Source organism: Ambystoma mexicanum, chromosome 6q (genome assembly GCF_040938575.1).
Source record: "Ambystoma mexicanum isolate Mex_15411 chromosome 6q, UKY_AmexF1_1, whole genome shotgun sequence".
In the NCBI taxonomy this organism is placed as follows: domain Eukaryota; kingdom Metazoa; phylum Chordata; class Amphibia; order Caudata; family Ambystomatidae; genus Ambystoma; species Ambystoma mexicanum.
The window spans coordinates 951,909,772-952,053,950 of NC_090937.1; positions in this window are offsets into that span (position 1 = coordinate 951,909,772).

The following is a 144,179-nucleotide window of genomic DNA, read 5'->3' on the forward strand; positions in this document are numbered from 1 at the left end:
CGACCTTTTACTTTTGGATTATACACCATCTGGTCTGCAATAGATGCTGAATGCACTCGTCACATATGCATCGAACAATGGCCTTATCATCAATATAGCCAAAAGTAAAACCATGGTATTCACTCAGAAAATGAGGCCAAAGCGCATTGGAGTCTAGCTAATGTTCGTTTGGAACAAGTCTCCAACTACAAATATCTAGGTGTCACAATTGATGACAAGCTCAATTGGAATCCGTATTGGGCCGAAACCAAAGTAAAGTGTGTGGCCTCTGTCAATATGCTAAGTGCTTTTATAGGTCCTAACAATGGCTTTAGTGCAACAGCCATCTTAACTATCTATAATTCTAAAAAAACAGTTATCCTATGCTATATCCATTTGGGGTCCCAAATTGAAAAAATAATTGGTCAGATCTGAGGCTAAACTCTTAAGGCGCTTATTCTGTGTACCTAAATGCTTAAGAGTCGAATATATATACCTCGAGTTTGATATCAAAGGTATTTGGAAATGTTACCTTTCACAATGTGTGATGTTCTTCAAACGTGTGACGTCTGTGCCTACCGATACGATTGTAACCCCATACATGCTGGCCTTTTTTGAGTTTGGATAACTCTATATCATTAGGCACAATTGGCCTATTGAAACGCACTCACCATCAGTGGCTATATGAAGGTAGCAGCATATATAGTACGGGCAATATTAAATATTAGTTGAAACGTAAATTAAGTGTTTGCTCATTTGCGCTCAATATGCTCCATCTAGAAAAATTGCCCTGCGCTACTGACTACTGTAAACAGAGAAGGGATCGAAAATGTACCCCACTTTACATTCAGGCCTATCCGAATCCCAACATTTTTAGAACATATCTACTGCTCAAATTCAACTTATCGGTGGCACTATCGCTTTTCAAGTTGGAGGAACAAAAATATTTAGAATCACAAATATTGTAGATTATGTAGCAATCTATTCGAAGAAACTTTGCATCATCTGATCATCACGTGTGAAAGTACAACCCATCTTCGAATGAAATACTTCAAATCATACAATAATGCTGTTAGTATGCTTGAGATGCCCGGTCTATGGTTGAACTTTTTACAAGGCAATGACATGAATTTAATCTATTTTATTGTCCGATTTTATATACACTTATCTGAGATTTTTGACTGCTTAATATAACGTCCTTTCTTCCAAGTGTGCATACGTTTTTAAAGTGTTTGTCATAATGTATTATGATTTGCATCTTATATCTTGAATGTATTCTTTTTTAAAGTTTTATATGAAATGTTTTACAAAGCTTGTGCTGTAATTATAACAATAAACTTATCACTTACCTAAAAATAAGAGTGACAAGTGCAATGCTGCCTTGTTTTGTATGTGTTACTGGCGATCTCCGCGTACACCAAAACATGAATAAAAGATGGCGGGGGCAGCGAAGAAAGCTGACGTACTTCACGCTGTTCCACAACCAATCAGGAAAAGCGCCACATGTCTGCGGACACAAACTTTTTCCCCCATTCAGTCAAAGGGGAAAAGAGACATTTTGGGAATCCCCCCTTTATAACATTTCCCCCCCTGGACCAAACATCATCAAACTTTCCAAAGAAATTCAGAGTGGCCAATATACTTTTTTTGCAAAGTTCGGGGAGGATTTGTCCAGGGGGAGCAGAGTTGTATGGCACGCAAAAAGTGCTCTTCCTATGGAATCAGCAACTTCACCATAACTACACAGCCACTAACGTGGCTGTCTAATATGCTGCAGTGGTTGTGGCAGGGCCTAGAGGTTTGGAGAGATATTCGGATGTATGGGTGACAGTGGCTTATAACTCCACTGCTTATAAGGTCGTTCTTGGGACCGCTAAGCAATTCTACGGGTGTATGCATTGCTGTCATATGATGTGGTGGTTCTGGCCAGGGCCTAGAGTTTTGGGAGTATGGCGTACGACCTACGGCCTGCAGCCATGCACCCAAAACTCTACGTCCTGCCCAGAACCACCATAGCATATTGCACCCATCGTGGCTTGTAACTTTACTACGTATAAATGTGTTCTTGAGTGCATGGCCAAAGGCCATGCACCCAACGCTCTAGGCCCTCCCCTTAACCACCTGATTGATGTGTAATACTACGGGTGTATCTATAGCTGTGATATGCTACAGTGGTTGTGGCCAGACCTTAGAGATGTGGGTGTAAGACCATAGAATTTTCCAAAGAAAATCAGAGTGCACCACATACTTTTTTTGCAAAATGGCAGGGGCAGCGAAGAAAGATGGCGTACTTCACGCTGTTCCACAACCAATCAGTGAAAGCGGCACATGTCAACGGACACAAAGTTTTTCCCCCATTCAGTCTATGGGGAAAAGAGACATTTTGGACACCCCCCCATAACCTTTCCCCCCCTGGACCAAACATCACCAAACTTTCCAAAGAAATTCAGAGTGGCCCATAAATGTTTCTTACAAAGTTTGGTGAGCATTCGTCCATGGGGAAGCAGAGTTATAAGGCACCCAAAAAGTACTCTTCCTATCGAAACAGCAACTTCACCATAAGTACACAGCCACTACCGTGCCTACGTAATATGCTGCAGTGGTTGCGGGCAGGGCCTAGAGTTTTGGGGGTATGGTCATAGATATTTAAATGTATGGGTGTACAGTGGCTTATAACTCCAGTGCGTATAAATTCGTTCTTGGGTGCATGGCCTTTGGCCATGCACCCAAGACTGTACACCCTCCCCAGAACCATCTGAGCGATAAACGATAGTACGGGTGTATGCATTACTGTGCTATGATGTGGTGGTTGTGTACAGGGCCTAGAGTTTTGGAAGTATGGCGCACGGCCTACGGCCTGCAGCCATGCAGCCAAAACTGTACATCCTGCCCACAATCAATGTACTATATGAAAACCATGGTGCCTTATAACTTCACTGCTTATAAAAAGGCCATGCACCCAAAACTCTACATCCTGCCCATGACCACCACAGCATATTTGGCTTGTAAGTCCACTACGTATAAACTGATGTTTGATACTACGAGTGTATCTATAGCTGTGATATGGTGCAGTGGTTGTGGCCGGAAACTAGGCTTGGGTGTAAGGCCATATATATGTGAATGCATGGGTGTCCAGTATATGAAAACCATAGTGGCTTATAACTGCAGTGCTTATAACTGTGTTTTTGGGTGCATGGCCTTCAACCATGCAGCCAAGACTCTACGTACTGTCCACAACTACCACAGCATATCGCATCCATAGTGCCTTATAAATTCTCTACATACAAATTTGATCTTGTGTACATGGCCATGCATCCAAGACTCTAGTCCCTCCCCACAAACACCTGATCAATTAGCCAGACTACAGATGTAGGTATAGCTGCGATATGCTGCAGTGGTTGTGACCAGGGCCTAGCGGCTTGGGAGTATGGCCTACGGCCTACGGCCATGCACCCAAGACTCTAGGCAATGGCCACAACCACCACAGCATATCACGCCCATGGTGGCATACAAAGTAGTAGCACACCCATCCAAACAAAAATAGGAACTACAGCATGTACTCAATTGTAGGGTTCGCCAACACCACTTGTGTCCTTAGAACAGTTTGTAGTTGCCTGTGCACAGCACGGACTGAAGTACTATCCTTATGAGACCACTCATTTTCAGTACTTACAAACATCCCGGACAAGGCGGGCATGGCGAATACATCATTAACACCTGCCGACTAAACAAGTACAGTATTTCACCCATCTCTTACTCTCTGGACCTCCTCAAACACTGTAGCAGACCAAAACAGTTTCCGAAACAGCATTTCACCTCTGGTTGCGACCGCGCTGGCGTCGGATCCAAGATGTCGGGCGCATCCACACATTCTGATGCACATCACGGCTCGCTGCAGCCAATCAGCGAAGATGTCATGTGTCCGCGGTCATGACGCCACCCCCTAGCCAATCGGTATCTTGTCAGCGGAGCGAACAGGGAAGTGTGACCGCGTAGCGGACATAGATATCACTTCTTTTTTTAGACATATTTTTTGGTTGTTTTAAAGGAAACTACTAGAGGTATTGTCACCAAATTTACAAAAGCACACTTTCGGGACCAAGCACCTGCTGCATATTTGGTGAAAATCCGTCCAGCGGTTTGACCTGTAGGGGTTCGCAAAGTTTTTCCCCCATTCAGTCTATGTGAAAAAAAGACGTTTTGGGACCCCTATAACTTTTGTAAAGAAATTCAGAGTGGCCCATATACTTTTTTTGCAAAGATTGGTGACGATTCGTCCAGGGGGAGCGGAGTTATAGGCCGCCCAAAAAGTGTTCTTCATATGGAAACAGCAACTTAACGATAACTACACAGCCACTAACGTGGCTGTGTAATTCAGTAAGAAAACTTTGTTAAAGGGACGTTATGGTTAAGTTGTGCTACTAAATCAAAAAGTGTCATCTTTAATGTCCTGGGTGTTAGTCTTAGCAATGCACAGTGATGGCGCGAGTTATGGTTGCTTAGCTTACCATAACTCGCGAATTTCAGGGGTTTTACGGTTTTACTTGGAACCATAAAGCCCCTTTAACAAAGTTTTTTTACTGAATTTCACAGGTTTTTAGTAGCGCAACTTAACCATAACCTTCCTTTATCAATTTTTATTGTGTTGAATATACATATTAATATTGTGAATTTGATAGATGTTTAATAGAATTCACTGACTTTATATACATGTAACATAAAACATACTGAACCCCCAGCTAGTGATTTTGATGTCTGCGGACTCTGCGTATATCCGCGAACATCAACACTACCCAAAAACTCAGGGGGTATCTTAAATTGTTCTATCAAGTCATATAAACACTACACAAGTTCAAAAAAGCAGCATATGAACACATTATATGTAATAATAAATAAGAAGTGGAACCTATATATATATAACACATCAACCATCCATTTAAATAACATATGAACTAAAATGGAATATACCACAACAAAAAAGATATGCCTCCAACATAATTACCTCACAGAAACTGCACAGCTAGGAGCAACAGCAGACCTACACAACAATAGGAACACAATTCACCAGAGGCTAGTAAGTAAACTTCATTTTTCTTTTATATTTCTAAACTTTCTGTGTTAGGTACACTAAAAGTAATATATATATATTTGTTTTTACACAGAAATGGCCAGTACTTTGGAATGGCTTGAGGAAAATGTTCCACGTGAGGAAATGACTGAAGATAGTGATACTAAAGGTAGACACTTCTCTATATAACCAATTTAATAATCATAACTTTATGTGTACTTAACATTTTTTTAACAGACCATACAACCATTGAGAATAATACACGTAAAGAAACATTAGAACATACTCTGCAGCGCATGGAAGAAAAAAATGGACATGCAAATGGGAAATTTCAATCTTTTGAAACATTTTGTGGAGGACCACATAAAAGAAAACATTAAATATCATTGTCCCACATATACTTGTTCCCCCTCTCCATGTCCCAGTCAACTATCCCTAGACGTTCCCCACCGAGAAAAACGTTACAATGAGACTTCCATCCCTTCATCTCCTCCCAGCCCTCCTCTCCAAACCCCCAATTGCCCTATGTTTGTGTCAGATTCTGCTTCCCCCTCTCTTGCATACATTTTATATCTGTATATAATAAAAAAAACAATATTAGATGTGTTTTAATTCATTCCTTTGTGTCTTATTTTTTAAAAAAGGCAGTTATAATGTCCATGGGCAGTGCGGGTGTCCAGAATGTCCGTAATTAACCAAAATGGGGGAGACCTAAGGACACTTTGCCTGTCCGTAATGTCCGCAGGCAGGTTGAAACTGTTCTAAGAACATGCACAGTGTCCGGGTTGTCCGTAATTAACCAAAATGGAGGTGTCCTAAGGACACTATACCCGTCTGTACTGTCCGCAAGCAAGATGGAACTGTTCTCAGAACACACTCATTGTCTTGAATGTCCGCAATTAACCAAAATGGATGTGTCCTAAGGACACTATGCCTGTCCGTAATGTCTGCAGGCAAGTTGAAACTGTTCTAAGAACATGCGTGGTGTCCAGGTTGTCCATAATTAACCAAAATCGGGGTATTCTAAGGATACTATGCGTGTCCGTACTGCCCGTAGAACATCTATGCACATGTGCACTACACCCATAGGTCCTACGAACATCGTACCTGTCCGTAACTTTCTGTCTCACTTGTGTTGCACTTTTAATTAGTTTCAGGACCCGAACACTGTCCGTAGAACAACCGCGTGCATGCGCACAGCCATTCCTGTAGATTTGGTGTCTGCGGACACCCGTTCCCTTCGCGGACGTGTTTGCGATGTCATCATGTGACTGCACCCACGCTGAGCGTGTGTCCTGCATTGCGGACACTGTCCAGGTCTCCGAACATTTTAAAAGTACTTTTTTGGGCAATGCAAAGTATTTTATAGTAAAAATTCACCATAGCACATGTCCCAGAAAATTACCCTGACTTTCTACATACTTTTGGGAATTTTTTGAGACTTTCCGGGTTGTCCGTAATTAACCAAAATGGAGGTGTCCTAAGGACACTATACCCATCCGTACTGTCCACAAGCAAGATGAAACTGTTCTCAGACACATTCGGTGTCCTGAATGTCTGTAATTAACCAAATGGAGGTGTCCTAAGGACACTGTGCCTGTCCATAATGTCCGCAGGCAGGTTGAAACTGTTCTAAGAACATTTGCGGTGTCCGGGTTGTCCGTAATTAACCAAGATGGAGGTGTCCTAAGGACACTATAGCCGTCTGTATTGTCCGCAAGCAAGATGGAACTGTTCTCGGAACACACTCATTGTCCTGAATGTCCACAATTAACCAAAATGGTTGTGTCCTAAGGACACTATGCCTGTCCGTAATGTCCGCAGGCAAGTTGAAAATGTTCTAAGAACATGTGCAGGGTCTGGGTTGTCTGTAATTAACCAAAAAGAGGATGTGTCCTAAGGACACTATGCCTGTCCGTAATGTCCGCGGTAGGATGAAACTGTTCTTAGAACACACTCGGTGTCCGGAATGTCCGCAATGTCCAGCCGTTCCTGTACATTTGGTGTCCTTTGGACACCCTTTCCTTCGCGGACGTGTTGGTGACATCAACATGTGACCGGACCCACGCTGAGCATGTGTCCTGAATTGTGGACACTGTCCGGGTCCCCAAACATTTTAAAAGTACTTTTTCAGGCATTCCAAAATATTTTATGCTAAAAATCCAGCATAGAACATGTCCCAGACAATGACCCTGACCTTCTACATACTTTTTGGTACTTTTTGAGCCTTTTTTGGATGTTCGATCTGTCGGTGGACAGCGCAGGTGTCTGCGAAGCACGCTCCCGCATCCCTATAAAAGGCCACACCCCAGAGCTCATCCTCATTGTGCTTCTGGCTATCTGACAGAGCATTGTCTATTTTGCTGGTAATCCTCCAGATTTTGCTGCTCTTGCTGCTTTCCATCAGATCTGATGGCATCAGTGCTTGCTGCTCCAGCTGATGCTACATCTGTCTCAACACCACCCCCAGCCCCTCCACCGCCACCACCTCCACAAGGGCCTGAAGAGGGGAACAGGCGTGAGGATGTAGAGGAGGAGGATGAAGAGGATGACGAGGATGAGGTAGTGGAAGTACCTACTACCAGCACTCGCAGTGAGTCTTGGGTGTGGCGGTTATTTACCATTCAAGGTAAGGTACCAAAAGCACGTGCAAACAAGGTTACCTGCAACCAGTGCAAAATGTTGCTGGGTCATGGGAGGCCTGGTCCTACAGCTTTGGTACGACATCTATGAAACGACACCTAAGATCGTTCCACGGTGGGGCCGTTCACAAGGTTGTACCTTATGATGAACGTAGTAGGTTGAGTTCCTCAACCACATCCTCCGTTTCTGCTCCTGTTACCACAAGAGACACTCCTGTGGGACAGCGCATCCCTCCAGCTGCCTCACAGGCCATCCATGATGCTGATGACCCTTTCCTTTTGCGGGTCACAGTTTTGTGTATGTACTGTGATGCAGTACTCTGCAGGGGGGAGAGACTTAGAAGTGCTTTCAAAACTGCGGTCAAGGAGCATGAGAAGACATACCCACTACCTAAGTAAGGCCCACCCTACATCTTCCTCTATCCACCTGCCCTTTCTTATCCCCGTGGTTGGAGTCCCCCCTTACCCGCCTTTCCCCTCCTCTCTTAGTGTGTCATGTGTAAATAACCCAAAAAATAAAAAACAACAAAATTAAAAAAAAGGCTTTTTTCAGAGCCGCCTTTCACAGTCTAATAAAAGAAGTGACAAATAAATGGAGCAGGGCCCTGTGCAGTCTTTAGAAGTCCATGGACAGTTCGCAGACATCTAACATTTTGGGGTGCTGCCCTATCAAAACCATTGCACTTTTCTGTGGGAGGAATTGGTTGCTCTGAATGGAGCCTTTTGGTGGTGTTTTTTTGTGTTTGAAAAACTTAAATAGTCAACACCTACTGCAAAATGATGGCTGTAATTCCACAAAAGGTTGCAATGCATTTTGTACATTTCTTAGAAAAATCTGATTACCAGCATAAGTAAGATGAACTCCATCTCTGCGAAAAATGTATGTGCTACGAAACATAATATTTTCATTGTGGAAAGAGGACATTCCATAATCTCTTAGAAAGGCATAAACAGCCTTATTAACATTCCGCCTCGCTTTCTCCATTTGGGGACCAAATAAAGAAGAACGCTGCCACATTTATCTCTGCGCAATACGAGAAAAAATTACTTGGGAATTTGGAAACATGTCCGTGACCTTCCTAAGTCCTTCTTTCATCGCAAATTGCAAAGAAATTCCTGACACATGTCCTAAACTGTTCCCTCCACAATTAATTATAATTATGTCTGGATGAAGCTCTGTCTCCAAACTAGCACTGAGAGGTACCAAGTCCAACCACTTCATTCCACACACTCCATGCCAGTGTACTTCAACATGAGGGTATCCAAGATCTGCAGCTACTCCACAGCGTTCTGCATGCACCTCCAGCCAATGTATCCATGAGTCTCCCAAAATCCTGATAATCTGTTTTCTGAAACACACAGCCATAGCTAACTGTTCTTCTCTCAGGAAAGAGACTTTCTGACAAACTCTCTCCTTGCACAACACACCCAGTAAACTTTCCTGACCAATCCCTTGCTCTGCTCATTCTCATTTGCATGCCTCTCCAACCCAAAATCCCTGTATGTAATACGCAGTGTCCGCGGACTACCGCCATGTCCACGGACATATCGTAACTTGGACTGCCCTTCTACCATTTCCATTTCACTCTCTGTGCCATTCCCTCATTGGATACAGCTAACCAGTCACACAACCATCCACCAATCACATTCAAGACCTCTATATCTAACTCCATCATCAGAGTTCAGCACTTCAAATGTACTGTTGATCACTCTGAGTACAAGTCTCATATCATTGGAAAGCACCTACCACAAAAACTACTCTACAAGTCTCCAAGATTTCTATTTGCAGCTGCATGTATATCCACATGCATGAAAACAAACTACAGGAATGCATAGTTTCTGCACAGTACATGTAGAACTGATATAAATGCATATAAACAGAGTTACTGCCACTTTACCTGTATAACCTTTAAAATGAACTTACTGTCATTTTTCCCATCTGCTATAATCACTTCCAAACCTGTCTGCTATCTATTTTTTTTTTTACACACACACCTATCTAAAAAATTATAATATTAGAAGATGGGAGAAAAAAACAATATAATTGTGGAAAAACACTTAGTAGTGCATTATAAAATTACACACAGCCAGTAAAAGGTCATGCATCGTCATACATTCACACACATAGACACTATCATTGAAAAGCTCCCTGCTGCAATAACACCGCTACCTATAAATCATAACCTTGTGCTTTATTGCCCACACCTTCACAAATGCATACATTCCATACTTTTCTATACAGTTTCTGCCATTTACCTTATACAAATTGCAAAATATATATATATATATATATATATATATATATATATATATATATATATATATATATATATATATATATCTATAATTATTTCTCCTTTCTCCTAAAATCCTATAACACAGCTTTAAAAAATGAAGTGAGTTTCATACAGTTAATATTCTACTCATTTGCTAAGCATGTTGAACTAAAATATTTGAAATAAAATATAAATGCTGCACATAGTCAAATGAAACTGCATGCATACACTATGTTCGGATATGAAACAGTAATACTACTACTAAAACATAAAAATCAACATCTCAATTAACATAAGTGCTATAAACACACAAAATTACTAACTTCTTTCTTTTACAATTGCAGTGAAGACCACTCTCCTGTAAAACAGCAGCATCTGGACTACAAACAACAACTCCAAAGAAACCTGCTCATTCCACAAAAAAAGAGTAAGTACAATACGACCTTAATTTCTCTGCCTAGTCTTTAAATCTCACCAAAGTCTTGCTCCCCCTTATCTATTCTCCTCTCTTCTCTTTCTACACTCCCTCCCACTCCCTTCCCTCTGCTCACCACATCCTTCTCACTGTTCCTCCTTCCCCTTGTGCCACATCCCATTTCCGCTCCTTCCATCTCCTAGCCCCCCTGCACTGGAACTCTTTACCTCTCTCACTCCTCTCTATTTGTACCTTTTCCTCATTCCACACTTCCCTCAAATCTCTCTTCTCCATTCCCCGGCATGAAACCCCTGCCCCCTTCTTGCTCCCCTCCCCCTTGCCTTATCTCCTTGATCATCTCCCTCCCCTCCCCCCATTCTCACCCTTCACCACATCTGTTTCCCTCCTCCTCTTCCCCACCCCTCCCTCTCTCTCTCAGTACTACTGCACCACTCCCCTTCTCCCCTTCAGTTTAATTGCTATACTTACTGTTTTGTTATGCGGTTGATTCATGTAATTTGTGCACCAAAAAAACGAAGATTTGTGCACCATTCTGCCCACAAATCACCATTTATTAAACAGGGATTAGGAGGCAGAATGACACACAAATCCACATTTTTTTCGGAATGCAAAAAACATAGCTCAGCCCATTGAATGTTAGTATTACAAAGCAAAGAACTGTTTTAATTTTATAACATTAGATTTACTATTAGTGCTTCCCCTCACCACTAGCTCACTTTCTACTGTCATCTGAACTGCAGTATAGTAACACACAAATAGAAGAATAGCCTTCCCAACTAATTGTAGCTGCCCAATGCACAATTACACACCACCACATACATCTTTATCATCATACTCAGACACTCATGCATACAGCGCACATACATTGCACAACAGCCCAACCCATACCTTCATTTTTTATGTCAACAGCCCCCACAGAATGCCTACCAGAAAGCAAGTCCGTAGAAAGCAACACAGAAATAGAGCAAATGAAAATAAGCATCCATCTCTAGCAGAGTTTGTACAATAAGTTCAAACAAAACAGCTAATACAGTCATTTAGCAAAAAAATGCAATCTTCCAGTACAGCAACTTTGCCTCCTCTATCAAAATGTAAAAGAAAACAGAAAATGATTAACAAGAATGCAGCTACCACTACTGCTAAAACTGCTCCTATAAATCTTGATATAGTGGCAAGTAAGCATACCAAAATAAGTATTTTAGCAAAAAATATCCGCCACACAGTCCTTCAGAATCTTATAAAAACAGGGGACAAATCATGCACAACCCTTACAACCTACCGTAGAATATTAGTCTTAGAAGCGTTGATAGACAGTGCAATCCTTCTCAAAAGAAAGTTATTTTATTGTATTTTTAAATTCACGTTTATTTAAGTTTATTTTAGTGTTAAATACAATGAATCCACTAACAAAACTAACTACTAAATTACAAAAACGACTTCTCAATAAACGGAATGTGAACAAAAATAACTTCTTAAATATCTGTGGAGGTTAATGGAGTCACACCACGAGCACAGTACCATATTTTAATGAAGAAGCATACAAACAAATTCAAACAAACACAATTGCCAAACATAGCAGTGGACGAGGTTATGAAAAACTTAATAATACCATAATCCAACAAGAAATATTGCATACAAAAATATCCCCAGAAAACTCAGTATCAACTCTCCATTCGCCAGAACCAGAACGTCCAGTATACAAATGGCCATGCACGTCAATGTGTAACATTGCCAAAAAATCTTTCAAATCTTTACGCCAGTTCCTTAATCAATATGTGAAAGGCAAAGACAAAATCAAAATGAAACTGCTGCAAAATATGGATACCTGTCCAATGCGCAAATACACAGGACTACAAGGACATTCATTGGCCTAAATTTCAGGACTTATTTGCAAAAGCACCTTCCATCATATCAAAATGATATCAACACATCATTCAACTATAAGAAATCTAGTCTATAAACTGTACTATGCTAAAAGTCCTTCTTTAGCACTAGCCAATTTAAATAACAATCTTCTACATGGTACAGCCAAAGACCTACTGGAAGAAATAGAGCATATCCAGAAAATATATTTTGGAAGAGAAAGCCACTTACAAAATATAGTAGCTGTACAACAGACTAGCAACAATTGAACAGATGGCAATCGTCTACTACACACATATAAAAAAGAAATACTAAAATTTAAAAGTACATCCGCTGAGGTACCAAACCATGTGTGTGTGTTGCCGCAGAACTTTATATAAAAGTAACACAAAAACCATAGACGTAACATACAAAATAGAAAACAATGAAGATTCCAAATGGTTTGAATTAGCTCTCTACCTTATAGCAGAAAACAAATACGAAATAACTGACCCCTTAATACTTTGCAGTTATTGCACTACAAAACTTGACAACAATCAAACTCCTTCACGTGCTATCACAAATAATTTGGAATTATTCCCACTACCAAAACCCCTGCAAAAATTCAATTAATTTGAGAGCATCATAATTCAAACAGTGCACCCATTTCAAGCAATAATACGCCTTCAACCACAAACAGCAAAATTACCTCCCTCTGAATTGGTGAAAGGGTATTCGTGGCATAGTAGTTTTACCATTAGATCTAAACGAAAATGTGCACACTCTGGGAGTGCAATGTCCAATAGAGCAATCTTTAATTGTCTTAGTAAATGGTGTACCTACAAAAGGTAAACAAAAATTGGCAACAACTCCTAACTTACATAAAGTTAGACAAACCTTGCAATATCTAAAAGACAATAATGAATAGTACAAAGAAATAAATATTGAAGAAAACTTAAGGGAAACAACTGAAATAATTCAAGAGTCACCAGAAACTGGTCAATCTGAACTTCTAGATCCTGCTACAGTATCCAATATTTTAGACCATTATACAATGTATCCATTACACTCTAATGACACCATAGATGATGCACTAGAAACTTACCAAATGTGACAAACCAAAGGATCACCAATCAGCATATGGGAAAAAGTATAGAAGCACGTGCTTTTCCTCTACTCTTTCCTACTGGCAAAAAGGGAAGGTACTATGATAGACCTTTTCAGATAACAGCATCAGAATACTGCTCGTTACGTATGTATTCTGAAGATCACAGATTTAGACAAAATGTGGAATACATATTCCACCTTCTCTTTGAAAGTGAACTAGCAACTGTATGTTACGGAGTTAAACACAAATTAAAATCAGGAACCCAGTTTCAAAATATGTCAGCTACGCAATCGCTACAAAAAGTGCAAAAAAAAAGATGAGGTTTTACAATCAAGCATTACAAATCTGTTAGCAAACATGTGTGGTACTAAAGAGTACTGGTTCTGATGTCACAGAGATGTATGTTGTATGATAATACACATTGGCCCACACACTTGGTTTGTTAAATTAAGCTGTGCAGAATATGCATGGGAAGATTTACATGATTTCCTACGCATATCAAACAAAAACAAAACAAACATAGATATACTAACACCTGGAGAACTTTGCTCTCTAGATCCTGTTAATGTTTCAAGATATTTCCATCATCGCTTCGTTGCTATGCTACACTTAATTTGTAATAAAACTGTTCCTCCCCTCGGAGAAGTGCAACACTTCTTTTGGAGAAAAGAATACCAAGCCAGAGGAGCACCACATATCCACATGCTTTTATGGATTAAAGATGCTCCTAAATGTGGTCAAGACAGTGATGCCACTGTTTTACAGTTTATCGTAAAATATGTCATTTGGGAAATTCCATCAGAAGCAACAAATAGTGATCTTCATGCACAAATTGTACAATTTCAAAGATAAAAATGTGGCAAATATTGTCGTCATGAATACGAAAACAAAGAGAAATACTACACCAAATGCTGCTTTGGTTTCCCTAGGTTGGTTACAGAAACAGGTGAAGTGAACAACTTCATGTCTTCAGTTAGACATATTGTTAAAGGTAAATCACCTAAAAACACATATTACATAAAAAGAACAGAAGAAGCAAAATATATCAATGATTACAATGCAATCATTGCCCTATTATGGAATGCAACCATTGATGTGCAATACATTGCAGAAAATTCCACTGCAGTTGCATGATATGTTACAGCCTACTTAACCAAAGCAGAAAAAACAGAGCTTCAAGACCACTGGAATGACCTATCATCAGACAAAACACTGACTCAGTAATTGTACAGCTTGGATATAAAAATGGTCTCCCATAGAGAATGTGGCTGCTATGAAGCTGCAGATTGTTTAACCGGTACTGCTTTGTATGGAACATCTGAAAATATAGTATGGCTATGTCTTGGTTCTGCTAAATCTAGAAAAATAGTTCTCAAATCATATGACAACATAGAAACAATAGCCAAAAATAATCCCAACAGCCAAGACATTTTGAAAAAGAATTTACTTGACACATATTACCCAAGCAGAAGTACCACTTTGGAGACCATTTGTCTGTACCACATAGCCCAAAACTCTACATAAAAACATTATATAAAACGCGATGAAATAAAAGGTAGATACAGAGTGACAAATTGTGAAGGCAGCTTAATAAAACTTACCAAACCAAGTTTAATTAATCATGTCAAATTGTCATTCAATACTCCCCAACATAAAGAACTTTATTACATGTCCCTGCTACAATTCTTTAAACCATGGAGAAAAGAAGAAGAGATACTAGATAACTATGACTCCTATGAAGACTCTTTTAAAGCAAATGAAAGCACTATAACCGATGTAAACTTTACACAGTACAAAACAATGTTGCACAATGAAGAGGAACACGAAGATAACTAGCCCAACTAGATAAGGACACTCCCGACAGTAGTCAACCTTCTGTAACAGGAAGCCAAGAACTACTGGGACATCCACTAATAGCAAATGAGGCAGAATTAGCTATGACAGAAGTAGAAAACACCATGAGACCAATTCATAGAATTCAGCGCACAAGTGGAGCACGCGGCTGGCGCACAGTGTGCGCGTGCGAATCCCTGCGCCAGCCGCGTGCGCTAAAATCCATTTCCGCGCACAGCGTGTTCATGGATTCCAGCCACCAAAACCAGCCGTGGCGCACAGTGGCGCAGCGACCCTGCAAGAACGCCTCTCGCGCAGGGAAAAGCCATCAATATACCCAATCCAGCGCAAAGGGCCGCGCTAACCCTGTACCAGCACGGCAAGCGGGCTACGTGTATCACTGGGGTGCGCGGGAAGTACCTCACGCGATTGGCCCCGTGCGATCAGGGTACGCGTATCTCAGGGGTGCGCGGGAAGTGCCACACGCGATTTCAGCAGGGTACGTGTATTTCAGGGGTGCGTGGGAAGTTCCACACGCGATTTCAGCAGGGTACGTGTATTTCAGGGTGCGGGGGAAGTTTCACACGCGACATCAGCAGGGTATGTGTATTTCAGGGGTGCGCGGGAAGTTCCACACGCGATTCCATGAGGGTACGTGTATTTCAGGGGTGCGCGAGAAGTTCCACACGCGATTGGCCCCGTGCGAGCAGGGTACGCGTATTTCAGGGGTGCGCGGGAAGTTCCACACGCGATTCCATCAGGGTACGTGTATTACAGGGGTGCGCGGGGAGCACCACACGTGAATTGCACGTGTGGGTCCTCCCAGGTGTTCCCTCTACACCCTCCACAGCCCCTGCAGGTGGCTCACACCACAGGGGCCGACCCTGCACATGTCCTGCAGGCACCCCATCCACCGTGGCAATGCCTACCAGCCAACCCACATGTCAACTTGCACTACTACACACCAACGCATGTCCCCCTGCACCCCCAGCCACCACGGGCACCCTCCACCAGGCCCCCACCCATGTCTCCCACCACCCCCACCCACCAGCAGTGCAGGGTCACCCTCTACCAGGCCGCCACCCATGTTTCCCACCACCCCCACCCCACAGCAGTGCAGGGTCACCCTCCACCAGGCCCCCACCCATGTCTCCCACCACCCCCACACCCCAGCAGTGCAGGGGCACCCTCCACCAGGCCCCCACCCATATCCAACTCATGTCTCCCACCCCCCCACCCCCCAGCACTGTGGGGCACCCTCCACCAGGCCCCCACCCATGTCTCCCACCACCCCCACCCGCCAGCACTGTGGGGCACCTGCCAGCAGGCCCCACCCATGTCCAACTCATGTCTCCCACCACCCCCACCCCCCAGCACTGTGGGGCACCCTCCACCAGGCCCCCACCCATGTCTCCCACCGCCCCCACACACCAGCAGTGCAGGGGCACCCTCCATCAGGCCCCCACCCATATCTCCCACCACCCCCACCCCCCAGCAGTGCAGGGGCACCCTCTACCAGGCCCCCACCCATGTCTCCCACCACCCCCACCACCCACCACTGTGGGGCACCTGCTAGCAGGCCCCCGCCCATGTCCAACTAATGTTCCCCAAGCACTGTGGGGCACCTGCCAGCAGGCCCCCACCCATGTCCAACTCATGTTCCCCACCACCCCCACCCCCCAGCAGTGCAGGGGCACCCACCACCAGGCCCCCACCCATGTCTCCCAGCACCCCCACCCCCCAGGCACCAGGGGCAGCCTCCACCAGGACCCCACCCATGTCTCATACCACCCCCACCCCCCAGCAGTGCAGGGGCAGCCTCCACCAGGCCCCCACCCATGTCTCCCACCACCCCCACCCCCAGCACTGTGGGGCACCCTCCACCAAGCCCCCACCCATGTCTCCCACCACCCCCACCCCCCAGCACTGTGGGGCACCCTCCACCAGGCCCCCACCCATGTCTCCCACCAGCCCCACCCCCCAGCAGTGCAGGGTCACCCTCCACCAGGCCCCTACCCATGTCTCCCACCACCCCCACACCCCAGCAGTGCAGGGGCACCCTCCACCAGGCCCCCACCCATGTCTCCCACCACCCCCACCCCCCAGCAGTGCAGGGGCACCCTCCACCAGGCCCCCACCCATGTCTCCCACCACCCCCACCCCCCAGCATTGTGGGGCACCTGCCAGAAGGCCCCCACCCATGTCCAACTCATGTCCCCACCACCCCCACCCCCCAGCATGTGGGGCACCTGCCAGCAGGCCCCCACCCATGTCCAACTCATGTTCCCCACCCCCCTACCCCCCAGCACTGTGGGGCACCTGCCAGCAGGCCCCCACCCATGTCCAACTCATGTTCCCCACCCCCCCAACCCCCAGCACTGTGGGGCACCTGCAAGCAGGCCCCCACCCATGTCCAACTCATGTTCCCCACCACCCCCATCCCCCAGCACTGTGGGGCACCTGCCAGCAGGCCCCCACCCATGTCCAACTCATATTCCCCACCCCCCCACCCCCCAGCACTGTGGGGAACCCTCCACCAGGCCCCACCCATGTCTCCCACCACCCCCACCCCCCAGCACTGTGGGGCACCTGCCAGCAGGCCCCCACCCATGTCCAACTCATGTCCCCACCACCCCCAACCCCCAGCACTGTGGGGCACCTGCCAGCAGGCCCCCGCCCATGTCCAACTCATGTCCCCACCACCCCCACCCCCCAGCACTGTGGGGCACCTGCCAGCAGGCCCCCACCCATGTCCAACTCATGTCTCCCACCACCCCCCCCACCCCCCAGCACTGTGGGGCACCTGCCAGCAGGCCCCCACCCATGTCCAACTCATGTTCACCACCACCCCCACCCCCCAGCACTATGGGGCACCTGCCAGCAGGCCCCCACCCATGTCCAACTCATGTTCCCCACCACCCCCACCCCCCAGCACTGTGGGGCACATGCCAGCAGGCCCCCACCCATGTCCAACTCATGTTCCCCACCCCCCCACCCCCCAGCACTGTGGGGCACCCTCCACCAGGCCCCCACCCATGTCTCCCACCACCCCACCCCCCAGCACTGTGGGGCACCTGCCAGCAGGCACCTCCCATGTCCAACTCATGTTCCCCACTACCCCCACCCCCCAGCACTGTGGGGCACCTGCCAGCAGGCCCCCACCCATGTCCAACTCATGTTCCCCACCCCCCCCAACCCCCAGCACTGTTGGGCACCTGCCAGCAGGCCCCCACCCATGTCCAACTCATGTTCCCCACCCCCCCACCCCCCAGCACTGTGGGGCACCTGCCAGCAGGCCCCCACCCATGTCCAACTCATGTCCCCACCACCCCCACCCCCCAGCACTGTGGGGTACCTGCCAGCAGGCCCCCACCCATGTCCAACTCATGTCTCCCAACACCCCCACCCCCCAGCACTGTGGGGCACCCTCCACCAGGCCCCCACCCATGTCTCCCACCACCCCCACCCCCCAGCAGTGCAGGGGCACCCTCCACCAGGCCGCCACCCATGTCTCCCACCACCCCCACACCCCAGCAGTGCAGGGGCACCCTCCACCAGGCCCCCACCCATGTCTCCCACCACCCCCACCCCCCAGCAATGCAGGGGCACCCTCCACCAGGCCCCCACCCATGTCTCCCACCACCCCCACCCCCCAGCACTGTGGGGCACCTGCCAGCAGGCCCCCACCCATGTCCAACTCATGTCCCCACCACCCCCACCCCCCAGCACTGTGGGGCATCTGCCAGCAGGCCCCTACCCATGTCCAACTCATGTCTCCCACCACCCCCCAACCCCCCAGCACTGTGGGGCACCTGCCAGCAGCCCCCCACCCATGTCCAACTCATGTTCCCCACTCCCCCACCCCCCAGCACTGTGGGGCACCTGCAAGCAGGCCCCCACCCATGTCCAACTCATGTTCCCCACCACCCCCACCCCCCAGCACTGTGGGGCACCTGCCAGCAGGCCCCCACCCATGTCCAACTCATGTTCCCCACCCCCCCACCCCCCAGCACTGTGGGGCACCCTCCACCAGGCCCCCACCCATGTCTCCCACCACCCCCACCCCCCAGCACTGTGGGGCACCTGCCAGCAGGCCCCCACCCATGTCCAACTCATGTCCCCACCACCCCCACCCCCCAGCACTGTGGGGCACCTGCCAGCAGGCCCCCACCCATGTCCAACTCATGTTCCCCACCACCCCTACCCCCCAGCACTGTGGGGCACCTGCCAGCAGGCCCCCACCCATGTCCAACTCATGTTCCCCACCCCCCCCAACCCCCAGCACTGTGGGGCACCCTCCACCAGGCCCCCACCCATGTCTCCCACCACCCCCACCCCCCAGCCCTGTGGGGCACCTGCCAGCAGGCCCCCACCCATGTCCAACTCATGTCCCCACCACCCCCACCCCCCAGCACTGTGGGGCACCTGCCAGCAGGCCCCCACCCATGTCCAACGCATGTTCCCCACCCCCCTACCCCCCAGCACTGTGGGGCACCTGCCAGCAGGCCCCCACCCATGTCCAACTCATGTTCCCCACCCCCCCACCCCCCAGCACTGTGGGGCACCTGCAAGCAGGCCCCCACCCATGTCCAACTCATGTTCCCCACCACCCCCATCCCCCAGCACTGTGGGGCACCTGCCAGCAGGCCCCCACCCATGTCCAACTCATATTGCCCACCCCCCCACCCCCCAGCACTGTGGGGCACCCTCCACCAGGCCCCACCCATGTCTCCCACCACCCCCACCCCCCAGCACTGTGGGGCACCTGCCAGCAGGCCCCCACCCATATCCAACTCATGTCCCCACCACCCCCAACCCCCAGCACTGTGGGGCACCTGCCAGCAGGCCCCTGCCCATGTCCAACTCATGTCCCCACCACCCCCACCCCCCAGCACTGTGGGGCACCTGCCAGCAGGCCCCCACCCATGTCCAACCCATGTCTCCCACCGCCCCCCACCCCCCAGCACTGTGGGGCACCTGCCAGCAGGCCCCCACCCATGTCCAACTCATGTTCACCACCACCCCCACCCCCCAGCACTATGGGGCACCTGCCAGCAGGCCCCCACCCATGTCCAACTCATATTCCCCACCACCCCCACCCCCCAGCACTGTGGGGCACATGCCAGCAGGCCCCCACCCATGTCCAACTCATGTTCCCCACCCCCCCCACCCCCCAGCACTGTGGGGCACCCTCCACCAGGCCCCCACCCATGTCTCCCACCACCCCACCCCCCAGCACTGTGGGGCACCTGCCAGCAGGCCCCTCCCATGTCCAACTCATGTTCCCCACCACCCCCACCCCCCAGCACTGTGGGGCACCTGCCAGCAGGCCCCCACCCATGTCCAACTCATGTTCCCCACCCCCCCAACCCCCAGCACTGTGGGGCACCTGCCAGCAGGCCCCCACCCATGTCCAACTCATGTTCCCCACCCCTCCACCCCCCAGCACTGTGGGGCACCTGCCAGCAGGCCCCCACCCATGTCCAACTCATGTTCCCCACCACCCCCACCCCCCAGCACTGTGGGGCACCTGCCAGCAGGCCCCCACCCATGTCCAACTCATGTTCCCCATCCCCCACCCCCCAGCACTGTGGGGCACCTGCCAGCAGGCCCCCACCCATGTCCAACTCATGTTCCCCACCACCCCCACCCCCCAGCACTGTGGGGCACCTGCCAGCAAGCCCCCACCCATGTCCAACTCATGTTCCCCACCACCCAGCATTGTGGGGCACCCTCCACCAGGCCCCCACCCATGTCTCCCACCACCCCCACCCCCCAGCAGTGCAGGGTCACCCTCCGCCAGGCCCCCACCCATGTCTCCCACCACCCCCACCCCCCAGCAGTGCAGGTGCACCCTCCACCAGGTCCCCACCCATGTCTCCCATCAACCCCCACCCCCCAGCAGTGCAGGGGCACCCTCCACCAGGCCCCCACCCATGTTCCCCACCTCCCCCACCCCCCAGCACTGTGGGGCACCTGCCAGCAGGCCCCCACCCATGTCCAACTTATGTTCCCCAGCCAACATGTCATCACAATCTAGATCCCTGGTCCCTATGGTCAGCCTCCAAATGCAAAACACCCACCCGAGTATTGCATCCACCCACTCATAATTGGCAATTACATGACAGAACACCAATTGCAAGTTCCGAAACAAACACATTTCCCTCACATACACCCAATGGGTGTCAGTGAATCTCAAAACCCATATCATGAAATGCATGAAACCAATGAGATGATACTACACATTGAAGTATGATAAAAAAATATGCATTAAAGCAAACATAAATAGAATCAAAAATAAAGAAACATAAATGTGAATGTACAAAAATGAAAAGAAGCATGTCCGTGAAAAAAAGCAAAACCAAAAATCAAATTCCAAAGTAATGGTGTCCAAAGTCACTGTCCACAAAACAAAATCCAATGGGAAATAAAAAAGAAAGCCATTGCTCCATGGTTAAAATGTGAAAGAAAAATACAATCCAACAGTGAACTATGTACATGGGAACAAGCCAGGGTCCATTATCCCAACAAAAGAAAGGAAACCTATCTAAGTACACTAACTAATAAAATAAACTATATACAAAAATGTGGCCAATGTCCGAAAGGTCCAAAATAAATCCAAAAAAAAATGAAACCTAACACTACCTACATAACTATGTACAAGGGCAGCGGGCTAGTTTGACGGCTCACTTGTGGATGTCCCGGGCCAGGGCATCATCGAACTCCTGCTCAATGTCCCGGAGGCGGTCCTCCTCCATGGCACTGAGTGTCCGCAGGGCCGTCGACGTGTCCACCTCCAAACCCCTGCGGATTGCCTCGAGGCACCCGGCCCGCCTTAGGGCCCTCCGCATGGAGTTCTCCGCCCTGACCATTGTGAGCCGTGCCTCTTCCGCCCGCTGCCGCTCCGCATCTATGGCGTGGCCCAACCTCTGCCACACGGAAGACACTCTCTGTCGTGGGTCCTCCTGCCCTCCGGCCGATGCCTGCCCCTCCGATGTTGAAGGCCCCGAGCCTTCATGGCTCCCACCACGTTGCTGCTGCTGCTGTGCCTCTGCCCGTGCACTGCCTCCTGCTGCCTGCACATCCTCCGCCGGCTGGGGTGCAGTCGTTGATGTGGCCACCCCTGCTGGACGTCCGACTCCCGACTGTGGCAGGGATGCCTCCTCCACCAGCCTGGCCGCACCGTCAGAGGCAGCTCCACAGGGCACCCAGGTGACTGATGGGTGGGAAGATGGCACGGAGGATGACTGGCACGTAGGGGGTTCAGTTGAGGAGGGGGTCGTAGCAAGCCCCATCATACGGAGGAATCCGGCCTGGGTGACCTGTCCCAGCAGGCTGACGTGGTCAACAAGCCATTCGAGATGACGTGCAGTCTCCTCATGAAAAGACTGCAGGTCACCTCGCATGGCCCGTTGACGCAACGCCACACCACTCAGAACAGGCTCAACCCGGACCCGGATAGCCTCGTCTGCAGGCAGAGGAAAGCCAGTTGACGTGAGCTCATCCCCTGCCTGAAAACGGGTCTGGACGTAGGCATCCCTGCTGGTGCAAGATGATGCAGGGACAGGATCAGGGACAGGATTGCACACAGGCACCTCCGCGGCAGCCTGTGCTGCCTCCTGTCCCTGGTCCTGCACTGCACCACTAGCACCAGTGGGACTCCCACCTCCAGACCCCGTCTCTGTTGCTTGCACGGCCTCCTCCTCCACCAAACCCCCCACCAACCTGGATGACTCCATGCCATCTTCCCCTGTTGGGCCCTGTGGTGTCCCAGCTGCCCCTTCTGCTGCCGAGGAGTCCAACTCCAACCTCCGCCTCTTGGACCTCCCCCCGGCAGCTGCAGCCTGGGACGCGGCACCGGACTCCTCACTCCCCAGCGAGATGACAACATGGGAGGGGAGCCGGGCCTTGCGTCTCCGGCTGGCGGTGGGATCCCCGCCGCTGTGCTCCACAGCACCTTCTCCGCCCTCTTCATCAGTTGACGCTGCAGACAGGGAGAAATAAAACACAGGCATCAGGGCACTGTACAATGGACACATACACACATGACAGTTGTACATGAGTGGCATTGGCAAACCTCAGGCATGTCATCACAATCCCCAACACACATGTCATTTCAACTCGCACACATGAGCCATACCACAGCCTTATCGCAACTGCCAGCACCATCCATACACATACAACAGCATGAGCAGGCAAAGGTGAGCCAGACATCACATGCAACACAGGAAGTGCACCACACATGTACACACACCACCACACTTGCATGCATGTGTACACCTCTGCCAAGTGTCGCAGTGTTCAGATGGGCATCCATGTCACATCTGCCAATCAGGCTTCCACATGCCGCTGTCACATGCATCCATGTTGCATCACTGTTGCACCCTTGTCAAATACACACACATGCACATGTACACAGTGCTGATACATGCAGCTGAAAACAACATACATGCGTGACATCACAGACATGTCTACTTACATACACATTCATCCAAACATGTGTGCCCACACAACTGCATTTGGCATGCAAGCCTACACACACAAGCACCATCCATGTCTCACACATGACAGCCCTCGCATGTGTTAGCCCCACGGCCCTGTATACCCCCTCTCGACCCCATACAAACAGATGTGCAACCTGCACACTACTGAAAAATCACCACACGCACAGCTCACAATCAGGATGCATGTACACTTACCGCTCGACTCCAGACGGGTCTGCCTCTCAAGGACCTGGACGTGGAGCGCTGGGGATATGCGTTCCAGGACCCTCATCTGTTCTTCCGACAAGTGGCCCCGGCGCCCCTTGGCATCCGCTGCCGTCAAGAGGCGCCAGGCCTTGTTCAGGGTCCTGGACCTGAAGTCCTCCCAGCGCTTCTTGACATGTTGTAAGTCGCGGACTGCCACCCCCTCCACGTTGATGGCAGTCATGATGTCAGTCCAGATCCGAGTCCGTCCTTCCTTGTCGGCGCGGGAACTTCCGAAGAGGGCGTCATACTGCCCCAGGACTTGCTCCACCAGGACACCAACTTCGCTGGCACTGAAGCTGGTGCCCCTCTGCCTCTCTGGCCGGGGGTTGTCAGTGGTCTCAGATGGTGTTTGCCCCGACATGACAACCCCAGAGACAGGAGTGGGTGGGAAACTGGGTCCTGGGGCTCGGCTGTGGAGCGATGGAATCCCAGTCTGGAGTCTTCGGTTCCAGCAGGGGTGGTCACAGCAACAGCACCCCTGGCTGATGTGCAGGCAGCAAATGGCAGGGCACTTGGGCAGCAGGCAGTCAGGCAGCAGCAGATGGCAGGTGGGAGCGTGCTCGGTGCTCTGGGGGGCAGTAGTTCGGCCTTCTGGGCAGGAGCGTGGTCTTCCGTGTGCTTACGCGTGGCCAGCTTGACACGGAGTGATTTGGCACGTGAAAAATCTGCACATCAGCGTATAATTCGAGGAAAGGCCCTTAGCCCGTAAGCGCGTCTGCACGCATACGCATTTACATTGGACAGAAGGCCCCTCAAGCGCAAGCGCCCCTGTGACGTGACGCGTACAGGCGTGCATGGGCATTTCAGCGCACGTGAAAAACTGCACATCCGCGTGTAATTCGAGGCAAGGCCCTTAGGGCGTAAGCACCTGTGACGTGACGCGCGCAGGTGTTCCCCTCATTACACGTGATGACAGAGCACACGTGGATTTCCACCAATCGTGTGTGAAATTTCCCGCGCACCCCGAAACACACGTACCCAGGCCAATCGCGTGTACGCTCACTTCCCTCCCATTACACGCGATGACACTCGGACGTACAGTTTTACCACGTATCCGAATACGGGAAACCCCTGCACGGCAAAAGACGTGCACAGGCGTCAACGCGTCCGCCACACGAAGGCAGGCGGAAGCGTCCCCGCGCACAGCATAAAAGTGCGCGCAAACACAAACGCGTATATACAGCTACGATGAATGCCCCATTTGTCGCAGCACTGATCGTGGGACACCGCAGGAGGAGGAGAATAGCCAGGGCACGCTGTTTCGCACCACGGACAAGCCTTTTTGGGATGCCTGACGACCAGGTCTACGGCAGGTATAGGTTTCCACCCCATATCATCCTAGACCTGGTCAGGGAGTGGGAAGATGACCTTACACCCCCCACCCTTTGCTCCCAAGCATTGAGCCCCTTGGAGAAGCTGCTCAATGTCCTGCATTTTTTGGCCACTGGGTCATTTCAGCAGACCACTGCCATAGTGGGGGGGGGTCTCACAGGCCACGCAGTCACGCTGCCTACACCAGGTACTGGAAATCATGACAGCGCGCCCCTCAGTCCGCAGGCACATATACATGCCCAGAACACCCGCAGAAAGGCAGGCTGTTGTCCTGGATTTTTTCAGGGTGGCACACTTCCCCAAAGTGCTCGGTGCCATAGATTGCACCCATGTGGCCCTACGTCCACCTAGGGCCACTGAGCACATCTACCGAAACCGCAAGCACTGGCATTCCATCAATGTACAGGTGGTATGCGATGCAAAGGGAATCATCACCTCTGTCTATGCAAACTACCCTGGCTCCACCCATGACAGTTTCATATACAGAATGTCCGCCCTGAGCCGGGCCCTGGAAGCTGGGCAGCATGGCGACACATGGCTCCTAGGTCAGTACAAATGCCCTTGCACATGCATGCAAGTCACACACAGACAAATATCCAAACCCTAATAATCTCAACTATTATCACCTCCCCAGGGGACAGTGCCTACCCTCTGAGCAACCACATGATGACGCCAATCCGGAACCCCACCACACCACCCCAGGTAAGATACAACGCCGCCCATATTGCAACCAGGGGCATAGTGGAGCGCACATTCGGAGTGCTCAAGTCACGTTTCCGCTCCCTTGACCGCTCTGGTGGGCAACTACTCTATGCACCACCAGTAGTGTGCAGGATCATTGTGGCAGCATGTGTCCTGCACAATGTTGCAACACGGCAGGGCATCCCGGTGGACATGGTGGTGCCCCCACATCCCCAACCACAGGCACAGGCGCTGCCCATGGGAGGGGACAGGGCACGTGGCGAGGAAGCCCGGACCCAGCTTGTGGCCACATTTTTCACCTAAACTCCCACCCCTGCGGAGTGCACACAGGCCTGGCACATACCAGGTGACAATCGATGATGACAAAGAGACAGTCAACTGTCACAACCCTACCACCCTGAGATAGTTGCCATGGAAGTGCCACATCGTCTGCATCCCTAGCTACTTAAACACAAGCTATCCTGTGTGACTAAAAGGCACACATATGACAGACATGATATGGCCCATCCACAAGTATTTCAAGGCGCGATGAGGCAGGGAGGGGGGAACAAGGGAAGACAGACAACGGTACTACTAGGCCAGGTGTCATTGAGATTGTGCAAGTGCAGGGGTAGGGGGAAGGGAAAAGTGCAAGAGGAAGGGGGGGAGTGCAGTACAGGGGAAGTAGCCCAAAAAAAAATATACATAGTTCGGCTGGTGGCAACTGCAAAGGTAAGTGCAGACAAGTGCTGGGAAGGGTGGGCTGTAGGGAAAGAGAGACAGTACCGCGGTGCAGGGGTTTCCAGGGAGGCAGTGCAAGTGGAGAGTGGCTGGGCCAGGGACCGAGGTCGGTGTGAGTGGCCCAGTTGCAGCTCCAGTGCAGTTCCAGTGAAGAATTCTGCAAGGGAGAGGCAGAGAGAAAGCAGAAGCAAAGAGGAATGTCTTGAGGTGCTTCCAGAACTGGAGATGGTTCCCCTCAAGTTCAAGTGAGGCAGGAAGTCTGTTCCAGGGGGAGGGCCCTGCCGTGGAGAGAAATCTACATCCAGCTAGTTGCTCTGAGAAGCGGATGACCCTGATATGCAAGGTGTGCATCACACACACCTGCAAAACAGGCCATGGCCATCACTGTCATGTCACTCAAACCCTCCCAAACCACAACATGACATGGCAAGCAATACCCATCACCAACACAGTAACGATAAGGTACACATTGCCATGTCCTAAATGTACAGTGGCATCACACAATGATGCCTGACCCAGAATCAGATGAAATGACAGACCAACAAAATCTCCCACCCAAAATAAGTCATTTCCAAATGCATTACAAGAGTCGTAGACGTAACATAACAATGAGTGAATCAACACTGCAGCTCATGTGTGCAGTGTCCAACTCCTGCAACACACTGCTCAGCGCACAGCACAGTGAACAGCCATTGTGTGTGATGCACACCCTGAGCATCACATCTAAGTGACAGACCACATCAAACAGCAAATTAGGCATGTACAGGATCCATAATCGGTCACAGAACATGTGCTGCAGGGACACAGTGGGCACCAGAAGGCAAACAGTGTACACGTGGATATGCAAGGATGGGAGTACATGTAGTGCATCAGAGTGCAAGTGTGTGGTTCTGCAAGGACCTGCACTCCACATATGCATGTGCACTCAAGTGACCATTAGTGTTCTCTACACATCACATGTGAACATTCACCATGTGTACACCCCAGCATGTCAAACCACAACTATCCCCTCGCACCTGAAAGGAAAACACAACACATGAACAGGCATTGATCAGCAGAACACAACATGTACATAGGATACCACCATTACAATGTCAGAGTTCCCATCACACTGCAGGGCAAGGCAACTATCAACAACAATCCCCCCTCCCTCCCTCACAAATGACCATGACCCACTGAACAACTGCACCTGAGTCATGGAGCCTTCAAACCTCAATTCCACCTGGCCACAGGATCACCTTTACCCTTCGTCACCATCTCCCACCTTGTGTGTAAAAAGTTGCCTGCACCCTCATAATCAATGTCCAAAATCACAAAATCCAAGCCAGAAAAACGAAACAGAACACCCTCCAGTAGATGACTTGACGTAGCAGTACCTCACAAAGGCCAAGTACTACCACAATGATGCAACAACCAAGGTAGCACAGCAAAACAATGTCACGACAGGATGTGAAACATGTGTGGTACATGACATAGGATGATGCACCATGAACGGATGTGTATTGTCACAGGTCCCCTGTACAGGCGCGGGAGTGTCACGAAACAACCACCCCCACCATGTCCCGGGTGTCTGCAAGGTCAAACTCACACAGGCCCCTGAGACCCTGGTGGGGAAGGAGGTTCAGGGATATGCAGTCGGGACAGGTGTTGACACACTGGATGACTGGAATGAGTGGCAGGAGAGGGTAGGAGGAATGACACATGAAACTAGGGAATGCACGAAAATGTACTACATGCATGAACACATACACAATCCAAACAAACTTGGACATCATTGTCATGGCCTTCTGTAGTCCAGGCTCAGCAGTGGTACGAACCAACCACCCCCTCTAGGGTTTTGGCGCCTGCAAGTTCGGGGCTTACACAGGCATCCGCAACCCCAGGGGGGAAAGAGGGTCAGGGAACGTTGCTTGGATAGGTACGGGAAGCAGGAACACCGGGTAGAGGGTACAGGGTTCAAAATTGCTTAGGATCACGGGTGATTAGGGAGAAAAAACATACCAAATTGAACCACACATACATCCATGCATTAGTACACTCCCCAGCAAGCCTATGCAGAGCAGTTCGAAAGAAAAACAACAAGACACTTAGCTCTGGTTTTGAGTGCTGGCCTCCTGCCTGCGCACTCTCAGGTCCGGTTACAGGAGCACTGCAATGCTGCAAAGAGAGCCACAGTCAACAACCTGTACGTGACAATTACACAAAAACACAACACCAAACATGCCCCATAGCAACAAACTACTCTACAAACAGACAATCTGGTGTCGATGCTTCGTACCCATACATAACATCACCCCTGTGACGGGTCATACACAGTCAATGCAGGAAGTCAGCCGCTGGTGGGTGCGTGGCAAATGGAACACCAATGTGTCACAATTCACACAACATGCAATGTTCCTTGGGTAAGCAGACAGACCCATATAGCAAGCCATGACTTCAGAGCAAGTTGCGTACCACCTTGACCGAAACAAAGTTGGCAGTCATTTATCATAAAGTGCATGGAAAAGACATGCACTGCACCCGAGTATGTCCCTTGCTGTATGTCCCTGTGAGCTGCCCCTTTCCATGTCTCGGAAGGCTACATGGTTGATACAAGTGCCTCAATGGACCTTGGTGTACCGGAGGGTATGTGCCACTGCCCCTGCATGTGTCCCAGACAACCCTACTATCAACAGCCATCAGTCCACCAACACATTTGAGCTGCATTGTGTGCTCCAACACCAATATTCGTCTAAACTCACCCTCAGTGCTGTGACTAAGCCTGCATGTGCAACTCGCCTGGTGCAAGCTTTGCTGTGTCGTGGCCCCCCTGTGCTGCTCACCTTGCCTGGAGTTCCTTGGAACATGTCAGCAGTTCTAGGATGTGGGTCTGCAATCCCTGTGCCTCTGCTTGTGCACACATGCGCATGTGGGCACCAACAAAAGGTGCCAGAATTCCGTCGTCCAATGGTCCATGTCTGCTGGAAAAGGTGTGCTGGAGGCACATCCCCCTGCAGAAAGGGCATGAAACACATGATTAATGCTTCAAAGTCATCTGTGTGTGTCTCATCAGGCATCTCATTACTTGACCATGTCAGAGAGTCATATCACAAATCACACCATCAGTCCGTCTTTCACATCCAAAGTGTAGAACACTATCTACAGCATGAATTGCAACAAGCACGTGTACAGGAAAGATATGAAACATACTACACAATGCATAGCAATCAATGTACACATTAATCATGACACACCCCATTTAGCAAAAGCTGAACAGTGGACAATAACACCAAAATCATCCCCACTAGGGGTGTCAACACAAGTCACACAGCACCAGACAGGCCACAGATATGACAGTCCAAAGCCCTTGTGTAATATTTTGTAACACCGAACCATCCTTGCGAGCCCATGGACAAGGGAGGCAGGAGTGGCATATGTGAGTCAAGGACCCCAAACAGCAAACACATACCCAAGACAAGCCTGAAGGGCCCAGCTGGAACAGACAGTGGATGCCTTCAAAAGCCACAAAGCACCGCACCGTCACATGAAAGCACAATAGACTAGCAATTTTAAACTAAATCAACTATTAACTAATTACACTAACAATGGAAAACCTACATTACCTAATTAAACTAACTATCAAACAGAAACTTAACTAACTAAACTAAAAGAAAAATCAAAAATGGCCACATACGACCCGGAGGGGGAGGGGAGGCGCCCAGGAGGGTGGAGGTACGGGGTGCTGCTCAACATCCACATGCGATGATGCTGAGCCAAAAAAAAAACCTCCATGGGCTCAACGCCTGCACAGCCCGACCTATGTGGGAGATAGATGGTCGTCCGAGTCTGGCTCATCCTGTAAAGGAGGATGTGGCACAGTAGCCTGGCCACACCTAGCCGCAGCTTGCCCCTCGTTGGCAGCAAGTCTGCCGGACGGGTGAACCTGGTTCTGTGTGGCGATGTGACATAGGTCTGCATGCAGAACCTCACGTGATACACGTGCTTCCTCTTGCAAGGTAGCACGTGTAACACAGAGTTCCTCCTGCAAGGCCTGGCTGGACAACCGCTGCACCTACCGGCAAGCCTGTAGCTCAGCCGAGATGGTACGCTCAAGCTGTGCAAACCTCTCCTCTGCCTGCTGCCTCTGGGACATCATAAGGACACCCAGAGTGGATCTGAGGGAAGCATACTCCTCCCTCAGGGCATCCATGTGCGCCTCTGCGTGAGCAGCAATTGCTTGACGCAGAGACGACATTTCAGCCTGGCTGCCCTGTCTGAGGCCGCCATGCCCAGCCTGAGCGAGCGGGCCATGGACCGTGCCGCCTGCTGCTGGAGAAGCACCTGCCTAGCAGGGGGGAGCACAGATGGGGCCACACGCTCCATACTCTCAGCGATGTTCTCCATTGCTGCCCCCTGCCGTTCGGAATCAGCAGTCATGTCTTGCTCCCACTCAGTATACAGCGGTTGCGCGCGGTGACCGCTTTGCCGGGCTTGACCCCTGCGGGGTCCTCTCTGTGTTGGCACCGCTCGCGGCTGCACGACTACATGCCCCCGTCGACGTGATGTCCCAGGCACATCAGTGACTGGTGTGGAGGGTGACCCTGCGTCCCGATCCACCACGGGCGGAGGAACCAAGACTGTCTGATCCCTCAGTGCAGGTGTCGCAGACAGAGGAGTGTCCACATCAGAATCACTCACCCCTGACACATGGACTTGATGCTCATCCAACTCAACGTGGACGTCAGAGTCGTCATCAAGGCTGGACTCATAGGCAGCCAGAGACAAGATGGACTGCAGCACTTGGGGGTTTTCGTGGCCTACCACCCCACTACCCCCACTAGTACCGGGTTGATGTGGTGTTACCAACCCTGTGTCTGGCATGACAACACCATCCTCCGCCTCCATTGCGTCATCACCTGAAAAATAGAGAGAAAAAAGGTCACTACACATGTCAGAAGCACACGACACACACACACACCAACAGCAAACGCATCCGGCAGACATGTGACACACAACATATAACCTGCCATGCATGCTGGGTCTACTTTGAATAGCTTCTGTGATCAGACCTTTTGAAAGGTGGCAGTTTCCATGGAAGTGGGTCTATGCAGTGCAGAAAATGTGTACGCCACTCACTACCTACATGTACAAGCACTCCATGGTGTGTGCCAGGAAATGTGAAGGCAGTGCAATGTCAAATTCACACATCACGTGCATTGTGCATTCAATGTGTACGATATCTAGAAGCCAAGCACCCCTCCACCCCAGTACCAAAGCAGGGATGCCTAGCATGGTATCAAAAGGCTGACCATACACCTGTGTATTGACAGGCAGTGTTGACTGGCATCAACAGCTTAATGTGATTCAAATGACAACACTGCAAATGATGCTGGGACAGTAGCAGGACACATGATGAAAACTCTGGAGGCCGCACACGTGTGAAGAAGACACAACAAGAGTTGGACAGAGTCATTGGCCATTGAACAGGCTGAGGTTTGTGAGCCACACAGATTGTCAGAGGCCAAACATGTGTGCAACGCAGGACTGAGCCACAGTTGACATGGGAAGGCTGATGAGATGGCAGGCAATGTATGTAACCAAGGACTTGTATTACAGTGATCATCCAGTCAAGGACACATAGGGGCATGCGTGCAATGCACATGGAGCATGAATGGGCACTCATGTCCCTGCGGGACATCTGACCCATGCACAGTACAAGTGAGATACCCTGCATCGAGTACTAAGGCTGTACGACACGGCATATGTCTGGCAGATTCTACGCTGGAAGTTAGCATCTACACAGGACACATGAACAAGAAACTACACATTGGCAAGATTGAAGCAGACCAGTGCAAAGGTGGAACTGGGGTGCAGAGTGGCGGAGGAGGGGCAAGGGAGCATGTCTACATGGAGTCCCGCATGCAGGCAGAGGAGACATGGATGACGGAAGCATTGCATTACTTACACATCAGAACCATGTACACGTCACATGTAGCAGCAATCATGCACAACACATCCCACAAGTGAAACACACACGTCCTCAACAAACACGCATCAACACTCACTGGACTGCGCATCAAAGTCCAGCATCTCTCCCACTCCTTCGACCAATTCAGGTGGTATGAACTCCGCAACGAGAGCCTCATGCGGAGTGAGTTCTTCCTCCTCTGGTGCAGGCCCACCGCCAGTCACCAGAATCAAGTTGTAATTAGAGGCACGCTTAGCCTTAGTGCTGTGCTTGATGTCATTCCAACGCTTTTTGCACTCTTGCGCCGTGCGCACCTCATGGCCGAATTAACTGACATGTTCCGCAACATGCTTCCAGTGGGTGTCACGTTGGGCAGCCGTAGTCTGACTATTGGCACCCACTAGCATGTCACGGCTGTGGCCCCGCACGTAGTCCACGAGGAAGTCCAGTTTCTGCTTACAGAAAGGCTTCTTCCTCGACGTGGAGGAGGTCGTGGCTGTGTGTGGGGTGCCAGCCTGTGCTGCAGGTGCAACCTTCCTCCTCTTGGACTGTGGCGCAGACCATGGTTGGCTAATGCCACCCTGACCAGTATGGCCAGCGGGTTCGGTGGATTGAGCCAAGGGAGTGGCAGGTGGAGGGATGACCAAAGGCCTGACTCGTGTCAGTGGCAGCTGGGTGCCCACTAATGGACCCTGCGCAGCAACAACAGCTGTGGCAGGGTCATTGACCGCAACGGTCCTGGTTGGCAGACTCACAACCGGGGTGCTGTTGGGTGCATCTGCCCCTGCACTTGCCAACACCCGGCTGTTCGGGGCAGCAGATGACATGACTGCCCCAGGGACACGTGTCTTGGTCTGAGCAGCCCGGCCTGCCCCTATGGTTTCCCACCTGGCCTGTTGGACATCTACCAAGGGCTCTTCAAGTGCCAAAGCAGCCTGCGCTGGTAGACCCTGAGCCTGGGTGGCGGTGTCCACAGCTGCACCTGCAGCTACCACTACTCTTGGGCCCGTGGCAGTCGATGGAACGGACTGCCGGGTCGAACGGGTTGCCGGATGCAGGAGCTGCATCCCCCGGAACCACAGGGGGGGGTGGCATGACTGCACTGACACATGGCACAACATTGTGCTCAAGTGGCGCACCCCTGCCTCTTCCCCCTCTGTGGCGGCCCTGGACACCCTTGAGTCCCCCTACTTCCTGGTCACCACGGCCACGTCCCCGACCACGCCCGCCACGAGGAGGACGCCCAGCTGAGGCGCCCCTCACCTTTGGTGGCCTCCCAACCATGGCACTGATGTAGAAGTGCTGGCACAGATGGAGTGGTGCCAATGGGAGGTGTACACCACAATTGACCTGGGCAATTGGGGTGAAGGGGGTGGGAAGCAAGATGTTAACAGCCCCCCTGCACCTGCAAGGCTGTATGTGACCCCGGTGATGTGGTGACGGGTCACGCAATGCTCAGGCACCCCAAAACTGCAGTAAAACCGTGCACGCAACCCTGCAGCCTACGTGCGTGGATTCAACCTCCCGCAGTACGCGGTGGCACCCAGTAACTCGAATAACGCGTACGCGTGGGACACGCAGGCTAATATGACATCGAAAATGGGTGCGATACACAGGGGCACCCGCAGTGGGAAAAAGAGCGTGTGCGACTCACCGTCTGACTAGCGCGATGCAGAAAAACACGCGTAGCCAATACCCCCGCCAAAAGAAGAGATACGTCCTTGATAGCTGTGAAGTTGTGATGGCGCGCGAAACAACAGGAAGCAGCAACACACGTCGGTCTCCACGAAAGGCACGTACAGCGAACTGCTGGGCCCGCTCACCTTTAACCCGTGCTGAGGGAAACGCACGCGCGCATTACGTCACTTACGTGCATGGGCCCTTTCCTCGTATTACATGCGGACGTGCAGTTTTTCACGTGCGCATACGCGCATGGGCCCTTTCCTTGTATTACACGCGGACGTGCAGTTTTTCACGCGCGCTGAAATGTCCATGCACGCCTGTACGCGTCACGTCACAGGGGCGCTTGCGCTTGAGGGGCCTTCTGTCCAATGTAAATGCGTATGCGTGCAGACGCGCTTACGCGCTAAGGGCCTTTCCTCGAATTACACGCTGACGTGCAGATTTTTCACGTGCCAAATCACTCCGTATCAAGCTGGCCACGCGTAAGCACACGGAAGACCACGCTCCTGCCCAGAAGGCCGAACTACTGCCCCCCAGAGCCCTGAGCACGCTCCCACCTGCCATCTGCTGCTGCCTGACTGTCTGCTGCCCACGTGCCCTACCATTTGCTGCCTGCACATCAGCCAGGGGTGCTGTTGCTGTGACCACCCCTGCTGGAACCGAAGACTCCCGACTGGGATTCCATCGCTCCACAGCACAGCCCCAGGACCCAGTTGCCCACCCACTCCTGCCTCTGGGGTTGTCATGTCGGGGCAAAAACCATCTGAGACCACTGACAACCCCCGGCCAGAGAGGCAGAGGGGCACCAGCTTCAGTGCCACCGAAGTTGGTGTCCTGGTGGAGCAAGTCCTGGGGCAGTATGACGCCCTCTTCGGAAGCTCCTGCGCCGACAAGGAAGGATGGACTCGGATCTGGACTGACATTGTGACTGCCATCAACGCGGAGGGGGTGGCAGTCCGCGACTTACAACATGTCAAGAAGCGCTGGGAGGACTTCAGGTCCAGGACCCTGAACAAGGCCCGGCGCCTCTTGAAGGCAGCGGATGCCAATGGGCGCCGGGGCCACTTGTCGGAAGAACAGATGAGGGTCCTGGAACGCATATCCCCAGCTCTCCACGTCCAGGTCCTTGAGAGGCAGACCCGTCTGGAGTCGAGCGGTAAGTGTACATGCATCCTGATTGTGAGCTGTGCGTGTGGTGATTTTTCAGTAGTGTGCAGGTTGCACATCTGTTTGTATGGGGTCGAGTATGGGTGGGGGTGTACAGGGCCGTGGGGCTAAGACATGCGAGGGCTGGCATGTGTGAGACATGGATGGTGCTTGTGTGTGTAGGCTTGCATGCCAAATGCAGTTGTGTGGGCACACATGTTTGGATGAATGTGTATGTAAGTAGACATGTCCGTGATGTCACGCATGTATGTTGTTTTCAGCTGCATGTATCTGCACTGTGTACATGTGCATGTGTGTGTATTTGACAAGGGTGCAACAGTGATGCAACATGGATGCATGTGACAGCGGCATGTGGAAGCCTGATTGGCAGATGTGACATGGATGCCCATCTGAACACTGCGACACTTGGCAGAGGTGTACACATGCATGCAAGTGTGGTGGTGTGTGTACATGTGTGGTGCACTTCCTGTGTTGCATGTGATGTCTGGCTCACCTTTGCCTGCTCATGCTGTTGTATGTGCATGGATGGTGCTGGCAGTTGCGATATGGCTGTGGTATGGCTCATGTGTGTGAGTTGAAATGACATGTGTGTTGGGGATTGTGATGACATGTCTGAGGTTTGCCAATGCCACTCATGTACAACTGTCATGTGTGTATGTGTCCATTGTACAGTGCCCTGATGCCTGTGTTTTATTTCTCCCTGTCTGCAGCGTCAACTGATGAAGAGGGCGGAGAAGATGCTGTGGAGCACAGCGGCGGGGATCCCACCGCCAGCCGGAGACGCAAGGCCTGGCTCCCCTCCCATGTTCTCATCTCGTTGGGGAGTGAGGAGTCCGGTGCCGCGTCCCAAGCTGCAGCTGCCGGGGCGAGGTCCAAGAGGCGGAGGTTGGAGTTGGACTCCTCGGCAGCAGAAGGGGCAGCTGGGACACCACAGGGCCCAACAGGGGAAGATGGCACGGAGTCATCCAGGTTGGTGGGGGGTTTGGTGGAGGAGGAGGCCGTGCAAGCAACAGAGATGGGGTCTGGAGGTGGGGATCCCACTGGTGCTAGTGGTGCAGTGCAGGACCAGGGACAGGAGGCAGCACAGGCTGCCGCGGAGGTGCCTGTGTGCAATCCTGTCCCTGATCCTGTCCCTGCATCATCTTGCACCAGCAGGGATGTCTACGTCCAGACCCTTTTTCAGGCCGGGGATGAGCAAATGACAACTGGCCTTCCTCTGCCTTCGGACGTGGCTATCCGGGTCCGGGTTGAGCCTGTCCTGACTGGTGTGGCGTTGCGTCAACGGGCCATGCGAGGTGACCTGCAGTCTTTTCATGAGGAGACTGCACGTCATCTCGAATGGCTTGTTGACCACGTCAGCCTGCTGGGACAGGTCACCCAGGCCGGATTCCTCCGTTTGATGGGGCTTTCTACGACCCCTTCCTCAACTGAACCCCCTACGCACCAGTCGTCCTCCGTGCCATCTTCCCACCCATCAGTCAACTGGGTGCCCTGTGGAGCTGCCTCTGACGGTGCGGCCAGGCTGGTGGAGGAGGCATCCCTGCCACAGTCGGGAGTCGGACGTCCAGCAGGGGTGGCCACATCAACGACTGCACCCCAGCCGACCGAGGATGTGCAGGCAGCAGGAGGCAGTGCACTTCCAGAAGCACAGCAGCAGCAGCAACGTGGTGGGAGCCATGAAGGCTCGGGGCCTTCAACATCGGAGGGGCAGGCATCGGCCGAAGGGCAGGAGGACCCAGGACAGAGAGTGTCTTCCGTGTGGCAGCGGTTGGGCCACACCATAGATGCGGAGCGGCAGCGGGCGGAAGAGGCACGGCTCACAATGGTCAGGGCGGAGAACTCCATGCGGAGGGCCCTGAGGCGGGCCGAGTGCCTCGAGGCAATCCGCAGGGGTTTGGAGGTGGACACGTCAACGGCCCTGCGGACCCTCAGGGCCATGGAGGAGGACCGCCTCCGGGACATTGAGCAGGAGTTCGATGATGCCCTGGCCCGGGACATCCACAAGTGAGCCGTCAAACTAGCCCGCTGCCCTTGTACATAGTTATGTAGGTAGTGTTAGGTTTCATTTTTTTTTGGATTTATTTTGGACCTTTCAGTCATTGACCACATTTTTGTATATAGTTTATTTTATTAGTTAGTGTAGTTAGATAGGTTTCCTTTCTTTTGTTGGGATTATGGACCCAGGCTTGTTCCCATGTACATAGTTCACTGTTGGATTGTATTTTTCTTTCACATTTTAACCATGGAGCAATGGTTTTCTTTTTTATTTCCCATTGGATTTTGTTTTGTGGACAGTGACTTTGGACACCATTACTTTGGAATTTGATTTTTGGTTTTGCTTTTTTTCACGGACATGCTTCTTTTCATTTTTGTACATTCACATTTATGTTTCTTTATTTTTGATTCTATTTATGTTTGCTTTAATACATATTTTTTTATCATACTTCAATGTGTAGTATCATCTCATTGGTTTCATGCATTTCATGATATGGGTTTTGAGATTCACTGACACCCATTGGGTGTATGTGAGGGAAATGTGTGTGTTTCGGAACTTGCAATTGGTGTTCTGTCATGTAATTGCCAATTATGAGTGGGTGGATGCAATACTCGGGTAGGTGTTTTGCATTTGGAGGCTGACCATAGGGACCAGGGATCTAGATTGTGATGACATGTTGGCTGGAGAACATGAGTTGGACATGGGTGGGGGCCTGCTGGCAGGTGCCCCACAGTGCTGGGGGGTGGGGGTGGTGGGGAACATGGGTGAGGGCCTGGTGGAGGGTGCCCCTGCACTGCTGGGGGGTGGGGGGTGGGAGACATGGGTGGGGGCCTGGTGGAGGGTGCCCCTGCACTGCTGGGGGGTGGGGGTGGTGGGAGACATGGGTGGGGGCCTGCTGGAGGGTGCACCTGCACTGCTGGGGGGTGGGGGTGGTGGGAGACATGGGTGGGGGCCTGGTGGAGGGTGACCCTGCACTGCTGGGGGGTGGGGGTGGTGGGAGACATGGGTGGGGGCCTGGTGGAGGGTGACCCTGCACTGCTGGGGGGTGGGGATGGTGGGAGACATGGGGGCCTGGTGGAGGGTGACCCTGCACTGCTGAGGGGTGGGGGTGGTGGGGAACATGAGTTGGACATGGGTGGGGGCCTGCTGGCAGGTGCCCCACAGTGCTGGGGGGTGGGGGTGGTGGGGATCATGAGTTGGACATGGGTGGGGGCCTGCTGGCAGGTGCCCCACAGTGCTGGGGGTGGGGGGGTGGGGAACATGAGTTGGACATGGGTGGGGGCCTGCTGGCAGGTGCCCCACAGTGTTGGGTGGTGGGGGTGGTGGGGAACATGAGTTGGACATGGGTGGGGGCCTGCTGGCAGGTGCCCCACAGTGCCGGGGGGTGGGGGGGTGGTGGGAGACATGAGTTGGACATGGGTGGGGGCCTGCTGGAAGGTGCCCCACAGTGCTACAGGGTGTGGGGGGTGGGGAACATGAGTTGGACATGGGTGGGGGCCTGCTGGCAGGTGCCCCTCAGTGCTGGGGGGTGGGGGTGGTGGGAGACATGGGTTGGGGCCTGGTGGAGGGTGCCCCTGCACTGCTGGGGGGTGGGGGTGGTGGGAGACATGGGTGAGGGCCTGGTGGAGGGTGCCCCTGCACTGCTGGGGTGTGGGGGTGGTGGGAGACATGGGTGGGGGCCTGGTGGAGGGTGACCCTGCACTGCTGGGGGGTGAGGGTGGTGGGAGACATGGGTGGGGGCCTGGTGGAGGGTGCCCCACAGTGCTGGGGGGTGGGGGTGGTGGGAGACATGAGTTGGACATTGGTGGGGGCCAACTGGCAGGTGCCCCACAGTGCTGGCGGGTGGGGGGGTGGGGAACATGAGCTGGACATGGGTGGGGGCCTGCTGGCAGGTGCCCCACAGTGCTGGGGGGTGGGGGTGGTTGGGACATGAGTTGGACATGGGTGGGGGCCTGCTGGCAGGTGCCCCACAGTGCTGGGGGGCGGGGGTGGTGGGAGACATGGGTGGGGGCCTGGTGGAGGGTGCACCTGCACTGCTGGGGGGTGGGGGTGGTGGGAGACATGGGTGGGGGCCTGGTGGAGGGTGACCCTGCACTGTTGGGGGGTGGGGGTGGTGGGAGACATGGGTGGGGGCCTGGTGGAGGGTGACCCTGCACTGCTGGGGGGTGGTGGTGGTGGGAGACATGGGTGGGGGCCTGGTGGAGGGTGCCCCACAGTGCTGGGGGGGTGGGGGGGGTGGGAGACATGAGTTGGACATGGGTGGGGGCCTGGTGGAGGGTGCCCCTTCACTGCTGGGGGGTGGGGGTGGTGGGAGACATGGGTGGGGGCCTGGTGGAGGGTGACCCTGCACTGCTGTGGGGTGGGGGTGGTGGGAGACATGGGTGGGGGCCTGGTGGAGGGTGACCCTGCACTGCTGGGGGGTGGGGGTGGTGGGAGACATGGGTAGGGGCCTGGTGGAGGGTGCCCGTGGTGGCTGGGGGTGCAGGGGACATGCGTTGGTGGGCAGTAGTGCAAGTTGACATGTGGGTTGGCTGGGGGGTATGGCCATGGTGGATGGTGTGCCTGCAGGACATGTGCAGGGTAGGCCCCTGTGGTGTGAGCCACCTGCAGGGGCCGTGGAGGGTGTAGAGGGAACACCTGGGAGGACCCACACGTGCAATTCACGTGTGGTGCTCCCCGCGCACCCCTGTAATACACGTACCCTGATGGAATCGCATGTGGAACTTCCCGCGCACCCCTGAAAGACGCGTACCCTGCTCGCACGGGGCCAATCGCGTGTGGAACTTCCCACGCACCCCTGAAATACACGTACCCTGATGGAATCGCGTGTGGAACTTCCCGCGCACCCCTGGAATACACGTACCCTGCTGATGTTGCGTGTGAAACACCCCCGCACCCCGAAATACACGTACCCTGATGTAATCGCGTGTGGAACTTCTCGTGCACCCCTGAAATACACGTACCCTGCTGATGTCGCGTGTGAAACTTCCCCCGCCCCCCGAAATACACGTACCCTGATGAAATCGCGTGTGGAACTTCCCGCGCACCCCTGAAATACACGTACCCTGCTGATGTCGCGTGTGAAACTTCCCCCGTACCCCGAAATACACGTACCCTGCTGAAATCGCGTGTGGAACTTCCCGCGCACCCCTGAAATACACGTACCCTGCTGAAATCGCGTGTGGCACTTCCCCCACACCCCAAAATACACGTACCCTGATGAGATCGCGTGCGGAACTTCCCGCACACCCCTGGAATACACGTACCCACTGATGTTGCGTGTGATACTTCCCCCGCACCCCGAAATACATGTACCCCGCTCAATCGCGTGTGTAACTTCCCGCGCACCCCTGAAATACACGTGCCCCGCTCAATCGGGTGTGTAACTTCCCGCGCACCCCCGAAATACACGTACCTCTCTCAATCGCGTGTGTAACTTCCCGCGCACCCCCGAAATACACGTACCCTGCTCAATCGCATGTGTAACTTCCCGCGCCCCCCCGAAATACACGTACCCCGCTCAATCGCGTGTGTTACTTCCCGCGCACCCCCGAAATACACGCACCCCGCTCAATCGCGTGTGTAACTTCCCGCGCACCCCCGAAATACACGTGCCCCGCTCGCACAGGCCCAATTGCTGTATGTTGCCACTTTTGTAATGCGCAGGGACGCTACCGCCTGCCTTCGTGTGGCGGACGTGATTCGGCTTGTGCGTGTCTTTGGCTGTGCGTGGCTTTGCCCTATTCGATTCCATGAATACGTGTGGTTCTAGTGCGTGTGGGCGTTCTGTCTGCTTCCCTGCAGTACATCCCCAGTTACGCCCTTATTTTCGCGCATTGTTCCCCATTCCGCGCGTTACGCCCCGTGTTCCGCCCACTTTCTGGTGTATGCGCCGAGGTTGTGCGCTTTCACTGTGCGCATCGCGCACGTCTTTCGGGATGTTGCAGTGACTTGTGCGCCATGCACGGGTTTGGCGCACATCCCGAGGTGAACACGCGCAGGGACTTCCATGAATCGCACGCGTGCGCGTGCGCCTGCTTTTTTGCGCTTGCGCCTGCTTGCGCCAAGATTTTCGGTGCATGTTTGTTCCATGAATCGGCCCCCATGTGTCACTATAAAGATACAGAAGACTTAACTGTACTGCAATCAAATTTGAACAATGAGCAGCGTAGAATTTTTCAAGAAGTAACAAAAGAGATTGCACATGGTGTACGACATGAAAATAAAGAATGTACCTGCCAAAATTACAAACCTATACTACTATACATTAGTGGTGAAGCTGGTTCAGGCAAAACATTCTTAATCAAAATCATCAGCAAGTTCCTTCAACAATTAACAAACAACAAACTGGCAGCTGTTGTAACTGCCCCCACAGGTTTAGCTGCCTACAACATAGGCGGTGTCACTTTACACAGATTACTACTCCTTCCAGTAGAACACCAAAACAAATTAGAATATTACAAACTTTCTACAGAAGCTGCAATGGAACTACGCAGAGTGTTAAAACAAATGAAAATGCTACTAATAGATGAAGTGAGCATGGTCTCCAACTTAATGTTGGCTTTGATTCACCTCAGATTACAAGAAGTACTCAAAACAAACTACGAAGAACTCTTTGGTGGAAAACACATTATTGTTTTCGGAGATCTTCTTCAATTGACACCATTGAAAGGTGAACCTATTTTTAAAACTTTAGGACACAAACTCTGCCATAAAACTGTTGTTGGCAGCATAGGGAATGTCAAACTTTGGCAACATTTCCAATACAGAGAATTAACAGAAAACATGCACCAGTCTGCAGCCCTCACCTACGCCAACATAGTATTAGAGTTGGTGTACTATCTCAAGAAGCACAAGCAATATTAAAAACCCAGCACATCCATGCACTTTATGGCCATAACTCATGTGCTACTGATGTCATGGAACAAGTAGCACACATGCATGTCAATTGTATGTCCCTGATGCCAACTCTTGCAAGCTGTTCCAAATTCAATGAAATAATGTTGAAAAAAGAAATGCAACCAATAATTGAAATTTCCTCCACAGACAAATTGGACGTATATGGTATGACACTACCCATGTGTCAACAAGCCACAACAAGACTAAATGCCTTAGAAAAACAGCAATTATCTTTAAACTGTAGAGTAATGCTTAAACATAACCTTGACATGGAGCAAGGACTAGTTAATGGAGCACTGGGTACACTTGTTGGCTTTCAAACATACCCACGTGACAACAACATTCAGTTTGTCAATATTCCCTTTGACAAACTTTCAGAAGTAAAAAGGATAGGGCGCTCAACAGCTTGATTCCTTCTCTTCTAAGACATGTATGTACGCAGAGAACAATTTTCTCTAACTCTAGCATACACAGTCACCATTCACAAATCACAAATCACAAGGTCTTACCCTAGATAAAGCATTGATAGATATTGGAAACTCAGTCTTTACAGAAGGCATGAGCTACGTAGCACTATCACGCTTACGTACACTTGACAGTCTATTTCTAATCAACTTTGATGCAAGTAAAGTAAACGCTGATATTCCTTGCATTTCAGAATCTAATAGACTATGTTCACTATACACCACCCATCTAAAAACATATCCTGTTCCACAAAAAAGGAAAATGTTGTAAAAGAAAACTAATTCAAACAGAAATGTAACCGGATCTCGGTGCAAATCCTCCAAAGAGAGTAAAATAAGCTAATAGTTCATCAATTACCGCAACCAAAGAAGAACCTATTACTCAAAGTAACTCAGGTACGTCTTCAAAGAAGCAACACACACTCCGAAAAAATGTCTTGAACTATCTGGTCCATTCAAATTTTCAAATATAACTGGTGTAAATTGCTACACAAATGTAGCAATCAATATCCTATTTCAAATGCCACCAATTGTTGACAACATTTATTTACACAGTACAGACCAATTGTGTTTGCAAAGGTTAATCCTTCATAGAAACGCAACAAACAATCCTGACAACACATATAGTGTTCATGGAATAAGACAAGAATTGGACTACTGTGTTTGAATGGTGAAATTCACTATAAACTCACAAGAAGATCCACAAGAATTTATAATGTACTTACTAGAAGTACTGGAACACAAAAACATACCTATGAATGAAATCTTCCAGATTGCATACATGTGGAAACATACATGAACTCTGTGCAACAATATGCAATATGAAGAAATCCCTAGTGAACATTTTGTGTTGTATCCATACCTAACTGTGAATCCGTTCCATTTCAGCAACTTGTACAAAACGCAAACCATGGCAGATTATGTACTACCTGCCATTTAGATAATCGCTCCACCTTACTAATACAAACACATAGTAAATGCGTAATACTAATGCTTCTACGTTACAATGCAAATGGTACTAAAAACCACTGCCAGCTGACTGGATTCACACATGGTCAAGTATCACTTGGTAAGAAAACCTTCCCAACCATAGGTATAATCTACCATGCAGGAACCACAACCAATGCATGTCACTACACGGCATATAAAAAAAAAAGATTTGTGGATGGTTCGAATGTAATGATAGTGCCATTTCTTTAAAGCAAAGATTACCAGCAAATCTTATAAACGCTTATTTAATATTCTTAAAACCAAAATGTAATAACCAAGCTGTGCATAAACATTAATAAAACAACAAGTAGAAAACTATAAACTAGACTATGCCAACAGGTATCTAACTACCCCAAGATTCTGCAACAACCAAACATATAAATCAATACCACTAAATTATAACAAGAAACAAACAGTTAGAATATGCCAACAGGTATCTAACTGTCCCAAGATTCTGCAACAACCAAACAGATAAATCAATACCACTTAATTATAAGAAGAAATAAACAGAATATGCCAACAGGTATCTAACTGCCCCAAGATTTTGCAACAACCAAACAGATAAATCACTACCACTAAAAATAACAAGAAATAAACAGTTAGAATACGCCGACAGGTATCTAAATGCCCCACGATTTTGCAACAACCAAACAGATAGATTAACAATTTGAGAATATAAATAAAAAGGATAATCAGTTACAATTCAACAACAAGTATCTAACAATCTGCAATAAGCCAACATTAGCCAGAAACAACAAGTAAACACTGAAAACACAAAAATAAATGTAGTGTACCAAAACAAAAAAAAAGGGTTTTTTAATCCAACATGGATTTTTTTCCCACAGACCCAATGATTTAACAACAAACACAGAAACTGAGCAAATTGCACAGTACACTTTTGTGTAATGTGTAAACTACTAAATATAAGGGTCGAAAAAAAGGTGAAATGTCTATTTTGCAATGTAATAAGTCCTTATAATCTACCAACACTAACATGATCTTTTCATTTATCACAGAAATTGACAAAGAATATATGTGCTCCGGCTACCAATCCAAACAGTAAGTATATTATAATATGTACAACTCATAAATACTTCTCCATAACACAACCATTGAAGCAAACATGTAACCGTACACCACAATGCAAAATGTTTACTTCCATGGATATTTTATACTGCAGTGCTTGTTTCCAAACTCTACAATCTTTATGACATGACGTAGCCAAAACTTTACATACAAACTATACAAATCAAACAGTATATAAACTGAAGATTTGCAAATATTTGATAGATATTCAATTCTATGGATTTGATCTATGGGTATGATATGCTGCAGTGGTTGTGGCCAGGGCCTAGAGTCTTGGGTGCATGGCCTATGGCCTACGGCCTTCGGCCATGCACCCAACACTCTAGGCCCTGGCCACAACCATTGAAGCATATCATACCCATAGATCACACCGGTAGAATCAAACATTTTAACTGTCTATATGGGCCCACCCCTATCACACTTTTTGTAAAGTTTGGTGAGAATTCATCCAGAGAGAGCGAAGTTATAAGACACCCATGGTGGCTTATAACTTCGGTGCATATAACTTCGGTCTTGGGTGCATGGCCTTCGGCACCCAAGACTCTAAGCCCTGGCCATGACCACCGCAGCATGGCCTTCAGCCATGCACCCAAGACTCTACGCCCTGGACACAACCACCGCAGCATATCACACCCATAGATATAGAATCAAACATTTTAACTATGCAGTATGGGCACTTTTTATGTCCGAGGACAGCAAACATGTTCTAAGAACAGTTTTATTTTGGTTGCGTACAGCACGGACAGATATACTGCCCTTAAGACACCTCCATTTTGATTGCTTACGGACATCCCGGTCACCGTGCATGTTCTTAGAACAGTTTCAACTTGCCCGCGGACACTACGGACAGGAACAGTGTCCTTAGGACACCTCCATTTTGGATAATTGCGGACATTCCGGACACCGTGCCTGTTCTTAGAACAGTGTCAACTTGCCTGCGGACACTACAGACAGGAATAGTGTCCTTAGGACACCCCGATTTTGATAATTACGGCCATCCCAGACAGCGCGGCTGTCCCCGGATAAGACGAACAAAACAGGGGTGCCTGCCACCTAAATAAATACAACATTTGACCCATCTCTTATTCCACCACCTTCCCCAAACACTCTTATACACCAACATACTTGCCAAAGTTGTATTTCGCCACCATTTGTCACCGCGCTGTCCGATCCAAGATGGCGGGCACTTCCAAAAATCTGATGCACTTCACGCTCTTCGCCATCCAATCAACGAACATGTTGCATGTCCGCGGACATGACGCGAGCTGATTAGCCAATCAGGACACTGTCCGCGGAGCGAACAGGAAGTGTGTCCACGGAGCGGACATTGATATCCCTAATTTTTTGTGTAAAAAAATGTTTGGGTCATTTTGAACAAAACTACTGAATGGATTTTCACCAAATTTATAAAAGCATGTTTTCGGGACCAAGCTGCTGCTCCTGCCACAAATTAGGTGAAAATCCATCCAGCGGTTTGGGCTGTAGGGGTGAGCAAAGTTTTTTCCCCCATTCAGTCTATGGGAAAAAAGACATTTTGGGATCCCCCCTACAACTTTTCCCCCCCCAAACCAAACCTCACCAATCTTTGCATAAAAATTCGGACTGGTCCATACACTTTCTTTGCAAAGTTTGGTGAGGATTCATCCAGTGGGAGCAAAGTTATACATATATATATATATATATATAATAGGGCAATGATAGACAGTTAAGGTGAGTCGGACTGCCATAGGTAACCTCAAAATTCTATTGTTAATAACTTTTGCTTCAAGTGACTAATTTGACCTACATTTCAAAAGTGATTAAGTAAGTATTCACACCCTGCCCCCACCCCACAGACGTTTTGTAATGGTTTGTTAAAAATCAAAAAAGTTATTAAGAAGAGAAACAGTTTCTTTTCTCCAAAAGTACAGCCTATTTCCAATTCATTGGCACAAATTAGGTAAACAAGACAAACTAGAAAACAAGGTCTATTTTTACCAAAGCGCACAGCCCAAAACTGCTGGACAGATTTGGACCAGCTCCGCAATAACTTGGGCACGAAGTTGCCTTTTTGTGTTTTGCGGCTAATTTGTGCAGTAGTTATTTAATTCTCAAAAATGGATTGTTATATCTCTGTGATTTACCCAAAACAAGTTTTTTTGGTAGAAATGAAACCACCGCCATCTTGTTTTTCTCTCGATGCGAGAGATAATCGTGGATATAGTTGAAGATATCCGGAAATGAAAAGCAGCTAAAAAGGTATTTGCAGGTTAAAATAATTGCAAATTACTTTAGTCTTGAGGTGGGGGGGTTTCTAGAGGACACAAAGTGAAATTCGACATGTCAAAGCAAACTGCGTCACAGAAACAGCGTGTTTTGTGTGGGGAAAGGGAGAGGACATGAGTGGTGTGGAGGCCATCTGGGGATTGGGGGGAGCTGGCACAGATGAGGGATGCACTTGGAGAGGGCCTTAGGAGCATAGGAAAGCTTTTTTTTTTCTATTTTCTACCCATTTGTCCGATATTCATGGCTATATATAAGGCTATACAGGACTACAGATAACCATGGGTAAAGAGTAGTTCCTTGCCCACAGCTATACATTTTGGGGTGTCTGTGTTTCGTTTATTTTTAAAAGTTATTTTTATCGGTATAGTGATGTCGGGGTGAAACATCACTGACCATGGCATTTTCGCCGTGTGTTTTCAGACTTTCTTACACGTGAGACTGTGGAGAAAAACAGAAGAAAATTGTTTAATGAAATCAATACAAAAAGGAGCCACCATACTCTAGTTTTAGATGCCCCATGCAATGTATTTTAGCCTGTGTATTGTCACCCATGCTATTTTATCTGGTGGAATCGTACCTATTAAATGCATCCCCACATAGTTTGTTGTCCTGTATTATACTGTGCTTTCTTTATCTTCATCTACCTTACATAAATAAGTACATGAGCAGTGTTTTACTTTATTGATCTTTTAACTTATTGTACTTGTAACCATAACATGCCTTTAACAAAGTTGTTTCGCTGAATTTGATCATTTTATTTCAGTGCATTTTAACCATAACGTCCCTTTATCAAAGTTGTTTCACTGAATTTCATAGGTTTTTATTAGTGCATCTAAACCGTAACATCCCTTTAACACAATTTTTTCAGTGAATTTAATTGATTTTCATTAGTGCATTTTAACCATAATGTCCCTTTAGCAATGTTTTTTTTCAGTGAATTTCATAGGTTTTTATGAGTGAACATGTTTCATGATGTTACATCATTGTATATAAGTTATTAATAATTCCTCTTTTAACATATATGAAAGAACTATAAACCTTTTTTTCAAACATATTTTTTGCAATGCATACTTATGTTTGTCGTTATCAGCAGTGCATGCTGGTGAATCAAGTTATGGTTGAATTGCCAAGGATATGAGATTGCACCTACCCTGTTTCCTATTTCAGTGTCATAATATTACTAATAGCCTCAGCTCATGGCTTGCAACCATGTCCAGTCTCCACAATCCATGCAGCACAAGCTTCGGCCATACCCCATGCCCCAATAAGCAAATCAGAGTAGGCATTTATCCTTGCCTAGGAAGCAAAGTTATATAACCATTTTCTGTACTTACATTTTGGCACTTTCAAAAAAGTAAAATGCAGAAGATATTTACAAAAGCATGCTTTCAGGTCCTTGCCAATGCTCATTGCACAGGTTTGCTTCAAACCCATCCAGCGTTTTGGGCTGCAGCCACTAGCAGATTTATTTTTCCCTTTTAAACCTACGGATTCAGCCATGCTGCATGCACCAGAGTAGGAATTCACCCTTGCACAGGGCCAAGCCCACTGCCCAGACACCAAAGTTATATCACTAGTTTTTGTACTTACATTGTGGAAAAAATAAAACATATGACACATTTGAAAAAGCATGCTTTCAGGTCCTTGCTGATACTTATTGCACAGGATTGTTATGATCCAGTCCTGCACTTCAAAGTGTAGCTGCAAGCATAACTTATTTCCCTTTAAAAAAATAGGGCTTTGGCAATACTGTATGCGCCAAGCAAATCAGAGTACGCATTTGTCCATGGTCCGTGTCAGGCCCAATGCACAGGAAACAAATGTATATCACTATTTTGTGTACTTACATTTTGACACTTTAGAAAAAATAAAACACAGGACAGATTTGAAAAACCATGCTTTGAGGTCCTTGCAGATGATACTCACAAATGTTTGCTCCAATCCTGTCCAGCACTTTGGGCTGTAGCCACAAGTCTTTCCCATTCAAACCTATCCCCATTTCAAAAAACATGACCACATAGCTGGGCCCTGGTAGCCATGCCCACTTTAACCCCATTGCTGGTCCCTCATGGTCATGGCCAGTAGCCTGATTGTCCAGACAATGACCCAAAGGCCACAGGCTATACCAAAAGGTATATCACTATTTTCTGTACCTACATTATGACACCTTTAAAAAAATAAAACACGTACATATTTGCGAAACCGTGCTTTCACGTCCTTGCCAATGCTCCTGGCACGAGTTTGCTGCAAATCTGTCCACGCTTTATTTTTTTGAAAAGTGTCCAAATGAACGTACAGGAAAAAGTCATATAACTTAGCCCCTACTTGACAAAGTCCATTCAAACTTTGCACAAACATGCAAGGTTGGGTCTTCAATCTCTCTGCAAACATTTGTGCATATTCATCAAAGTTATAAGCCATCTACAAATGTTGAGATCCCCCTATTTTTGCCCCGTCTTGTCAAAGTCCCATCAAACTTTGCAAAAACATTCAAATTTGGGTGTCCAATCTGTTAAACTGCACAAATGTAAAAGCCTTTCAAATATTTTGGGACCCTCCTCTAATTCCCCCCTCACTTGGCGAAACAGCACTGACCTGTGCAGTACCATTCAGGGTTGGGTCGAAAATGATATTGCACAATTTCATGCAGTTTTATTGAGTGGTATCCAAGTTATAAGCCATCCATCCAAAAATAGCTTTTCACTGATCCTATAATGCAGGAATATGCAGGAATGTCCCTGAACATCTCAGATGTTTGCTGCAAACATCACAGGAATGTCTGTAAATATCTGAGATGTATGCGGACACAGGAGATGAAAGAACACCCAATTTTTGGCAATATCCTATTCCATCGTCATCAGCTCCCCAGAGATTGTTGAATTAGTTTGACAAGTGTAATGTTGTGTTTTTTAATATGTTTTTACTTTGATCTCAGAGGATAATGGGGGCAGTTCGCAAATTGAACATGGCCTCGTTTCACATGCTTTGACCACCCCACATTTTTAATGGACCAATCAGCGGTCGAGTATAATGTCTGCAAACGGTACACAGTTCTGTGATTGGTCCAGAAGTGTCGGCAGACATCGAATCCGAAGTGATTCTGCAGACCGGATGCAGATATCAGTAATTCTTTTCAACCTACATTTTGGCCATTTAAAAAACATATACTGTACATTTATATCTACCTAATTTGTACAAGCACGTTTTCGGGACCAAGACGCTGCTCTTCGCACAAGTTTGATGCAAATCCATCCTGCGGTGTAGGCTGAAGACATGAGCAACATTTTGTTTCCATTATGTCTATGAGGATTTCAAAAGATTTGGGACCTCCCCTATAACTTCCCCCCCTTGATGAAACTGCACCAACTTTGCATAATCATTCAGAGGTGGCCAAATACTTTTTTTTTGCACAGTTTGGTCAGGATTTGTCAAAGAGCGCCAAAGTTATAAACCACCCAAAAAGTGCTCTTCCTATGGGTTGAGCATCTTAACCATAACTACACGTCCGCTACCTCAGGCCGTGTAATATATGTACATATATAAAACACACAGATCATTCCATTTATATAGGTGCCACAAATGCTTCTGTTTAATATGCCACCCTAATTTGTTTAGTTGTTGCCTTAGATTTATATTGGTTGTATTTTTTATAAGAACATTTCCAAAATGTGTTCAGCATTACAGCTTAATTGCTATTTCCAATTTAAACAAGATAGACTACGTGCAGTTCCCTTTATGTGCAGTTATTTTGTTTCTAGTAAATGTGTCATAATGGCAAAAAACGTCCATAATATATTTTAAAGTTTCTAGAACATTGCTCAGTTAAACAACCATCTCACTGTAATCTTTGTGCATATTGAAGATGTAATTTATTAAATGTTATATTCAATGAAAACATGGTACAGGTATATATTTTGGCAATACAATTATGCTATAGGAATGTGACTTTTTTTCTGACACTTTACTTCTTTTATACGTTATATTTCACTGAATTTCATTTTTAAAATGCCTCTCTTCTTCTCAAATGTGTTTCTGTGCTACATGTATATTTTATGCTATTAGTTTTATGTTTTATTGATTGTCTTCAAATGTTGTCTGATTCACAGCATGCCCGATATGACAGATTAATATGCTCTGGATTCTACTTTGCAAAATACTGCTATAAAAGGGAGATTATATGACAAAACGTATACATAGAGACAGCTTTTCTTCAGTGATTGGCAAAGGCGTGAATTGATTTTGATGGGCGCTCTATCAGTTTTACACTTTATGGATTGAATTGCGCATTACCTTAGTAAGGTGAATGGAAGGGCGTTCATTCTAGGCAGCAGTTACCAAAATAAAAGCAACGTTTCTAAAAGTGTGTTTTATCAATGTTCATGTGTATTTCGTAAGACTGATCTCTCAGACTTGGAACATGCGTAAAATACATATTTGAGAATATTAGATGCATTATTGCTAAATGCATGGTTGAATCCTTGAAGACTGTACATTTCATTTGTGTAATAGACAATTTGACTTTTTTACTTTTTGGTCTGAACTTCTATTCACAGACAAAATGATGTTGGTGTAGTGAAAAATAGGTCTAAGCAGCACATTTCTGTAAATCATACACATAATTATTTATCAATCTGTGTTAAAATGCATGTTGGGATGCACATACAGTGTCCCATCCAGGCAAACAGATTTAGCCTAAGAAAAACTTATTAGCAAACCCACAGTGTGAGCATTTTGAGTTGTGCACGTCAGAAGGCGCATGTATCACGTGCAGCTTGTTTTGACACCTAATAGATGTGTCATATAGCAACAAAGAATGAGCAACACATGTATTAATGTTGTGGTTGCAGAGGTTATAGATAGGGGTAGTGTTCATAGGCCATGTGTTTAGAAATAGTACACAAAGGGCCTCATTACGACCCAGGCGGTAAGTTACCGCCTGGGCCGTGACTTTACCACCATGGCGTAAACTACGTTTACGCCATGGTGGTTGGCGGACTTACCGCCCCATTCCGACCTTGGCGGGGCGGTAAGTCCCCAATCCCCATTTACCCTTCCCCATTCCCATTTTTGCCCCATAGGGTATAATGGGAGTGGGGAAGGCGTTAATTACGCCACCGTAAATTACGGTGGCGTAATTAACTCCATGGTCCCTTAGCGCCATGGATTTTAACACCTGCTAAAAGCAGGTGTTAAAAGCGCCATGGCGCTAAGGGACCTCGTACTCAGGCGGTAAGGGTCGGCGCTGTTAACGCTGCCGTTAACCCCTTACCGCCTGGGTCGTAATGAGGCCCAAAGTTACTTTTCGATTGAGGTGCGAGAAGGGAGCTGAAATAGGTGGAAGATGAGTCCGAAAGGTTTTGTGGTACAAACAAGGTTAGCGGGTGAACATGTCAAGAGTGCCGCCATATTGGATTTTAAGGCCTAGTATATGATGAACGGAATGAAGCCTGTGATGTGGATCTGCAGCTCTGTTTAGTTCTGTATCAAAACAAATCCTCTTTCCATCCCCCAGGAGAGAAGCCGAGGTCGAAAGCATCTGCGCAGCAGAGATAAACGCCAATTGTATCCCGCTGCAGAGCTTGCAAGTGGTGAAAATGGAATGTCAGATGCAGGAAGGGCAGGTAGGGAAGTTCCCTTTCAAGGACAAATTCATAACAACAGGGCACATGGTGTTGTGATACTAACAGGCCAGGCAAATATTTTGAACACTACTGCACTCACCCACGGAGGAGTCATTCCATTTCAACTACAAATAGAAACATAATCCAAAGCCAATAAATCCCTGAAAATAAGAATCAAGAGTGGTGCCCTGGTCTCATTATTACTGGGCACTTGGGGTTTGAAGGAGATAATGGGGTGCTGTATCTGGAACGTACCATGATTTGGGATAGGAGGATGAGAAGTGATGCAAGTAAATTCAGTCTAAGGTCAGAGGTGCAGCTAGAATGTGTCGCAGCATCTTTTATAATGAAAAGACAAATTGTCTTGTCAAAGCAGAGTTTGCCTCGCCAGTCCTACTTTGAACGTGCCTGGGTCAGAGGGGTGCACATCAGGTGATGGTTGAGATTTATAAGTTATCAATATACCTGTTAGCCAATCATGTACTAGGATTCAATAGTGACGATGTAGTGGGGAAAATGCATAGCGGAAGGGGCTTTGATAAGGAGTGGCCATTCGGTCAAGGGACAATATGGGGGATATTAGCATGTCATATAGTAGCCAATGTGGGCGGTAGGATGACTTTGTAACTTATGTATAATAATGTGCCGTTTTCGCTATATAACTCTGTGTCAGTCCGGTTGTATGGAACCGTCTGGGACCTTTGCATAATCAACCTTGTTTTCCCTTGCAAAGGTTGTTTGGCCTTCTTGGACTATTTTTTATTGTGTGGTTTTGGGGGCTGTTTCTCTACATCTGTCTGAAATTAGAGGCAATAATGTTTGAGCTAGGAAAATAAAAAAAAGCTATTGGGGGCATCACGCACACTTTGGGCCCGATTCATAGAATTGAGCACAGAAAAAACGCACATGCCACTTGCCGAGAAGAGCATGCACAAGACGTGGCGCCGAGAACCAATTGCGCGGTACGCATATTCATGGATTCCCCAAGGTATCCCTAGCCATGGCGCAAGGAACACCAAGGTGCGCCAGTAAAGCCCCCAACATGACCCTATGCGCAGTAAAACGCAAGCAAAATGTTTAACACGGCGCAAGACCGCGTGCCATCCCTGGTCCAGCACACAGCCCCCAGGGAAATTGCATGAAAATCATGCACGAAAACTCATTGCAGCCAAATCACGTGAAAACACATGGCATACCCCTGACGCACCACAGCCAAATCGCATTAAAACACTGCCCGTACCCCGGACGCACCCCAGTCAAATCATGTGAAAACTCATTGCGTACCCCTGACACATCCCAGCCAAATTGCGTGAAAACTCTGGGCTTCCCCTGTACGCACCCCAGCCAAATCGCATGAAATCTCATTGCGTACCCCTGACGCACCCCAGCCATATCACATGAAAACTCTGAGTGTACCCGAGACGCATCCCTGCCAAATTGCATGAAAACGTATCGAGTACCACGGACACACCCCAGCCAAATTGCGTGAAAACTCCATGCGTACTCCGTCCAAACCCTAGCCAATTCATTTCAGAACACCCAGTGACACCCGCACCAATTAACTGGTGGCACACCCCCTCCTGACGGGACACCCCCACCCCAGCCCCCATCACCCGTAACAGCAACCTTCAGGCAGCCCACGCAACATGGGACACCCCCGCCCCATCACCCGTGATGCCACCCTGCAGGCAGCCTCCGCCACATGGGAAACTCCCACCTCAGCCCCCATCACCCATCCCACCACCCTGCAGGCAGCCCCTGCCACATGGGACACCCCCAGCCCCATCACCCATCCTGCTACCCTGCAGGCAGCCCTGCCACATGGGACACCCCTATCACCCATCCTGCCACCCTGCAGCCAGTCCCCGCCACATAGGATACACCCACCCCAGCCCCATCACCTGTCCTGCCACCCTGCAGGCAGCCACCACCACATGGGACACCCCCACCCCCATCACCAATGATGCCACCCTGCAAGCAGCCCCCGCCACATGGGACACCCCTACCCCCATCACCCATCCCACCTCCCTGCAGGCAGCGTCCACCACATGGGACACACCCAGCCCCATCACCCATCCCTCCACCCAGCAGGCAGCCCCTGCCAAATGGGACACACCCATCACCTGTGACACCACCCTTCAGGTAGCCCCTGCCACATGGGACACCCCCAGACCCATCACCCATCTGCCACCTTGCAGGCAGCCCCCGCCATATGGGACACCCTCATCACAGTCCCCATTACCTGTCCCGCCACCCTGCAGGCAGCCACCACCCATGGGACACCCCCATCACTCGTGACACCACCCGGCAGGCAGCCCCCTGCAGATCTTTTTCTGAATGCCAGCAACACGGAAATCCTCCTCATCGGGACACCATCTCCATCCTTTTCCCTCACTCTCTGGCAGGCCTCCCTTGGCCCTGCTCCTACCCCTACCTGCGAGGCTAAGAACCTTGGGGTCATCTTTGATTCCACGCTTTCCTTCTCGGCCCATATCTCTGAGGTCTCTAAAAAGTCAAACTTCCTACTGAACCTCCTCAGAGGTATTCTTCCTTTCCTCTCCTTCCCTCAGAAGGTCACTGTCTCCCAAGCTCTACTGGTTCTCTCTCGGTTGGACTTTTTTAACAGCCTCTTTCTAAATCTACCTGCCTCTAACCTCTACAACTTATCCAGAACATGACTGCGAGACTTGTCCTTGGCCTCAAGCCCTGTGATCATATCTCTCTAGCTCTGAAATCTCTCCATTGGCTCCCAGTGGATGCAAGGATTAAATTCAAAACCCTCTGCATTGTCCACAAGGCTTTCTGGGGCCTGGGTCCAAAATACCTTCAGTTTTCCGTCCGCAAATACCTCCACTCTTGAGCTCTTTGCTACTCTACCTCTAACTCCCTCCGGGTCAATCGTTTTTCAAAGAAACAAGCTGGGGGTAGATCTCTATCTTCGGCTGGGGCCTCCCTCTGGAACAGCCTCCCAGCCACTCTAAATCTTGAGGAGAACCATCTCCGGTTACGGAAGCACCTCAAAACCTTCCTCTTTGCTTCTGCCTTCGTTCCCCTTCTCCCCTGATGATCTGCTCTCTTCGCATTGTGCACCTGGCCACCCTCTGTCCCATGGGCCCAGGTACCTGCTCACCCTGCCACCTTCCTGCACTGCCTCCTGGCCACCCCTTGCACTGAGGACTGTATCTGTACCCATACAGCCCCCTCCCATTTTTCTTCTTTTTCTGCACTTATTCAGACTTACCCAGTCTACTGCCTTAAACACAGCACTTGCCACTTGCTGGCTGCACTACCACAGTTTGCCTCCATGTTCTATTTATTTTTATTTATTTTATTTATCTGCGCTCCTCGGCTCTGCACTTTCCACTCTCCCCTTCCATGCACTTTTTCCTTTTTCCCTTTCCCATGCACTTTTGTGTTCTCAATGTCACTGGGCCCAGTTTATGTTGTGCTGTGTTCTCCCTTGTTCCCCTCCCTTGCCTAGTCGTGCTCTGAAACACTTCAGAGCACAATACAAATAAAATATCATATATCATATCACCTGCATGCTGGATGCAGACATAGTAACACACGTTCACTCCATCGATGACAGGTTTAGGAACTTGCTTGCTGTGTAGGGCACCACCCTTAGCCTCCTGTTCATAAAATATCCTGTAAGCACAAAACAAAAATACACCTGGCCCACAAGCTTCAGTGTCCCAGCTGATCATACGCAATTGCTGACTGCAACCGTATCCCTACATCCACATCACAAAAGTTTATGTTAAAGTGATTCCCTGCATGCCATGTGACAAAGTAATGTCAACAATTCACATGTACAAATAATCACACAGTGACAGAATGCAAAGCACCCTCGATTTGTGTCACATGAAGAGACATTGGCCTGGCGTGTCACGGCATGCACCTCAATGAACATGCATCACCTGAACAGATAACCTCATAAACACACAAGTGACCCTCCCATGTGTGAAGGACATAACATGACATACAATCAAATGACATGTCATTCAGAATGCACATTTACACAAGTTTACAAAGGGGCAAAGAGTACCGGCAGGGGGAAAAGAGTGAAGACAGACACAAGAAACTTGTTAGGGCAATGACATTTAGACGGTGCCAGTGCATGGGAAGTGGTGATTGATGAAATGTGGTTGCAGAGGTGCCAGTTCAGCACATGTGAAGGACATCCTAACAAACACACCCAAAAAGACAACAAAGAAAATCTGCCCAGATGGTGTCAATTCCAAGCCGAAGTGCATTCAGGAGGTGCAAACTGTTGGTAGGTGTCTGTTGGCATACATAAAAACAGTCTAAAGATTACGCATGCCTGTGAGCCAGTGCAGGTGAGCAAGTGGCATGTGAGGGGACCTTTTGTCAAGTTCAGAGGGTAGCCAGCTGGTCATAGCAGATTCACACAGGACTTCATCATGGCAGAGGAGTACCAAAAGCACAAGCACAGAGGAAGATTTAAGTCATGATTGAGTACATGGCAATAATACTGTGCCCTATCCACCAATATTGCAGCATTGTTCTGTCTATGTGTAAAACCATACCAATTGAAAAAAGGGAGACAATGAAATAAGCACAAAGACATGATGGTAAAGGGCAAGGCACAACATGTGTGTTACACTGCATCAATAAAATCCTGGCCCACACTCACCATTTCTCACCCCATCCACCAACCTCCCAAACACAGTGAGGAACAATACACGTTGATGCTGCAAATGGGAAATCAAATGCCACTACACTATGCACACTTTAACACACACATTGACACCCATCCACATGCATGTAAGTGTGCACACACATGACCAACAAAGGTCCTTAGCAGGGACATATAACATATAAGTAAGGAAACGTAAAACATGGACAAAATAACAGATAAAACATCACTGGGAGCAACATAAATTGCATGTATTTTAAAGTAGTATTAATAGCATACATCATTTTTTTAATTAAAAGGTGCATGAACAAACAAATCAAATGTAAGAATGTCCAAATGAAAAATGTACATAAAGAAAAGATGGTAAAGTCACAAATAAAGTCCACGTCCATAAATTATTTCCAGAAAGCAAATCCAAATGTAAAGAAATAAAAAAGAATCCAGCATGTTGTACACAAACGTAGGCAAAACAATTAGAACTATGTACAAATGAAAGAGGTCCAATGTCCCAAATGCCCTAGCAGTTCGGGCAGGACTACCCCTTTTGGGGTGGGACCAAGCCTGATTTGCATATGGTTTTTCCCCTTTTGTAATGGCTTGGCAGGCGAAGAACGATGGTCTGGAGGGTTGCCCAGAGCAATGCCAGAGGTCAAGATTTATTCTAAACCTTCCAGCCATCAACTCTTTTGTTTTGCTATTGTCACCCCGAGTGGGAAGGTTATGCCCAGACGTGGGTCCCTTGCCTGCTGGGCCTAGAGACCCAAGCTACTCCTCACTGATGACGCCCAACAAGGCTGAAACATGTCTGGGGATGCTTGTGGTCTCGTGCAAAAGGGATGTGACCTAGCAGTTTGGGCAGGACTACCCCTTTGGGGGTGGGACCAAGCCTGATTTGCATATGGTTTTTCCCCTTTTGTAATGGCTTGGCAGGCGAAGAACGATGGTCTGGAGGGTTGCCCAGAGCAATGCCAGAGGTCAAGATTTATTCTAAACCTTCCAGCCATCAACTCTTTTGTTTTCCAAATGCACCACAAACCATGAAATAAAACTCCACAAAATGAAACACAAAATACACTATGTACAAAAAGTGGAGCACAGTCCACACACTCCAAACGCATATACAATGAAAAGGAAATGTATACCTAAAGAACTATTTACAATGGCAGCAGGCTAGTCCTTCTCCACACAATGATCCCTCAATGTCTCTGCCAGGGTATCATCGAACACTGCGTCCAGCTCCCCTAGGCGGGCCTCCACTCTCACCTCAAGGGCTTGTGGGGACTCCAACATGCTCATCTCCCACTCCCTGTAAGTCTCCTTGAGGACCTCCGCCCGCCTGTCTGCCCGATGCAGTGAAATATCCGCTCTGGCCATGGTAAGTCGTGCCTCTTGTGCCCACTGCCACTCTGCCCTGATCTGCTGCCCCAAATGCTCCAACACGGAAGGCATTCTTTGGGTAAGGTCCATGTTTGCCTCCTGCCTGATGGCCGATACCTGCCTCCCTGAGATGTCATGCCTCGAGTACTGTTGCCTTCTATTTGGCTGCTGCCAAATACCCGGTGCCTGCTCCTTAAGGACAGCCTCCAGGATGATGACAACCCCCAGGGCCATCCTGCACGTGCCCTGCTCCTTGGTGCCTGCTCTCCCTCCATTTCCACCGCTTCTTTTGATGGCTGGATCTGCGTGGTGATCACCTCAGATGATCCAACTTCAACTCCCGACTCTGGCAGGGATGTGATCTCCACCAGATGGGCTGCCAGGGGTGGGACAGGTACACAGGGACCCCTGGTGGAATCTGGGTGGGAAGGCACCAGGGAGGATGACTCACGCACTGTTAGGCAGAATCCTGTGCAGTTCCCATAGGGAGCACTACACAAGATTAGGACTACAGGTGAGAGCAATAAATCCCCTTTGGTATCAGTCTACCACAAATATTTAGTTGGTAGCTGTGGCTGAGCAGTCAGACCTATCTCAAGAGGGAAATGAGCAGTATTCAGGGTTTACACAACAGGCCCACCATACTATGGAACAAGGAAACACTGACCAAAGCTTTGTATTTAAAACATAGATATATGTATCACAGTTATCAAGCAAGTTAAATTAAGTCAAAGGAAAAATACACACACTCCCCAGTTAAATTGTAGACCAAGTGAACCAGAGTGAAAACTGAGAAAAACGGCACAGTGACAACTACACACAAGGGATCCTCTAACAATTCCTCACAAGGGAGGGAAAGCACACGTTATCTAAAAATAGTTTCTTACACACCCTAGCAACACTTCCCATTAGTTTGTGAACCAGTTTAAGCAAGGCAGTGCATCAGTATAAGCAATACTTAAATGAAAACTGAGTAAAATGGCATTTCACAAAGTTTAAAAATGGGAAGGGAAGGGTAGTTAAAAGAAATAGGTGCACCACACAGTTCTAGCTGAGAATCAATCTAAAGACAGCAGATCTAACAAATGTGACCAGAGTCAGTAAGCCTGTGCCAAAGTCAGTTGGTACAGGGCAAGGGCCCAGGAGCAAAATGTTCTTGTAGCTGCAGTCAAGTCTTTGGTTAACGAAGTGGAAAAGGTGGATGCAGATGTTGAAAAGACAATATTAAGAGAGAGGGGCGGCCAACCCAACAGGTAGGTAAAGGATTTAAAACACTGTTAGTGCTACCGCGAAGAAAGGGCGGCCTGGCGGAACAATGTACCTTAAAATGAACAAGTGGCTCCTGCAGTGGCGGTTGTTCCTGGTAGTTCCTGCAGTTTACGTGATCCAGCAGAGGAAGAGAGACTCTCGTCGTGAAGGAAGGTTCGAGTTACTGCACTACCCTGGGATGAAACCAGCCGCGGTGCTGCCCGATGAATAAAAGGTGCGCTCCTTTAAATCGTGGTCCGCGTGGACTGGTGCCTGGCTATCTGGCCTCCGAGTACAGGGTATGGGAGATTCAACCAAGGTAGGTCCGGGAAGGCGATTGGCAAACTGGTTGGCCACACCAGTTAAAGGGAAGAAGGCTCTTGCAGGTGAAGATCTTCTCTCGTCCTGTGGAGAAAAGTGGTGAGACACTGCAGCAGGGCTTCAACTGTGGTTCAGTTGTTGCAGATGTCTTTGGCTTCTCTTCTCTTCAGCTTCGTAGTTCCAGTGGCAACGTCTTGCCCTTCCAGTCCTCAGGACCCTGCTTTTATGCAAAAAGATCCCATTCATACAGCCTAGCTGTCACTCACACATTGGAGTGGTCATCTTGGCGGGAGACCCTCCAGCCTATCAGGATAGAGTGTGACATGGGTTGCTGAGGCAACCCTGTCCAGGGGTCCTACTCCCCCCTCCCACACAATGGACCCACCCCAGACTCAGTGGCGCCGGAAGGAGGGCTTCTCGGCAGAAGCCCGCCAAAAGGACGACCAAAGGATCCCTGACCTGGGTTAGGAGTTTAGAGGAAGACACGAGAAAGAAGTTATATTAAAGTTCTGGCAATAAAAACCTACCGGAGTAACGTTAATATTAAAATACACCGGCGGTATGTTAGAGGCTGTCAGAAAAAGTGGAAGCCTCGAACAATGGGAAATTCCCATAGGGAAATATTTGCGGTCGAATATTTAAGGTAGTAACCACGGTCACCAGCCAGAAACTTTTGAGAGAGGGACTGTACGGTACCCTCTTGAAAAGGAACATAGGGGAAAAACTATTAACCCCTTCCAGTACCTCCATAGTAAGATGGGTTGTACAGGTTTAGTTCATAGGATTTGACTAGTAAAGTCAATGGGGACTTTACATGCCCTGGGAGACAGCAGTCAGTCCCAGGGTATGGAGTCTATGTTTGGGGGTCGCCACAACACCCCTGTGTCACTGCACTGAGGGTGCTGTGTAACACAGGTGAATAAAGATGGTTCCTATGGGGTTGAGAAAGATACCATAGGCATTAAACACAAAAATAGCCTAGAACACGCATGGCAAAAATGCCTAAGAGTGGGAAAAGAGTCTCACTCTTAGCAGGAAAAAGAAACAAACCCTTCGAATCCAGCAAAGCTGCTGGGGGACTCTAAAGGTAAGGGAAATTAGCTATAGAATGAGAATTCTCCCTAACACGCACAGAGGAAGAAGATGAGGAGGGAGTCGCGGAAGTGGCCAGCCCATGCACTCAATTTGAGACCAGGAACGTAGCTAGCCAGTTCACGAGATGCCAGAACTCATTGTGATGATGTGAAAGCCCACCACCATAAGCCTGCACATCATCACGAATGTTGCCTATACGCCTTGTGATACCCGCTAGCACCGGTTCCACCCTGTCTCAAATGGTGACATCTGCAGGTATTGGTGTTTCTGTTTGGTGGTCTGGACTGCACCAGTCACACCAACCCAATCACTCCCGCTGAGCCCCATGGAATGGGCAGATACAGCCTCCTCCTCCTCCATCCCTGCCAACCTGGATGCCTCCCCAGCATCTTCTGCACTGGATTGTCCCTGTGCGACCTCACCTGTCATTCCCGCTGCCAAGGGGTCCAAGACCACCTTTGCCCGATTGGACATCCACTCAGCAGCTGCGGCTGATATCTCTGACGCAGCACCAGTCTCCTCACTCTCCGCAGATATAATCATCTGGGAGCGTGACTGGGCCTTGCGTCTGGGCCTGGTGGCGGAATCCCCGCTGCCTTGCTCCACAGCACCTTGTCAGCCCTCTCTTCCAAAATCCCTGTGGATAGGGAGACATAGAACACAAACATCAGGGTACTAAACATATGTCTGTTTGGCACAAAACAAACGCAAATGAGTTGCACTGGCACAGGACAAGCATCTTCACCCTCCACAATACACAGGTACGTGCAATTAACACACATTGACAATCATGTCTGTCCTTCACAACAGACAATCACATCCTTGGACAAGACACTGTGAGCACCTCAAAAGTGTGCATACTCCTCACATGCATCATGGCACATACACATTTCATTCACACACATCACTTGACAGTCATGAAGCAGGCCACAGAGCTATCACATCAGAGTCCACTAAATGTCAATTTGGCAGAGTCAAGTACACATTCAAATGCTGCAGTAACATCCATCCAGGAGTGTTGGCCAGTCAAACACCCACTTCTGAGACACAAGCACAGACACATACACATGTACACCATGCATGTCCATGATGTTGCCGACAGCACCCATGTGTCACACCTCTCACACGGCCAGGTCCACACACATGTATGCAACCATGTGCGTGTTGTTACATACTGCAGCACATCACACATTGTAACATAAACATGGTTGATGTCACACATGCTTGAATGGATACAAATGCAGCACTGTCTGGGACATGTACACAGACATCCGTACAAGAGGCACACCAGCCATACAATCAAGGTGCGCACTCCAACCACACATCAACATGCACATGCACTGTGGAGGACACCAACAAATGGGCACTAACCAGTCGACTCCAGACGGAGCTGCAAATCCATTACCTGGGCATGCAGCGCTGGGTAGAACTGCTTCAGGACCTGCATGTTGTCAGTGCTCAACCGGATCCGGCAACCCCCTTGGTTCACACCAACCTGGAGGAAGCGCTGGGCCTTGAGGTTGGTCCTGGCTTTGAAGTCCTCCCGCTGCTTGTGGACATGGTGGTAGTTGCCGGGTGCCACCCCCTCTGCGTTAATTGCACCCACAAGGTGGGCCCCGATCATCTTCCGTCTTTCGTTGCCGACTTGCATCGGTCCGTGGAAGAGGGTATCATAATGCCCAGGACTTGCTCCAACAAGATGTCAACTTCTCTTGTACTGAAGCTGACAGCCCTCAGCCTCGCTGCTGGGGGGTTGTCACTTGCTTCCGATGATGTTGGTTCAGACTTGACAACCCCCACGGCAGGTGTGGGTGGACAAGGTGGTCCTGGGGCTGGGCTGTGGAGCACTGGTCTGGCACGTCGGGAATCTTCTGGATCAGCAGAGGTGGTCACAGGTCCGAAGACAGGAGCACTGGCAATGGCTGTACAGCAGGCACAAAAATTGCAGGGCACGTGAGAAGCAGGCCCACACAGTGGGCAGACAGCAGCAGATGGCTTATAGGAGGCAGCTCAGGGCACTTGTAGGCAGCAGTGTGGGTGTCTATGTTACTTCCGTGGGCAGCTGGAAACAGAGTGATTCTGCATGTGCGGAAAGCATGCGTTCGAGTGAAATCAGAGGAAAGGGCATAATCACGTAAGTTACGTGACATGCGCTGAACGTTGGCCGTGGCATTCAGGATCGGGATAAAGTAATGCATAGGAGGCCATCACACGCTTGTGCAGGTTATAGCGGATGGATGTGTGGACTTTGTTTCCATGCAATCTCTTTACTACTGCAACCGTGCAAGTCTTTTGTTTTGGTGGGGTATTTGCCTTCATGCACACGCTTGTATACTTTTGAGGCTGATGGTGAGTTGCATGTGCATCTTGCATACTGTGGGTGCTACTGTGTGTCACGTACCTCCTTTCTTATCATCATAGTAGCTTACGTGTCCTTTGCATACATATTTTTTGTGTTGCTGGTTGTCACAGCGTACTGCGTAATGTTTGTTCTTTTCACGTGGGCTTCCGAGGGTTTATGTGTATGTTTTTTTCATTTTTGGGGTGCCTGTGCATTACGCAGCCCTTTTTTTCCCCAGGGGTTCCATTGAGCCTTGCAGGAGCATGCTGGTATGTTTAACATCACGTACACTGCCCCCTCACTGAATTGCCTAGGACAATTGATAGCTGCGCCTCCCATCGCACCATTCCATCAGTGCCATGGTTGGGAGGGCAACAAATGGGAAGGGTGGCCGAGGTGTCCTAGGCCATTCAGGGAGACCTATGCCCCCCACTCAACAGGTCAGGGAGATGCAGCTGATGCTGACATCCCCAACACCCGGGGTCCAGGAGCAGCATTGTCATCTGCTGTCCACACCAGGCAGGGTCAGGAAGCTGCAGGGGCAAATGCAGCATCCACAACCCAGACTCAGGGTCACCCAGCCAGGCCTGTTGTGGTCCCGGCCCAGGCCCAAAGAGACCTATGGGCAAATGTCCCTGTCTCAAGGGGCATGACACGTGAAATGAAAGGTCCTGGAACCAGCATCCAGGGTCCTGGAACAGCATTGCCATCTGCTGTCCAAACTGGGCAGGGTCAGGAAGCTGCAGGGGCAGCTGCAGCATCCACGACCCAGGCTGAGGGTTACCCAGATAGGCCTGTTGTGGTCCCAGCCCAGGCTCACAGAGACCCAGAGGCAGATGTCCTTGTCCCAAGGGGCAAGACACATACAGTGAAAGGTCCTGGCACCAGCACCCAGTGTCCTGGAGCAGCATTGCCATCTGCCGTCCACACCAGGCATGGTCAGGAAGCTGTAGGGGCAACTGCAGCAACCACCACCCAGGCTCAGGGTCGCCCAGCCAGGCCTTTTGTGGTCCCGGATCAGGCCCATAGACTCTGAGGGGCAGGTGTCCTTGTCTCTAAGAGCAAGAGATGTGCAGGGAAAAGTCCTGGCACAAGCACCCATGTACGGATGCCTGCAAGGCAATCTACTGTCCCAGCATCAGTGGGTGATGTCACAGCCCAGTCCACCAGTGCTCCAGCCCCTACTGACCCAAGTAGTCCCAGCCACTCAGGGTCTGCACGACCTTGCAAGAAGGCAAAGCGTGCAGTGGGGGAACAGGCTCAAACACAAGGCACGGCACAGGAGACCCACACATCGAGGAAGAGGCGCTTCAGTGATGAGGAACTCCAGATCCTTGTGGACTACGTGCAGGAACATGAACGTGGCATGCTCGTGCAGGCAAGGAGCACACATATGCCTGCCCAGCGTATGGCCTCCTGGCAGCGCGTCACAGATCGAATCAACGCCTTGGGCAATGAGAGGCGCACAGCTGCTGAGGCAGTGAAGCATTGAAATCACCTCAGGCACCAAGCCAAAGATAAGCTTGTGGCCTCCTATGCCTCTACTCTGGTGACCAGAAGCAGGTCACCATGAGAGGACGAGGAACTCACTACATATGAAGAGATCATTAGCGATATGATTGATGTGGAGCAGATCCAAGGCGTGGGGGACCTGGCAATTTATGAGGGAATGTCCGGTGTGTAGTGATTCATGTGCATCCAGGGCATGTGTATGTTGCTTGGATGAAGTGTAATGATTGTCTGGCAATGTCATGGTGGACTGACACGTGCTTTTTGTCCTGCAGACTGCATACGAACAATGTGCTGCACACCATGAGGATCTTCATCACCACACCTGCTCACTCCTTCCATGTCACTCTCTGTCCAGCCTCTTTTGGCCCTCTTCCTGCTCCAACCTGTGACAGCGGATAGCCTGTGAGAATCTCAACTCCACACTTACCTTCTCTCCTCACATCTCTGATATCTCTGAGAGGTCACCCTGCTAGATGCACCTCCTCAGAGGTATTCTTCCTTTCCACTCCTTCCCTCAGCAGCTCACTTTCTCCAGAGGGTTGGTCATTCCTATGGTGGGCTACTGCAACGGCCTCTACAAAGATAACCGTGCTTCTACTCTGCAACTCCTTTTGTCTTGGGGCCAGGTATTGTATCTCCCTAGGACTGTGATGATGGCTCTGGCTCCCAGTCGCTACGAATGTTGAATTCCAAACCCTGTGCATTGTCCACAAGGCCTTAAGGATCCTGGGGCCGCAATTCCTTCAACTCTGTCTTCGAAATTTGCTTTATTCTCATGGACTTTAATCATCCCTTTCCTTCTCCCTCAGGGTCAGTAGCTTCTCATAGCAATTAGATGGTGGTTGATGTCTATCTATGGCTGTGGCCTCCCTTTGGAACAGCCTCCCTGCCTCAATGGAACTGGAGGTGAACCTTCTCCAGGTCTGGAGGCACTTTTGATGCTTCTTCATGTGTTGTGCTTTCTCTCCTCCTCTCCCCTGCTCTACTCCTGGATGACTGAGAGAATGCACTAGTCACCTGCCCACACTCTGATCTCTGACACGGGCCTCTGAGCCACCAGTTGAACCCATGCACTGCCTCCCTGCAATCCCCCGCAGTCAGTGGCTGTTTCCTGTATCCCTACAACCCATTACCAGCAATTGACACCTGCTGTCTACATTTACACTTCCACTGCCACCAGCCCACCGCATTTTCATTACTGATTATGTAGTTGTATTTTATTTGGATGCCGTTCCCATGTACTGCACTGCCCACTCCCACTCCTCTTCATTGTCCCTTTTCATTTGTGTGATGTCAATGTGACCTGGCCTCATGGCATGGGTGTGTCTGGCTTCCCCCTATTCCACCACCCTTGCATTGTTTTACCTTGTGACAATTGTGTGTTTTGAGTTTGTGAATTACATGTCATGTCATGTCACATCCATTGTACATGGCTCTGGGATAGTAGTCAGCAAGTTCCATTTCATGCAGTTTGACAGTTCAGGCATGGCTATGCTTCGTGGCATCTGTGTATTTGCATCAGTGATGTTGGTGACTGAACTATGCCAGTCAGGTGCTACATGTAGTATTGAGCCCTTCCACACACATCCATGGCCGCTTTCATGCTACCCTTCCTTTCCAATGACACTGTGTACGTGCAGGAGTTTGTGTCATGGTGGGTTAATGTGTTGCATGACAACATTGTGATGCCTATCTGTGTGGGCTATGCTATTTGCATGGGTCTCCATTAATTTTTATGTCCATGTGCAGGTGATGAGGCACTGGATGCAGAGGAGGAGGTGGAAGAGGAACAGGATACTGATCTGCAAACAAGACCAAGTGGAGGGCGTGGTTTGGCAGCCCATGATGAACTACTGGTGCTATTCATCATGTCCTGACTCAGTATGGAGGCCAGCAACAGGCGGATATGAGTGCTCTGCAGGCAACCCTGGTTGCAGAGGGTTGGGCCCACAGGGATACCCTGAGGTTTAGAGTATAGGTCCCTCAGAACTACACTGGCTGCACTCGAGGCAGTCCGAAGTAGAAGGTCTGAACAGCAGATGCAACAGTTGACTCACGGGGAACTCTGTGCATCCCGTGAGGTGTTGCATGGGGACCTCTGAGCCATCATGTTGCAGATGCAATCATCCCAGTCCCGCATGGCCACTGACATGGAGGACCAGTCCAGGGCTATGTGTGGTGATCCTCCCTTACCACTACCACAGTCTAATGCTACACCAGAGGGCGGTGACCGCAGCGGCAGGTCTGCCGATCCATGCTAGCCGTGCGGCACATTAACCCATGGAGTTTTTTTTCTTTTTCTTCTTAACATCCATACATGTGGGTATTGATGTGCACCATGCCCTCCTCCGTCCTGGGTGCTCCCGGTCCCCCATGGGCATTTTTGATTTTATTTTTACTTGTTTTTTGTCTATTGTGCATTGATTTGACATTGTGTTGCTTTGTGTGGGATCCAAGGGCATCCACTGTAGGTTTTAGCTGGTCCCAGCAGCTTGTCTCATGTTGGTACACTCCTTGTTTGTGCCTTAGGGTCCAGACACATTTGCCACTCCGGCTTCCCCTTTCCATGGGCTTGCAGGGAGTGCACCGTGTAAAAGTAACTTACACAGGGGCATTGGGCTTCCATTATATCTGTGGGCAGTCTCAGATCCTACCTGTGTATACACCCCTAGCGGCATTCATTATTATTTGTCCAGTGCATAGTTAGCATCCCCTTTTGTTTGAACATTGAGATCCATCCTTTGTTCATGTTCCTTCTTCATGTATTAGCTTTACTATCTCCATTATTGTTATCCTTCCTGCTGTATGTGCTTCCCTGCTCCCTTTAGTTAGCAGTGCCACAAGAAAATACTAGGGTGCTGTGTGCAAGTTACGACAGATTGAGGCATATTTGCAATTATGAATGGTTCACTTTTGGCTCCTGTGTTTCTGGTATGTTGTACTGGCCAATTGATGTTCCTGTGTACATTATTATTTTGTTGTGTGAGAGTGCGTTATTTCTGAACTTGTTCCATTGATCGTTGAGTGCTTTGTGATAGTAAAGTTATGTGTTGGCCATTTCTTTGTCTCTTTTGACATTGTATGCCATGGCATGGTGTGTCAACCAGGTGACATGAAGTGTGGGAGGATTTAGGTGACATACTGACATAGTGATGCGTTCTTTGGCATGGTGTTGCATCCACCATCTTCCTTGTGTTCCTTTTGTGCACACCAGATTGATTTAGTTTAAGTTCAATGGGATGCACACAATGTTGCAATTCCAAGGACAGATTATGAGGGTGTTAAGGTTGGGACAGATGATTGTCCCTTTGTCATCATCGATTGTCATCTGGAATGTGCCAGGGCTGTGTGCACACTGCAGGGGTTGGATTTTACTTGAAAGAATGGTCCACAAGCTGGGTATCGGCAGCCTCGCCATGTGCCTTTTCCCCTCCCATGCAGAGCAACTGTGCATGTGGTTGGGGATGTTGGGGCACCAACATGTTCACTGGTACGCTGCACCATGTTGCAACGTTGTGCAGGACACATGCTGCCACAATGTTCCTGCACAATACTGGTGGTCCATATAGTAGCTCACCACTAGAGTGGTCAAGGGAGCGGAAGTGACTTTAGCACTCTGAATGGGCTGCGTTGTATTTTACCTGGGGTGGTGTGGTGGGGTTCCGTATTGGCGTCATCATGTAGGTGCTCAGAGGGTAGGCACGGTTCCCTGTGGAGGTGACATGGTTTGTCAGTGGTGTGTATATTTTCTGTGGGAGACATGCTTGCATTTGCAGTGCCATTTGTACTTCAATGAGCCATGTGTTGCCATGCCTCCCAGCTTCCAGGGCCCGGTGTAGGGGTGACATTCTGAATATGAAACTATCATGGGTGGACCCTGGATAGTTGGCATATACAGATGTAATGATTCTCTTGGCATCACATACAACCTACACATTGATGGAATGTCAGTGCTTGCGATAGATGTGCTCTGTGGCCCTAGGTGGATGTAGGGCCACATGCGTGCAATCGATGGCACCAAGCCCTTTAGGGAAGTGCGCCACCCCGTAAAGGTCCCGGCCCACGGACTGCCTTTCTACGGGTGTTCTGGGCATGTACATGTTCCTGCGGACTGAGGGAAGTGCAGTCATGATTACCAACACCTGGTGTTGGCAGTGTGACTGCATGGGCAGTGAAATGCCCCCGACTATGGCTGTTGTCCGCTGAAATGACCCAGTGGCCAAAAAATGCAGTATATTGAGCACCTTTTCCAAGGGGCTCAATGCTTGGGAGCACAGGGTAGGTGATTTGAGTTCATCTTTCCACTCCATGACCAGGTCTAATATTGTATGAGGTGGAAACCTTTACCTGCCATAGACTTGGTCATCAGGCATCCCAAAAAGGCTGGTCCTGGGTAAAAAAATGTGTGCCCTGGCCATTCTCCTCCACCTGCGCTGTCCCACAATCACTGCTGTGAAAAATGGTACATTCATCGTAGCTGTATACGCACGTTGGTTTTTTGCACGCCCTTTTTATGCATTGTTTTCAGTGCACGGTGACGCTTACGCCAGCTTTCGCGTAGTTGACGTGTTTCCAGATTTGCGCGTCTTTTTCCACGCGCCGGTGAGCCCTGTTCGATTCCATGAATACGTGTTGTTAGCGCATTTTTCTGTGGTACTTCCCTCGTAACGCCCACATTTACACTTGTTGTTCCCCATTGCCGCCCCCTTTTTAGGTGACTATGCAAGACGGTATGCGCCTTCGCTGGGCGTCTCACGCAAGGTGTTCATGGTGTCGCAGTGACGTCTTGGACCCGCGGGCATTCAACGCAAGTCTCGGGTAAGCCCTGCACATGATGTTCCATGAATCAACAAATGGGTGTTTGCATGCGTTTTGCATGCAAGTGTCCCTTTTTCAGCGCAATTTAATTCCATGAAGCGGGCCTATTGGTTCTGATTTATACAAAACTCCTGTTAAGTCCTTTGCGTGGAAAATGACTTTGAGCATACCAGTGCCCCGTTGACACATCATAAGGTCCCCTGTAACTCCTAACTGCACCACGATAAAATACAGTACATGTCTCATAACTCAAGTAGGCCCCTGTAAATCTGCGTCCAAACCCTTGTCAACGTTGGCTGAAACCCGCTAATCTGCCTATGAGCACCCATAACTTCAATCAGCACCTCAACTGTGTGCTGGCACCCCTCAATTGTGGATCCCACCTTACCTTTGCGTTTGGTAATGTGTGGGTCCTTTTATGTGGCGGTGAGATCGCAAGCTTTGCGTGCTTCACCCAATGTGATGTTGCGGAATCAGATCGATGAATACGCTTTCGTTTGCGCTTTGCTAGGTGTGTGATTTATTTGCATAGTCGTCCATTGACATGCCGACATAAGTCCTTGTTCTTCCTCATTCTACATAAGGAATGGGGAATAGGTATGTTCTGACCCCTATTTATTTTGTTGTGTAGGCCTCTCCCACACTTTTCCTGGAGTCTCGTGCAAAGTACTCGACTGCACGCAGTGACATGAGAGACCTGTGCAAAGTCCCTGCAAGGTATCGAAACAGCACGGAAAGTCAGATGCATGAATCGGCGAAAGAAGTTTTACGTGCTGAAAAGTGCGCAAAGTCACTTTTCAGTGCGCAAACAAATCTATAAATCAGGCCCTTGCTAGGCTAAGTCACATTACTCACTTCATGGACAATTGTATTACAACTGCCAAATTGTGAATATTGTGAGAAACCTGAGTATATCCTCACACCTATTCCCCTTGGATGCTCTGCTCAGGTGCCCAGGTAGAGGCATCAATTTTGGATCCTGACCCTGAGGTTTGAGAAGCGAGGGAGGATCACCTGGGTAGAGGGTCCTTGGGGATTTGGGAGGTAGGATATCGACAGGCGAGATATGTTATCCCCCTTTCCCTAGTGAGAGCTGAACTCTGCCTCCCCCTGTCTTTATAGGCTATTGTAAACCATTTTCCCTCATGCTGCCTCATTCAGACTATTATAGTACCGGGACAAGGAAGAGGTGACTAAGAGCAGTGCACACTAACTTGTCATTTCATCACTCTAGTACTGAGACAAGGTAGAGGCATACTAATTAGTGTAAGGGTCAGGCAGGTACAACATTCTTCTCTAATTGGAGTCCGGCAATTGAGATTGTGGACTCACACGTGCAACCTGTGAAATGGTTTCAGGTGTCTGATATGATATGATATGGCATTTGTAACGCGCCTATACACAAGTGTTTCAAGGCGCGACGAAGGCAGGGAGGAACAAGGGGAGACAGACAACGATCCTACTACGCCAGGTGTCATTCAGATCGCGCAAGTGCAAGGGTAGAGGGGAGGGGAAAAGTGCAAAGGGGAGGTGGAAAGGGGAGAGTGCAGTACAGGGTTAAGAGCATAAGCATAAATAACAAGGGCTAGCTAGTGGCAAGTGTGAGATAAGTGCAGAAAAGTGCTGGGAAGGGGGGCTGTAGGGATGCAGGCACAGTCCCGCGGTGCAAGATAAGTGCAGAAAAGTGCTAGGAAGGGGGGCTGTAGGGATACATACACAGTCCCGCGGTGCAGGGGGTTGTCAGGGAGGCAGTGCAGGGGAGAGTGGCTGGGCCAAGGACTGAGAGTTGTAAGTGGCCCAGTTGCAGATTCAGTGCAGTTTCAGTAAGTTTAGCAGGGGAGAGAAGGCAGAGGCAAAGAGGAAGGTTTTGAGGTGCTTCCGGAACCGGAGATGGTTCTCCTCGAGTTTCAGGGAGGCAGGAAGGCTGTTTCAGAGGGAGGCCCCTGCAGCGGAGAGAGATCTGCCCCCAACTCGTTGTTTGGAGAAGCGGCTGACCCTGAGGGAGTTGGAGGTGGATGAGCGAAGAGCACGAGAAGGAAGATATTTAGGAAGAGAGAGTTGAAGGTATTTTGGCCCAAGGCCCTAGAATGCCGTGTGGACAATGCAGAGGGTTTTGAACTTGATCCTCGCAGTCACTGGGAGCCAGTGTAGTGATTTCAGTCCTGCAGAGATACGGTCCCTGGGCTTGAGGCCAAGGGCAAGTCTCGCAGTCCTGTTCTGGATGAGTTGCAAAGGGCGGAGAGTAGAGGCGGGCAGATTTAGATAGAGGCTGTTACAGTAGTCCAGCTTAGAGAGAACAAGGGCTCTAGAGACAGTGAGATTCTGGGGGAAGGAGAGGAAAGGAAAGATACCTCGGAGGAGGTGGAGCTGGTAGTGTGACTTCTTAGAGACGTCGGATATGTGAGGAAAGAAGGAGAGTGTGGAGTCAAAGATGACCCCAAGGTTTTTTGCCTTGCAGGTAGGAGCAGGAAGAGGGCCAAGAGAGGCCAGAGAGCTGCAGCGAAGGAGGGAGTGGGTGTGCCGATGAGTAGAATCTCAGTCTTACTGTCATTAAGGCAGAGGTCATTGGCGGCACACCATTCCTGGATAGCAGAAAGACAGTCAGAGATGAGGGAAGGAGAAGAGGAGGCTGAGGGTAGCCTGAAAAGAGCTGGGTATCATCCGCATAGCACTGAAAGTAGGGGCAGAGAGCGGTGATGCGGCGGGCGAGGAGTGCCAGATACTGGTTAAACAGCCAAGGAGAGAGGTTAGATCCCTGGGGGACACCACAGGTAGAGAAAAAGATGTCAGAGAGGAAAGACCCCAGTTGGACCTGGGAGGGTCGATTGGAAAGGAAAGAGGACAGCCATGCCAGAGCCTGACCAGTGATACCCAGGTTATCACAGAGACGGTCGAGCAGGATGGTATGGTTTACGGTGTCAAAGGCAGAAGAGAGATCAAGCAACACGAGAACACATGGAGTGTTAGAGTCAAGATTCGAGAGCAGGTCCTCACGGATGTTCAGGAGAGCAGTTTCTGTGCTTCTAGCGGCTCTGAAGCCAGACTGATGGTCATGAAGACTACCAACAGATTCAGCATGGAGATTAAGCTGGGTGATGGCCAGTTTCTCCAGGAGCTTGCCCAGGAAGGGAGTGATAGAGATTGAGCGATAGTTAGCAGGGCAAGAGGGGTCAGAGGAGGGTTTCTTAAGAAGGGGGTGCACAAGGGAGTGCTTTAGAGGGGATGGGAAGACTCCAGAGGCAAAGGAGTGATTGCAGAAGTCAGCAAAGGCAGGAGCCAAGGAGTCGATGTGGTCCTTGATAGTTTTGGAGGAACAGGGGTGGACCTGTTTTGACGAGACTTTCACAGATCGGACTTGTCTCGAAACCTTGTCAGCAGAAAACAGGGGAAAGGCAGAGAAGGAGAGAGGAGGGGAGGCTGCAGAGGGGCCAGAGGTAGAGCAGGGAATAGAGGGTGGGAGGTGAGAGGAGGAGAGTGAGGACAGGATGTCCTGAGTTTTTGAGATGAAGTGAGCGGCCAGTGCCGTGCAGAGGGCCTTGGAGGAGACAGGAGAGGTAGAGACTGCAGCAGGGTTTGCCAGCTCCTTTCAGATTTTAAAGAGTTCGGCCGAATTATTAGATGCCGCAGAGATGCAGGATTGGATAAGGGCTCTCTTCTTGGTGAGAACAGAGAGCCGGTATTGCCTTTGGTGCAGGTGACAGGCCAGTTTGTCAGAGGATGAACATGAAGCACGCCATTTCCTCTCTGCCACCCTGCACTTGCGTTTAAGGGTGACGAGATCCGAGTTATACCAGGAGTTCCATTTGGTGGATTCTCATGACAGGGAGACCAGAAGAAAGAAAAGGAGGAGAGAACCCGAGCCGAGAATTGTGAGCCGGATGGAGAAATTCTGGGAAGAAGGAGACTGGCCAGTTGGGTTCTGCAGGAGAGCAAGGACGCTGGCAAGTACCACCAAGAAACTTTGGAGCCGAAGCCAGGATGGGCTGTGAGAGGGTCACAGAGGTGGGAGCCTCATTGGTCGAGTGTTAGCTGCAGGATCTGCAAGCACGGAAGGGATTTGCAAGCTGCGAGTCACTGGCAGCATCTGCAGGAAGCGGGCAGAGCTACTGGTAACCCACAGAGAGAAGGAGAAGCGCAAGTGGGGCTTGCCGTCAGAGGAAACTGTGTCCGCGGAGCAGAAGTCAAAGATACAGCAGCCAAGAGGATACGCCAGGAATTGGCGAGTTAATAATGAAGAGCACTTGAACCGGGGCACTCCTGGTGGCTGTTAGAACACCAAGGAAAATACTGAATGAAAGAAATAGTATGTGCACAATACCGTGAACCCAAAGTAATGGGTTGGGAGGAATAATATGAACAAGATGAACTTTGCACTACAGAATGCGAGATCCAAATCATTGAATACCAAACTAAAAGGAAGCTTGTGAAGCAGTTATAAACGGATGCTAAGTTTGTGTGAAGCACGCATTAAAGTATAAAAGACCAAGAAGGACTCATATCAAACGAAGTGCAAAGCAAGTATGGCATATTTCTGGAAAGTATGAGAACAAATGTGGTTAAGGAATGAGAGTGCCACAAAGTTAACTGCATGAGAAACCACAGTGTAACAAAGCCAGGAGGCTAACAAAGAAACGAAAACATTGTGGCAAAGCCAAGAGGCTGACAAGGAAGAACCAAGTGAATGTGAATCATCACACAGTCACAGATACAGAAGAACCTGTGTGGGCTAAAGGTCTTAGGGTTCCTGGCTGCGCAACCTGTAATATGTGGACTGTGCAGTCTAACAACTGCGCCTAGGCTACGAATATCTGTCTTGTGAAAACCCAAAGAACTGTACCAAAAGCCAAGGCAAGTGTATACTGGAAAGTGCTGAAGTGAACAAAAGACAGCAATTTGCAGCTGATTTTGAATAATGAGAAAATGAGACTAAGTTGAAAAGCTGGAGTCTTAGGAAAGGGAACCTGAGACCACACTGTGTTGTCTTCTTGTGGAAGGGAACTCCCAAGATCTCTTTTGGAACTTTGTTGTCTTCTGGGGCAAGGAAACCATGAGATATATTTTGAAACTGTGTTGTCTACTAGGGGAAGGGAACCTTGAGACTTTTATGGAACTGTCTTGAACTTGGGGCAGGGGAGCTGGAAAGAAAACCAGGAGCTGGATAAAGCTCAGAACTGTATTTGAAATGTTATTCTTTTATTACTGATATCTGTACACATTGTTTAGCTTTAGTTGTGAGGGCAAGCATAGGGTTTGGACACTGACAGACTTTTTGAGTTGAACTTACCAACTCAGACTTTCCTTAGTTTCTTTAGGTATGGAAATCACACCTTAGCATAAGGCAAGTTAGGCCTTCAACCATCCTGACATCTAAGTTAATAAAACACTTGTGTTTGAATTTTGAATCTCATGTCTGTGTCTTGCTTCATGATGCCTTCACAATATCCAGAATCAATGTGCTTTGAATTCCAAAGAGATGACTACTGAATCTTAAACAAATAAATACTAATTGAAAATAAAACTATGTGCATTACCTCTAGTGAGTAATGTACAGAAGGCATGTTATCAAGAATAGACAGACACAAGTGATCACAGTTCAAGGGTGTTTATTCAACTGTGTAGGTAGGTTGTAAAAACTCCTAATCTAAACCTAACATGGAAGCAGGCTACGGCCATCAAAATATTTTCAAGCAATCCTAGTGGTGTCTTGTCAAATAAAAGGGCCTATACTAAAAAAAGAAAAACGATTGCAAATCCTTACAACTAAATAAACAAAGAGTGTGGGATAGGGTTCACAAGAAAGAGGTGTTCGCAAATGATAAGTTAGGATGAGGTAGCCTGGAGGGTTTCCATTCCCCATGTTTTGAGCTTGGGACAAGGCGGGACTTCAGAGCTCAGCAAAAGCTCGAGCTTTCACACACGAGATTACAGTTCCGTTCTCAGGAATTAGGACCTCTGGTGGTTAAGTTTCTTTTCTACAAAACGTCTCTTGCCCCTGAGGACCTGATGTGTTCAAAAATAGTAAATAAAAAGTTCCTTTCCGTATGCACGGTGGGTGATGACTTTTCATCCCTGTGTCCCCCTCTTCCGGGCTCATACCCCTCTATAATTTCAGCCTCCCTCCGTCGGGTTCACTTTGGCTTTTCCTTCACGTAAAATTCCTTGGTGTCTTGATGTCTTTTTAAACAACCATTCACTTTACGTCATCAATATGCAGGATTCACAATCTTTAACTTTCCCCTTGGCATCTCTTCGTCAGTTTCACATATCCATTCTTTATACAGTTGATGATTTGCTCAGTCTCATTAGAAAGTGGGTTTCCTTTCCCTAGCTTTCTTTTGGCATCCCTCTGTCGGTTCATACTTGCCGATTTTCAAAATGTTCACAATGTCATCAGAAAGCAGGGTTCCCATACCCTAGCTTTCTAATTACTTTCAACGGTACAGGGGATTTTGCTAGACCCCTGAATGACCACTTTGATCTTTTTCTTGCGGCTCTCCTTTGGCTTTCTCTTATCGATAGTTTCAACAAAACAGGGAGTCAACCAGAGTCTCTCAAATGAGCACCCACCTAGCGCTGGACAGCAGCTGGTTTTCCCTTTAGACGTCAATAATTCTCTGAACTTCTCTTAACTTGTGTGTTGAGACTTTCATTCAACACAATTCGGTTTCTTATCACTTCTCCCCTCGGCTCACTGGCTGTGGTGAACCGCTTGCCTTTTATTGTATCTGGAGTCAAGGACGGTACCAAGGAAGCAAGCGTCTCCTTCTGTCCTGGTTATCAGCTTAGGCATGCTCCATGCAACGTTGACTGCACCACACAGTGGCTATTGTTCGCAGTCTTATGATTCCTCCCATCGAGGCTTTGTGGGTCTGGGTCGGTAAGGGCAAGGTCACTTTTCTTCTTGTTACCCCTTTGTATCTCAACACCTTTCCTCTCCTCTTGAACTTCCACCCTGGCATAGTTGACTCATCGTTTGACTCATCGTGTGGTCTGCCTTGATCCTTGTGTGCTCTCGTGCTCCACCTTTTATCCCTGTGGGGAAGGGAAAGGGCCGACAGATGTGTGTGATTCTGGTCAATTGCCTGACTTTGCCTGCCCCTTGCGTTGGGACATGTAAGGTAAATGGCTCTGGTGTTAGTCCATTGTCTTTCATATTGTGTGAAAGTGTTCATGTCTGAAATGGGGGGTAGAGTTTCTTAGTATCCTACATGGTAGGAAGGGGAAAAGGTTTCAGGAGAAGGGATACTGCATCTCACCTATCAGCATCCCACTTCCACTCCCTGAGGGCTCCACATCCAGGGGACCCCCTCACTGGTACACCCCCAGAAACTGGATCAAATAGCGAGGGCCGTGTCCTGGCCACCTGGACAAGAGATCCCAGGGACTAGTCCGGGAGACACCTTCAGGTTTATCACAGTAATGCAGGACTGATAGAATTATTATTAACCTATGCTCAGGATCTCTTTGGCTAAATCTGTGCATTGGTCCCCTTAGCTCTATTGTGAACGAAATTGGGTGGCACTCTCATGCATGGAACTGGGAAATGTGAGGACTCTCTGATGGCTGAATGATGACTTTCATTGTTAGACAGTAAGATTTACTTTGCCCATGAAATTTGTCAGTCATTTATTTCCGAATAATGAAATTCCATAAACACACAGAACAATACTTACAATATATCAAAGCAAAATTATATAAAACACAGAAGCAAAAAATAAATACCAGATCAAACTACAACCAATTTATACATAGCATCTAGAGTTTTAATGTGTTTGTCTCATAAAGTGTAGTGTGAATATATGCCCAGGAGATTCACATATTTATTTATATATTTATGTATTTATTGTTTGCTTGTAAGGCTTTTATAGATTAAGAATATACTGTGTCAAAGTGCCTGCAGGGCAGGAAGAGAGGGAGGGTACATTACAACACAATATTAAGAGCTGAGGGGAAGAGGAACAGGAACAAACCTACTGTGCCTTGTGAGTATTCAGAACGTGCAAGTGCAGAAACAAAGAGGGAAGTGAGGTCAGAATGCCCTGTGGTTTGGTGGCAAAGTGTGAGACCAATGCATTGAAAAGCACCTGTGGAGGAGAAGGAGAGGAGGAGAATTTGGAAGGGTGGCTAATTCTCTGCACATTTTGAAAAGTTCAGCAGAGTTATTGGATTCGCCAGAGACCCCCCGTGCCTGAAAAGTGGCTCTTTTCTTTGCACGAATGGTGAGTATATATTGCCTTTGGGGCAGGCAGCAGACCAGTTTGTTAGAGGATGAGCCTGAGGATTTCCACTTCCTTTCTACTGCCCTGCAATTTCATTTCAGGGCTGCAAGTTCAGAGTCATACCAAGTGTTACACGTTGAAGTAGGTTTCAGACAAATCCTCATGACTGGGGCAATATTGTCAAGGGTGTTGATGATGGACAGGTGTAGGGCACTGAGGGCAGAGTCAAAGGTACAATCATAGGTGGGAGTGTGAGGGGGTAGGTAGGTGGAGGCAAAGTCAGCCACAGTCATTTATTTTATCGGGCGGGTGTCAGTGAACAAGGTTGGTGCGTCTTTTTGGCAGTGGTAATGGGGCAAATGGAAACCAGGTGAGAGGAGAGGAGAACGTGGTTGGACCAGGATGGAGGGGTGACTAATGGGGGGAGAGAGAGAAGTCTGAGTGTAATGTTGCATCCAGAGTGTGTCAAGCTGTGTGGATTAGCCCAGAAGGGAGAATGAAGAAGGAAAGTGAGAAGCAGAGAGCTGTGAATAGAGTGTTCGTGGAGCCAGCGGAAGCCAATTTAATGTTGAAGTCACCCATATGGAGAAGGTCAGAAGTGGACGCAAGTAAAGAAGAGCAGATGTCAACCCATTCAGAGAGGAATAGGGAGACAGCGCCTGGGGGACGGTAGATGGTAGCAATGGTCAGGGTGGAGGTGGGAGTGGGAGAAGTGACTAACTTGCAGACCAGGCTTTTAAAAGATGAATAGGTCTGGGTAGGTAAAATGGAGGCAGGCACTCACTCAGGGAAAATTAAGGTACCCCCACCCAACAGTGCGGCGAAGTCAAAACTTGGAGATGATCTTGAATCCAAGAGGGAGGAGGGAGCCAAAGACATTTACTGAGCTCGCATTGAACCAAGGCTCGGTAAGTGTGAGAATGTCGAGGTCAATGCCTTCAAGAAAGAGACAGTTGTCAGAGGAGGTTTTGTTTGCTGTGCTGGCGTTAAGAGTCATCAGGTGGAGGTGGTCAGTGCTTTTGAAGTTTTTCTGAGGTGCAGTACATGGGCGTGGTACACCATTCACAGGAGGGGGAAAGAGAGTAGAAGGGGGAGATGCAGGCGAGGGAAGGAAGTTAATGATATAAGGCAAGATGCAGTCAAAGAGTCAGAGGTTGAGTTGTGGGCCCTGGACCAGGGACCAGGGTGGTGGTGGTATGATAAAGCCCATCAATAGGACTTCTTTTTGGTGCCACTATCAATAGAAGAGTGAGGAGGGAGAGAGAGTGGAGATGAGATGGGGAGTCCAGCGATCAGGTGAGGGGACAGAGAAAAGGGTGTCAGTGAAAACCACTCTAGATGATTCACTGAAATTGTATCTGCCTGTACCAACTTAAATAGCTCTTCAAATTGAAATTGTTTCCCTTCTTATGCCCTTATATTTAAAGCATAACAGAACAAAATGCATGGTTGTTTCCACATCCGAGGGACAGGACGAGCAAAGACAACCAGAAATGTTTTCCACAGCCAGAGATGGCTGCTTAAACAATTAAAAAACAATCTAGTAATTAACATCAGAAGCTTCTTAAAAAATGAGAACAACCAATATATATCGCAGGGCCTGCGGCAGCGGCCCTGTAGTTATGATTAATTTACTCAGCCGATGAGAAGAGCACATTTTGGCCAGCTTATAACTTATCCCCCCAAATGAATCCTTATGCAGCTTTGCAGAAAAGGTCTATGGCCCTGGCAGATTGATCTTATTAGGTTTGGTTTGGTTTTGTGAAGTGTGGCAAAGTTATAGGGGGTCCAAAAATGTGTGGTTTTTCCAATAGACGCAATGGAAAAAATAATTTGCTCACACCTACAGCCTGAGACGCTGTATGGATTTACTCCAGGAGTGGCAGCTTGGCCCCGAAAGCTTTCTTTAGTATATTTTGTTTAAATTTGTCCAGTAGTTTTTTTTTAAACAACCAAAAAGTAATTGAAAAACAATTAGTGATATCTGGGTTCGGTCCAAGGACTCACTCCCCTGTTTTGTCCACGGACGGGCCTCCGATTGGCCAAGATACCGGCATGAGGACCACGCACATCCGACGCGCCCACTGATTGGATGGTGAAGAGCGTGAGGTGCGTCATATTTTTGGAAATGCCTGCCATGTTGAATCCGCTGACAGTCGCAGCTGACCACGGACTTCATGGTGGGGAAACAGTCTGCAAAACACATTCTGGGTCATTTCGTGGTGGACAGAAGGGCTACAAAGTGTGGGGAAGTTGAAAAAAATGATATGGGACTTTTTTTGTTGGTTGAAAAATGCTGGTAAGGTGTCGTAGCTGTCCATGGACACTGTGGTAGTGTGCGGACAGCGCCGTGGACGGACAGCTTGGAAATAACATTTGGGATTATTTGATGGCTGGAAGAGGGTGAAGAGATGGTAGGGAAGTGAAATGAAGGTAATGTGGAGCTGTTTTTATAGGTGAAAAAATTGTTTGGAAATGCTGATGAGTCCACAGCCAATTTCTGTGGCTGCAGACATCATTTTGATTGCGGGGGGTGGGGGAGTAGGGTGACTTTTATTAGTTGACGGTGTATGGTACCACACTTCTTATATAGTTCATTTTATTGTGGGGGTTGAGGCCAGTGGCCAGATTCTGGGGTCATGTCTGCAGGCCATGGCCCCAAGAATATGTGGAAATGTGTATTTTCCACACACCTTCTTGCTGCGCCACAACTATGTTTGAACAAAGTTCCACAATCACATGGGTGGTGATCCAATTAGTTTTGTTTATTGGCCCTTTCCGATTTTGCGTGTTTCGGCATTGACTATGCCTTTTTCAAATCAGGGCATATCTATAATCCTTCATATATACATTTTTGTAGAGATGTTGAGATAGTACTGGGGTAAATCCCATCTGCTGAAAATGTTTGTTTCTTGCAGCTTGTGTTGTGTGTAAGCTTTGCCACCAAAACACAGGGCATTCTGACCTCACTTTCTACACTCCCCCATATCCCATCCCACACACCCCTCCACACCTCTCTGCCAAACCCATACTTCCTCCTTTCCTTCATTCTCACTTGTTACTCCAGAGGAAGTTACCAGAGTTGTCAACATCTCTACAAACATGCACATATGAATAATGCTGAAGGATTATAGACATGCCCTATATTAGAGGTTAAAAGATGTTTTGTCGTATACAAATTGAGATTTTGTATTTTCAGGGCTTTCAATGAAGGGTGTTTTTCAAGTAATTAGATACCTGTTGGTGTATTCTAACTAGATTGACTTTCAGAAGTGCAATTGTTGTGTTATAGTCTAATGACTAAATTTGGTTGTAGAAATATTAAGTAGGCATTTGTTAAATGTGCTGGTAACCTATGTTTTGCAGTAATGGTGGTATTGTTACATTCAAATCAACCACTTCCTTTTTTTTTACATATGCAGTGTAGTGCCCTGATGTGGTTGTGGCACCAGTGTGGTATACTATACCTACTGTTGTGAAGGTTTTATTTCCAAGAGATTTTTGGCTGTGTGTGAAGCCTGTACGCTTACAGTTGTTTGTGGTACCATATGCATTGTACCTTAGAAGCATTAGTATGACATATTGGACATGTGAGTTCATTTGTATGATGTAATGATTGTCTGAATTGCAAAAAGGGCATAATATACCATGATTTGCATTCTGCAGAAGCTGGTGATATGGAATGGATTCAGAATTTGGTATGGATACATATACACATCATTGATTAGAGATGTGGTCTTGTGAAACATGATTGCAGGGAGTGCATGTATGTTTCAATGTGTATAAGATCAGGAAGATTTCATTCATGGGGATGTTTCTGCTTTCTAGTACTTGCAGTAAGCACCATGGGAGTTCTTGTGGATCTTCCTGTGCCTTTATGGTACATTTCACCATTCCTGCACAGTAGACCAATTCTTGCCTTATACCAGAGACACTGTAAGTGTTGTCAGGATTATTTATGGCATTTCTGTGAAGGACCAGCATTTGCAAACACAACTGGTTCAAGCTGTTTAAGTAAATGCTGTGAACAATTTGTGGCAATTGAAAGAGAAGTTTCATTTTCACATTAGCATAACAATTTACTACGGCTGTTTTTCTGAATTTAAATGGACCAGAGGGTTCTGTTTGTGGATCGTTTGATGGGTCTGCAGATGTTTCTGGAGAAGAGATATTTGTGTTTGTTTTTAGATGGATGTGGAGTTGATTTTGTACTAGTATTTTTTGATGCAGAAGGAGTTGGTTGTTGTTTTTTAGTGGTATTGTTGGGAAATCTGCTATAGCTTCTGTTTCTAGTATTTGTCTTTTAAAAGGTTTAATTTTTTGAGGTACATGGTGCATATCTAGATGTAGAGTGTATATTGCCCATAGCCTGTCGTACTGCAGGATGCAAGGAATGTCAACATTGACTTTGTTTGCATCAAAGTTAACTAGGAATAGACCATTGAATGTATGCAGATGTGAAAGTGCTACAAAACTCATACCTTCTTTAATGACTGTGCTGCCAATGTCAATCAATGATTGATCTAGGGTTAGACCTTGTGAGTTGTGAATAGTGACAGCATATGCTAGAAATAGAGAAAATTGTTCTCTGCATATGTACATGTCTTTGAAAAGTAGGAAACATCTGAATGTCAGGCCAATTTTCTTCAGGTTTTTAAAGAGGATGTTGACAAACTGAATGTTGTTGTCATATGGATATGTCTGGAAGCCAACAACTGTACTGATTGCTCCATTGTCTAAACCTTGTTCTACGTCAAAGGTTACATTTTAGAATTACTCTGCAGTTTAAACACAACATCAATATTTTCTCCAATCCGGATGTGTTGGAGATACAAAATTCTAAGCTATTTAGTCATGCAGATGCTTGTTGACACATACGAAGTGTCATGCCTTGCACTTCTAGTTTGTCTGTGGAGCTGATATGCAGTATGGGTTGCATTTCTTTTTTCAACATTGTCTTGTTGAAATGAGTACAGCTTGCACGGGTTTGCATTAAGGACATACATTTTTAGATTGTGTTGCTTTAATTGCTACATGACATTGGGAGCAGATGTGTATCATCCACATAGCTAATGAATTAGACTACTATTTAAGATGGATTTTGCATCTTTAGTAAACAGCCCAGTTCTAATGCTTTTTAAAATGTTAGCATATGTGAGGTCTGCAGACTGGAGCATGTTTGGAGTTAGTTCTCTGTAGTGAACATGGTGCCAGAGATTTACATTTCCAATGCTGCCGAGGGTATTGCAGCATTCTTTGTGTCCTCATGTTTTGAAAATAGGTTGTCCTTTCACTGGGGTTAACTGTAGGATGTCTCCAAAAACATAAATATGTTTTCCTCCAAACAGTTCTTTGTAGTTGTTGTTTAGGATGTCTTGCATTCTCAGATGAATTGAAGCCAACATGAGGTTGGAAACCATGCTTAGTTCATCTATAAGGAACACTTTCATGTGTTTTAGAATTCTAATTTGTTTTGGTGTTCTATGGGCAGGAGTAGTAGTTGGTGTAAAGTTACACCACCTATGGTGTAGGCAGATAAACCTGTATGAGCTGATACTACAGCTAAAAGGTTGTTGTTTTTTTAGCTTTGTAGAAATGATTATTTTAAATGAGAATGTTTTGCAAGAACCAGCTTCAGTTTGGATTGGTTCTGTCAAATTTCCGGAATTTTCCAGTCTTCCTCTAAAGCTGGTTTCCATGTGGAATGCCTTTATGGCTTCGCTTAAATCAGGTAGCAGCCCCACGCCTTTAATTTCCTCCACATTATTGATCTATCAACAGTATGTTGCAGTTAGGGTTGTAATGTTTTCCCATATTATTTTTAATCTATTTCTTCCAGAATGTATACCAATGGTTGCCTTAAAGGGTACCGGAGGGGCTACATTCTGGTCAGCTTCAACATATTATGATCACTGGATGTAGTTATTACCGGGCCGGCAAACTCCCAATGAGGCCCTTAATATTGTATTTTTTTTTAGCAGTTGGGTAGCAGATATGTTTAAAAAGTTGGAGGCTGTTTTTGATGTGTGTACAATTTCATAATATGGAGTTGCTTGTTCACTTTTGAAGAGGAGATGGAAAATGTATTCAACATTTTGCCTGATTCTGGGTTCTTCAGAATACATTTGTAAATAGCGATATTCTGATGCACTAATTTGCATGTTCCTTTCATCATATCTTCCTCCTTTTCCTGTAGGAAAGAGTAGAGGAAACTAACGTGCTTCTACACTTTTTTGCACATGCTTGGGGATCCTTTGGCTTGATATGTTTCCAATGCATTGTCAATTGTGTTTTTTTGGAGTGTATTGGTTGCATTGTATACTGGTCTAAAATGTTGGCTGCTGTAACAGGATCTACATGTTCAAAGTGGCCAGTTTCTGGTGACTCTTAAATAATGTGGGTTGTTTCTCTTAGGTTTTGCACTATGTTTATATCTTTGTAGTATTTATTGTTTTCATTTAGATATTGTAGGGTGTGCTTTGTTTAAGTCAACTGGTTGTTGCCAAATTATTTTGTCTTTTGTTGGCACACCATTAACTAGTATAATCAAATATTGATCTATCGGCTGGTCTACTCCTAGAGTTTTTACATTTTCTTTTAAATCCAATGGTAAATATACTACTTTGCCACAGATTCCCTTTAGTAACATGGATTGAGGTAATTTGGCTGAAGGTGTATTTTAGCTTCAAATGGGTGCACTGTTTGTATTATAATGCTCTTGTACAAGTTAAGCTGTTATAGAGCTTTAGAAGTGGGAATATTTTTAAGTTATTAGTGATAGCATGTGATGGCAATTGGTTACTGTCAAGCATTGTGTTGCAGTATGTGCACACTCTTGAGGGATTAGTTATTTTGTATTTAGCTTCTGCTGTTAGACATAAAGCTAATTGGAACCATTGGGATTATTCACTGTCTTCTATTTTGTAGGCTAGATCTACTATTTGTGTGCTCTTTTTATAAAACTTTCTGCAGCAACAGACACATATTTGGTCTGGTATTTCAGCAGATGTGTTTTGAAACTTAGCTATTTTGTATGTATGTTTTTATTAGGACTTTGGTGTTTATGAAATTTTCGGTAATGTTTTCTAAAGGTACAGCATTTTCGAAGTCACCTTCAGTTCCAAAGTATTTACTTTGGATGTGCTCTATTTCTTGAAGGAGTTGTTTTGCTGTTTCATGTAGTAGAATGTTATTTAAATGTTGCAGTTGCGGAGCAGGACTTTTTGCATAGTATAGGCTATGCACAAGATTCTATATAGTAGAATGGTTTGTCGCTAACATTTTGATGTGGCAGAAAGTGCTTTTTCAAGCAGTTCCTAAAAGGCAGGCTAATGAATGTCCTTGCAGACCAGTGTGGCTGCGCACTGGAGAGGGGTCTATGGTTTGTAAAGTTTTCATTTTGCTTTTGTCTTTTACTTTTACATAGTGATTGAGGAAGTGTTGTAAAGATTTAAAGGATTGTTGACGTACATTACACATTGAGCTGAATGTCCATTTGTACACTGGACAGTTTGTTTGGGTAAAAGGAGCACTTGGTTCAAAGTGTGTTTTTTGGATTTTATTTCTATAAGAGTTTCTTTTGCCATAATGGTTTGTTCGACCATTTCATACCCTTAACCATTATTGTCTATTGCAAATTGTTTTGTGTTGTACTTGTTTATAAGCTTCTTTATTGATATTGAAGTGTGGTTCTGTGCTGCTTGTGTGAATTCATTGACCATCACAGGAGTTTGAAAAAGTTCTGTATATTGACACTGCACAGGTTTAGAAGTACTTGTTGTAATGTATTGATTCATTTAGTTAGTTGTTTCATTCTGTTTAAAATCAATATAAACAATGTTCTCTTCTGTAGAAAACACTGTCAATTAGAGCTTGCAAGATCTATCTCATGCAGTTGTTTTAAGGGAAGATCGTGACTTTTCAGACATTTATATAAGAATGAGAAGAACTCTACAGTGAAAAAAAATGTTGTAACATCATGTTTTGGGGGTTGCTTTACCGTGACTACATTAGCATTAGTTGATAGACGATTGGGTTTGTTAGTAGGTCAGCTTTTTTTGTACATAATTATTTACTTTTTGTTCTGGCGAGAGGATCATTACTTTCTTTCGGTGTGGCTAGTTTAGTTTTGATTAGTAAAGTTAGTAGCTCTTTTGTTGTAATGTGTTCAATACATTGGGGCTCATTACGAGAATGGCGCTAAAAATCTCCCATTACCGGCATGACGGTAATAAAATGTCTGTGTAGGCTTGATCCCGCAAACAGTGGTTGATCATGAGTGCGCAAGCATGCGTACACCTGCATGCCGGTTTCAGCCGTACCGGCATGCCGGTAATGACCCTCAAACCCCCAGATAGCGGCATCATCGGATACGCACATAACACCTCCGCTATCGGCAACCCGCAAATAGCGGTACTGGTATTAACATAGTGGTAAGAATGGGCCCGTTATTACTGGACCCAGAAGTAACGTCATTGCGCCAGAACGGGAAATGCATTGGCGGCCATCTTCATAAACACAATCCATTGCCATCCTCCCCAGACTGGACCTTCACAGGCAAAACTACAAGCACACCACAGACAAAATGTCAAAGGCTACCCAGAAAGGCACTGCGTGCCTGCAGAAACCACGATTTAAGGACGTGGAGCTGAACATGCTAGCCGATACCCTAGTAGAGAATGCGGATGTGGTTTTCTGCAGTGACCTCAGGCATCCAGCACAGCTGATAAAGAAGGCCATCTGGGAGGAAGTGGCAAGGAAAGTAAGTGCAGTTGGGACCACCGCACGCACAGTGCGCAATTGCAAAAAGCGCTGGGATGACCTGAGGCTGAGAGTGAGGAACATCTTGTCGGCCAATCGGAGCCAGGGGCTGGCAACAGTTGGCGGACCTCACTCACCTAACAAATTGGCTAGAAGGGAGGAAACTTGCAGCTCAGTGATAGATGTGGAGTCCATTGAAGTAGTCAGTGGAGCGGAGTTTGGCGTGCCAATATCGGCAGATGAAGATGAGTGTCCCTACAAACACCTGAAAACCAATCATCACAGTAGACCGCCAAATGTGACAGTGATGACAGCCAAGACATGGCCCATCATACACACCTACACATATCCATGTACACATGCTGGGCCCACCACTATCACATCCCGATGAATGCTGCATGCCACTCCTATGCACAAATACACACCAGACACACAGATTACCTGAATGTGTCACACAGCATGCAAGTCACAACACATCTGAAGGCCCCACAGCAGACACCATGGGGAACATGTGAACACCTACGTACTCAGCCCGCCGTAAAGCCAGGCATGCAACTGATCACATGGCGTCAACTGCACAAAGACCAACCCATGCGTGATGTAAGCACCACCATCACTGATGCCCTGGCACTCTCTGTCCCCCACAGGTACGGATGCAGACACCGAAGAACCTGATGGAAGTGCACAGGCCACAACACCAGCCAAAAGGCCCAGCGGCCAAAATGATGGCACCAGGCCATCTACATTAAGGGGATCAAGGATGAGCCACTCGGCACGCAAGACAGCAACCGGTGCCCAACCAGCCATGCTGCCAACTACACAGGACCAGCAGACACCTGCCCCTGCACCCCTGGACACACAACCCACACAGGGCGAAGACACATATGCTGCAATGGAGAATGTCGACACACAGTCCGCTGCAGCAAGCTCAATAGGGGAGACGGCTGCATCGGCACAGCATAGTGGTAATGAGGAAGGTGTCCCTGACGAATACACCAATGCAGGAGTCCTCCACTCAGAGCTTGTAGGTCAAACCCCAAGCCCGCATGTCACTCCACAGGACACCCCTCGCCAGTATTCATCAGGACAGGGCAGCCATGGAGAGTGGTCTCCAACATTGGAGGGCCCCTATTGGCTGCAGTAACACCACCAAACCCACCATCCACCACCAACACTGCTATACAGGACCTTGAAGGACGTCTGTGTAGGATGAAGGGCCGGCAGGAGGAGATGCATGGCTATGTAAAACAGTACTTTGCAGAAGGTGAGGCAACACGCCATGTAACCCTTGACAGCACTGCGGCCATAATCAAGGCCATCAACTCTAACGCTCAGCAAGTCCAGTATGGATTTAATGCATTGGCCCAGATCCTCACCAGGATTGCAGACAGCATGGAGCAGCGGAAAACTGTGGCTTTGGGGACACAGCCATCTTACTCATCTGCATCTACCACGCTAGCAAGTTTGACACAGACCAGCCCTGTGTGCATGTCCCTGCGAAATGCGCGGCGCTCAGAGATGCAACCCCACCTCCGAAGGGGGCTCCACAGTAGCAGGAGCACCCAGCATATTCTGTTTTGCACCACTTCCGGACACATGTTGTGCCATTGATGACTTGGGGTGTTAGGGGAGGGTGGAGGGTGGAGGGGGTGCAGTACAGGGGTTTGTGGGGGGTCAGGGGAGTGTGTGGGGGTGTGTCGGGGGAGGGGGCAGGGGCATTTGGGGGCATGGAGTGTTAAATCATGTTGTACAAACCATCACTTAAAAACACCCCTTGTGTACAATACCTCACATAAGTGGACATTGCTTCTTTGGTGTGTGTCAATTTATTGCTTCATTTTGCACTGTGCCCATGTACCCCCACACCCAATGCCCAGAGTCCCACATACAAGGCAGCCTCTGCATCCCAGTACATCAGAATGATTGGTCTATGACCGATTGGTGCACTGTGCAACCCTCAAGTGTATCGCATCCTGGCCTTTGTCCAACATCTACTCCTTCCTCTCCTTCTACTTCACCAGGTAGTGGCAGCTCCATATCAGGTGGCAGGGGTACGTTCGGCCGATGCACATGTTATGCAGCATTGCACATGCCATGATGATCTTGCCCACCTTCTCAGGCCTGTAAAAGACGGTGCCACCCGACCTGCTGAGGGAGCGAAACCGTGCCTTCAACAGGCCAAAGGTCTGCTGAGTGACCATATGCGTGTGTGTATGTGCATGATTGAAGTCCTCTTCGTGCCTGTCTGTGAATTCCTGACAGGGTAAGGAGCTATGCCTTCAGGGGATAGCCAGCATCACCTGCATGGAAGCAGAAGGTGGTATGTGTAAGGATAGTGCTCAGTTACCATATGTGCTCAGCATGTACATCTTTCATGTTGACATGCACTATCCCGTCGATACCAGCCACATCTACATAACTATCTTCTCTGTACAGTACTTGCCAATCCATGGTGCTAGCCTTGGGTGACGTACATGACATAGAGGCCTAGACATTTGAACCACCAACCACCCCGATGCATTGTCAAGATCCATGATGCACTCACATGTGAGCGCTGTGTGGCATGGGATTACTTCAGATGCATATAGGCCCCCCCAGCCCTCTCCTCCCATAGCCCAGAGGCCATTCCCCCTGCATATGCATGTAGCTCCCCCAACCCTCTCCTCCCATGGCCCAGAGGACAGACTCTCCCAACAGCAAGCCACATCGTACGAGGTCTCCATCCATGTAGCGGGGTAGTGACGAGTTCCGCAGCACCATGGCATCATGCGTGGATCCTGGGTATCTGGCACAGCAATGTGTTATGATTTGGCTGGCATTGCACACCATCTGCACATTTATGGAGTGGAATAGCTTCCGATTGTGGTACACCGTCTCCACAGCATGTGGGACTACCAACTCTACGTGGGTGCAGTCGAGGGCACCAATTACATTGGGCATGCCTGCCAGTGCATGAAATGCTATTTTGGTGGCATTCACCTCCTGTGGTGTCCTTGGTAGGGATATGTAAGCCCTTGCGTGCTATAGTAGTGCATCCAACACTTGGTTTAGCACGACAGGGAAACATGGTTGCGACATGCAATGCATTTGGCCCACTGTGTGCTGGTAGGTGCCTGTGGCCAGGAAGTGGAGCACAGATGCCACCTTCAGAAGAGGGGGGATGGCTGTGCGGAAGTTGATCAGGCTGACCAAGTCTTCCAGAATTAATTCCACTATGGTGATGATGGTGTCCCTTTCCAGGTGGTACAAGGTGTGTATCTGTGCTGGGGTTAAGTGAAATAGATTTGCACTTATATGTGGTATTGATGGCTGTCTGCGGGGTACAACTGCTTGCACTATGGAATTTGCTGGCCCGGTCCCAGCCTCCTCCTCCTCCTGCGTCTCCTCTGTGTTGCCTGTTGTACTGCCTGCTCAAGGAGTAGAAGTGCAGGCATGTCCTCCAGCTCAATTTTGGCAAGTGCTAGTGGTATCATTTTGGTGTTGGAAGGGGTGTGGTGTGTGGGTGTCCTCCTTTTGTGCAGAGCCTGGCTCCATTGCCTCCACCTGTGCTGATTGTGTGCCCCTGTGGCAATTGGGTGCACAGCAGTTTTCTATTAACGGGTGATCGCGATGCTGGTATTGGCAGCATCATGTTGGCCCTTCTTAGTGGCGTTTGGATGCCGGTATGTGCATGTCCGTGTGACTTGTGATGTCCTCTTCCTTGCGGCATGCCGGTATTACGGGCACGGCACCCGCCCGCATGCCTGCATGCTAGTACGGTGGTGCTCGGCCACAGCGGGTCCTTTGTCGATGCCGGTAGGACCGGCGTCCAGGGTCATAATACTACGGACCGGTAATGGATGCCGGTATTACCTTACCGGCTCTGTTATTACCGGACCGCCAACCTCCTAATGAGGCCCATTGTTTTTGAGATGAATGACCATATCTTTTAGATTTAGCTTTATCTGCTCTAATTTTTGTTTCTTTTCTACAGAGTTGCTCTTTTGTAGGAATGTTGTTGTGTCTGTTGGGAAAAGAGAAAGGTTGGGTTTAAAAGTTGTGCAATGTATATGCATGTATGGTGCGCATGGGTGTGTGGGTGTGATTGTAGAGATGCATAGAGTGCTGTTCGATTGTGAGGTGGTATGTAAGGTGTGGTTGGGAAGATTGTGAGAATAAAATTGTACAGAGGTGTGATGGTGTTGGGTTAGTGAGTAAGGCAGTTGTGGTGTGATGGAATCTGTACAGTGATTGTGCTGTTTTGAGAAATAAGGTGGGTGTTGCAATGGTGGTGTGTAGTAGATGGAAATACTAAGAGTATGAATGGTGGAATATGATGGGCTAGAGTGAAAGAATTTAAAAGAGTAGTCTGGGTTAATATATATCTAAAAAAATATATATATATATATCGGTTTTTGAATTCAGTGATGTGCTTCTTTCCTGTAATTGTAAAAGAAAGTTTGTTGGGATATGTGGTCATGGCGAAGTACTTTTAGGAAGCAGGTTCATATTTAGAATGGAAGGAGGAGTGTGGCGAAAAGTTTTATCAAATTGGTGGACGGTTAAAAATGGGTGCCTTTAGGAGCATTTGCATGAAAGTTAAGAAGTGCGTATGTGCATTTGTAGAAGCTATGTAACATTTTGTAAAAGAGAAGAATATTTTGTGGAAAAGATTTGTAGAGCACTTTTAAATGGCAGTTTAATATGTTGGTAGTATATGCATACTTGCCAACATGATGCATTGTAATAGTCAGGTGTTTATGGATTTGTATAATTAGGTTCATGTTTTATCAACAACACTCCAATATCATGTTTTGTTTAAATGAGTACATTCTTTAATACATCAAGTAGTTCGTGATACGTCTCCAGATCACCCCTGACATTGTATTACTAACATTATAAACACAACCCCTTTTACAGAATTTGTATAACAATGAATTTCATATGTGATGTCACCAAAGACATATGTGATGTAATCTTTGATGTCCTTGGTGTTAGTCTAAGCGGTGTACGGTGGTGGCATGAGTTATGATAGCTTAGCTTACCATAAGTGACACATTTCCGGGGGTTTTCGGTTTTACATGTAACCATAACTTCCCTTTAACAATATTTTTTCACTGAATTTCATAGGTTTTTATTAGTGCAACTTAACCATAGCGTCCCTTCAACAAAGTTGTTTCACTGAATCTTATAGGTTTTTATCAGAGCACCCTAATTTGCTACAACTTCCTCATATCATTCACACCCCCACTATAGCAGCTTTTTCAGAACATCTAGGAAGTTTTAAGTGACAACTGTGCCATTCCCCACCTATTAGTAACATTCTTAACACTTTGATCAACTTTCTTCACCGTTTTTTGTTCACTGATGTCAGCGAACATCTGATATCACTGTGGACTTTCAAGGAAGCGCCACGTGACCATGTGCGCGCGTTTCTATGATGACGTGTATGTGAACATGTCTGTGCATCGTGGACATTTTGAAACTGCATTTTCTGCCGAAGTAGGAAGTTTCAAGCTGAAATGTTACCCTCTCACTGCTTCCAGACCTCTTCTTGCTCATATTTCATCTGCAATCCAGGTGAAGGCACTCTGCAGGGGGAGCAGTTTCAAAGTTCTTTTGATGCTGTAATTAACTTGATTGAGAAACACTGCCACCTACATTAGATTTAAAGCATTCCCAACTTCTTCCCTTGTCCACCTGCCCTCCATATCTGTGGTTTGTACCCCTTCCCTCATTTCCCTCCCCACTGCACTTCTTGGCCTCTCCTGCAAAAAAAAAAAAAAAAAATACAAAATTAAAAAAACATTTTGAGCCACCTTTCACAGTTAACAATAGAACTTAAAAAAATAATCTTATAGATTCCATCTGCTTTACATTTTTCAATTAGGTAGACTCAATACGATTCTCCGACATTTCCATTTGCATTTTTTCTATGCTTGTAACACTGCCTCACTGCCTGCTTTCAAACAGTCAGACATCCACCCACCAATCACTTCCAAAAACTCTATATGTAACTCTATCAACATATGAAACTTCCACATACCAAATGCCACTTAACAATGTTCTAGAAATATTGTGTATCCACATTTCCCTTACTTATACAAACAAATTGTACACCGTGCTGCTATGAATGCACATATGTATTGTGCAGTGAGAGAAGTGCATGAATGGAAAGCGGAGTAGGGCTGGGCAGGTGCTGATAGGAGCCCATGAGAGAAGTGCCAAGTGATGCCAAACTGTGAGGCCACTGACTAAGTGTTGGGGCAGATGAGTCCCAAGGATGGGGTACACAGCCACCAGGCAGTAGTCCCGCAAGGGCAGTGCTGAAGGTGGGGATACTGGTGTCGACTAGGTATAGGGCATGGAACCTGTGAGGTTTATGAGGGACCAGGCCACCAGTATCAGAGGCAGTGGTATGAGTTAGCATGTAAGGGACAGAGGGAAAGATGAAGAGAAAAGCAGAGTTTTGAGAAATGTCCAGAAATTAAGGAAGTCCGGGTCAGGTCTGAGAGGAACACAGAGGCAATTCCAAAAAGAGGCACCAGCCAAAGAGAGAAATCTTCCACTGCTCTCTGTTTGGAGAAGCATTTGAAAAGAAGAGAATTGGAGTTAGAGGAACAGAACAGGTGTCCAAATAAGAAGGCATTGAGACAGAGATTGTTTGCCGCACACAATACCTGGATGGCAGTCAGACAATCGGGATAAAAGATGGGGAGCAGAAAGTAGTACAGGGAAGTTTCCAGGAAAGCTGTGTGTCATTGGCATAACCGTGGAAATGATGAGAGAAGGAGGTGATCAGATGAGCTAGAGGGATGAGATAGATATTGAAATGCCACAGCAATAGGATAGAACCTTAAGGTAGAGAGTGAGGTAGTGGAGGAAAAATGTCCCATTTGCACGTGGGAAGGGCGGTTAGTGTGGAAACAGCTCAGGTAGTCCAATGTGATGCCGAATGTATCATATAGCTGTTTAATGATAGAATGGTCGACTGAGTCAAAGGCGGATGAGAGATCAAGGATCACTATCCTCAATTGCCCTACGATCATAAATACCATAATACTTCAATGTCATAATTCCACCATATTGCAAATATGGTATACTCCTCCTATAGTACCTATTATAACTGTACACATTTAATGGTGTATTTAGCCTACAACCATGCCCTCAATAATCTGGCCACTAGCCACAACCACCACAATAGAATTATACCATATAACAATTATATAAGATTCCCTGATCCCGCCTCATGCCTCCAATCCCAATAACACTGCAAGACAGAAAAATTAACAACAGACACTGAAGCACCTGCACAGCTTTTTTTAGCTATACAAATAGTTCTATATAAACTTTGTCCAGTCCCCTACCCTTTCCAAGCCCTCTTTCATCCATAAAATAACCTGAAACATATTTCCAGACTCCTTTTTTCTCAATGTGCTGCCCGCAGACAACAGCCGTGATCCGCACATCCAATATGGCGACCGTTTCTGAAATAATGACGCAATTCATGTTTTCAATCATGCAATCGGCATGCTTCTCTCTGCAAAGTTTGGTGACCCTTTCTTGAACTGCGCCAAAGTTATAAACTGCCCAGAAATTAGTCTTTCTATAAATTGAACAACTTAACCAATGATATTATTACCCTTCATTATATAAACATTTCACATAAGCAAATATCACCATTTCTTATTTTGACAGAAATAACAAACACACCTCATTGGCTAGAAGAAAACTTTCCAAAAGAAGAAATGAGTGAAAATGAGCTCTCGAAATAATCATTTCTTCTTTTCTTAAAGTACATCGTTTACATGAAGAAACTGAACCACAGATTACTTATGCAGAATCCCAACAATCAGAAATACAATCCAAAACCCCAACTGTACAGAATGAAATAATGATGCCTTCAAAAATGGATGAACTTAGAAATTACTTTTAAGAACTTTGAGATTATGTTAAAAATCATGTTATTAGAAATGCTGATTATCAACGTCCTACTTGGACCTGTTCCTCTTCCCCCAGCATTCACCTGAATCAAATTTACAAAACATAAATCAAAGATGCTTTGATTAAACTGTGCTCCCTCCCTCCCAGGCTGATTACTTTATTGAAATTCCAAACCTTCCCATTTATGTTTCCCATTCTACGCCCCCATCCCTACAATAAATATCTTGTATATTATTGTGTGAAAAAAGTCTTACTCTTTTTCTCTAAAGCCCCAATTATTATTCTGCAGACATCACAACTGTTCATAGGGTATGTTTACACAGTGGGGCATTCGTGGACATTGCGCCCCTGTCCAGGCATGTCCAGTCCCGCATGACACTCCAATTACTCCACGGACAATGCACCAATTTTTGGACATCGATGCGCATGCTCCCTGCGCCTCCCGCTCGATGGGGTTTGTGGACACCCGCCACGGATGCCCCTGGGTGCCATCATGCGACCGTGCCTATGCAGCATCACAGCATGTCCGCGGATGATGTTGGTCACCACAGACAGTTTGAAACTGCATTTACGTTCAAGTTGAAAGTTTACCCTAGCAAAGCTCCTAGACCCATTCTTTGTTGATCAGTTCCTCTGAAAGGACTCACCAATTACTTGTATTTATTCTCAATCTAGCATGCCAGGAGAGAGCATATTTTGACAGCTACTTCCAGGAGTTGGCTTTTATGGTACCTGGGGCCAAGCACCATGAACAATAAACACTTTCTACACTACTCAAAGAACTATGCTTCTGAATCATTAATAGAGAGACTATACTCTCATCAATCCTATAGTATCTAGCACAACTGTGCAGTTCCTCCTACCTCCTTTCTGCGATATCAGTCCAGGACAGTGGTGCACTGTCCTAGGAGGCACCAGCACATGCAGCATGGTTCTCTCTAGAGTACTAATCACACACAGCACAGTAGTTCCAACTTTCTAGTGCTCCAGACTCACACTTATTACATTGGAACAGGGAGGACATTTAAAGTAAATAATTGAAGATTGATCCTGTGGGGAAGAAAAGTACTGCACTGTAATGTGCAATGGAAGCTTTATTGAAGTGTGAGTAGGGGAAACATTTTTAATAAAAAGAGGCACGTTTCATTGTGCAGATAGGGTCTGAGGGGGAGCCAAGCGGGAGCCTGAGGGGGACATAGAATTAAATATAGTCAGCAAGAGTATACACGCACAGAGGGATATGACCTGAAAGGGAAAGACAAGGGGTAACATCTGAGAAGTGGAAGAGAATATCAGAAAAGAGACAGAAACCAAGAGTTTGGTAAGACGGAAAGTAAAAGATAGTAGCTTGGAGGGAAAGATGGATGAAATCAGGATAGAAGACGATATGAGAACAGAGAAATCCATGAAATGAAGCATTGCAGAGAGAAATGATGATCATCATGGAGAAAAAAGGAACATAATTAAAGGAGAACAGAATTGTGAAGGAGCAAGGGAGGGAGTTGATAAGACAATAGAGAAGATGTAGAAGTTGAAAGCCGAAGTAAAGCGAGAAAGGCCAGTAAGAAATTAAACCAACTCAGACATGCACTCATAGAGAAGGCAAGAAAAAACAAAAAGAAGAAGTATAATAAGAAAAATCCCTTACATAGACAGAGGAAACAGAGTGGTCCTGGAGGCCCTTGTTTAGCAAGGGAGCAGCAAATGGCAGAAGGAGGAATGAGATGGTGCAATCAGGCAGGTGACAAAAAGGAGATAGCAGAAGCAGGGCCGAGAGTGAAGCCATAGAGGAGTAGGGGTGCACATGGGAAACCCCAACAACTGCTGTCTCATTGACTGTGCATTGATGCACCAACTGAATCATCACTTCAATGAAAGTTCGTCCACCAACTCAAACAGCTGAAATGTCACTTGTCAACCTCTCCAAGCGGTTAAAGCCTGACTCAACCTGTCAAACTGTTGAAGCATTCTTGGGACTGCCTGACCTGCATCACTTGTACCGTTGCTGTTTGACTGCACAGAGCACCCACATTTAACCCTACTCAACGCCCACTTGTTACCAAGGCTACCACAAGTGCCGGACTGTACCTGATCAGCTCCCATCAATGTTCAAACCCGGGTCTGATGCTTCAGCCCACCAAGAACTGAATCCAGGTACTCTGGCCCTGAACTGTCCCCACAGCCCATTGGGACCCTAGAGACTGGTTACGGCATGATCGCTCCGGCTTGCAAACCAATATCATTTTTATGAAAGTACCTTACCTACCACCCCTGGAACTACACTCAGACAGCTACTTTCTCCATTCTTTAGCATCTCCTCTGTTATTTCCTTTGGGCTGGGCTTTGTTTAGTAATCACTTTTCATTCTACTTGCAGATAGTTTGTTTTAGAGTGTTTATTTTTTATAGAACCAGATTCATCATTCCCTTTTTGGACTGTGATACTGTTGTTTGAGTTCTACTGGTTCACCTTCAGACCCCTCTTGAGAGTGTAACCTTCCCCCAGTCTGCGTAACCACAAAATGCAAATTAGGTATATCTATTCATGGTCTCTGTTTTACCTTTATGATTTCATTGTGTTTTGGTTTGTAGAAGTGAGAAGGCTAAAGTGGGCCAACTTACCCCAGCTAATGTTGCAATGCAGAATTGTTTGTCAAAAACCCATTAATAATCCTAGATATGCCTCCTGCTCCCTCTTCTTCGTCCCTGTACTCTATTACCCCAACCTTTATCTTCTTCTTTACAGTATTCATCTACCTCACCTCCCTCTTCCTTTTGCCAGTACACCATAATGAATCCATAGAATTACTCCGACTTCCCTCTTTCACATCTCAGTACCCCATTAATAATCCTACTTTACTGGCATCTCCCTCTTCTCCATTCCTCTATCATATAAAAAATCCATTAGATTACCTCTACTCCATCTTTAATTTATGTTTATTTTATTGTTTAAAGTGTGGACTAGTTCCAGCGCAGCGGAGTGCTGTAGAGCATGTGGAGACAGCACTTGAGATGGCATTTTTGGGTTGATTTCTGCGTGTCATTATGTGTGTCCCCTGGAATTAGGACTTGGGCAATTGTCCCATTACTTCTTTCCCAAACCTCTCTTCCTCCTCCTCCTCCCAGTAATTCATTAACCCAACTTTCTTACTCCTTCCCCATTATTCGATTATCCCACTTGCCTCTCTTTCTTCCTCATCCCAGTAACCCAATATTAATAATTTGTCTTACACCCTTTCTTCTTCTTAGTACCAGTTTATTAATATGTCCTTTACAACCTACCTCCTCCTTGTCCCAGTATCCTTATAGTAATCAATTTAATTTCCCCCAGATCCCTCTTCCTGCTTCCCATATTACAATTCCCCCATATCACTCTTCTTTCTCCCTTTACTCCATGACCCCACCCCACTCTTCTTGGTGCCAGTACCCCATTAGTAAATGGTTACATTACCATCGCTCCCTCTTCCTAGTCCAAGTAACCCAGTACATTATCCCAAAAGTAGTCTGTGCATTTCCCCAACACATCCTCCTTGTCCCAGTAACCAATTTGAAATCTTACTTTTACATCCACATCCCTCTTCTTCATTCCAGTATCCTCTTAGAAATCCATTTCATTAGCTCTACTTCAATCTTCCTCGTCCCAGTTGTCCATTAGCCCCATTTCTTTCTTCTTCCTCCTAATACTTCTGTTAAGGATTTCAATCAGGCGATACACCCTGGTCTCAGCCTAGTATGCAGCGCGCAGCTGAAATGCTTATTTTATTATATCTATAGGTTCAATATTTTGAGTGATATACCTCTCATATTACACCCCTTCTCAAATACCACAGGTCACAATGGACCAGGAATCAGGCTGGTTGGTAAAGGTAATATTTATTTATTTAAAATAATTCAAATCAAACATATACTTTTAATAGGGAGCAGCAATCACCAATGTGGTGACAATAACAGATAGGAAGGTATGTAAGGCACTTACATTCACTCTTTAGAATCACAAATATAAAACACCAGAGACAAGAACACTTTTGGCTTGTTTGGAAAAATAGCAATTAAGTTAGGATTTCCCCTGTGCAATATTCCTCAACCCACAAATAAACATTTCTAAGTAGATATAAGGAAGCAGCAGGTAATCAGGAATAAGCAATGGGAGACAGAATTTGAATCCAACCTCCCCTCCACAAACAAGAGAGAAAAACGGATTTGAAATCTTACACTTTAAAATAACATTTTGGAAATGGCTGTGCAAAACAATTAATGTGTGCAAAAATCCTTAAATCAATACAAATATCTATGGGAGCAACATGAGAAAGATACTAACAATCATGAGATATAGTTTGAGCAAAAGTAAACACTTTGAATCCGAATGGAAGGTTGAAAATAATTTAGAAAGAAAATCACACATGTAAAACTTGGCAAAATTTGTGATTCCCAACTAAAATTAACCAAACGCTTTTTAATAAAAAGTGTGTTTTTTGGGTTAGGATGTAGCTATAGGACTTAGGTATAATCTAGAGTTCAAATGAATTCTCTAACTATTAAACTGATGAAGATATGCAAGAGGCGTTTTTAGAAAAATAGGGTAGTGAAAACAGAAAAGAAACTCATTTTGGACAAGAAAATACTTACTATAGTTTTACTCTATGCTAGAGCATTCCGGCCAGAATACCAAGGAGGGACACAGTAAGCTCTAGAGTTGATTCATGACTTCAATACCAGATCCCCAGTGTCCTCTCCCGCAGAACCAGCCGAATCACTCGAAGCAGGATGAATAGTTAAAGATTTACACAGGATAAAATGTCTAAAGAAATGGCGCTTAACAAGATAAATACAGAACAGGATTGCAATAAGGATTTTGAAAATGTTACAAGTTATTAAGGTAAGGATAGGATGGTTTAGAGATTGGGATGAGACAAGGCAAGACAAGGTATGCTATAGTTTTCTATGATTCCTATTAATACTTAAAGTCCACTTTAATTTAGGATTTCGGACCGTCAAGGGTTCTGGTCATCACACGGATCGGGTCTAACCAAGGACAGCTGGGCAAATCGGGCGGAACAGGATCATCTAGGCCGCTCTGGTCACCGGACTGCACTGGACTGGCCTTTCTGGTTACTGGAGACTGGAGATCAGTAGGATGGCGAGTTTGCAGCAGGCATGCATCTAGTAGTAGCACGCTAGACTGTATCAGGATGCTTCCCTTGGGTTTTTGGGAATTTTAGAATTTGAGGCCTAGCTGAAAAGGGGTTCAGCAATACATAGGCCTTTGCTTTGCAATGAAATCTGGAAACAGGATCAAACTGTAACGCTCACCCGACTCCCACGGAGGCGCAGGCCTGGTTTGGAGTGCTGTTGTCTCTTCTATGGTGAAGCGCAGGACTCGGAAGATGGACAGGACCGGACCTTCAAATCTGGCTTGTCTGACTCGCAGAAATATCCTTCTGTGTGTGAAAAGGGAGTATTAACAATCTGCGGGATAATGTGTAAGCCTCCCACTCCCTTCTCACCCTCCACAAAACCCTTCTGCGATTCCCCGTGAAGTCTCACCTTAGGGTCTGAAAGGACGCGATCTCCATCCTGCTTCTGATGCAGGGCGCGTTGTAATCCAGTTACTTCACTGGATCATGGATTGTAGAGAGTTCAAGTTTGCTTGACCTTCCCGGTAGAGTACTGTGAGAATTCTGTTTGTAAGTATGAGCCCGAAATAATAATTGTCCGTTGTCTCTATTTCAGGTGCAGAACAAAGATTCCGAGATGAGCAATGGAACCGACGAAGGAAACTCAGGTGAGTTGTTTGATGAGAGGTTCCTTTAGTGTCCTTGCATTAATGCTCTAATGCTTGTGTCTTTTTTCCCCATAGGGGCCGGGGTTCGGAAATGCCGGAGATATGGCACCGACCCGAAGTGAAAGGTGCAGTTCCAGTAGATATCAGGTAAGTCTTTAATGAGCGTTCAGGTAATGTCTTAGCATTCGCTTACTAACGCTGATGTCTCTTTTTCCCCTTAGGGGCCGGGGTCCGGAAATGCCAGGATGCGGCACCGACCCGAAATGAAGTGGGAATGACCCAACAGGTAAGTCTTATGTTGGCAAATTAAGGTTTTCTTATTCTCTTCCCTAGCTCACCTTTGTTCTTGTCTTTTTCTCCCTAGGCGCTGAAATGTGGTTGCAGATCCAGATGGTCGCTGATGAACATGGTGGCGCCTAGTAAAGGTGAGTGGAATGCGGAGCTGCAGCGATCAATGCAATGTGCTTTTAAAATGAATGTCTTCCTTTTCAGGATCGTCGGCGAAATGTCTCCGGAATGCGGATTTAGCAGGTAAGGACTCTTCTTTCTCCTGTTCTCTTCTCTTCTCCCTTTGCAGGTGTTCCAGGATGCTGGCGGGCGTGGCAGAAGTCAGGATGCAGGAGCAGACATGGTGAGCGTCCAGCTGCTAGATGCAGAACAACGCGAAGCGTGAGTTGCTGCTTGGACGTGGCTTAAATAGCCTTCAAAGTAGTTCCAGGTATGTAACCTTCCTCTCAGGTATGTATTCTTCCTCCGGCCACACCCATGTGGTTAAGTAGTCCCCAAAGAGAAAGTAGTCCCATTCAGGCCTCTAGATGGCCCAGATGTTGCAGCATGGTCTGCATCAGGTAAGTTTACACCAAGCACCTTTAAACACAAAGTCATCTTTTATGAGCCTGGCACCTATGGCCCCTACTTGGGGCTGCTGAGACTTCCCTCCGGGACATGATGTCTGCCGCTGGGGTAGCTGGGCCTGGTCTGGTTCCTTGGAGGTAGGCATCATGACACAAACAGGATTTAGAAATCACGAACAGGACGCCACACAGGAAATCAGGAAGAAAGTCAGGAATGAGTGTGTGTGTGCTGTCAGGTTCCCTTATTTATCATGCCAAATGACATCACTAAAGTATATTGCAGGGGGAGGCTTACTACCCACACCCATGACGCTAGGATTGGGCAAGAGCATAGTTTTTGCCTTGCTCTTCGCTGATTGGATTACAGAAAAGGATGTCATGTTAATGTGATGATTTTTTCAATGACTATAAACCTCCCCTAGCTACTGGAACCAACATCTAATTGTAACCCAATTACATATTTATTCACTTATAACCTCTGAGAAAATCAGATACACAGGTTACATATTCTGTGGGTCATATTTCAATCCAAACTCCAAGTCTGTGGGACTTGGTTTTGCCTTTCTGCTGCATTTTGGCAATTTTAACCATGAAAGATTTAGTCTTCTACAATTTTGCAACTTTGTACATAGATGCACTTTTACCCCTGGGATGTGTTTACAAAAAGTTATGTGCGCAATATCAATACTTTCCCCACAATCTGTCATTCTTTACAAATTCTGTTCCTTATGCAGTAATGAGTTCTGCCACATTTTCAAAGAAAGAGCATAACATTAGATTTAAAACTACAAACCTTTCATATTTTTCCTCATTCTTGCTGCAAAATTAAATGTCTTGAAGTTCAGTTAGAAAATAGGATTTTTAAAACCAACAGGAAGTCTATTGTCACTTAATCAGTTATTTTTCTTTTCCCCAACTGCAAGCAAATGTCAATTCCTTTGAAGCAGGATGAGGTACCTCTCTCTTGATTGAAGTTTACTGTCCCTCATACTTGACAGGTGAGAGTCTCAGCCTGCTTTTGTCTCAACCTGGAGCAAAGATGAATGTCTGATGACGACTTGGGAATTCTCTTTGTCCTGGGTATTCAAAGCTTCCAAGCTAGCAATTACCCACTTTCCTGATCCAGAAGTTTATGATGTGTCATCCTTTATCAGGGCTAGCAACTGGCAGAGCAAGTTTTTTTTTTCTATAGTTTGCCAACTCAGCCTGGGTTTTAGCTTTGATTTTCTCCTTTTAAATCTTAACTTTAAACCTATAGAATTAAAACAGTTTATAAGTGTATTTCTACCAGCAACAATTCATTTTACATTTCTAAGTAATGAAGCCTTCAGACAACAATGTACTTTAAAAAGGCTATTTTCTCCCTTCAGTCAGGAAAAAGCACATTTTACTATTTCTATAAATTTGGTTTTACATCACCAGCAAATATACACTTTATGCAGCTATAGTTATTTTCTTGAGTGCTGGAATTCGTTTGCAGCATGGCTACAGCTGCAGGCGTCTACTTAGTCTTTCTCTGGACAGCTGACTTGATACTGTTGCTAAGAAAATAGACGTGTTTCCCCGTGTAAAATGAAAACAAAGCCCTTGGTTGATTATTCAAGGATACATTTGACAAGAGCTGTCATTAAAATGAGGCCCAGTTCTTCTGAGACACAATAAATGACCCTGGGCATTGCAGGGCCTTTTTAACCGCAGTGGTTCATGAGAAATTGATGCATTTAGCGCCAAGCAGCACTTTACAAGTTGAGAAAGTGTCATTTTAAAGATGTATTTTGGGTTTTCAGCAAAATAATGACGCTTCTTTCACCTCAATCCATGTAAAATGTTGCAGAGCACACTAGCACATCCTGAAGTGAGTACTCTGTTCTACCCCACCTGAAATGTATGTGGCAGGGGGTGCAGCCATTTTCTGGTTGTTATAAAACGTAATTTAGAGATCATGGCGCGCACAGGTGTCAGCGCTGCCATTTTGTGCTTTTTCTTGCACCAATGCAGCAAAGTGATGTAGCATAACACAGCTGAGTGAGTAAAAATATCCGACACTGCATTACCAACAACCACCCCCTCCTTGTTGTAGTACTCAAATACTCAAACAGTAAGGCATGTCCTTACCTCCAACCCCCTTTCTTCATGTTCCCCATACCCCATTAGTTATCCTAATTTTACCACCAAGTCCTTCTTCCTGTTCCCAAGTATCCTATTTGAAATTCATGAATTACCCATCGCTGTCTTCCTCATCTCAGTATTCCATTATCTCCTCTCCATTCTTCCTCCAAATGTTCATTTACCCACATCTCCCTATTCCTCATCCGAGTACCACAATAAACATGTTTTGAACTATTTTACCATCACATCCCTCTTCTTTTTTTAATTATTATTATTGTGTTTTAGCCATACAATGTGACTTTTCAAAACACTTCACAATAGCATAAAATATATAATATCATGTACATCAATTAATTTCCCCTCTGCCAGCCAGTCCTCTGGTTCTTTTACTTGCAGACATTTCTTTACATAATCAATTCCAAAATGTTAAAGAATGTTATAACTTCAATTGACAGAACAGTCTTGTTTCCCCAAGGACAGTCTTTGCCAGAATTGATCTGTATGGACCCATTCTTCATTATGAACAAAGCGGGTCAAGCTGGCCGTTACTACATCCTGTGTCCCCTTACAACTAGTAAGAATATGACATAAAGACAGTGTCACAGGGCACTCACACATAGAGCATACTTCATACACAACTTACTCTTTTGCTCTACTTGCCTTGATCTCCCCTGTTAGGAGAAGATTCAGCCAAAACAGTAAAAACAAATTCCTTCCTGTTTGGTCAAGGAATCTAACTAAATAAGCTGATATCACCCCATTTGGCTTATCCAGAAAAGAGAAGGTCCCATATAGCTTCAGAGAATTAACCTCATCAATTGTTCTTATCCAGTCCATCTCCATCGAGGCCTCTTTTACCTTGATGGGTTCCTCCATCAGTACTTTTAACAATTTGGTTGTCGTGTTCAGAATATTCTCTGCCATATCCGCTAGTTTTATTAAATAGGTGAGGTACTTCTAACTTCCTTGAGGGAAACTTCCGTATACAAACTGCTTTCCATAGGGCACTTAATAAGCCTATACAAAAATAACAGCTTCAAGTGTATGTGAGCCTTTAAAGATTTTACACCCAGTTAATATCAGAGAGAGGCTATTGGAAGGGACTGAGGGAGATGTAATTCTCTCTTCCATATCCTTCCCTCTAACAACTCCCAGCTGAGATACCAAGCCTGTGATTTTATGTCCATACCATGTAACAAGAAAGGAATAATCTTTCATATATGAAACTTAACCAATGGCAGAACAGAGAATTTACAATACACGTTCTTAATATTTTTCATTTGGTATACCATTTGATCCACTTTGGCATCCAATCCATCCCCCACCCTTCTTTTGTTAGGATAAGCAGCCATCCAAAAACCCAGATACATACATTCCTTAGACAAGTGCACAATCTGTGCATTCATAGACCTTCTGAGCTGTGCCCTATTTTTTGTTCCATTAGAAAACCTCAAGATCTGGGTCTTACCTCTGCGTAGCTACCCATTGCTACTAACAACCGCTGGATACCAAGAGGTGTGAAATCCAGAAGTAAGATGTTGTCGGCATATGCCAACCAGATGATCTTTTGCAGGTCAGATTTAGGACTATCTAGTGCATGCTCACTCAGATATTTACTCATGTCTGCCAAGTACAGATTTAAAAGACATGGTGCAAGTATGCATCCCTGTCTTACGCCTCTTTCTGTAGTTACTGGATTGGATACATTTCTTTGCATGTCCAACCTGATCTGAATCTTCGTGTTCTAGTGGGGGTATATAATAATAGCCAGTAGGCACCTGGGCAATCCCTATAGACTTAACTTTCTCCAAAGACGGTCCGTCTATTGTATAAATTGCTTTAGACAAATCCACTATGCCCAGATAAAGTGATGGAATTCCAGCTTTCCAAGAGTTATTTCGTAGTATATTAACAATGAAGCCATTCAGTGTGGTGGACATACCTTTTCTAAATCCAAATTTGCACATCTCTAAGATAGTATTATCCTTAGCCCATCTCTCCAAGCACAATAGCTCCTGCAAACATCTTATTATCTGTATCAAGAAGGGCAATCGGACAATAATTTACCAGTGCACTCTGATTGGCCTTTTTGTCGATAGGTATCACGACTGCCATTCTCCAACTCTCCGGCCAGCTCCTACTGGCTATTATATTTTTAAATAGTGCTAATAATATTCTCGTCCAGGATGCCCTATCAGATTTCAAGATGTAATTTGACAAGCTATTGCGGCCTGCTGCTCTCAAGGAGGACACTTTCTTTATCAATGACTCCACCACCTGCCTTGATAATCTTAAACTCCAAGGCACATTCACTGTGAGTTCTACCATGTTTCCCCCCCATCTTGCCAAAAAAGATTCATAAAATGTGCTGACCAGGCCTCTTCAGATAAACTGTTACTCTGTGATTGCAGTTGGGTTTCCCTCCCCTATTCACAAGTGACCTGAAATGTCTAGTATTTTTTGGTATCAGAGTGTTCAATATAGATTCCCACTGCCTTTGGAAATTCAGGTATCTGTTTGATCTATTCCAGTTTCTATATTTCTGAAACAGATATTTATGTTCCCCTACCTTTCCTGCATAAAACACAGAATATTTACATCTCCGGCTCTTTCACAATTCTTTCTTTTTTTCATAAACCATGTCTCATGATAAAAACTGTATTTATGTTCCCCCAAGCCGTTTACTCATGTCCCTTTGCAGACTATCCTGGTCCCATAAAAAAGATTTAACATTCTCTGGCTCACTCACCCTGAATAACTGATCCGTGGATAAGTTAATCAAACTCTACTTCAGATTTTTATTTAGCTTTCGTCCATTCCCATAAATTCTGACCAATCTGTTACACCCCCTGGTTTATCTGTAAATTTGAAGTGTGAGTTCCCCTTAGCCCTTCCGTTTGCAACGCAACTTCTAAAGTTAGCATGTCATGATCACTGTTAATATTCGGCACTACTTCCATCCTGACACACCTATCAAATAACTCTCTAGAGACAGCGATATAGTGCAAAATGGACCCATATCTTTCAATGCCCCATGCTTGGGTTGGTATAAGGTCGCCCGCCACACTTGTATTCCAGATAAGCAGATCCCATTCAGTCAGGAAGTCTAACCATGTGTGCCCATTTTCTGCTTCTGCTGCCAGCTTTTTACTATTCCCCACACTGATCTAATGAGACAACAGGAATATAAATCTCCCTCTCACAGAACATCACATCCATTTTCTTGTGATATTCCCTCTTCCTGGACCTCTGCAATCCTTTCCAAAAATTCTGCTAAACTGGAATGCAAGGGGTTAAAATACAGCTTCAGAACCAACAGGCTTCTCAATTTAGCATTCACACATATATTCAATTTTGTGACTGGAATGCCATAACGTTCACACTTTATTTTGGTTGTTTTTACTATTAAATTTATTTTTAAGGCTATTAGAAAGCTGCGGACAGCCTCTTGTGTTTCCAAAGGCAAACTGTTCAGAAATTGTAAATACATCCATCCTTAATTCCTGCTGCAACCATGTTTCCTGTAACAGTATACATTTGTAAGTCACCAAAATCTCCCTATTTGTGTTGTTATTTACAAAACTCTTTTAACCCCTTGTGTTCCAGCACACAACATTTAAATAACCTTCTGCTAAAGTGAGGCCTCATTTGCTTCAAGATTTTAAAAGACCTCTGTTAGAAACCCTGGTAGTAAAGCCCATATACTACTCTTTGATTTAAAAATTCATTATCCTGACACAATGATTTCCTTCCCATCAGATTTCCTAGATTCCCATTCCTCTTGTTCTCCTTCTTATATTGGACCTTTATCCTAGCGTATCCATGCTTCCTTTATTCAGGTTTTTCTTTGTTGACACTTTAAATCCCAAATTTAGGAGATTATTTTGTGCAGCTAAAAAGGCATTTACCCCTAGTTGAGAATGAAGGCATATATCCACTATGGGTGTACTATTTTCATAGGGAAAGCGAATATAGTCCAGGCCATGAGTCTATAATGAGTACAATTCAGGTATATATTTCACTGTCTTCAAAATTGACTGTTCATTTAAAGTAAAATCTGTTTCCCCTTGTTCCAACCAAATAGGTGGTCAAGCAAAGAATGAGTCAGGAAGATCTTTTTCTTCTTCCACCAAATTGTCTTTTTCCTCCTTCCTCATGCTGGGAGATCCTTGTGCCCGATCGTGTGGCTTCACTTGATGTTTATTCACAGGCCAAGTTTCTATCCTCAATTCTTGTCAAAGAACAGGGGTGAGAGATGTCGAGGAACTCTTGCATATTCCACTGATCGGTTTTAATAGGTAGAGGTGAAGCAGTCTTATCTGACTCTCTACAATCAAAGACTGTCTTGGCTTTTATTTGTTCTGAGTTATCCCAAACCCAATGACAAGAGTTTTGGGAGTCATAACTTTCCGGCCGGGACCTCGGGGGCAGAAAATCTCAGAAGCGGGGTGAAGATTCCTGCAAGAGAGTAGAGAGATGGAGAAGTTTCGCCCCAGAATAACTTCTTCATGGAGCCCTGGAATTATGGCCGATAGAATTTCACAGGATTTACCCCGGATCTCTAGGTGTACTGGTATTTTTCAAATACACTTTTGTTGTCTCCATGTACACAAGTTACTCAGACCATGGTTTAGTTCTTGTGTTGTTACTAAATCGGCCCTTATAGTGGTCTGCTTACTATCTGAGTTGGTTAAGGCTTTTACCTGTTTCCCATTCACCCAAGCCTTTTCGTATGTGAGCTCGGTAGGGGTTTGACATAAGCAGATGCTAAAGGTCTCTAGCTCTTCCTCGGTTTCTTCCAACTCTTTACCTTTCAAACATCTTATTTTCATCGGTCCGTCTTTTACATTCTTGGGACAATGTCTAGCTAGATATCCTGTTTCTCTTCAGGAAAAACAGACCAAAGGAGGCCTTTGCTTCCTTTTACTTCCTCCTTCTGCTTCCATCTTTAGTTTTTGGATCAGTTTCATGATCACTACTCTTTCTCGAGGTATCCCTTGCTTGACTCTATATGATCTCACCTTGTGTATCTATTCCCTGGGCTTGAGGCCGGTGGACGGGCTTATGATCTCTTTGATCTTCCCATTGATGGGCTAGGTGGAAGTGTTTAGCCGCATCCGAGTGGTGTTGCTCTGTCTCTATGGCCATGGCTAGGGTAGGTCGATTCAATTGATGGACGGATTTTTGCTAAAAAGGAGGTAAGGAATATGGAAATGTTTCTAAGTTAATCATCTCCATCAGTTCTTCCAGAGTTTTTGACCCATTCATCCATCTCTAAAGGAGTTTCTCCCGGGTTTAGCCTAATGGCTTGTAATTTCTCACAATAAAAATTGTAGGTTTCCCCCATTCTTTTCAACAAGCCTTCCGTGATGGATTGGAAGGAGGATCCCTGTGCAAGGTTAATAGCTCATAGGATGGTTGGAGTTCCCCTTTTAACTAGGGCCCCAAATAGCATCTCTTAAGGTTTTCTCCCCACCTTAGTTGTTCGACGAGGCTTTTGAAGTTTAGGAAAAAGTTTCCCAGATATTCGCCTTTGAGGTATGATTGAAGGATGCCCAGTGGTAGTAAAGGCCTGCTTGCAATTCAGGTAGTCTAGTTAGATTTTCCTGGACTCTGTTTTCGGCCTGTATCTGATGGGCCATCAATTGGGCGATGGTATTGGTTTGGTTGTCCATTTATTCAAGGGGTATAAGGATTCCCACTGTGATGTCCACTGATTCTGAGTCTGTCACAGGAGAGGACTGGGATGGATTAATTTCTAAACCTGATGGTCCCGCCTCTGATGGAGACTGAATACAATGGAAAATAAGGCTTGGATGGGGTGGATTTAGAGCACTGGGTCTGATGAAAGAAAAGACCGGTCCCATTTTTAAAAGCATTCATAACAGTTGTATGTTATAATCAGAGAGTGGAAGGGTATCTAGCAAGACTTGAGTCTTAAAGAATAGATCTTGTTGACTAGATGGAATAGGTGTCTGAGAGGACAACACCTCTTTCAAGGTGGATGCACAGTCAGAATCTAGGAGATCAACTATTTTATATTCCCCTTCCGGTGACACCACATTTATTAGCATGGGTTTCAATTTTTATCAGTTGAATCACATCCCACTTTTGACACCATATATAAGGAACAAAATAAAACAAGTTCCCAAATGTGGGAACTCCCGTCCTCTGCACTCTATGGGTGGCTCTGTGAGGAGTCCTTATATATTTGATTATTTGTTAGGTAATTGATTCAATAGTTTGATTTGAACTAAACTGTAGGTAATTTACTTAGTAACATATATGAATACATATATCAAAACACATTGACACAGTTAGGTATATTTAGAAAAAAATCCATAGGTTTATTAGAAGCCCAACGCGTTTCGTGAAACAATTCACTTCTTCAGGGGCAGTTTGCATAATTCTTCTTTCTTAAAGTAATCTGGAAGACATGATATTAAAGTACATGCATATTAGTCCCAATAGTTACAAAGGATAGTGAAATTTCCAATAGGTAAAAATAACTTTTTTGGACGATACATATATTTCCTATTGTCCAACATCTCATTACATTGATTGAAGTTTGAATTTAAGACAGATCATACAGAAGTAATCAGTAGTAACCACATATTCATCAAAGATAAATATATTGACATGTTGTGCGAAAATTACCTAAAGAAAAAGATTCCCTTGTTGATAAATGTTGGCTGTCCTTCATATGGGGAGAGCTGTCAGTCTCCTGTACTTGCAGTGTAGCCTTGGTCCCCAAATCGTTAACAAGAAAGAGTAGGAAAGGAGTCAGGAATAAGGAAACCTGCATCTAGCTGTCAAACCGGTTGAGGTAAAAGTAAAAACTTACTAACTTATGTCAGAAGATGGTAAGAAGATGGTGAGTAGAGTGAAGAATCGCTCCATCTTGTCATGTGGAAACAGACATGAAATCCCAAGGTGGGCGTCTTTCCGAAGTGTCTGAAAATAAATCCAAGTGTGGGCTTAGTAAGCAGGGAAATATAGTGGAGCTTAAAGTAGCGAAAAGAACCCCCTCAAGTACTTACAATTAAGGTCATCTGATAGTTGTAAAGAGCGTGTTCTTCCTTCCGGACTCGCTAGCAAGAGCGTGTTCTTCCTTCCGGACTCGCTAGCAAATACTGGCGTTAGCGGTCTTCCAATACTTTTAAAATGGCCACCCAACGTCAGGCGTGTGTGTGTCATAAGACGTATGTGTGTGTGTCATATGCAAACTGCCCCTGACGAAGTGAATTGTTTCACGAAACACGTTGGGCTTCTAATAAACCTATGGATTTTTTCTAAATATACCTAACTGTGTCAATGTGTTTTGATATATGTATTCATATATGTCACTAAGTAAATTACCTACAGTTTAGTTCAAATCAAACTATTGAATCAATTACTTAACAAATAATCAAATATATAAGGACTCCTCACAGAGCCACCCATAGAGTGCAGAGGACGGGAGTTCCCACATTTGGGAACTTGTTTTATTTTGTACATTTTTGCAACCCCTATGCAGGGTTGTTATTCATCTCCTCCGCACCTTAAAAACAGTAATTCTTAGGATACATCTTTAAATAGACTCTTGTGAAAATTAGGAGTGCATACTGATCAGTTCTTGCTTGACCATATATAAGGAACTCATGGCAGCAACAGTAAAGACAGACACAAGTGATCACAATTCAAGGGTGTTTATTTAAACAGTATGCAGGTTGGAAACCACCTAATCGAAACCTAAATCTAAGATGGGAGCAAGCCTTGACCATCAGATGAAAAATAAGGCAGTCCTTGTGGTGTCTTGTCAAAATAAAGGGCGTGTACTAAGAAAAACACAATCTTTTCAACTAAATATAGAAAGTATGTGGGATATTTTTTTCAATAAAGAAAGACATGTTCACAAATGTTAAGTCAGCATGTGGACATTACCCCCACCTCCCTCTCACTTGCCCCAGTACCTCCTTATCCCCATCTCCCTCTTCTTGCGCCAGTACTCCAATAGTATTTCATTGCATATCTTGCAACTCTCTCTTCTTCATCCCAGTATCTTATTAGAAATTCACTAGATGACCTCCACCTTCTTCTCCCCCGACCCAATACTCCCATAACACCATCAAATGTTTCCTCATCCCAGTAGCCCAGTTGTACACCCTTGAATTATCCCCATTTTGTTAACTCAGTACCCCATTAGTAATCCTACCTTTCCACCCCCTCGTACTCATCCCAGTATTCTTTAGGAAATCAGTTACATTACCCGACCTCCTCCTTTCTCATCATAGTACTGCATTAGTAACTCATTCTAATCTAGTAGACATCAAAACATGAAATACTTGATAAACCCCCTGTTTTACAGATCTGAAGAACACATATTGTGAACAATGTATATGTCATCAGTTACATCATCAAATGACAAAAGGTAACATTACAGGTGGTGGGAGGTACATCATAACAAACCCTTGAAATTCACTGAAACACATTTTAGTTGAAGTGACATTATGGTGCTGATGAAATGTAACACAATCCCTGAAATTCGCCAAATGTTGACAGCTATGCCACAAACAATAGTAGGCCCTCATTGTGCAGTACGTAAGCACGCTGTTAACATCACAAATAACATCACATATGACATCACTTAGGACATGTTGTATGACATTAGTTATGGCATCATTTGAGAAATCAGATAGAAAGCACCTATGACCTCTTCAATAGAATTACTATTAAGTACTAGCCATGGTGAAACATTTTGACTGTATTTGAATATGTAGTATGAATTCAACACATATGCCAAATAAACTGTGTTTTTTGAAGGAGGTCCAAACATGTTCTAGCATTGTCGATAATGGCAGGATAACTACAGCAAGTTGGTCTTGCACATAGCAATATACAATTTCTGATGGAATACATTGTGAATGCACAACCTTCGAATCCACCCATTTTTTACATTGCAACTGCTTCCAGTCCAACCCTGCATAGGAATTGGTCAGCGATTAAGGGAGTCATAGTCCAGAGCAGGTAGTGAAATGCAGGTTGGAAACCCATGCATTACAAGTATTATAACTTTTGTTCTTTCAGTACATTTGCTACTCTAGTCCTACCAGTCCTCACAATAAGCAACTGTTTTTCAACATGGTTGATCTTTGCAGGTAACCTGCCGTAACCGTTACCATTTGACAAGTTCAAGGTCTATCTTTTGATTTGCTATATTTACAGTAAGTTGTTTTACATGTGTAGATTTCAGAAACTGTACCTACACAAGTATGTTGTAATCTTGGGTGGGCTGTTGCCAAATCATAATTAACGATTAAATTGCCTTCTTTGCATAGGAGACTGCTTTCAGCACAGAGTGATAAAGGTACTAGAGTATCTTGGTAAAGGTGCAATCAATACATAGTAACTCTGGTGTGCGAGTAAAACATGCTTGAAAATGGACTTTTTTTAATGCAAACTCCAACCAAGTTTTGCACCTGAATCCACACTTATATGCAGAATCACACTTGTTAAATGTTGCATCTCTCTTACTTGCATGCTTGTGTTTCTGTTCCAATGCTTTTTTGGATGTTGCAGTAAGTGATGTCATCAGTGATGTCATCAGTGTGCTTATGGTATACACCATCAGCCTTTTAGTTAATGTGCCATGGGTTCCAACTCCTACAAATCTGCAGGGGTTTTGTTGCATTCATTCTGCACCTTAAATCACTTCAACTTCAGTTATTTATTTCACTGAATTGTTTCACCTTAACTATCCCTTAACTAAAGCATGAATTTGGATTCCAAATTGACAAATAGATAAGCACAAAGTGGTCTCATAATGACTCAACCATGTAGTCTTTAAGTCAGATTATTAAAGTGGTAAAGAAAACATAATTTAAAATGGATTCCGAGTCATTCGTTTCCATATAAAGCATAGTTTACTTGAATGAAAATGGATAATAAAATATACATTTGATACATTATTTTGAAGGAAATAAGCATCGTTTAAATAATGTTGGAACTCTGAATACACTAAAAGTGGATCCGGTGCAAACACATATCTTTCTGATTCTCTACACAACGTTTTTACCAGAATGAAATGATTCTCCAATCAACCCCTCAGACAATCTGATATCTATGACTTACGTTTCATGAATGCAATGATGTGCCACTTAGTGTCTCCTTCTCTTGTTTACCTCTGGTATCATTACTCCTAAGAAATCAGTCTGGTCCTGTGTTCTCCCCTTCTCTGTTTATTTCACTGGTTTTGCTTCTGTCTGACATTCAGCCTGGTTTATAGACTCCATGTGCCTTAATGACCTCTTCTCCAAATCCACTACTTTTTGGAAGCTTCACTACGCACGTGTTTTTCCTCTCAGCCCTAGCCTTCTCTGCAGCTTTTTGTTCTCATCGCTTCTCGGCTTGGGTGCACACCTCACATGCACTATGCATGCCCCAGACTTCTTCTCATCACAGTGGTATTGCCCCGCTGGTAATCTCCTTGCAGACTGCAGCATGTCTGTGTCAAGTATGGATGTTTTCCCCAATATCATCAGCATTGCTTACCTCTTCCGTGTCTTTTATCAGCCTTTGCATAGCATCATATTGTCCATGATTCAACCATGACTCCCCAGCAGACTGCCTTTCCCTGAGATAGGCCAAACACTTTATTTCTTCTTCTTTCTCTCCCCCCTTCTCTTCCTCTATCCATACTACAGTGAAGCTGGAACAATACCCACTGCTGCCTGACTTTGCCGACTGCTGCCTGACTTTGTCCCTCAGTGTGCCTGGCCCTCAGCTCTCCCTCAGTGCGCCGGGCCCTCAGCTCTGTTTCGTTGGAAGGCATTGCCGGCCAACGAAGTAAGGCTAAGGAAAGAAGGCCAAAGCTGACTGAGCTGACAGAGCACCACAGGCGCTTAGGAGCCGTCATGCTGCAAGCGCACGCTCCTCCACTCGCAAAGGAAGTTAGGTGAGTCTTCCACATGCCACTCCAAAAATCCTTCCTCTTGCAGACCCTGCTAGCAAACCAATGGCCCCCCTGACCCTTTCACATTTCTGGAGTAGCATTTCACGCCACCTCTCCCGCGTTGCCCTCAAGCTCAAGTCTAACTTTTAACAGCCCTACAACTATAATTGACTCCTGTGTTACGCAGCCCTGTTCAATTGTGTTAACTGCCTGCCCCTGGCGGCCCTGACCTATTGTAACCACCTGCCCCTTGCGGCCCTGACCTATTGTGTTAACTGCCTGCCCCTAGTGGCCCTGACCTATTGTGTTACTGCCTGCCCCTAGCGGCCCTATTCACTTGTGTTACTGCCTGCCCCTAGCGGCCCTGATCTATTGTGTTAACTGCCTGCCCATAGCGGCCCTGAACAATTGTGTTACTGCCTGCCCCTAGCGGCCCTGATCTATTGTGTTAACTGCCTGCCTCTAGCGGCCCTGATCTATTGTGTTAACTGACTGCCCCGAGCGGCCCTGATTTATTGTGTTAACTAATGCCCCTAGCGGCCCTGATCTATTGTGTCACTGCCTGCCCCTAGCGGCCCTGTTCAAATTGTGTTACTGCCTGCCCCTAGCGGCCCTGTTCAATTGTGTTACTGCCTACCCCAAGCGGCCCTGATCTATCGTGTTAACTGCCTGCCCCTAGCGTCCCTGATCAATTGTGTTACTGCCTGCCCCTAGCAGCCCTGATCTATTGTGTTATTGCCTGCCCCTAGCGGCCCTGATCAACTGTGTTAACTGCCTGCCTGCCTGTACATCTTTTGTCTACAAATGCAGGCCCTTGGCACACTCCCCAAAGTGCCTACACACCTCCTTTCCTCATACACCATCCACATCATATCCCTCTCCCTTCTGGCCATCTGCAGCATGCTGCCTGCTCACCCAGACCAGCATTCTCACCCCTGCCCTACTCCACCATCTGATCTCATACACACCACATCATCATCTGCACTCCAATCCACACTCAACGACTGTAGCAATCCGATCGGACATCACCCACTCCACCTCAGGCTATGTAGACCAAGAACACACACTTAACCCCTCTTAGCTCTCCGCAGCACTCCACCCTCCACACTCCTTAGGAACAACAGACTCAGCTCTCGCACTCGTACATCAGTCGCCCAGCTTCACCTCTCTGACCAGCACCCACCACGCTGCATCTATCACGCCCCAGCCTCCCACACCCAAACACGCACCGTCCACCTCCAGCACCCCAACGCCAACACACACACTCCACTACCAGATTTAAGATGTGCTCTCCTCAATGCGCGCTCGGCCATGCCCATGCCATTGAAATCAATGACCTTATCACCTCCCACAATCTTGACCTACATGCCATATCTGAAACCAGGCTCCATGAAGCTTCCAGTCCATCCATCCACCTCGCCCTCCCACAAAACTATACCATCCTTAGACAGGACCGTAAAAACTCTAAAGGTGGTGGCGGCGTAGCCCAATCTTTAAAGACACCCTCGCCATGAGAATGTGTAATCAACAATGGGACAACAATGCTGATCTCCTCACTGCTAAACTAGCCCTCTCCCCTAACTTCACCATAAACCTCTTTATCACCTACAGACCACCAGGATCACCCTCTGACTACCAAAAGCAACTCCTCCAAAACAAAGGCAACATCCTCAAAAGCACCACCAAAAGCATTCTTCTGGGGGATATTAACCTTGGCTTATATGACCCGAAGGACAAAGCAGCCGCAAATTTAGCCAAATAACTATCACACATGGGGTTCGATCATAGAAATACTGCACCCACTCATGACAAAGGCAGATCCATTGACTGGCTAGCTGATCACAACTGCTCATCTGCAATCACCTCCATCTCTGCCCTCCCATGGCCTCTCAGCCCTCATTCAATTCTCCATTCCTACCATGCCCACCCATAAAACCTTAACTCATGCCCCCCGCAAAAGTAAGAAGCTCCAAAAACTCACTGCTTCCAACCTCGCCCCTCTCCTCGATATTCCTGAACTCAAGCCTCCATTTACCCATGACACTACCTCTCTCGCCAACATCTACTCCAATTCACTCACTCAAGCCATGAAACTCATTGCCCCTCTAGAAGATAAAAAAGGGAAAAAATCAATGCACTGCAACTCTTGCTTCACTGAAGAACTATCTGACCTTTGCATCAAGAAACGTAAAGCTCTATCCAGATGGCAATCAGCGTCTAACCAATCTTCTCATAACAATTTTAAAGAGATCTCATTGACCTACAAAAAAGCCATATTCCACGGTAAATCCGAATCCTATAACCAGAGGATCACTAATGTCAGCTCCAAATCAAGAGAAATATTCTCCATATTCAAAGAACTCACCATACCTGCCTCCAGCCCAGACGAAATCATCAAGGATGAAGCATGGTGCACAGGCATTCAGTCTGTCTGCCCTCCTCAATAAAGTCAACACACTCCAAAACAAAATAGCCTCCCAATGCAAAGCTCTCAACACCCCCACCTGCTTGCCCACACCTCCCACTAACAACTCTCTCTCACAAACACCCCTTTTCGCTTTCAGAGAAGTCTCAGAGACAGAAGTCAAGGACCTCCTCAAAAAAAATCAAACCTTCCACCTGCAAAGGGGATATCTGCCCACCCTCCTTAATCAAAGAGTGCTCAGAATCCCTCACCCCAATCATCATGGCTTTCATCAATGCTTTTTTTGCATCTGGAACTATACCACAATGCCTAAAAGAAGCTTGGGTTCACCGCTCCTAGAAAAACCCTCTCTCGATCCTTCCTCCCTTAATAACTATCGCCCCATCACCACCGTCCCCTTTCTCCTCAAAATCCTAGACAAAGCTGCACACAACCAAATCCAACACTACCTGGAAACCAACACCATCCGAGGCAAAAGACAATGAGGTTTCCGCAAAGGCCATGGGACTAAAACTGATCTGCTAGATCTAAAGAATCAAATTACCAAGATAATGGACACAGGCAAACCTGCTCTCCTCCTACTGCTTGACCTCTCTGCAGAATTTGACCTGGTCGACCATAGCATTCTCACAGCTCACCTCCTCAATGCTGCACACTTCTCTCACATGGCAAACACTTGGATCACATCCTTCCTTGAAGGTAGGGCCATGAAAGTGTACTCAGACCAGGCCAGCGCCCCCACCACCATTATAAATTGTGGAGTCCCACAAGGGTCTTGCACTGCACTGACCCTTTACAACCTATTCACCAACCCCCCCTTTGACTTATTGGACTCCCTCAAAATAGCCTACACAAACTACGCCAATGACACGCAAGTTCTCCTCCCCCTCTCCGGAGACTACGACCTAGACTCAGAAGCCCTCCTCAAAATCTACTCCACTATCCAAACCTGGATGGCTATCAATGGTCTCTGCTTAAATGGAGACAAAACCGAAATCATCACCCTAGCCCCCAGCGAAACACTAACTAAACTCAGCCCCGATTACTCTCACATGATTATCGACAGTATTAGCATACCTGTCTCCTCTGCCGTCAAGACCTTAGGAGTCTACTTAGACGCCACACTCTCCATGATAAGACAAACCAGCGCCATGGCCTCAGCATCTGCTCTGACCACCAAACTCATTTATGCCATAAAACCCTACCTTACCATGCCCAACTACCTCTCCATAGCCAGAGCTACTATAGGAGCCAGATTGGACTACTGAAACGCCCTCTTGGCAGGCACATTGACTAAAAACCTAAGCAGGCTCCAAATAGTGCAAAATAATGCCCTCCGTGCTGCACTACACATCCCCAAAACTGACCATATTTCACAGGCCAGAAGACTCGTCCATAGGCTCCCAGTCAAGGAAAGAATCAACTTTAAAATTCTCACTCTCACACACAAGTGCATCAATCACACAGCACCCCCCTATCTATTTGAAACTATAACAAAGAACTTCATCTGTCCCAGAAGAAGCAATCACGCCAACCAACTCCGAGTACCCACTGTAAGAAGAGCCAAAGCCGGGGGCATTGGCTTCCCACACATAGCACCTAAGCTCTGGAATGCACTCCCCAACGCATTCAGAGCAGAACCATCACTGTACTCCTTTCGCAAATCCCTCAAAACCTCTCTATTCAACTAACATCCTCCCTCCTTCACCTACACTAGCTCGCATACGTCTGATATGAAATGTGTCCTGTAATGAAAATTGCTTTGTAACCATCTTCCGTCCACTGTAACCAGATTATGTCTTCATGTAACAGTGCCACGATGCCCCTGGGCTGTCGTGCGCTTTAAATACATTTGAATAAATGAATAAATAAATAAATAAATACATACATAAATACATAAATACCATGTCTAAATTCACAGAAGAAAGAGATTTCCCCTCTAGTATGGTTTTCCTGATCTGAAGGTATTTCACGAAAAGGCTTATTAACGCAGCTCATAGAACGGGGTCACCTTTTCTTTAAAAAATATGCAGACAGTAGCCAAATACACAAACAGCGAATCAGTGGATCAGCACAACTACCCTCATTGTATGAAAAATATTACCAATGGAAGAATTGTTTCTGAATATCTCCCAGAGGTCCTTTAACGGGATGCAATAACATTTGCTATCTCCCATTTGTGCCAGTTATTAAAGCCAGAAACAGAGGCTTCACATGTTAGTCACATCTAGTAAAATGTGAGCTCACCATGAACACAGGGGGTAAACATGTTAAGTTTCAATTAATATGTCTCAAAAATGTACTCACTGTACAGAATTGTAACCATTGAATCAAACTGGTGACAACCAAGATATGGATGAGGCTGAATTACTGCCATACTGTGCATTACAAGCTCTACAGATTTAACATCTGGAAACTACAAAGAGCGCCTAAGAAAACCTGAAAAACAAGAGACATGAGCTCATAGCACTTGCTCATTGTGAAACATCGATAATCACAGTGATAATCGGAGGAAGTACATTGGGACTGTGTTGTAGAACAATGAGACCAGCTCTTTGAAATATGAAACAGCTCACCCTCCCTCAAAGAATGAATAGCTTTGTATTTCACAGGGTCATTCCTCTGCTTAAAACCCATATGACTAGCCTACCCCACCCGGCAAAGAGGGACCAGCCTAGTTGCCGATTGCATCGTTTTGAGACGATCTGAGCACTTATGCACTCATCATACGGTATTCACAGCCCATAACCACAACCAAGAGAGGTTTCAATTTGATGATCCAAGAAAAAGAAAAAATATCAATGTCTGACCTTAGTATGTGTTGACTCAATCGGCCTCATTACGAGGTAGGCGGTAGCCATGGTACTCCCTTACCGCATTCCGGGTTGTCGGAATAGGGACTTACCGGGTCATTGCAACCTTGGAGGACCCAGTAAGTCCCCATTCCGAGAACCATTCCCCATTCCCATTTGAGCCCCCATAGGGTTCAATGGGAATGGGGATGGAGCTAATAAAGGGGCCCGCTAGTAGCGGGCCCATTATTAGCTCCCTGGTCCCTTAGCGGCTCCCGCTAAGGGCGCCTGCTAAAACCAGGCGCCCATAATGGGCCCTGATAAGGGACCTCAGGATAGGGCGGTAAGGGTTTATCGGCACTGGTCTCCTTACTGGTGCCCGTTAACCCTTACCACCCACCTCGTAATGAGGCCCATTAAATGAGTCGGTGTAGGGCACACTCAAAGGCAATTTGTGTGGATGCATGTTGTGTTCATAAGAAGCAAACCTTTTAGTACTGGGGACATGGACCATCAGACACAGTCACTTCACTAACACATACATTCTGCATTCCCAAGGGAAATTCTGCAGCCACAGATAAACTAAATATATAAGCAGTGTCTGATTCATCCCTATGTTTATTGGTGTGGCCCCCAAATGTAAAAGATGACAGCCACTACTCGCAATTTCTGAATTTTGGCCTGACGTAAATACGTACGTTCAGTTGCATTCTAGCACCCAGACCTGTTTAGGAAAACTAGCACAGTCAAACTAATATTGCCGTGCGAACTATGGTATTATTTAGGCCTTTTTGCAGACAAATGTCCCGCTCAGCTATGGTAAATTGACTGCACACTAGTGTACACGTCATAAAACAAGTATTTGTTTTTTTGTTACTTTGAAATGATTAAATACAGTGTTCCAGTTTGTACATCATTCCCTCTGGGAAACACAGTGACCTAAAGATATAGCCATAACAAATGAAGACATTCTTTCAGGACAGTCAGATGGTAGGTTAATATAAGGACATTAAATGAGCAGGTTCAATGTTTTTCTTTAACATGCTTTAGTGTGCTATTGCTTTAAAAAAATATAGAACAATTGTGAATCTTTTGGCTCTGGACAGTAAGAACATGTTTTCATATTGATTTAATAAGGGGGAATGAAGCAACTATTTTCATATGGTAGTTACACGTTTGATGTCTAGACTGCCTTATTTATGGATTTGATTATTTCGACACTCCGCTTAAATTTTAATATATTCTGGAGTTGGGTAAAAAAACGAAAACATGGAAGTATGACTGAACATTAGATACTAAATTCATAATAATTACATTCTCACATTGTACAATTTCGAACAATATTAGACGCAAACTAAGAACATTGATTTTTATGATGGAAGTAAGGCTTTTATTATTTCTTTTTTTGTCTCAGAGGAAAACCAAATTGTCTACATTGTAAAAGAGATTAGCTCAGCTTTTTCTTTTGCTTTTTGGAAATCATGATCTCATGTATAATTGTGTTAATTGGCTTTCGAGCCCGTCAAAGATTTTTCAACTCTTGGGTTAAGAAATTTAGAAGCACTCACCAAAGCACTACACTGCAAATTACAACAGTGAAGTTAAATGTCCCCAAACAACTATATATTACAGGGCCTGTGGAAGTGGCCAGGTAGTTATGGTTAAGTTGCTCAACTCATAGAAAGAGCACTTTTTGGGCAGCGTATAACTTTGCCCCTCCCTGGACGCATCCTCACCAAGCGTTGCAAAACATGAATATGGCCCCCTCAGAATGATTCTGCGAAATTTGATGTGGTTTTGCCAAGAGGGGTCATGGGGTTCTCAAAATTTGTGGAAATCCTCATAGACGCAATGGAAAACAATTTTGCTCACGCCTACGGCCCAAACTGCTGGATGGATTTTCACCAAGTTTGCACCAGAAGCAGTGGCTTGATCCCAAAAGCGTGCTTTTGTAAATTTGTTGTAAATCTGTCAACTCGATTTTTTGAAAGCGGGCAAAAAATTAGGTCCCAAACAATTACTGATACTGGGTCTCGTCCGCACACTCACTTCCCTACTCGGTCGCGGGACATCCCCCTGGACAATTCAGGGTACAGAGTGATGTGTGGGGACATCGGAAGCGCTGGCTGATTGGATAGTGAAAAGCGTGAGGTGCATCATATTTTTCAGAATGGTCACCATGTTTGAACTGCGAACGGGGCCTTTGTCCACATATAGTGCAGTGGGGAAAAAGTCTGGAAAACACATTTGGGGTTATTTGTTTTTATAGGTGAAAAAAGGGCATGTATGTGCTGCGATAGTCCACGGACACCACAGTAGTCCACGGATAGCGCTGTGAACTAATAGCTTGGAAAACACATTTGTTGTTATTTTGATGGCTGAAAGAGAGGGTGGAAAGGGTAAGTGAGTGGAATAGAGATGATATGGAGCTGTTTTTATAGGTGAAAGGGTTTGCAGATGCCGCCGAGTCTGCAGTGAATTTTAGTGTCCCCAGGCATTATTTAAATTGCAAGGGGTTCAATGCGAATTTGGTTTTTTGATGGTGTATTGTATGAACTTGTTATATGGTTGAATTATATTGTGGTGGTTGTGGTCACTAGCCATATTCTTGGGGGCATGAATCTGGGCACTGGCCACACACAGTATAGTAATATGTGTATAGTAATTATAGGTACTGTAGGGGGAGTATACAGTATTTGTAATATGTTGGAATTATATAATTGAAGTGTATATGTATTTGTGATTGTAGTACAATTGAGAATAGTGCTCCTTGATGTCTCCTGCGACTTTCTCATTTCCAGTGTTATGTTAATAACACACAGCTTTCCTTAAACTGATTGCCTGGTCGCCATTAAAGCATTGTGTGCAGCGAACAATATCTGTCTCAAGGCCAGGAAGATGGAGAACTTTCTTATTATGCAAATGTACCCTGTTTTTCTCCTATCCTCTGGCTGTTGTCGTTCGGCCCTCTAATCTCACTTTCTTGTGAGGCCAAAATCCTTTGGGTCATCTTTAAGTCATTTCTCTCCCTAACTACTTATATTGTGGAGCTTTGAAAGAAAGCCCATGGTTTAAGCGTGATCTTATTACAGACATTGTACTGTTCTTTACCTACGTTTAGAGCCCTGGTGTTGTGTAGGCTGGACAACTGCACCTGCATCTTTCTTAACCTCCCCATTTGTTGTCTAACCCCCCTTCGGCTAATCTAGAATAGGACTGTAAGACTTATCCTTGGCCTGAAGCCCAGTGATGGTATTTCTGCAGCCTGAAAGTGTGTCCAATGCACTGCTACAGCGCTCTGCTGCTGTAACTCTAATACTCTGCTTGTGAAATGTATTTTGAAACAGAGAGTTGGAGGCATGCGTCTGTCTTCCAACAGTGCCTCTCTTTCGAACAGCCTTCCTGCTCCTTTTATACTTGAGCTGGATGTCCTTAAGTTCCGAAAACATCTGAAAACTGTCCTTTTGTGTTCATGTTTTACTTAATCCCTTCCTTGCTAACTCACAGCACTGCCACTGCTTGGTCGCCTTTAACCTCACAAGTTCTAGGCCCTATATTTAGTCGACACCAGTGCACTCCTATACCCTTCAGCACTGCCCTTGTGAGTGTGCCGTCTGGCGGCTGTGTACCACACCCTTGAGATTCATTTGCCCCAGCAGGTAGTTAGTGGCCTCTCACTTTGGCATGCCTTGGTACTTTCCTTCTGGGTTTCTATGAGCAATTGGTAATCGCTACTCCTCTTTCCATTCATGCACTTGTTTTACTGCACAATGCATATGTGCATTCATAACATCAGTGTGACAATAGTTTTGGATAAGCAAGGAAAATGGATATGGAAAAGATGTGTACAACATTTTTAAGTGCCATTTAATATGCTGATATGTTTATTTGTAGAGTTTTTTTTTAAAACTAATTGGTGGATATATGTATGACTGTTTCAAAGCAGGCAATGAGAGGGTGGTACAAACATAACAGTAAAAAGGGTAGACAGGATGTCTTGTGTCATGATGTGCATGTGCAATCTGAGTTTTTTATTAAAGCATGGCCCAAAGAGGGGACTGCAGAGACCACAGATAGTCATAAAGGCCCATGGATTATGGCCCTTATTGTATGCGAGAGAAAAGTATTTGGGACAGAAACTTGCTTCTATTCTCCATTATTTCCATTAGCATAGTATAACATGCTAATGGGAATGTTGGAGAATAATGTCTAACTAATTTACCGAAAAATGTAAAATAGATGGAGTCTATAAGCTTCTATTTTTTTACTTCTATTTTTTCAACTGTGAAAGGTGGTTCCTAAAGGAACCTTTTTTGTGTGTTTTTTTTTAATTAATTAATTTCTTTACAGGAGAGACCAGGAAGTAAGGTGGGTGGGAAGTATGGGAAGGGGCAGGAAGCACAGCTATGGAGGGGCAGGTGAACAGGGGAAGATGTTGGGTGTGCATTACATCTAAGGGAGGGGGCAGTGTTTCAAATTCTTTTTGATTGCAGCCTCGAAAATACTTCAAAACTGCTCCACCCTGCAGAGTGGTTTCTTGCAGTATATACAGAGTACAGTTGTCTTTGAAAGATATGGATCAACAGCTTCTTTTATAACTTGCAAGGTAGCTTGTGGGATCTTGTACCCCAGAGGAGTAGCCTGTGTGGTGGCAGTATTTGTTGAGGAAGATGAGGTACAGGAAGACAGCCTACTACATACTGAGTAAGGAACAGCCTTTCTCAGAGCATTGCAGTGGTTGGATTTGGTGTGACGGCGTATGTAGGTGGTCCTGTAGGAGTACTACCCAGGATGTCTTTGACTGAGTACAATGTTGCACTTGTTGCATTTTACCTTGGTGTCCTAGAGGTAGGCATATCCTCTACCTCATCATCCTGCTCCTGTTGAATGTTTTCTGAATGATTGCACTTCTTTCATTGTCTAAGCCCTACAGCTGGTGGTAGTGGTGGTGGCTCCTTGGTAGGAGGGAAGGGAATAAAAGATGCCATTTTTGAAGCTGAATAGCAGTTAGAGCATGTGATGTATCCTAGATTGCAAATGGATGATCAGTAAAATAGGTGTATGTGCTGTGGAAGGGTACATGTGCCCTTAAAACTTCCGACATCAGATGGAAATGCAGTTTCAAACTGTTCGCGAAGCACAGACCCATTCGCAAAGGGCAGACGCATTCCCAAACACGTCATCATGACGCATATGTGTTAGGTCCCATGACACTGTCCAGAATGTCTGCAGTGACGTCAGACGTGTGCGAACATCGACAAACACAAAAACGGTGGAAAAAGATGCAAAACATGTATGGTAGTGTTAACAATGCTGCTAGGAGATGTGGAATTCAACAGTTTTAAGTTAAAACGTTGTACATCGGTCGAAAATGCAGCTATATTGGGGATAAGTATTCTATTAGGAGGTTGTAGCAAATTAGGGTGCACTGGTAAAGTCCCATGAAATTCAGTGACCAAACTTTGTTAAAGGGACATTATGGTTAAGTTGCACTAATACAAAGATATGAAATTTAGTGAAAAAACGTTGTTAAAGGGACGTTACGGTTACAAGTAAAACCGAAACCCCCCAGAAATTCACCAGAAATGGTAAGCTAAGCAGCCATAACTTGCGCTACCACCGTGCACTGCTAGCAGCAACACCCAGGACATCAAAGGTGACATCACACATATTAAAAGCACAGAAAGATGGCAGAAGAAGATAAGGAAAATTAACTATTTGCAGAATGTGACTAATTAGGTTTCTCAAACAAAATGTCTATCAGGACTTGTTGAAATCCACGTGCTAATCAAGGCTAACAGTTCCCATCTGAGGGCTGTACCTGGATTTTGGTTCCTGAACAATGAAAAAAGGCCTGAGTGCAGCGAGGGTGTTCAACAGAGTTTGCAAGTCCATAACTCCCTGTACAGCCCAAGGGTGAGGTCTAATAGGCATCCAGTCAAAGTTTCCAAACAATAGTTTTGAATTCCAAAAGTTTCGACATAAAAGTGCCAGAAAAAAAAGTTTAAAATGTCTTTTTTTTATATAAAAGTTTTTTTATTTTATTTCGTATTGTAAAATAAGTGTTTTTAAAAAAATAAAAAACAAGGGTTCGGGGGGGATTAATCCCCCCCCCCCCCAAAAAAAAGAAAAAAAATCAAAACTTTTTTTCCCGGCACTTTTGTGTCGGAACTATTGGCATTCAAAACTTTGACTGTTGAAACTATAACTAGGAACCGTCTAATATGCTGTTATGTTTGTACTTAGAGATTATTATAAAAATGGGTGGGGGTACAAAGTCCTGGTCTTTAGGATTTATGGCCTGACTAACCAACAGGCATCCATCTGGACACGTTGGCAGTTGTCACGGTGCCTGGGTACACAGATTGCAACTCCCAAGAAACGTGCGGTCATGAGCAGCATCCATGCATGTGACCACGTCATCATGTAACGTGATTGATTCCCTGAACCACTTTCTGTAAAGGCAGCTGGATTTAAGAGCCTGGCACTAAACACGCAACCCCTGAGTTTGCTCTGTTTTTTGTTTTCCTTGTCATGTTTGCCTCCACACTGAATCATACCCTTTTGCCTGCCTTGGGATTGCTGTTGTCTCATCCCTATATTTACTGCCTCTGTCAGGAAGCACAGCCGCAGTTGCAACTCGAAGACATGGTCATTATGGTGACGCTGGCGCTTTCAATGCCCAACACAAGAAGGAGGGACTCATTATATCAGGCCATGTATGCACATTGTTACGTCACCTGAAACTGAAGATTGGAACAGTAGACCTCGCTACATATACCTGCTCTTCTGGTAAAATGGCGTGTCACAACCTTTCTCATTGCAAGGACAATGCTTCCATACTTTGTCAACCCAGGAGGTTCCCAGGAGGATCATGCCTTCATCATGGAATCTTATGTTTCCGACTATCCCTTCGGTGCCGTTTTGAAGCAAGCACAAGAAAATGAACAAGAATACTCAGTTGCCTTTTTTTCCAAAACCCTGTCTCCCGTCGAGAAGAAATACTCAGTTTTGGAAAAAGAACTTCTCTTGATTAAATTAGCCTGCCAGGCATGGAAACATCTTTTGAAGGGAGCAAGGTTTCCCACTCTGGTCTGCACATATCATCGAAATCTTCCATTTTTTCAGGAATTTGAAAACAGAAACAGTCGACAGGCCCTATGGGCTCATTTTTCTCATCATTATGATCACCCATGTTTCCATGAACTTCCAGCTTCTTCCATCTGCTTAGCCCCTCCCACTCCCTGCCTTCCCCCTGAGTACCCTGTCTATTTCCTTGGTCCTGAGCTATTGCTCTGTGTTACCTCCTCCTTCTGGCCGCTCCTGGTGCTCTTCATGGATCTCTGCTCTTGAAACTGCTGTCAGATTTTTCTCCCTGACAAGTTCTTTTTCCTACATCTTTGTCTCTGCAACCCCTGGGTAGAGCCAAGGCATAGTTCCAATCTTAGGTCGCGTGGCTAACTAGGGCATGGGACGCCACCCTCATCCACACCTAACCTCCTTCAGCACTAAGGTAAGGCATGATACTGACATAGAGCGACGCCTGGATCAGAATGAAAAGAATTGACCAACTTCAAGAGTTGGGAAATGCAGTTCAGGGCAGAATACTGAGATGCAGCAGCTAAAGGCATAAAATGCCTATGAATCCAGAACCCATACCTGTTCCTACCTTATCAAGTCATTCTTCCATTGATTAGTTCCATGGTGATCCCCACATAGGGCTAAAGGGGGTTTTATAATAATGCACATGGCCATATGGGCTTTGGCCTGGGCCACCACACTGGACACTAAAGTAGATTGGTTATTGGATAATTATCTAGGATTCATCACTTCCCTCAAAGGCATTTTTAATGGACCAGTGCTCATGTATACTTCCGAAGACACTCTTCTGGACTTTGTCCAGGGTTTCATGGACATCCCAACATGCACTACTAAGTTTAAACTGCTCGGTCAAAGCACCACCTGGCCTGAAGAGATATGCTTTACACTGTTTAGAAGTGGTCTAAATGACAAGCTAAATGATGGCCTATGTACCTCGTCCTCAGGACTTTGAATAATTAACACAACTGGTGACGCAAATTGATTTTCTGTTACAAGAAAGAGAAATTGAAAAAAAAACATAGGTGAGTGTGTCCCATCGAGGTTCATCTGCCGCCTCAACTCCCTTAAAGGACAACGAGAACACTGAACCCATTTAAATAAGAACTGCCAGGGGATCTTTATCCGATGAGGAGGAAAATCAGAGGGGAAACAAAAGTCTCTGCATGTACTGCAGTTCTGTAGAAAATTTGATTCAGAACTGTCCCCTGGATCCTCCCAGATATTCGGGAAATGCCAACTTCCTACCGTAAAAGGGACAATGGTTCGGGAGAAAGTTTGAGATCCCTTACTGGGATGCAGGCTGTATGCAAGAACATACCAGTACAACATTACTGGTATTGAAAATAATCCTTACTGATTCCCTCATCAGTAACTTGAGAGTCCAGCAGTGATTCAGGGTCAGCCGGATTGTTTATTAATAGCACCTGGGCTAAACAAAACAATATTTCTATTCTACAGAAAGAGGTGGCCCAACTCGTTCAGGGGGTTGATCGATGACCATTGGCTTGTGGTCGCAAAATAGAGAATTTCAGATTCTTGCATATGAGGATAGATCATTCTAATGAAGCAATATCCTTTTATCTCATTCAGGCAGCTCATTTTCAGGTGATTCTGGCAATGTCGTAGCTGGAGAAGCACAATCCATACAATAATGTTTTGGCTCCAAACACTGTATTTCCAACTGCCTCTCAACAGAGATGTCTGCCATTGGCTTCTCAATCTATCAAGAGAAACTACCTAGAACTTCCTACATACTTTGTTTAATTCTTACTCAGAATCAAGGGTTTGTCAATGACAAAGAGAAGATCTTGCCACCCCATAGACAAGAGGATTTTGCCTGGGATCTATTACCCAATACTGAAGTTCCGTTCAGCCAGATGTTCATCTTCTCTCCATCTGAAAAGGAAGTACTTAAGAAATACCTTCAGGAAAACCTAACTAATAATAACAGAAATCCAGTGTTTCCACAAAAGCATTCTCTCTTCTTCATCTCCAAAAAGGAGATGTCTGAATTAAGACCTTGCATTGACTACCATGGGTTGAACCGCATTATCAAGAAAGATAAATACCTGATAAATACACTGTAATCCTCTATCTTGACAAAACCTTGATTTGTTCACAAAATCTAGAAGAACACCATGGACACGTATGCAAGGTTCTCTGACAAATACAGAAACATCATGTTCAATCTAAACCAGATAAAAGAGCTCTGGGGTCAGTGAGGTTACCTACCATGGATATATTCTGTCAGATAATGGTATTTGCATGGATCCCAGAAAGGTTAAGGTGGTTTTGAAATGGAAATCTCCCTGATCTGCTAAAGAGGTCCAGAGGTTTCTGGGCCTAGCAAATGTTTACCCCAAATGTATACCTCGGGTCTCATGAATTGTTATTCCCATTATCATTCTTCTCAAAAAGAATGTTATGTTTTTATAGTCCAAAGACGCTGATCTCACCTTCAACAAATTGAAAGAAAGGATTACATCTGTTCCCATACTGTGTCAACCCAGAATGGATAATGCCTGTATCATGGACTCTGATGCTTCTGACTATGCCATCTGTGCTGTATTGAAGCAAGCACAAGAAAATGAACAAGAACATCCTGTTGCCTTTTTTTGCAAAACCCTGTCTCCCGTGGAGAACAGCTACTCAGTTTTGGAAAAAGAATTTCTCATGATTAAATTAGCCTGCCAGAAGTGGAAACATCTGATGATTGAAGCAAGGTTTCCAACTCTGGTCTGCACATATCATCGAAATCTTCAATTTCTTTAGTATTCCGAATACAGAATCAGTTGACAGGCCCTACGGGCTAATTCTTTCATCATTATGATCTCCTTCTAACACATCTTCCAGGATCACAAAATGTTATAGCTGATGCCTTATCTCATAGCGATTGGACACCTATTGATAAGACTCTCAGAAACGGAACCATATTTCCATGTAGTACATTCATCTCAGTAATGGACACTTTCCTTCATCGCATTAGAAAGGAATTACTCAACCATCCAGTAGATCCATGCCTTATACCTGAAGTAATAATAGAGAAGTCAGATCTATTGTTGCTCAGCAATCAAATATTTCTTCCTACCGCATAACTACTGAAGTGTCACTTTTGGTGGCCTACCTTGGACAAGGATACAGAACTATGTCTATTGGTGCAAAATCTTTTCTCAAGCCAAGTCTCCTCTTAGCCGACCCAATGGGAAGCTAACGCAAGCAGAACTATGAACAACACCTTGGCACACTATCTCTACAGATTGTATTGTGGATCTTCTCCCATCCAACTGGATGGCTCACTTTGTTTCCAAGAAAACACTACCAACATCAGGAAATATGTGTTACTTTTTCTAAATGAGATTTTCCATCTGCATGGGCTACCACACACTATCATATTTGATTGAGGCCCACAGTCCTCTAAATTCTGGACAGCATTATGCAAAGCCTTACGGATCCATAGGCCACGCTCCTCTGGGTATCATCCTGAGACCAACAGACTGATTCACAGAACTAATCAGACCTTAGATTAATACCTTAGCTGTTTCGCCTCGGGTACCTGTGACAATTGGGCTAACTTGTTACCAACAGCTGAATTCTCCTACAATAATATGTACCATTCCTCATTATGCATGAATCATTTCTTTTGCTCATACAGACTTCATCTCCGATGGTTATCTACACCTTCGTTCAACGGTACCAATGTACCATCTGTAGAACTGACAACACAACAATTACATCAAATGCAACAAAAGATTGCTTTAGGTAACCTAAAGAAAGCTCAGGAGAATACTAGGAAATATGCTGATCATAAAAGCTCTGAAGTTCCTGGATTCAAAATCAGTGATCAAGCGTGGTTAACTTACCAGCAATTTCCTGCATGACTGAAATCAACAAGGTTTTCGCCAAGATACTATGGACCATTCAGAATTCTAAAGGTGATCAATCCAGAAGCCTTCAGGTTGAAGTTACCTGTTAGTTGGAAGAGGATACATCTGGTCTTCCATGACTATTTACTCAAACCATACATCGCTGCTCCCATGCTCCAGCAGGCTAAACCTCCCCCTCCACCCACTATCGACAGCTCCTTGCTTGAATATGAAGCCAATTACAATTGTGACTCTCACGTTCATCAAGGAATACTTCATTACCTTGTCCAATGGAAAGCTTATCCAAAAAGTGAACGATCCTGGGAACCTGCCAGCCATGTACATGCCCCCTTATTACCACAGAAATAGCATCGCTCCTACCCTTGGAAACCTAGAGGGGCTTGGCTTGGGAGGGGCATGATGTGAGGAATCCCCACCACCGCCATGGCCCGAGGACCTGGCCGCTATGGTGATGCTGGTGGTTCCAATGCCCAACACAAGATGGAGAGCCACGTTACGTAAGGCCTCATACGCATATAGGTATGTGTATGCAACCTTTCACGTTGCAAGGACACTGCTTTGTTCCGCCTTTCTTTGATATTCCTGCTTCTTCCTTCTACTTCACCCACGTCTACTCCCTGCCTTCCTCCTCAGTACCCTGCCTACTTCCTTGGTCATCCGGGATTGCTCTGTATTACCACTTCCTTCTGGCCATTTATTGTTCTCCCCACGGATCTCTGCTCTTCAAACTGTTGCAGGTTGGTTCCCCCTGGAGATGTTTTTGTTCCCTGCATCTTTGCATCTAAACCCCCTGGGTAGAGCCAAGGCCCAGTTCCAATCCTAGTTTGTAGTGGCTGCCAGGGGGTGGTACATCACCCTCGTCCATGCTTTACCTCTTGTAGCACTAAGGTAATGCATGATACTGACAGCCTCCACCCTGTACCAGACCCTTTTGCTTGCATTTGGATTGTTGTTATCTCATCCATTTATTGACTGGCTCCATTGTGTACCAAACATTTTGCTTACCTTTGGATTGCAGTGGTCCTGTCCCACTATTCACTTCCTCCACCATTATTTTTAAATGTGTACCTGATGTGTTTTACTTAGTGACATTCTCAAGTAATAAAGTTAATTTCACTTATGCATGTTTATAAGGTTCAATTAGGCCGGGAGTGCCAAAGGTAGCTCTTTGTAGCTGTTGGTTTCAAATTTACCAGGTTATCCTAAGCTAGAAGCAGAAACTGAGTAGCCCCCAGCAATTTCATACTCTTTAAGAGACTCCAACAATTTGTTTGTGTACTGAGATACACACACAGAAACACTCGCCCAAACCTGACTACACGCTGTAAGGGAGGAAGGGTCTTTTTGCCCCCCGCTGTGCATTCCCCATGAAAGAAGTCTATTTCTCATCCCATCGCGGGGAGGCGTCCCCCTTATCTTTCCTCTGACGACAGCGGAAGAAAGCCATTGGATGATACTCCATTATGTGCCACCTCTGACTCCATCTTTTTACTAGGCCGCACAATGATGTCTAAGAAGCCTTCTCTCCCCTCGTCCAGCGCAGCGCACAACCAGCCCTGACACCCCGACCACCTCCTCTCCTGTCTGCGCCACAGTGGTCCTTTTCTCATGGAAGCCCAGGCATGAATTGTTGCAACTAGAAACAGTATTTTTTCTCTTCCTCATTGCCTTCCGTGTGACCGGGGCGAATCTTGACTTGTGTACTCATCCGTCTCCACAAACCTGCTCCTGCTCCTTCGACTCCCACCTTTAGAAATGATTACATGCACAACCTTTTGCCCCTCTATTCTCCTTTCATGTAGGTGAGACCCTTCCCCACGGATCACCCTAGACTGTCCCCAATATACTTAATCCTATGTGATCATATATTCTCCATGGACTAACACCTATCAATTCATTTGTTTGAACCATGAGGCCCCAGGGAGAATACATCTCAGACCAAAACCTTCAGATAAGGCACCTGGGAAAAAGGACCACTGCACCCTTGCCCCACAAAGGCCTGGGTTAAGAATGTGCATATGTTTGTCCACGATTTATAGGTGACCCATCATTCCGGTATAAGATTTACGCTCTGCATTACTCTTTGCATGCCAATAATTACTGTGTAGTTTAGGCTAGCTAGAACAATTGCATCTTGTGGACCCAGCCTGACTTTCACCCCAGCGGAGATGAGCCCAGCTGACCCACGTGCCCACAGATCGCCCAAGCTGCAGCAACCAATTGGAGTCTGGCGCTGTTTACATATTGGGCAATAAGGGCCCACCAATGAAAGTGGCTATTTTACACTGTATGTCATGACGTGTTTTTGCTTTATAACATACTGTTCATGTAACATTTAGCAGAGCACTTTCAGAGCAGCAGAGTCCTCTGCGTGCATCATTTACCTGATATAAACTTTGTTCAACTTGCAATCTTTCTCCTGGTCTCATTCCCTACTGAGGTGTGTCCATTTATTCTGAGTTAGGGATCTGCGTTTTGGGGAATAAACAACTTCAACGCCAATCCCCAAAATCCCCCATGGATGCTGGCTGCATCTGCAGCGGCACATGTTGATAAAGTCAGTTCCCCACAGACAATCGTATATATCTCCCCTGTGTTCCCTCCCACTGCTCAGGCTCTCAATCTAGGTAGTCCTCAACTGATGAAACCAGCCAATCGTGTTGGACCTTAGGAAATGCAACATCGCAGATGAACTCCATCCGAGTTTGAGGTATGTATAACTTGCAACACGTCTGTGGATACAGGCCACAGGCAGGGCCACCCATCCATGCACTTTAGAATGCAGCTATGGTCATGCAAATCTGTTATAGCAGCTCACATAGCCATCCACACTGAAGAACCTGACATGCTTCAACACCTCTGCCATTAGTATACAGTGACAACCTACAAAAATGTCAGACTAGCTGGGCAGACATCGAGTCTCCGGCACTAGCACGCTATCCCAAACCACCAACAGCACCCACCCATGTGCCTGACCTACAGTCTGCTTACTGGAGCCTTGCCAGCATACCTAAGTCCTAACCTGGCAAAATATACACACACATCATACAGATAACGCGTAGAATCTTCCATACATGGACTTCAGTCCCCAAGGGCATTTCAACCACAAAGCACATTACGCCATACAAACGGGGAAGGGTGATACATAAACGACAAATACAATACAATACAATACAATAAAATACCCTTCTGCCTCCCTTTGGATTTACTGCTGTCTCATCCTTTGACTGCCTTTGGAAATTCCTTCTGATGTCCAGTTAGTACACACCTTTGTGTAGATTGGGGGAGGCCCTTGCATTTCTTTTCCTGTTTCTATTTCATTTGCATGTCAGGCATGGGACCTGACCCTTTTCCCCATCTCCTGGAACAGCATCATTACCTTCCTGGACACTGTAAGGAAGGCATGGTATCAAGACTAGATAGACACAAGTGATCATAGTTCAAGGGTGTTTATTTAACTGATTATGCCTATTCTAAAACTAAAGCTAAAATGGGAGCAAGCTACAACTATCAGTCCTATTTGCGTCTTGTCAAATATAAATGGCCTGTCTCGGGAGCATATCTCAGCGGCAATGTGCTTCCCTTGTAAGCAAGAAGCAAGATGACATGGAGCAACACAGGTTCGATACCCTGGGTCCACTAGAAACCAATAGGTATTAAGCATGTTATAAATAACCTATCATATTGTATCATATCCATAAAAAAATAAAAAAAACTAATGCCAATCCTTACAACTAATACAAAAAGAGTGTGGAATAAGGTTCACAAGAAAGAAAGAAGTGTTCATAAATGATAAGTCAGGATGTGTAGCCAGCGGTCTCCCTTCCCGACATTTTGAGCACAGGACAAGGTGGGAGTTCTGAGCACAGCAGATGCTCGAACTTTCCCAGCACGGGGCAACAGTTCTGTTCTCAGCTACTAGGACCGTCAATGGCCAGTTCTCTTTTCTCCTCAAAAGTCTCTTGCCTTCGGGGACCTGATGCAAACAAATAAATAAACAACTCAAAGTTTCTTTTCAAAAGCACATTGGGTGCTGGCTTCTCACTCTTGGATCCCCTTCTTTCGGGCTTCTATCCAAAAACAGTTCCTATCTCTATCAGAACCTTGTGTGGTTGACTTTCTTGCTTCCGAGGGCCTGACAGGTTCAAATATAACAAACAACAAGTTCCTTTCAGATTATACTTGAGGTGATGGTTATTCACCACTGGGTTACCCTCTTCCGGGCGCAACCCCACTCGAATATCCGCCTCCCTCCCCTCGGGTTCACTCTGGCTTATATTCAAAATGATTTCTCTATTGCATTTGCTTGTCGTTGGGGTGATTCTTCACCCCTGGGTCCCCCTCTTCGGGTGCAGACCCCTCTCAAATATCAGCCTCTCTCCCATTCGGTTCGCTTTGGCTTATATTCTTCCTTGGCATTCACAAATCCTGATGTCCTTTTGATCAGTTCTCCATGGACATTTCTCTTTAGTTTCTTCCCTCCATCGGGTTCACTCTTGCCACTTCACATTTCCTTTTGCTTTCTCTTGATGTGGGATTCACTTCCCTTGCATTCTCAAAGGTTTGACGGTAAAAAACTTTCAACTGTACAGGGATATGGCTAGACCCCAGTATGACCAGCTTGATCTTTATTGGTGGCTCTCCTATGGCCTTCTGGTATCCGTAGTTGCAATCAACAATGGATCAACCAAAGTCTCTCGAGTCAGCACCCAAGTGGTGCTGCTCCCCTCTGCAACTGGTCTGTATTAATCATGTTCTTGTCCCACCTCTATCATGATGCTCAAGCAAGTAATAGCAAAGGTGCCACGTTTGTCTTTGCTATTGGTTTCCTCTGCTTGTGTGGGTATGGTCACCTGTTCACCTAGGGATCAACCTTTTCTGCTCTTTCAGCTAGAGAATCTGAGGGGATTTCTGTCCTTCAATGTAAAAACATCCCATTCAGATGTTGCTAGAACAGGTATTCTAAGTGGTGACTTTTTAATAATTGATCCTGGTATGGGACATTTCGAGTCATCATTTGAGCAGGTGTTTTGTTTGGTGTTGTTATTACATATGTATTCATGAATCTTCTGCCAAAACGTGCATGAGTAAAAATGTCCTCATTTGTATGCACCAACCAAGAGCCTTGTGAATACTTTGCTGGTCATTTCTGGAGTACAATCTCCTAAAAAAAAGACCATCACTCATTGAATGTGGCGGCTTTGATTTGTCATGAAGTTATCGCAAATATGTCATGACGTAGTCCTTCAAACATGCATCAGAGTAGGATATCTTTGATAGCTCATCCTCACCACTGATACAATCACAGTCGTATTTATTTTTTTGTCCAGAATATTCAGTTGTTCAATAATTAATTATTTTATTTTGTTATTGTCACAAGCTACTCGTGGGAGTTTAGTTCAATGCTTAAGCCCCTTAAGGACTTAAGGCATGTTTGCTTGTTCGATATTCCCATATAAAAAAAAATGTATTTGAGTTCATGAATATGGTGCTTGCATTGCTTAGAACATGTGCTTTGGGGATTTCACTCTTCCAAATTGTTTATGTAAGATGGCGTGTTTGTGTGTGCCTGCTATATTCTGAGTTGACCTGTTCCTGCCATCATGTGAACACAAAGGTTATTTTTCATCTAGTTCCTTCTCTTAAGAGTGTGGCTCAGTGGGGGTAACCTAGCAGCCTACAGCTGATTTTTCCACGCACCAACCCTAGTCAGAATAGTCAATAGTAATAGATCATGCAAGTTGCTGGCCAAAATTTCAGGAACAGTGCTCTGGGACATTTTGCCCTACAGATATTTTGGACCACAAGTCGTGTGATCTCTCACCATTAAATATGCTGGTTATGACTGGCTTGAGTTGGAGTCCATCACTGCCCTACCCAATTGAAGAGAGTGCTGTGGTGCAACCCCAGTCTGCCATCAGGAGAAGAGAATATGTGGTCTGTGGAAGATGCACCGTTGTGAATAATTACAGTTCAGTGATTAAACAAGAAAGCCACTGTCCACTGGATGCTCATATCTTTTCTCTTTTCTATAGAGATACGTTCTTTTGTTTGTGCATGATTGTGATGAGATATGGACTACACATGCCTAAAAAGATGTGGAAATCCTGCAATACCATTTCTCAATTGAACTTTAGACGTGTTTGCGTTATATTGTGTTTCTATCTTAGATAAGTGAAGCGTGTAGCCTTCTGCAGCTTTTGCCTTTGCAAAAACAAACAACATGTCTTAGATGCACTATAGTTTGGCCCTTATATCTTTACTTTGGACTTTTGATTGTGTGCTTGCATCTAGATGTTTTGAGACCTAGGTGCAGTGTACAAATACGCGGCTGACTCTGGGAGAGAACGGTTGGCTCCAGATAACCTTCTGCCAGAGATTTAAACCTGAAGCCTTTGTGAAACGAATTGAAGCACACTTATATAATACTGCAAAGAACTCCTGCTAAAACACAGAACAAAAACAGCAACAGTACAGGTGTGTAATCCACGTTGTAAACCGGATTGACCACAGTCGGGGCCCAGAGAAAGACTCAAGACACCTGAATAAAATGGCAATACCAAGAAGAAAACATGTGGCTCAAAAAGGTCACATTTGATCCAGCAGCAGTTTGCACCAGGTCCTTTGCATTTTAAGAAACTACTGCAAGTTGTTGAACATATTAATCTAGTAACTGCATTGCTAGAGACATTGGGCCTCATTACGAGCATGGCGATAGCCGTGCCTGTATGGCAGGCATGGCTACCACCATGCTCGCTACTGGCACCGGCTCCCCCGATTGGGCAATAACCAACCTATTACGAGTTGAATGGGTCAGTAATTGCCCATTCGCGGGTGGCGGTAATGCCAGGCTCCCGATCCCCATTCTGCCCCATAGGGCAGAATGGGAGTGGGGAGCATGAATGCGCCGGCACTGTTGATAACGGTGCCGGTGCAATTACGAGTTATGCTCACAGATGCCGCACAGCCCGGCAGGTAAGATCTGGCGGGCTGTCAGGCACCCGCAAGCAGAACTCGTAATGCGGCGGGACGGTATGAATGGTGCCAGTGCCTTAAAAATGGCTGTGGTTTGCAGGGACATCATCACATTGAACATGCAGGGTACACCCCTACAACCTCCAAAACCTTTTCTTTTCAAGGGGAGCGGGGGACACCCCGTCCCCTTGACCACATATATATGGTCCCCATATATAAAGTTGCTGCAGCCTTTTCCCGATGACTGTATGTATGGCGACCATATATATGGGGATCATTTTACCGGATACCATAGAATTCAGGAAAATGTTGAACAATGAATTTGACACAAACTCATTTCAAGTACCACTTAGTGTGATCAAATGAGATGTTAAACAGTAGTGACATTTTAATTTAGTGTTAAACGAGTCTTACTCCTTGTGATGCTGGAAATGCATTGGAGGGACAAGGCCCCCGTGTTCTTGTACTGTACTCGCTTATGAGTGTTCTGTGGTATTTTCTGCACAGGAGTCTAGTAGGGACCCCTAGCAGTGCAGCTCTTCCTCTATTTGGTTGTGGTGAACAGAGACACTTGGGAAACACTTATGGCACCCATGGGCAGGGGTCCAACCCTGTACCCCTAGGGTATGTTTTGGGGCACCTGTGTGTTGCCCACAGAGCAGGGTATGGGCTGGGGGTAGCTTCATGCTGATGTGACAGGAGATCTGAGTATTCTCCATTATGGGATACCCAGGCCCTGCCGTAGGAATCAGTGGATTCCTGATAGAAGGCAAGATGGCCCCTGGGGACTCTTGGTTTCTATTGCCTGTTATCTTGTTTTCCCAAAGTCCTGGGAAGCGCTGACTCTGTCCCTTCCCCTGACTGGCTGTTGGGTGGTAGAACCATATATGGTATTGTGGGGAAGTCAAGGCCAGACTGGCTGGAGCCTTCCCAATGACTGTACTTTGTGGGTACTGTAAGGTACTCACGGTGGCAGCAGTAAAGACAGACATAAGTGATCAAAGTGCAAGGGTGTTTATTAAACTGTATAGATGGGTAAGAAAAACACCAAATCTAACCCTAAATCTAAGATCGGAGTAAGCTAAAACCATCAAACAATAATAAGGCAGCCCTAGTGGCGTCTTGTCAAATAAAAAGGGCCTATAGTAAAAAGAAACTATTGCCAATCGCTACCACTAAGTTACAAAAGAGTGTGGGAGAGTGTTCACAAGAAAAGAAAGAAGTGTTCAGGAAATTATAAGTCAGGGTGTTATAGCAGGAGCCTCCCTTCCCCACGTTTTTAGCACAGGACAAGGCGGGACTCTTGAGCACTGCACACTCCTGGGCTTCTCCAGCAGGAGGTTACAGTTCCTTTCAGCAATACCAGGACTTTCGGTGGTCAACTCTCTTTTCTACAAAGCCTCTTGCCGCTGAGAGCCTGATGTATCAACAACAACACGACAAAAGTTCCTTTCAGTACTCTTATACATTGGGTGATTACTTTTCACCCCTGGAATCCCCTCAACCGGGCTACGATCCTGTCGAATGTTAGCCTCCCTCTGTCTGGTTCACTACAGCCTTTCACTTACATTCTCTTCACCTTTAGTATTCACATGTCTCAATGTCCTTTTAAAGAACTTTTCACTGTGGACATCCCTCAGCCGGGTTCACCCTTATCAACACAATGCTCATGGGGGTATCGTGCTTCACCCCGCTTTGCAGGCATCCCTCAGCCGGTTCACATTTGGTAGTTACTCAGTTAGCATTGCTTTATCACAATGCAGGATTAACTTCCCTTAGCTTTTCTCTTGGTTATGGGTCAAAGACCTTCGAGTGTACAAGGGGTTTTACTCGACTCTTGTATGACCACTTTGACCTCCTACGTCGACCTCTCATAGGGCCTCCTGGTATCTATTTAACAAAAGGGGACCAACCAGAGTCTTTCAAATGACCACCTACCCAGCACTGGACCACTCTGCAGCTGGCCTTTCCCAGTGCTTTTAAAAGGTCAGTGACAGATAAGCTCTTTGTTCAAATCATGTTGGCGTTTGCAACCTTCGCTCAACACAGCTTGTTTTTATATCGGTTCTCTCTACGACTCACCAGCTGGTCTGAACTCCTTGGTGTTTCTTATCTCCAGAGTCAAGGATGGTAAAACGGTAGCAAGCGTCTTTCTCCACCTTGGTCATCAGTGTGGGATGGCTATGAGCACCGTTGACATCTGTTACACCGCAAGCTAGCTGTAGCTCCTGATCTTATAATTCTCCTTTCTGAGGTTTTGTGGGTCTGGGTCGAAATGGGCAAGGGCTCTTCTCTCCTTATTGTCGTTTCCAGTCTCTTTGCCTTTCTCCTCCACTACAACTGCCGTCCTGGAACAGCCACCTCCTCGTCCGTTTTACCTTGCTCCACCTTTTAACCCTGTGGGGAAGGGAAAAGGGCTGTCAGGGGTGCATAGTTATTGTCAACTGCCTGACTCGGCATGACCCTTGTTTGGAACATGTCAGGTAAATGGCCCTGGTGTTTTTCCATTGTCTTTCATGGTGTAAGAAAGTGTTTGTGTCGGAAGGGAGGGTAGAGCTTTGGAATATCCTATGGGTAGGATGGGGAAAAGGTGTTATAAGGAAGGAGTTACCACGTCTCACCCATCAGTGTCCCACTTCCACTCCCCAAGGACCCCCATCCAGGAGATCCTCCCGCACTGGTCCACCCTAGGAACTGGATCCAATAGCGAGGGCCGTGTCCTTGCCACCTGGATGACAGATCCCCAGGGACTAGCGGGTCAGACACCTTCAGGTTTCTCAAAGTACACCCTTGGGATGGGACCTGTGAGAATATAGTGAGAATATAGTGATTGACCAATATGCATTCTATGTGACGGCTGTCTGGTTTTTGTGTGTGTGACACAATGAATGAGACAGCCCTGCCTGAAAATGACATGAATGCAGTGTGATGTGCTGAAAGCTGGGGTGCTTGCCCCAATCCATATTCCTTGTTATGGGTGTCTTGGTGGAAATTAATGGCCTGAATGGCTGTGAGCCTGATTGGCTGCTGGCCTGCATGAGTGCAATATTGGATGATTGGCTCACTGAGCCTGGTTTAGCCAGAGTGAATGAGGGACAGATGTGTATATTTGGGGACCTCTCACTTGCCAATTTGTTCAGAAGCTCACGTTGAAACTTGAGGCTGTTCTTTTAAAGTCCAGCTTGAGGAAAAGATTGCTGCTGCATTCCCATGATACAATCCAAAAGCTGTCAAAGACGGATCAGAGAGAGGACCTGACTAGGAAAAATCTCTCAGAGCTATGAGTGACCATCGTGAAAAAACAGCTATTCTTCATCGAGTTCTGTGAGCCTGACATCCGGGGAAGGTGTCTGCTGAGAATCCTGAAGTGCCTGGACATCGAGGTCGTTGAAGTACATTGACGACGACCTGGGTTTAGAAAATTTCCATGACCGCTGAAAGCCAGTTCGTATTATGTTCACCAGAAGCTGGGACAGCTTCATACCATGCTGCTCGATGCCCAGAGCCAAAAAGCTCTGAATCACCTAAGAACATTTGACAGAGGACCCCCCTTGGCATCAGAATAAACCGCTTTGTTATTCCAGAGAAAGTTGAGGTTGCCGGCTACTGGGGAAAGTCCGCTGGTGGGTTTCCCGCAACCAGAAGCCGACAAAGACGTCCCAAGGAGACTGGCTGAGTGAAGACCCAAGGTCCAGCCCATGGTTGAGTCCCAATCGCCAACGATATCCCGCAGCGGCTGCAACACTGACAGGCCAGAGGCCAGCGACCGTGATCCCCAGCAGCCGATGCCCGCTGCAGGGCCTGCATCCATCACTGCCAAAGGTCCATCAAGTCCACAGGGTCTTACTTGCTGTACCGAACACTTTACATCGAGGTCTATCACACCCCTCACCTTCCCAGGACGTCCACCACCAAGGAAATGATCGCCAAAATGATCATCGAAGAGCACTGCAAAGATCAAAACTGCTGTATCAGCACCAGTGTTCCACTTTTCCTCAAGGTGCTCAATGCCCAGTGGCTCCTGCTTTAATTGTTGTCCATCCTTGAAGAATATTGTCAACAAACCGTTGAAGAAACTCTTCTACTTCAGGGTGGTTGAACTTTTTAACCAAGAAGCAAGGCTTACTACGCATTTATGGACTCGGCTTGTTAATACTTTTTTTACAGGTTGCCCAGGTGGGAGGGTCCTCATTCAGAATTGTGCATCTATATCCAAAGAAAGCATTCTGCCATTGCTTAACTTTAACCTGCCTTCCTTCCTTATTCCCTATGTTGATTCATCCTAATGACTGAATTGTATGCTCTCTTATAACTATGAGCAGTTGATTCATTTTAAAAGATCTAAAGTCTAAGGGCCTCATCACGAGTTGGGCGGTATCCCCAGCAGTATTACTGCCTGGGCTACAAGTGTTACTGCCAAACCCGTGATCCGGTGCGAACAGTAAGTCCCCATTCCCCATTTGGCCCATTCGAGAATTCCCCATTTCCCATTGGGCCCAACAGGGATATTTCTGCACTACTAACACCGGCGGTATTAGCGCATCGCTAATATCGCTGAAAATCTGCAAAATCACAGCAGATTTGCCCCCAGCTCAGAGCTTTGGTGGACCCTTAAATGCAATGGTAATAGCGTTACCGCTGTTTTCAAGGGTTACCACCAAACTCATGATGAGGCAGTAAGTGTGGTACCAAATAGAGAATGGTCCTCATTACGAGTTTGCCTGTCCAGATACAAAGGTAACGGTAAGCTTACCACTACCGTTGTATCCGGACCGGCAAACTCTGAGTTGTGCTTGCGGGTGCCTTTCATTCCTCCAGGTCTGACCTGGTGGAATGAAAGGCACCCGCGAGCGTTGATAACGGTGCCTCTGCATCTGGCTTCCCCATTCCCACTGGAATGGGGAAGAATTTTTTCAGCACCCAGGAATGGGCAAATACCAGGTCCGACAAGGCCGTATTGACCCGGCAATTGCCCATTTCTGGGTGCCGTAAAACATTGCAACTCTGGCCAGGGTTGTAATGAGCCCCATTGTATAGATTTGTCATTATAGAATTTCCAGAGTACAAAGTGTGTTATTGTATTTTGTATATGCCTCTGACCCTCATTTTTATATAAAGAACTATCTTAGCACTTAACATAGTGTGTGCACATTCCTTTGTGGGGGCTTGGGGACTAAGTGTACTAAGGAATCAGCTCCTGAGAGTTTAAGCCTTAGTTGCTTGTTCATATCTACCACATAGAGAACCTTGGCTGGGGTGTTCTGTGTCGCTACCCTACCGTGTAGGAGGAAGAAATACAGATACCCCCCTCTGGTCTTTACACTTCTGAGGGAGTTTGTTTCCTTAAAATATCTACTGCTGATTTGGAACTGGGGCTAATGAGAAATCAAGCACATGGCACCGACTCTCAAAATTATACCTGGAGGATAGCTAAGAGACAACTCACTCATCTTGGAAAGAAGGCCGTGGTCAGCATAGCATACTTGATACATGATCTGTGCTTAGAGGTTGGAGTCTAGCATGAATCATGAAATAAGAAACCAGTTTAAGTTTTTAAGGTACTCACAATTAGATGCACTGCAACTATATGTTTTTGCATTGGGCCATGTATGTCTTCCAAACTTTAAACATGTTTAAAAATGAAATGCTCACGTGTCAAATGCTTAGTGTGAATTAGACCACAAAAAAACGATTAATCAGAACTATGTTTATATATACACCCTACACAATTAGCAGGTGGTGATTTAAATATATATTAAACAGAGATCACAGTAGTCGATAATATATTGTGATCACTGAAGCATAGATCCAGGCAACTGACTTAAAGCCAAGATACTCTGAAGAATACACTGCAGAATGCAATGGAGATCTCAAAGGATTGTTTACATGAGTTCCTTAAATGCCACATTAGGCTTACTGGTGGTAACCTCATCGTGCAATGGTAACACGAGTAGACTGAAACACACGGTCATTGAGCTTTCCGCAACTGCGGGGCATTTTGAGAACTGTATCTGGCATTGTCCTACTTTAAATGTGGAGTTTTTATTGCTGCAACCTAAGCCTCTGATGAAAAGCTGTACACAGCTTGAAACACGTGTCAGGCTTCTCTTCGCACAAACAATAAAGGCTTCTCTTTGCACAAACAACTAATTATAATTTCTTGGCGCAGTGAGACTGGGAACATCTTTGTTTTTCTTCAACTATTCCTGTGGATGTGTATTGGTAGTACACCCACACCGCCCAGATAC